At 58.5% G+C, this 137883-nt stretch overlaps 5 protein-coding genes and 1 long non-coding RNA gene across 19 annotated transcripts; 2 read left to right on the top strand and 4 right to left on the bottom strand.

Annotated features, from left to right (window-relative positions):
* Positions 1-4611: 4611 nt before the first annotated feature.
* Positions 4612-47081, bottom strand: BRD1 (bromodomain containing 1). Of its 7 annotated transcripts, XM_053199543.1 has the most exons (13): positions 46927-47081; positions 42334-43714; positions 29521-29677; positions 23775-23906; positions 23425-23553; positions 22670-22982; positions 20664-20924; positions 14854-15351; positions 8439-8574; positions 7969-8096; positions 7396-7505; positions 6967-7121; positions 4612-5799 (listed from the first exon to the last, which is right to left on the bottom strand). In XM_053199543.1, exons 2-13 carry the CDS (start codon positions 43698-43700, stop codon positions 5616-5618), a joined length of 3570 nt encoding a protein of 1189 aa, XP_053055518.1. In that variant the 5' UTR covers positions 43701-43714; positions 46927-47081; the 3' UTR covers positions 4612-5615. The 7 variants fall into 7 exon arrangements, 6 of the variants coding, with proteins under 6 accessions (XP_053055518.1, XP_053055519.1, XP_053055521.1 ...); XM_053199544.1 differs by lacking the exon at positions 46927-47081 and having other exon boundaries at positions 20721-20924; positions 42334-46688; XM_053199546.1 differs by lacking the exon at positions 46927-47081 and having other exon boundaries at positions 14854-14958; positions 20721-20924; positions 42334-46686.
* A 12763-nt stretch (positions 47082-59844) lies between these two features.
* On the top strand, positions 59845-90300 carry ZBED4 (zinc finger BED-type containing 4). Of its 3 annotated transcripts, none has more exons than XM_053199551.1 (3): positions 59845-60021; positions 60632-60754; positions 85141-90300. In XM_053199551.1, the coding sequence occupies exon 3, from the start codon at positions 85488-85490 to the stop codon at positions 88989-88991; it is 3504 nt and encodes a 1167-aa protein (XP_053055526.1). In that variant the 5' UTR covers positions 59845-60021; positions 60632-60754; positions 85141-85487; the 3' UTR covers positions 88992-90300. The 3 variants fall into 3 exon arrangements, with proteins under 3 accessions (XP_053055526.1, XP_053055525.1, XP_053055524.1); XM_053199550.1 differs by lacking the exon at positions 60632-60754 and adding an exon at positions 68804-68902; XM_053199549.1 differs by lacking the exon at positions 60632-60754.
* A 4810-nt stretch (positions 90301-95110) lies between these two features.
* On the bottom strand, positions 95111-102445 carry LOC128311001 (uncharacterized). Its single transcript, XM_053199552.1, has 2 exons — positions 101326-102445; positions 95111-101186 (listed from the first exon to the last, which is right to left on the bottom strand). The coding sequence occupies exons 1-2, from the start codon at positions 102443-102445 to the stop codon at positions 100534-100536; spliced, it is 1773 nt and encodes a 590-aa protein (XP_053055527.1). The 3' UTR covers positions 95111-100533.
* A 111-nt stretch (positions 102446-102556) lies between these two features.
* Positions 102557-111932, bottom strand: ALG12 (ALG12 alpha-1,6-mannosyltransferase). Of its 4 annotated transcripts, none has more exons than XM_027070401.2 (10): positions 111779-111932; positions 108128-108352; positions 107924-108056; positions 106490-106663; positions 105656-105850; positions 105223-105326; positions 104581-104804; positions 103430-103599; positions 103255-103330; positions 102557-103129 (listed from the first exon to the last, which is right to left on the bottom strand). In XM_027070401.2, the coding sequence occupies exons 2-10, from the start codon at positions 108293-108295 to the stop codon at positions 102892-102894; spliced, it is 1482 nt and encodes a 493-aa protein (XP_026926202.1). In that variant the 5' UTR covers positions 108296-108352; positions 111779-111932; the 3' UTR covers positions 102557-102891. The 4 variants fall into 4 exon arrangements, with proteins under 4 accessions (XP_026926202.1, XP_053055528.1, XP_053055529.1 ...); XM_053199553.1 differs by having other exon boundaries at positions 108128-108343; positions 111779-111887; XM_053199554.1 differs by lacking the exon at positions 111779-111932 and adding an exon at positions 111453-111587.
* A 212-nt stretch (positions 111933-112144) lies between these two features.
* CRELD2 (cysteine rich with EGF like domains 2) lies at positions 112145-121138 on the top strand. 3 transcript variants are annotated; one of them, XM_027070403.2, is made up of 10 exons: positions 112145-112426; positions 112946-113028; positions 113566-113676; positions 114169-114260; positions 115199-115375; positions 116204-116299; positions 117583-117666; positions 118947-119042; positions 119627-119773; positions 120851-121138. In XM_027070403.2, exons 1-10 carry the CDS (start codon positions 112292-112294, stop codon positions 120895-120897), a joined length of 1068 nt encoding a protein of 355 aa, XP_026926204.1. In that variant the 5' UTR covers positions 112145-112291; the 3' UTR covers positions 120898-121138. The 3 variants fall into 3 exon arrangements, with proteins under 3 accessions (XP_026926204.1, XP_053055530.1, XP_053055531.1); XM_053199555.1 differs by lacking the exons at positions 119627-119773; positions 120851-121138 and adding an exon at positions 119328-119548; XM_053199556.1 differs by lacking the exons at positions 116204-116299; positions 119627-119773; positions 120851-121138 and adding an exon at positions 119328-119548.
* On the bottom strand, positions 118444-120391 carry LOC113602672 (uncharacterized). Its single transcript, XR_003424140.2, has 3 exons — positions 120268-120391; positions 119376-119572; positions 118444-118668 (listed from the first exon to the last, which is right to left on the bottom strand). It is a non-coding gene; the product is annotated as an uncharacterized LOC113602672 (long non-coding RNA).
* Positions 121139-137883: the final 16745 nt, after the last annotated feature.

A 137883-nucleotide genomic window follows, 5' to 3' on the forward strand; every position in this document is an offset into this window, starting at 1 on the left:
GGCGTTGGCCACCGAGAGGTCAAGACGTGGGGGGACGTGGCAGCGGAAGACCGGCCAAAGCGATAGGACAAGAAAAAAATAAAAGAAGTACAGATTTGGAAGAAAAGACGGACCCGTCATTACACACAGGAAGTGGCAGGTCTACATGGAAAACCAACGGGACCAATTAACTGTCAGAACAAAGAGCTTGGGGGCTTCTAAACCCAACACCGATCTGAGAAACGAACCCGTGCTTCTCTACGTCTGGAAAATGTCACTGAGAGGATGTAGGGAGCGACCCACACGGGCCCGAGGGCTCTCGGGGGCCACGCTGAGCTCGGCTTAGAAGGCAGGGGTCAGCACGCGCGCGGCCGTGGGAGCCCTCGGGCTCGGCCCCCGCGGGGCCGGGCCTGGAGGCTCGCTTCCTACAAAGAGAATACGGCCAAGTGACGTGACGTCACTCCCACAGTGAGCTCACTGGATACCGAGGTCCCCCCACACCCCTGAGCACGTAACCTCACCCCGCCGGCCCCCCGTTTCTCATTTGGAACACGGGGGTGATAACACCAGGGCCGCAACGGTTAAGGCCTTAGAGGAAATGAAATGACCCGTGTGGCGGGCTCCCGCCCTGGCCACCGCCCCCAGCCCCTCCCCCACAGCTCAGGCCGGCCTCGTCCGAAAGCAGGCAGAGGCGGGCGGCCTCTGGCACCGGGCTCAGGCAGCGAGGGGCTGAGTCCCCATCGCCGGCGCCCGCCACCGTTCTGGCTCGTACCCCAGCCCTCTGAGCCCCAGGGCCCCCAGACGGCCCAGCCCGCTGCCAGGGCCCGCACGAGCCTCTTCCAGGCGCCCTGCCCAGCGGCCTCGCCGGGCGGGCAGGCCGTGGCAGGCCTGGTCAGCAGTCTGTTGATGGCCTCCTGCCCGCTTCCCAAGCCCGGCTCCCCTCTGCGACTCCTAACCTGCACTGCCCCAATGCCCCGGAGCAGGGGGGGTGGGCAGTGGGGCCAGGCGGGAGGGGGTGTCCGGGGCAAAGACACTGAAGGGACCACCCTTGGAGGCAGCGGGAAGCCTGTGGGCGGCCGGGGGCCCCTGGCTTGTGTCTGAGCGGGGCACGGGGTGTGCGGCTGTGTGGGGGCAGGGGCCAGGGGTGGGACCGCGACGAGGGGGCAGTAGATGTACCCAAAGGGCCGAGTGGGAGCATCTTCAGAAGCAGAGTCCTTAGGTCCTGGGGACGGTACAGCCCAGAGGGCTGAGGGGGCCCCAGGAGACCAAGGTTGAGCATTTTCTTGGATGTTTGGGGCCATGTTAAATACTTTTCTGTGGAATGAGTCCATAGTTGCCCCTTTTTTTTCTATCCTTTGAACACGATTTGTAAACTTCTATACGTTAAGGAAAGCCCTTTTCCAGTGGTTTGAATTGCAAATACCCTTCCTAATTGTCTTTTGACATTGTAAAAGATTTTTGGAGGGCCACGCATGCACAAATTTTTTGATTTTACCTTGCTAAATATATGACTATTTTCTTTTACAGTTTCTGGAGGTGCGGTCATATTTTAGAAGATCGTCCCCCCTCCACGGTTACAGACACTTCATGATTTTCTTCTGGAATTTTAATGATTTCATTTTGACCCATTTGAAGTTTACCTGCTGTAAAGAAAAATAATTGCGGCCTTAAAGGGGTATACATGTACGTTTCTACCACAAAAAGAAAAAAAAAAAGTCTCAGGACCGGTAGGAAAGCTCTGCGTGCCTCCCGAAGACCCAGGCTCTGCCATTCTCCATGGCCCAAAACAGCGGCTCCAGCGCCATCCACCACGTCCACATTCCAGCCAGCAGAAAAGAAAAACCAGTAGGGAGGAGTACTCCTCCTCCTGCAGAGGGCATTTCTCTGAGGTGACGGTGACACATCCTCGGCCTCACCTGCTACAAGGGAGCCTAGGGGGATCTAGGCATTATTCCAAAACGCTTCACTAGAGAGAGAATGAGGGGGGCGGGGCGGGGAGGATCAGTTGGGATCTGGGCCACAAGCAATGCTATGGTGTTGTGGGAAGGAGAGCCTGCTCCCACCGAGGGGGAGACCCCAGAAAGGACGGACCGGGGGGGCGGGGGGTTCCCAGAGAGGGCACGACCAGGGGGAGAGGAGACACAGGGATCCCCGTCTGCCATGGGGAGCTGGGGAAGGGGCCTGACCAGGGCAGAGGGGACGCGGGAGCCCTAAGCCATGCGGTGAGCGTCGCCCACACCACCGCGACACGAGGGGCTGGGCCGTGGTTCTGCTGCTTCGCGCTCGGAGCAGAGCCTCACCACCCGGCGAGGAGAAGCTGAGTGGGTCCAGGCGGGACTCCAGATGCCCCCGTGTCCAGCCAGCGTCCGCTGAGACTGCAGGACCCTGCACCGGGTTAACAGGAGAGCAGGCCAGCAGGGCTCCCAGGGGAGGTTGGTGCCTGCATTTACCCACCCCGGGCTGCCCAGGCCCCTGCCTTCCAGGGCTCCCAACGCGTCTGCTGCGCCCTTGCACACCAACACACCAAGTCGCCCCGGGGGACTCCCCTGCCCGCTCACCCAGAGGTCCTCCAGCTCTGGCCAGGCCCCCAGCAGCAGCTCCCAGCAACCCACCCCCAACCGCCCCTGCCCAGGCGGGGCCTGTCTCCACCGGCCGAGGGTGCAGGGCGGACCCGGGACCCTGGGGCCAGGGAGAGGGCCCGACAGGGGCTTGGATGCCTGGACACAAACCCCCTTGACCCTGAGTCAAAGGAGACCCCGACACGGGTGTCCTTGCCTTAATCACCCTGCAAGAGATAGAAATTCAAGAAATGCCTCAAATCAGCTTGAAAAGTGGGTCAGAGATAAAACACACACACACACACACACACACACACACACCCTTGTGGAAAAGAGCAAGAACCCGTGGAAAGTGCCACTGCCCCCCACCCCCGGGGACGCCTGCAGAGGGACCAAGGAGCCTGACACCCGCACACGGGTGAGCACGATCTCACTGCACCTGCTTTTGCGTTTGTATCATTTCACTTTGGGATTCGTGTTTGAAATAGTAACAAGGTAATGAGCAGCTGAAGAGCGGACACCACGATCCCACTTTTATAAACTCCAGGAGGGGGAGAAGGAACAGACACATCGTACCTGTGTTGTAAAACAGCTCAAGAAAGGAAAAGAGAAAAAAAAAAGAAGCCACAAGAGCCCAGGGCCCCTTGGTGCTTCACCGAAGCAGGCAGTGGGGTCCCAGAGGTCCCAAACGGTGCCCTCTGCCCTGGGCAGCTGGTCACCGCCAGCCCTACCCAGCCCCAGGTCTGGGCCAAGGCACAGCCACACCCCGCTAAGGGCCCTCCGGGAGGCTTCCAAGGAGACGCCCCAAAAGGTCAAAAAAGCCCAGGCAGGAGAGTGCTGCCTGCTGGGGGTCCCAGGTGTGGAGGGACCAACCACCCGAGTGACCTGGGACTGAGGAGGCTCCCGGGATGTGGTGCTGATGCCCAAGTCCTGGGCAAGCAGGGCAGATGGTCCCCCTTCCGGTGGGTGCAGAGCGGGCCGCTCCCAGGAGGTGGCCCGGCAGAGCCCCAAGGAGATGGCAGGTGCCAGCTCCAGCAGGGGGCAGGCAGGAGGAGCCTCCTCACCTCCCTCAGCCCCGTCCCTGACCCCTGCCCTGAGCGTGGCCCAGGGAACGGCCCCGGGGGCCAGGCTGGTTTCTAATGAAACCTTCAGAGCAGCACCCAGGGTGGGGGTGGGGGTGTCTGGGGCACGGCCTCACGGGGGAACCATCTGCCCTCCTCCCTGACACCCCTGCAGCCTGTCCCAGGTGACCGGCCAGGCCCCAGGAGGCAAGAGTCCCTCCAGGTGATGCCACTAACAAAAAGGTCCCTCTGCTCAGACTCCGGGACCTTCAGCATGACTGGGACCAGGAACAGGACCGGAAGCAGGACTGGAATCAGGACCAGAACCGGAACCGGAACGGGACCAGAACCAGGACCAAGATCAGGACTGGAACAAGGACCAGAACCGGGACCAGGACCGGAACCGGGACCAGCGGGCTGGGGGGGGGGCCGGGGGGGGGGAAGGTAGTACAGAGCAGTCACTCCAGGCCACCAGCCACCATCACCAGCAACCTCAAAGAGCCACTGCTCCGGGCTCAGGTGGGAGTTCTGGGGGCAAACCCCAGCTCCTAACTCGACGGCAGACCCGGCCCTTCCCTGACCGCAGCCTGGGCCTTGTCCACAGGGACACCCCCCCCCGCCCCCCCTCCCCCGCCAGGCTATCCACAAGGGCCGGTGGTCCTGGGGGAGCCGCTGCTGGTAGAAAGCGTCTGTCAGACACAGGACAAGACGATCAAAGGAAGACGTTTTATTTTTCAAGTTTCTATGGAGATGTTACAAACAATGGAGACTGAAGGGGAGCGGGGCGGGGGGAAGACATTTAAAAATTTTAAACTACCAGTTTAAAATAAAAATATGATTAGATAAAATAATAAATAATGCCATCCATGACAATTTTAAGATGAAGGCATGTCACGTGCCTCAGTGAGGTGGTCGGGGACAGGCTGCTGGGACCCTGACCCTCACTCACCTGGCCTCCGGGCTGCAAGCCCGCCCCGGCATCCTAGCGATAGAGGAATGAAATGGCCACACCGTCCAAATCTTGACTTTATTTTTTAATATAAAAACCGCAGTTTTGGAAACCCACCCTACCTTTTCCCCTAACATAATGCTTTACCTCTTAAAAATAAAAATAAAGTACTAATTCTATATACATCACATGTACCATACAAAAATGTATCCAAAGTTTCTATTGCTACCAAAGTGTTCTAAATTAAAACAAGTTACAGAAAGCCCCTCATTGTAAACAAAAGATTACAAGTTACAAAATCAAAGAACACACAGCCAGAGTCATTTACACAACAACCAACACATCCTGCTCCCAAAGCAAGTCGAATCTGTATGTGCCTGTATAAAAATGCATATCAATATACTTTTGCAAATTTATTTTTCATTATAAAGCAAATGAATACACTTTCTACAATAAATAACCCGCTGGAGGCACACCCGTGGAAAGCCGGGGCAGATGGGCGGAGGAGGCGGACGAGGAGGGTGAGGACGGCGACACGGGGGAGGGGCGGGGGGGGGGTAAGCGCCTGCCCCAGCCCCCACGGGGGGGGCGGAGTGTTTTTGGTGATTTGCAAGTGATGTACACAGCATAAATCTATTCTCCACCTCTTTCCACAAAGTACCATTCAAAATAATGTCATTTTCTTTCTTAAAATACACATTTGTCATTGTAAATTTACATCCCATCTTATTAAATAGTGGTACTCTGTGTAAAGAGTATGATTTACAAAATTATTAAACATTCAAAAGTCTTTAAAAAAAAGCTACAGATCAAAGAAAGTGACGCAGGTGCAGCCTCCGGCGTGACCCGTGCCGGGCACGGGAGGAGCTCAGCAGACGCGCCCGCGCCATTCACAGAGCGCCCAGACGGGGACGGTTTCACAGAGAACTTGGAAATAAAACCTGCCCTCCCCGGGGAGGGAGAATTGAAGAACCAGGCCTAGAGATCAGAATAAGTTAAGTCTGGAACAATATACACGCATATACAGCTTATCCACACTATGGACAAGGCCACGGGAAGGCGGGCAGGTCAGTCGATGTCGCTGAGGTCGCTGGTGGGCTCCCCGTGCACACGGCTCAGATGGCTCATCGCGCGGTCGAAGGCGACCCTCACAGCCTTCCTGATGCTGGAGTTTCTCCCCTCCATCATTTTCAGTTTGTCTATGGTCTCGTCCATGCCGAGGGGGACCATTTTGGACTTGGGGAGCCATTGCCTTTTGAAAAGAGAAAAGCCGGAGTGGTCGGAGCCGTCCGCACAGCTACTCGGACGCACTTGACACGATGCCCTGGCAGCTCCGAGCCCCCAGTGGGGAAGAGCAGCCGACATGAGGTGCTCAGCGGCCAAGGGAGGGAAGAGAGGCTCGTGCCCTGGAACCCGCGCCCCCCCCCCCCCACCCCCGCCCCAGGGCGCAGCCCCATCGGCCAGCCCTCATGGGCCGCAGGACAGGGGCACGGCCCAACCCTCCTGCCAACCCCGGAGAGTCCGGGGGACTCGGGGAAGGCGTGAAAATCAAGCCGTCCCCACCTCTCATCCACAACACTCCCCACAGGGCCACTGGATCCTGGAGGCTGGCGGGAGACAGGCGCCACCCAGCAGCCTTCCACGCCTTCCCTGAGTGGCCACCGAGGGTCACGCGCAGGAACGCTGACGCACGCACACGCTGGCTGCAGGTGCACGCACGGAGTGGGGATGGGCAGGGGGCCCGGCAGCGGGGCAGCCGACGGGCCTCGGACCAGACAAGGCAGGCACAGGCCTCCACGGGGTCTGATCGGGAGCGCGGCACGGGGCAGAGAGACACGGGGCGTGGAGCGCTGGTGGCCGCGCGTAGCCGCACACACCCGACCCAGCCGTACTCGCCAGCGCCGGGGGTGCCCGGGGCGCTGGGAGGGCCCGCGCCCCGCAGCCGGGCCCCCACGGCCACCCACACCGGGTAGCCCTGCTTCGGGCACAGCAGGGGCCGCAGTCCTGGGGGCAGAGAGCCTACGCCGGGGTCACCGGGGGCCCCTCATCAGCACAGCAAGCTTTCAGACCAAGAAACGGGGACACGGGCCACGCGCACCTCGTGAGCGCTCGGGGGGCAGCACCGGAACCCAGGACCGTCAGGGTCTGAAGCAGGGAGGGCCTCCAGGCAGGGCGCTGGGGTCCGGAGCCCACACCCCAGAGCAGCGTGGGGACCCACACACACACAAGAGGCAAAGAGACCGGGCCGGGCTGGCGGCAGAACCCCACGGGCCCGGCTATTCGCACGCGGCTGCGTGAGAGGCTCACAGGCGGAGGGGGACGGGGCCCCCATGGCCTCCGCACGGATGCCCTCGGCCCACGCACACCACACGCGCCCCACGGCCTCTGAGCCAGCTCGGCACCCGGCACCCGCACTCACCAGCTTCTCTTGTTGTCAAAAAAGAGAACGAGGAACAGCCTCTCGTCAGCCTTGGTCTGCATGTGCTCGCCGACCTTCAGCACGTCCAGCGGTGGGGCCGGGATGGTGACCCCATTGTGGTGGCCAGGCACGCGCGGCATCTTGGGGTCGATGATCTGCCAAGGGAGGGCACGCGTGGGTCACACTTGAGAGCCCCCCACCGTGCCCCCGGAGCTCTCTCCCCAGGCTCCGACTTGAGGTGGGTTCTGAAGCAGCTCTCCCAACACCAACGCCCTGTGCAGGCGGCTCTCGGGACACCCGTCCCACAAGGGCAGCGGGACAGCCCCGGACCTGGGACAAAGGCCACACCGCTCGGTGCCCTGGCTCCCCAGAGGGCGGCCCCACGGACCCCCACACCCAAACCCCACGCCCTGCAACCCCGAGGCTCACCAGGGCCGGATATGAGGGGTAGCCGCTGCACTTGGCCCACACGACTTTCAGAGGCTCGAGAACAGAGGCCGCGGCGTCGGAGGAAATCCACATGCTCTTCTGACCGACCTCTGGGCAGAGACAACGGGCGCCGTGAGGGACCAGCCGGCCCAACCACGACCCGGGGCTGCCTCCTGCAGTGAGAGCTCCCCCCCCCCCCCCCCCCCACTGACAAGCCAGCACCAGCCCGTCCTTGGTGCTCCTCTAGGTGCTGGAATTGGGGGAGCCACTCCCTCCCCCCCCCCCACCCCACGGTCCCACATCCGGCTGCAAATGACAGACGAGCCTCACGTCGGGTGCGGGTGGCCTGCACAGAGGAATGGAGCATTCCACACAAAAAATGACAAACCGCAGGATAAAACTTTCACTGTCCCCCTGTGACCGCTGTCCCCGTTGGGGATGGGAGAAGGGGAGACTCGCACAGACACCCCAGGATGGAGGCCCAGGGAGTGGGGAGCTGGAGCCCTCCCGGCAGAACGGCCCACACCACGGCCACCTCGTGGAGACGCGGACACGGAGAGCAGGCGGGCTCACCTGCGGCGATCCTGGCCGCCTTGGCGTAGTTCCCGTTCTCGATGCAGGAGATCAGCTCGCTGCGGTCCTCCAGCGTGTGTCTGCGCACCAGAGCGGGCTTGCCCCGGCCGCACTTGGGTGCACTAAAGCTTTGGGAAGAAGAGTGGAGCAGGGTCACAAAGCTTTGCCCCTTCCCCTCCCTCTGGCGGTGGCCCCAGAGCCGGGCCCTGCAGAAGCCGGGCCGAGGGCCCCACGGCGACCCACACGGGGCCCCGGTTACAAAGAGGTGCCCACGGGGCAGACGGGCAGGGCCACGCTTGCTACCCTTCTGGTAAGGGAAGACTTCGGGAGGAAAAGACAGAACAAACGTAACCGCAGACTGAAAATCTATTAATTTCCTCTGCGGTTACACTTCCTATTTCTGGTGAAGAGGCACAAGGCGGTCCCCCAGGGACGGGGCGGTGGGAGCGGGCCCCCCAAGCCATGCCCACCTGGCGTCACAGAGAGGGCTGCTGCGGGACGAGATGCTGGACTCCGAGGCGCAGCGTCGTCGGGGCGCAGCTCTCCTCCCCGGGGCGCCCCCCAGCTCCTGCTCACTCCGTGCGCCCCCAAAGCCATTGGTGAGACCTGCAACACAGGCACGCGGGCCCCTGAGCTCAGCACCCCGGGGCCCCCGACGCGCCACAGCTCTCCCCGTCTGCGGGCCCACGGCGGTTCTTCCCTGACCCCCCAGCCCCGCGGCGCCGACGACACGGGAGACACACGGGTGCTTCGCAACACATCTCGCTCGGCGCTCAGAGCACCCTGGTCTGAGGGTGGTGCTCTTCCCAGGAAACAAAACGTCCGACAGGCCCCACAAAGCTAAGGGCGTGCGGAGACTCCTCCCCAGACCCGCAGACTCGCCTGACCAGCCCCCGCCGCGGGTGGACCGGCCCCTCCCGGGGCAGTGACGCCACCACCAAGAGCGGGTTCATTCGCGGGCGCATCGCCAGGGAACACAGGAACCTCAAACACCCGAGACCCTCCAGAGCAGAAATCGCGCTCTCTTTAGCCAGGGCCGCCCTCGTCCCAAAGCACCACAACTACCAGCATGCGGTGGGGGGCGCGACCCGGGGCCGAGGCCACACGTCCGGGCTTCCTTCCCACAGCCCACGGGAGCGATCAGAACCCGTCGACTCACGATCTGGGAAGTGTCTGAAACTCAAGGCACATCTCAGAGTCCAACCACTTCCTCCAAAAAAGCCCCGCCTCACATCGGGCAACAGAAGGGGTCTGTCCACGCGCCGGGATGGGACGGGGTGGTGACGGGGAGCCGGGCCGCCCCCTCCGGGTCCCACAACCAGACAGTCGCGCACGTTTCTTTCCCCAAAAAGAATCCCGTTCCCACACTTAAAAAAATTTAAACCCAGTTCTTCAGAAGTTGAGGCCAGATTACGGGATTTTCTCATCTGCCTTACGTGCTTCTCTGTGTTTTCTCAGTGACAAAAACACATGTTAAACGAGGGCAACGAACAAACTCTGACGGTGGCTAAGAAATAAAAACGCAAGCAGTGGCTGAGCGCGGCTGCTCACAGACTGAAGCCACGTCTTCCTGAAGTAAATTCATCAGGCATCTCGCTCCACTTGTTAAACTCAACAGCACCCGCTTTAAAGAAAACTTACTATTTTTCACTTTTAAATCTAATTCACATTTTTCTAGCAGAAACTGTGGTCGGCTGGGGGTGCTACACTCACTTGTGGAATTTGGACATTCGTGGGCCCGTAAAATACAGCAGTTGAGCAGAGGGCCCAGGGCCGAGAGCCGGTTCCAGCCACACCCGCCAGCAGGCCGGGGGACCAGAAAGAGGTAGAGCGACCCCCAGGGTCCCCCAAGGCCAAGAGGTCTCAGGAGACGCAGAAGGCGGCAGGTCCCCAAGAGCAGAGAGACCCCAACTCGGAGGCAGGCAAGTCAGAGACAGCCCGCCCAAGCCAGACACACCAACAGAAGGAGGGAGCCCAGGGTGCAGGATCCAGGTCCGAGAGAAGGGGCAGCAGTCCGGAAGGCGCGTGTCCAGCACCCAGAACCAGTGAGGCTATGAGGACGCAGCCTGCGCCCTCAGGGGAAGCCCAAGGACGTCACCCGACTGGCCGGTGCGGACACACCCTGTGGCAACCAGAAGGCACAGCCACAAGGCCACACCTCTCGCAGCATCAACTTGGAGCTGAGGCCTAGGGATTCTCGATGGCCTCACTCCGCGTCTAAACCCCCTCAGCCTTCTAGGGGCAGCTTCGCTTAGGCCGGCAAAGCTGAGCCTTTCCGAGCAGAGCTGGTGGGGGGGTGGGGGGGTGGGGGGCGGGGCCGGAGAACAGGTGCGCCAGGAAGAGTCCTGCGGGGGGCCTCTTCCTGTCCTGCCATGATCGCTCGGAAAAGCGAGAGGACGAGCAGGCGGCACCCAGAGCGCACCTGACAAAGGTCCGACTAAGGCCGGGAGCCCGAGCAGCGGCAGCCACGGCCAAGGACGCCCGGCACCCATGGAACCAAACCACAGAACCTGGCACCTGCACGGCATGCCTGGCGAGAACCAGCTGAAGCCACTCTCCCCACGAGCCGCTAAGGGGGAGAGATGAAAACGCGGCTCAGTGCTCGGTCTGAGAAACCAGAGAACGACCACGTCTCCCTCGACCTCCCTCAGGATTTAGGAGGACACGCACATCCACGGTGACTAGTTACTACACACGGTTCTTCCCGGTGCCCAGGAAACGTCACCGAACACCCACTAAATGGCAGGCACCACAGACAGGCCCAAAGCAGCAGGCCTCACGGTGGCCGGGGCGCCCCGACGCCTCCCTGCCCCCTCACTGGCCTCGACAGGCCGACAGGCTCCCTGTCCAAACAGACCCCTCCTGCCGGCTGCGGCCCAGGGAGCCCACCGGCCCCACCCTGGAGACCCTGCAAGGACTTGCAATGACATCAGGTTCTGGGGGTCAGCACAGAGACGGGCCCACGGATCATTTGCAAACAGCAGGCATCCATACGGCGCCTGAGCCCCAGCCTAAAACCTGCTTTTAACAGAACTATCTCAACAAGAAGTCATTTTTTCAATGGCGTAAGTCAAACTGGTACACTACAAAAACCAAACTGAAAGACAGGTGGCCATCTGGAGGAGGCCAGTGCCCCCGTAGCACCCGGGCCTCATGAGGACCTCTTAGGAGGCAAAAGACACGCTGACCTTCTCTCTCTGCCCCACAGGCACCACACCCCGAGCCAGGGGGGCCCTGGCCCAGCCGCTCCCCACCCAGTCGAGGCCTTCCCAGGGCACACCTGGGCTGGGCCGCGTGGGGAGGGGGGGCCCCAGGGGCCTCCTGAGACAGCCGACCAGCAGTGCCAGAAGCAAAGCCCTACAGAAAGCTTCCTGAGGCCGCGAGCTCTGCTGTGAAAGGCTCACATCAGCCAGGTGGCAAGAAGCCGCTGGCGGCTCCCCCGGCGAGAGGCAGCCGAGACCCACACCTGCCACAGCCTCGCTGCTCCGTAAGGAACCTTCCGGCTGGCACCCGGTGAGAGGCCGAGCGAGCAGGGTGGGCCGCGTTCGCTGCTGTCCGCTACGGGCCACGCAGCGTAGACACCAGTGATCTCCCCGCCACCACCCAGGCTCCACCTGGCTCCCCAAACAGGACGATCGGGGATGCGACACAGGACCGGCCTCAGAGGCCGGGTGGGCACGGTGACCGCACTGGGCCTCCTCAAGCGCTGGGGCCATCCGTTAACCTATTTCTACATCTTTATTTTCACTACTGGTGACAGAACTGCATTTCTGTGCATTTTTCTACCTTTCCGCGAAAACACGGCAGATAAGATGCCAACCACCCTGCTTTTGCCTAGACCAACTCCTCGAAGACACAGCCGTGGCAGGGGAAGCTCCCACAGGACACCTCCAGGCCCCACGGGCAGGACTCCCGCTTGCTGCAGCAGCAGTGGGCACGGTGACCAGAGACCGAGCTGCCCGGCTCGCTCAATTCTCCCTGAGGGTCGACCAGCCGGCAGGAAGGGAAAGCGAGAGCGAGGGGAGGGGGGAGGCCAGGTAGAAACCCAGAAAAGAAAGATGCTAACGAATGAAGGAGGCTTCACACATCCTCCAGCTGGGCCGCGTGCCTCGCACGGGGTTCCTTCCTGCGCCCGTGCCCGGCCCGAGACCCCCGGTCCTTTTGGGCCGGTACTGTGCCTGCCGAAGGCGGGATCAGAATCTCTGTCCGTGTAAGTCATCGGCAGGTGCCGCAGGCGAAGTACCCTGCTCCTCGGCCGCCCTTGGCATCGTTCACACCTACCCACGGGGCCGGGACGGGCAGGGAGGCGTCCCTGCCAGCTGCAGCCAGCTCCAGGAGGGGCACCGGGCAGCTCCTCCCGGGGCGTCCGGCTCGGACTTACAGGAGGGGGTGGGCAGGGTGGGGCACATCTCCTCCACGTGTTGGTGTTTGGGCTTTTGTTTGGAAAAAGGCTGAACGGATGCTTCCAGCTCCTCCACAAGAGTTAAGTGACACACAAGGGCACAGCGATCTTTCTGCGTTCCAAAATGACCGCTTAGCAGAACTCCGTCCGAGGTGAACAAGAGAAAGTAATTAGGATCCAAAGAGTGAGCTACCCAGCGTGTTAGTAGTTAGAGTGAGAACCTGGAAAACAGCGAAAAAGCCATTTAGTCTGACCGGGGGCGCCGCCCTGAGCAGCCGAGGAGGAACGCAACTCCCTCTCGGTCTCTCTGCGTCTCTGTCTCTGTGTCTCTCTCCTGGACCGTCTATCTCTCCTTGTCTCTGTCTCTCTCCCTCTGTCTCTGTGTCTGTTTCTTTGACTGTTTTTTGTCTCTGTGTCTCTCCCTGTCTCCCCGTCTGTCTCTTCTTGTCTCTGTCTCTCTCCTTGTCCCTCAGTCTCTCTCTCTCCTTGACTCTGTCCCTCTCTCTGTCTCTCCCACGCACACACACACCACGTGCACGCAGCAGGAGTCTCAGGAGCAGAGACCAGAAGCAGGAATGTGCCGGCCCGGAAGCCCGTTCTGGGAATCACAGAAGCGTCAGGGAAGAAGGAAGCGGGGGACGGAGCGCAGGCCCCAGGCGAGGTGGCACCGGAAGAGCGGAGTCGGGGGCTCTAACCCCGGCCCGCGGTGCCGCCCACGGCTCGAGAGCAGGGAGCCCCCGGGGGGCCGAGTGTCTCCAAACGAAGGGATCTGTGTTCACTCTAACTCGGAAATCTTGCGGCGTGCTGTGGGACGCCAGAAGAACCCCTACAAGGCAGAGCGCACGGATGAATCTTTGGAAAAATCACAAGGTTCAGAACAGTTCGAGTCCTCAGATGGCGGAGAGCGCCGCTCGGAGCAAGCGATCCGGGGCGCGCAGAGAGCACCGAGGCGGAGGTGAGGTGGAGCCAGAAATGGGAGCCGGATGCGCAGCGTCAGGCCCGCGTGCGGAGCAGGTCCTAGTGCTACTAAGACTCCCGGGCCGCACGGGAGGGCGACAGGGCTCATCCCGTATCTACTGCCAGTCTGGAACAAGAAAGCAAACACCCCCGTGTCAGTCAGGCTCCGGACCGCGGCCGGCTCGCGGACGCTCCTGCGGGAGCCCCGGCAGCGCCAGAAACCTGCGGGGCCCCGCTCAGAGGCCGGCCGGCGGAAGGAGGGGCGCTCCGCGCCGGTGCCCGCGAAGCCCCCCGCAGCGGGACCCGCCCCGGCACACGAGGGTGGCCGCGGGGCCCCCGCGGACCACTCCCCCGACGGCGCGCCCGATCCGGCAGCTCAGCCCCGGGCCCGGCGCGCTCCCGGCTCGCCTCCTTGCGCCACGACCGGACCCCGGTGCCCCCCGCACCGCACCGCACGCGGGAGACGAGCTCCGTCCAACGTCCACGAAACCCCCGCGCGGCCGCACGTTGCTCAGAAACAAAACAGGCTTTGACAAATTATTTTCAAAGGACCGGCTCGGTATCCGCCCATCCAAATACAAGCACGTGAACACAGAATTTCTATAAAATTAGTTAAAGATGCAATCAAGACACAATTTGTAAACCATCACTTGGGCAACAAAAAGAATTCAACCGTGCGCCGCCGAGCAGGAAGCGCGACCCCTCGCCCGCACCGGAAACCACGCTGACGCTCGGGCGGCCAAAGGCGCTCCCGCGTCTCGATGTGACGGGTGGACCAGCACGCACCCCAGGCCTCGGTCCGCGGCGAGAGCCCAGAGGACAGGCACGTCCAGTCCTACCTCCGGGAAGAGGCGTCAGAGGCACAGCCAGCGTCCTTGCACGACGCAAGGGTGACAGCGGTCTAGCGGAACTGGCGGGGCCTCCTCGGCTTTCATCTGGAGGGGACACGGAGGCTGTGCCAGAACAAAGGCCGCCTCCCTCAAACCCAGCACAGGGGAGACCCCGAAAGAGCCACTACCGCAGCACGTGAGTGGGAACCTCCCGGTGAATTCGACAGATTTAAGTTACAAAAGCTCAGCAGTGACGCGACCTCGCGTCATTTCCGCAGACAGCGGTCCTCTCCCTACACGCGCCCACAGAGCCACAGAACAGTGAGAAACGTCACCACGTGCTTTGAGCAACTGCCCAAAGGGGCGCCTGGAGCCCACGGGCAGGCCCCTCGCAGCCCCGGGCGCGCGCCACCGGCACCCCCCGCGCACGTCCCTCCGGGCGGGCTCCATAAGCCAGACGCCGCCGCGCACGCGCCATCGGGTTCCCGGGGTGCACGGGGCGTGCAACGCGACCACGCCGGGCCGCCCCCGCCCCCGGCCAGCCCGTGACGGTGCCAGCCTGGAGGACGCTGCGGCGTCTGGCTTCTCGTCTGGGGATAAAGAGGCCCCTGGACGGTCGGCTGCGAACGAGGGCCCAGCCGCTCCGCGACACCCTGGGGGAGAGAAGGCGGCGCCGTGGCGCTCCGTGGCATTTACCTGTGTCCAGGCGCTTTCCCGGGGACCCCTCCTCCACCTCGGAGTCGCCGCAGGTGCTCCGCGACCTTTTTCTTGGCTGCAGAAGAGTCTCCAACCTCGGAAGGACTACAGACAAAAAGGTTTTGGTCCCTAGCTGAGGAGAAGTTGGCTGGGTTTCAGTGTTCTTGGCAGACTTTGGGGGGCTTACACTTTTCGATTTGCAGAAGAGAACAGAAGTGCGTCTGTTTACATCGCTTGATGGCTCCGCCACCGCGGAGGCCGCCGCCGCCGGCGCATCGCCACTACTGGCGAGGGTGGGCTCTGGAGGGTGTCCGATTACCAGTGCGCTCTGAGTGCAAGTGCTATGTGATTCATTATCAAATGTGACTCTTTTGAATAGTTTACTCTGCTCTGGGTTCAGTTCTACTGGTTTGAGGGTTGGTGGTTCTGAATTAGTCTCCGAGTTTGAAGGAAGAGGTAATGCATCTGATGGTTCAAGTTTAGGGGGAGATTTATCTCCTGAAAAAATTATAAATAAAGTGATTTTTGAAAACTGATAATTATAAAATCTATTATAAAACTTACTACAAATGTGAAGTCCACCAAAACACTAATTCAATTAGGAAACAAAGCATCACACATACTGTCTGCAAGCAGTGAAGGGCCCGTCGGGTCACACTGTGTGCGCTTCCCTAACACCAAAGACTGAGGTGGCCTGGCGCCCCGGGTCCGGGTGCGCAGGTGTACAAAGTTCCTCTCTGAAAACAACTGTGAACGACTCCTTCACATATGTCGACAGTAACACATCATTCGAGTTCATGACAATTTCTGCGACCAACGATTCACTTACCTTGAGGAAGAAAAACAGTTCACTCAACTAGGGAGTCTAACGCGGCATTCCCACACAGTCCTGACCTGGGTCACGCGGTCAGCAAACAGGAGGACACGAGCGTGTCCGTGTGATTTCTGACCAGGGTGTCCTAAGTCGATGATAAACCCATCTGATGAGTGGCGAGTGGCTGTGAACGGCTCAGGGAAGCAGGAAAACCCCCACTCAGCTCTCCAGATCCTTCACCCTCTATGCCACGTTCTGCAATGTTCTACTCTGGGCAGTTTTTCTAGAATCTGACTTTAAAACTAAAGAGTCTTTGGAAGATGACTATTTTAGCCTCATTTCAAAGGCTTCTTGACGCTACTGACATAAAAACAAGAAGCCTGAAAAGCCCAGGGAACACGACTTCGTCACCTGGCCCTGGGAGGTCGGTCTGCTGGCCACCAGGGCCCGGAGAGGAGGCCCTCCGGCGGCGGCGAAGCAGGCTGGCCAGCAAGGGCACAGCCTCTAGGACCACCCGCTGCCTGGGGCTACAAGACACGTGACCTACAACCAAGAATAACAATTCATACGACCTAAGTCGATATATTATCACTAGGTATAGTTTTTATTTCATTGAACCTGCAAACTGCCCCAAGGCCACTTGAAAAAATACAAGTCAGTACATCCAATCCAGTCATCCTGAAAACGGGAAGCTACTAAGTTCCGCTTCCGTCTCAGAGCAAACGTTTTGAGAATCCTCCCTTAACAATGTGACAGGTGCCTCAGCTCTGCGGGGCCACTCGAAGCTTGCCGGGCACGTCACAGGTGACCCAAACGCCACGGGAGCATGTCCTCAGCAGAAAGCCATATAAAGGGTCCGTGGCCGCACCGCTGCCTAGAAAACCGCAAGGCACGCTGGCGTGGAGGGAGAGCCTTCCTGCTCATCACTTCAAAGTCACCAACAGGTTTAGGCAAACAGCATTTACAAACCCCCCCCACCCGCAGGGGGCGCTGAGCAAACGGGACCCGCAGGGCACAAAGAGCTGCTCCCGGAAAGCTGCTCCCACAACCGGGGGCCGGGGGGGGGGGGGGGGGGGGCACTCTCGCGAAGAGCCTCGGCCACCCCTTCCCCGCGCACTGCACTGCCTCGGCTCACCCGCCACCTCCCGTCCCCGCCTCCAGCCTCTCCTGGGGCCCGCACACCAGGCCCCGTCCTGACCCTGCACCAGAGCGCCTGCCCCCTCCCTGCGGCCGACGGCCTCGGCGACACCAGGCGGTGACCGCTAGAGGCCGAGGGAGCGTCATCCCTCGCCAGGCTCTCCGGGCCCCTCTTCACGAGCCATCTCCACGCTACCAGTTGGGACTCCCATCCTGGCTCAGGCCCCCGGCCTGCCTGCGCCTGCCTGGGGAGCACCGCCCCAAGTGCCCACGTCCCTGCCAGGCACACAGGGGCCCTGGACCGCCGAGGTCACCCACACCTTCTCCAGCCTCTCATGCTAGGCCCATACTCGGCGTTCTCCTGCCCTTGCGTCCCTCGCCAAGAGCAAAGGTCGAGGCCTCATCAGAAGGGCCTCCCTACCCCTCCTTCTACCCAAAGGCAGCCTGGGGCACAGCCATGACCACTCTGCTTGTCCATCGTCCCTGCTCTGCGGTCGGCCTGGGCAGCTCACTGGAAGCATCTCTGGGGAATGAACAGGGCAGGCGGAGGGGGCCAGGGGTCAAGGGCTACTCAGATGACCAGGTACAAACACCGCCACCTCCAGCTGCGAGACCCAGGCGGGTCGCTGAGCCCCTGAGCCTCACTTTCCTCATCTGTACGGTGAGACAGAAGACAGCACCGGTGCCTGGTGAACCCCACGGCACCCCATCAGCCACCACCCTGCGCTGCCCGGCCCTTCAGAGGCGGCATCCCAGTCAGGACCCTGAGCAGAAACCATACTGGAGTTCGTAACAAATACGAACGTGGGGCACCTGGGGGGGTGCTCAGTCAGGTAAGCGTCCGACTCTTGATTTCAGTTCAGGCCATGAGCTCCCGGTTCGTGAATTGGAGCCCTGTGTCAGGCTCTGTGCTGAGATTCTCTCTCTCTCGTGCTCTCTCTCAAAATGAATAAACAAACTTTTGAAAAAATAACAAATACGAACGTTCTCGTGAAAGCTCACGGGCTGCTAAGAATTGTATCATCTTACTGCATCTGAAAAATGCTCAATTACCTTCTAGAATGAACTCTATCCACCTCTCCGTTTGTAAACCTAAGCAACCACTCATTCACAACACAACGGCTCCCCGTTCAGGATGCCTACTTGAAACTAGCTGCTCCGGAAAAATCAGCAAAAACGCAGTTACGTCTGCAAGACCAGCTGTTCCCCGGCAACACCGACCAAACGCGTCTGCATCGAAGCTACGGGAAGCTCGGGAAGACTCCAGTGTGAAGCACCGGCCGCTTCCGACCCACAACCGCGCGCCGTCTGACCAGCACCCCTGCCTCGGGCTTCCTCCGCTCGCGATCCCAGAGGGAGAAAGCGAAAGACACAACACCGCAGACCAAGGGAGACCTCTCGTAAACGTGACGGGGCCCTCGCACGCTCCAGTGTCACTCGTGTAGGGAAAGCAGGGCCCGGCAAAGCCAACCCCGCGGCCGAGCGGAACCCTGGCTGCGCCTTCAGGAAGAGAGAAAGGCACGGCCTTGACCCGTGAGGACAGAGCTCAAAGTACGGCCTAGATCCCAGTGACGGGACACGAGAGCCCCAGTCGGCGGCTCGGTGACAGCGCCCTGAGCCCTGCCAGCCCACAGCTCGTCCTCCCAAAGCCGCTGTCTTCACTGCTCTGCACCCAGCCAGTCACCTGGAACCAGACTCCGGGTAGAAGCGGGCCAAGCACCCCGAGCAGCTCACGAGCCCACCGGCGCCTTGACGGGGCCTGCGGCAGTGACGGGGCCCACCCAGCTGCGCCATCGGCACGGAGAGCCGAGGCCGGGGCCCTGGCCCCAAAACTGGGGGTAGAAGGAAGGGCTACGGGCAGAGCGACGCCCCCGGGGACCCCCTTTGGGGGGCGCCTCGGCGGGCCCGACCCAGGCACGACCCCCGCCCAGTTACGACGGAGACCGCGTCCTGAGGTGTGCGGATGCCACCAACGTCCCGCACCTGGTCTCTCGGAAGACGCTTGCTTCTGGCCTCACGGGAAGGATGGCGAGCTGCCCTCTACCCCCGCTCACGGTGTCTGCCCTGCCCGTCTTCTCCAACTTCCGCAGGAGGACCCCCCCACCCCCATCCGGAGGCCCTGCTGCTTCCTCAGGGCCTCCCTGAAGGCGGCCTCGTCCTCCCCAGCACCCTTCCCCCCAGCCACGAGGGAGACACCCTTTCTGCGTGTTTACGCACTTTTAACAAGAGACCTGATTGATGCTCCACACGGATTCCAGGCCGTCTTTTGTTAGACCTCACCGCCGTCTTCCTTCAGAATGACCCCGGCACCACAGAGCAGCAAACGTGGGCTGCAGTGGGGGGCGCCCGCCCGGTGGGGACCCTGAGCTGTGCACCGAGACGGCCGGACGACTGGGGAAGACACCGCGTCCAGACCAGCCCTCCGATGACTGTGAATGACCGGTCGACAAGCTTTCCCCCAACTCACTCTTTTCAGGGCAAGTAACGTGCAAAGAGGGGTTTTTCCACGAAGAGCAAAAGAGCAGCTCAGCCAGAGCGCCTGCTTGGGCAGCAGGAGGGGGCTGGACAGAAGGGAGGAAGACACACACCCCACTCCAGGCCTAATGACTGGGGCTGCCCTGACCCCCAAGGGCAATGTGGGTGCCAAAGGGGTGGGGGGGGGGGCAAAGCCCCTGCGAGCAAGTGCTCAGACCTGTCCTTCCTTCCCTGGCGAAGAACGCGGCCCCTCCTCTCGTCCCCCACAAGGGAGGACCGAGAGCCTGCATCTGTCACTCGGGGGGCCCAGGCCAAAGCCCTGTGAGCGGAAACAAACCAGGCCTGGTGTGAGGGGAAGCTGCACAAGTCTCAGCTGTGCGCACAAGCGGCCACTTCCAGGAGAAAGAGGAGCTCGAGGGCTGGAGCCGCCCCGCGGGGCAGCGCCACAGGGGGACCCTGTCAGGTTCAGTCAGGGGGACCGAAGGTCATCACCAACGGCCCCCTCCTGGGACTGGCTGCACGCGGGGCCGCCCCCGCCGACAGACGCCCACAGCCCGCGTAAGCGCTTTTCCAACGAGCCAACTAGAACAACTTTGTGCGCCTGTCCCGCTGCTCTTGCGGCCCGAGTTTGGACGCGCCGAGAGAAAGCTCGGACTGAGCCGAACCGCCAGCAGCGCGTTGTGAGAGGCTCACTGCGCCTTCCCTTCCGGGACACCGAACGGGGCGGACTCCAAGATTAGGAGAGCACAGGACAGCGAGGAGCGGCTTCTACCAGGTTCCACCAGGTTCCACGTGCTCAAACCACCGACAGCGCGTGTCCCGAGCACAAGGCCCGCCACCTACAGCCACCTGCGCGGAGGTTCACGTTAGCACCGGGGGGATGCGCTTCTTCCCAACTACTTCCTATCCACGGACCCGTCCAGTGTCCAGCTCCTCTCCCGGACGTACGCCCCAGTTAAGGTCGCCAGCTGTCACCGCTGTGTGTGTGACACGTCGGAGGCCTACCAGGCAGCTCCAGGTCAGCTCCCCGCTCCCTGGCGACGGCATGCGCGTCACCTTCCACCCTTTGGACGTCAGAGGGGAGGATTCACGTGACAGTGGCATCACGGCCCTCTCGGGAGCTGCTACGACCAACAAAAACAGCCATCACTCTTGTCACGGAAGCCACGTCTACCCTACAACCATTCTGGGAGGCGTAAGAGGCCTAAACCACTGTTTTTAAATAGTTTTTCAGCAACGAGTTGGAAAAAGAGGGCTTATTCTGGGTCTTCAACTTTGTGACCACCTAAAGGCCGAGATGCAGCACGGTGGCACCAACTGTGACAGGAAACCAGCCCGGTGGGGACCCCGGGCAGGGAGGGACGGACACTGAGCGTGTGCTTACCTTCCTCCCCCGTCTCCTGCCCCAGCTGAGCACTTTCCTCTTCAAAGCTTCCAATACCTGATTCCGCGGGCGGGGGCTGGCTGTGCTGCTGGCTCAGCTTGTTCCGAAGGACCGCGATCTCCTTTTTCAGGAGCTTGGCCCGCTTGCTCCGAGACCCGCTGGACTTCATGGCGCACGTGAGGTCCAGCTTGTCCAGCAGCTCCCTTAGCTGCTCCTCTAGGACCATGTGGGCCCTGTTGGCTGGGTTCAGCAACCTGTCCACTGAAGTCAAAGGACACCCCGTCAGTCACTGGCTACCGGTGCCCCCCGAGACCACCTCGCCAGCACAGGCCCTGCCCGCGGGAGCCCCACAAGCCCCTCCACGCTCACTCCAAACCCGTGACGGGCACTGCCACAGGGAGACCAGCTTTCACCCCGTGGCTGTCCGGACTCCCCTGGAGGAAAGCTCGTACGCCTGTGGCTGGCTGGCCAGGCACACAGGGACACAGTGCGCAGAAGGAGGGCTAGTGCCTCTCCCGGGGCGCGCCCGAACCACGCTCTCTGGTGAAGACCGGTGGAAGAGGCCCACCAGGGCCGCCCCAGAGGGAGGCGGGCTCTGCTGACCACAAGCCCGGGGCCACCCGTGCAGACGCTGTTTGGCCACCACAGCTCCCGTCTGAGCTCACCTCTGGACCCAGACCGCCGTGTGGCGCTACTAAAACTGGGCCACGCCATACGCTGGTAGTTTTCCATTTCGGGCACGTTTACTACAAAAATCCCTAGGGTTCTTGGTTTCAACAAAACGACAAAACTTATGAAGCACAAAATTACCTTAGATCAGTGAAAGGTGGCCAAGAAAGAAACCACTCTTTAGATCTAAGATAAAACGGGGAGCGGGAGGGAGACAGAAGCCACGGCACAACCACCAGGAGCAAGCGGCACCTTCCTCCACAAACAAGTGTCTGCTAAAATATCTGTGCTTTTCACGAAGTAACGAGACACCGGTACCGTGAAATAAATACGTAAGCAAGCCTGAAGCACAACAGGCCGGCTTGCGGCCCTGCTGTCTCCAGCACCACTTCACAAATGACAGAGCCTCAAAACCATTCACGTAACCAAAAATCACGTCCTCTGAAGCCCTAAAGATAATGGCGTGGCCTGTGGGCGTCGGCACGGCGTGAAATCGGCCGCTGCCCAAGCAGACTGGATGTGACGTGCATCCCGCTAGCTCGGCCATCTCCCCGCACGAACGCTGAGGAGACACATTAGGACTTCTCAGCCGTGAACTTACCCCTAGTGAAAACCTGACTGTCAGACTTTTGCTGAGGAAACACCAATCACCCACTCGCCCGTCTCCTCAAAGACCCGATCCGCGGCAGCCCGCGAGCCCCTTCTTATTCCAGGGAGGTGGCCTAGCGGCTGCAGCGTGGTGGCCAGCGAAGGCACAGGGACCAGCCCCCGTCCCCAAGGACGGGAACAAGTGAACAGACAGACCACCGTGCCGCACCCGGGGCACACGCCGCACTCGGAAGCCCGCACGGCCGGAGTCCAGCGGGCTCGGCACACGGCCACTCCTGAGGCCTTTCCTCAGCCACAGGCATCCTCGGAAGCAGACCGGGGCCCGCCCAGGGTGCAAACCCCAGCTGACCCGCTTCTCGGCCTGTAGCAGGCAGACCTCGGCTGTCCCCACTGCCCACACGGGTCCCTCTAGGCTCCTGAAACGTGCCCGCTCGGAACAGAAATGTGCTAGGCGTGCAAAACACACAGCACGTGGTAAAGAAAAAGTAAACGCCCGTGAAAAATATGCTCGGCAATTTTGACGTGGACGGTGTGCCAAAAGCACGGTACTTCAGGAGCGCTGGGTTAAAAACACGTCTAGGAAGTCAATTCCTTCCCCTCCTCACAAGGCTACTAGCAAACGTGCAGTACGCGTGCGGCCCGCGCTCTAGCCCCGCCGGGCCTCGCGGACACAGCCTGCGGGGAAGGACACTCTCCCGCCTGCGCCCGCGCCCGGGGCTGGTGCTTACCGTCTTCCCAGGAGAAAGGCCGCCGAGGGGCCGCAGCAGGCCGCTCAGGCAGGTGCATCCCCGAGGCCTCCTCGAAGCCGATGCTGTCGGCCTGGCGCCTGGCCTGCCTCAGAACAACACCGCCCTGATCGCGCAGCCTCACGGCGGCTCTATAAAACACCGTGTCCTTGGCATTGTACTTCATGCAGTTATCTACAATGAGATTAAAATCCTCCTCAAACTCAGTGAGGTGTCTATACCCTTGAGCTTCTAACCGTTTCCTCATTGTGGCAAAGTCCATGGGATGTTTAATGTGATCCAAATAATCTGGTACCTAATTTCAGGGAGGAAAAATAATCGTTTACAAACAAAGAAGGACGCTTATTCATCCTACATAAGCAACACACCCGCCACACAACACAAGAGACACCCGCACGCACACGCGCACGGCCCTGAGGACTCTCGCACCCCCGGGGGCGGCGCCGACACGCGCCACATATAGACCCCAAGTCCCGCCAGGGGCCCCGCTCACTCAAGCTCCTTAAACCCAACACACGGCAACCGGTGTGCTCATCTGGGCGGACAGCCGCCAACCGACGGCTGCTCGCTGAGAGGCAACTTTCACCTCTCGTTTTCACTATCTTAACGAGACACAACTTAAAGAGCGCGTCCAGTAGAAACCGACGCCTAGCAGCTAAGCAGGCTTACGCGCTACCTAGGGAACGGGTACCGGAGAAGCCGCGGGGCGACCCCGACGCCAGCGCGTGAACACCCACCTCCTTCAGGCTCACCGGCTGGGCGAATATCCGAGCCGGGTCCTTCTCCTGCAGCTGGTCCAGCACGGAGCGCAGCAGCACCGTGAGCGGCGTCAGCCGCAGCTCCAGGGCCATCTGCTCCACCTTCACCTGCGAACAGGGCCCTGGGTCACGCGGTCGCGCTCCCCGCACCGCCCGCCCGGGGAAGGCTGCGCCCTCACCCCCCACCGCGGCCTCTGCCCAGGCGCACCCCACACGGTGCCCCCGCCCCCGGCCCCCTCCAGGCTGGGGGCCGAAGTCCCCCCTCGTCCTGCCGCCCGGAAGCCCTCACGCTGCCCGGGGGGGACCCTCCGAGGGGCGCCGGGCCTCACCTGCTCCCGCTTGAGCTTCTCCCGCTTGCGCAGGAGCTCGATCAGCAGCCGCGCGCGCTCCAGGTCGTGCCGCAGCCGCTGCCAGTACTTCAGCTTCTCTTTGGCAGCTTGAATCTCCTCGTCATTTTCTCTCTGAGGAAATTAATTGGAAGTCGGCCTCAGACCCCCCCCAGGGGGAGCCACGGACTGCACCGGCCCCGCGAGCCGGCCGGGGCGCCCACCCAGCGCAGACTCGCCCCGCGGAGCGCCACGGGGTCTCCGCGTGCCAAAGGGGCGTTTGCCGGCCCCGCTGGGCCAGGGGGAGCCCCCGCGCACGCGCGGACACAGACATCCCGACACCGGCACCGGAGCAGGGGTCATGGGAAACCGGGAGTGGCCGGGGCAGCCCGGGGAGCAAAGCCCGCGGCCGAGACTGCTGCAGGGGAGTGGGGGGGGGCGCCCTGCCCAACGCCCGCGTCACGCACCCACGCCCAACGGCTCTGAAACCGGCGGCCCGTGGTCGCCACTCGGTGCTTCCTTGGAGGGGCACACGTGCCACCGACCTCAGACGACCCTGCCTACTCCGGCGTCTTCAAACACAGAAACGCCACCTCCAAAACGCAAAGAGGCGGAAGGCGGCGGACAGCACACCGACGGCAGCCCTGCCCGGCGCACCTCCGACCGCAGCACCAGGAAGAAACGCTCGGGCTACGACACCAGACAGGGCCACCAGTGAGCAGGTCCGTGGCAGCCGAGGACGTCCCCGTGACGGCCAGAGAGGACTTCCCCGCACGGGGGGCGGGGGGACACTCCACCTCCAGAAAGTTACAACCAAGGCCCCCCGTGCTCCCATCCAAGTGTCCCTCACTGCCTGGCCCGGCGCCGCGCCCTCCTCCAGGCTCCCACGCAGCCCACCCTTCCCTCCCTGTCCCTCGAGGTCTGCCCAGGCCGAGGGGCCACCGTCTGCTCCTGCGGCGGCCTCCTGTCCTCACCTACAGACCCCACCTTCCACCACGGCACACGGCTAGCACCACCACGTGCCAGGAGCTGAGACCCCTCTCGGTCTGCGCCTCAGCTGAAGGCACCCCTCTGCCCGATCACAGCTCTCGGGCAGGCCCGGCGCAGACGGCGGAGGAAGAGGTGGTCGGGGCGTGGCGAGGGCACCCCTCCCCCTGCCCCCGAACCTCAGCTCCACTTAGACACTCCCATCTGTCCCCCTGCGGGCTTCCAACAGCTGCCTGGGGCCTCCAGGCCACAGCAGCCCAGGGCGCCTACTGCAACCGCATACGTGTGACCTGGGCCGAGAGAAAGTCCCCACCTCGGCCGGCATCACCTCACCATTCCTGTAGACGGATGCACACCCATGGCCTCGGGCAGGGTGCTCACCATCAGATTCCGGAGCGTGTTCCACACTCATCAAACCCCCTTCTCACTCTCTCTGGACCACTCTGCCCCTGGAGTCCCCCCACCCAGACAGAGCTAAAGCAGCACACCCACCAGGCAGGGCTCCATCCCCTGGATGCCCCACCCTCCTTGTCCGAGCGCAGAGCACCCGCCTCTGAGGCCACAAGCAAGGGGCTGTGACACGATGGCCCAACCATAGGGCCTGTGGGCAGACGACCACCAACCAGGCTACGAAGACTCTTCCCACTAGCAAGGGGACAAGAAGGCTGGGCCGGAGCCTCCCCTCCAGGCGCTCTCTGGCCCTAGGGGGAGGCTGCCTCACCATCCATCCGCCAGATGCGAATCACAGAACCTCTTTTAATGTTACTGGAGTCTCAGGCGGGGGTGCGTGGCTGGCTCAGTCAGAAGAGCGTGCGACTCTTGATCTCGGGGTCGTGAGTTCAAGCCCCACGTTGGGTGTAGAGGTTATAAAGAAACTTTAAATAAAGGTGTCAGGCATGGAACAGGGCACTTAGCTAACTCGGTTGGTAGAAAGAGAGTCTCTTCTTGAGGATGTGGGTTCCACCAAGCCCTACGTCGGGCCTGGAGCCTACTTTAAGAAAAAAAAAAAAAAATTGTAAAAATCTCAGGCATTAAGTTAACATTAACAGCAGCTGTATAAACAGCTGGTCAGTAAATTAAAAAGTAGATTTAGAAAACCAAATCCCCCCAAAAGCATGTAAAAATCACCTTGTCCATTAGTCTGAATCAACAGTCTGAAAACATCAACCGAAAGGGTGTTGTGTTCAGCCTGGTGACCCTACGCAGCAGGAGAGAGCTGGTGGGTGCCACCTGCCGTGTCCCTGCTGCACTCATGCCCCGCACGGGGGACGACAGGGCCGCCGCGGAGGGCCGCTCTCCTCACACGATGGCCTGCAGCACAGGACCTGACCCCGATGCGCACGGCTTCACCTACATAAAAGGGCCTGAGTTTCTGGACTCTGCTCTTCAGCAATCTTTGTTTCCTACATAAAAACCTATCCCAGAAGACTCCAGAAAGCAGGAGAAAGGCCAAGTGGTTTCTGGTACCGAAATGCTACCAGGAAAGAGAATGCTAGATCACATTAGCCACCTTCCACCTGACAAACGGGAGGACGCCTGGGGGGGGGGGGGGGGGGGAGCCAGGCCAGTCCCAAGGGGTGAGGGCCCCAGCACATCTACCCGAGTCCCAGGGTGCTACCAAGGACGTAAGACCCCAAAGAGGCAGGGCTCCCTGCCCCTAAGGCAGGGTGCACAGAGGAACCCAGGTCTCAGTGCTGAGCCTCACGCCTGCAGCAGCAGGGTGGGTGGCGAGAAGCCGTGCCCCCAGCACAGGAGGGGGACTGTGCTGTCCTAAAGCCAGCAGAGAGGAACCAGAAACGCACCTGTGACAGCTGGAGGCACTGCTGGCTCCAGGGCCTGAGAACAAGACAGACAGGAGCCTCGCCCTCCCCCTGCCCACTGACCCTCACCCAAACCAGGATCTCAGGACGGTGAGAACAGGCTCTGGAGGGGGTCGCCATGAAGGTCCCCGGGAAGGTGCCCACAGGGACCCTGCGCTCAAGGCCAGCCCAGAAGAGCCCAGCCGGATCCTCAAAGACTGCCGTGCACAGCAGCACCCGGAAGGCCAACCTGACGCCCCTCGTCTGCCCGGACGTGAGCGACCTCACCCTCAAACCAGCTCGTCCCGTCCACCCATCTGTCCCCCACCAGGTCAGCCACGGGAGGGAAGGGCTGCCCCTGACCTCCTCCACAGCCCAGCTCAGAGCGGGCGTCCGGAAATACAGACAAAGTTAAACCCTAACATCAAGTATTTCTGAATTTTCAAAACCACGTGAACATCACACCAAGCCCCACATGTTCCGCGCGGAACATTACTGTTCCGGACCCTGCAGAGAAGTCAGCCCCTACAGGGTGACGCAGGAAAGCACCGTCTGGGAGCAGAGGGAGGCAAACGGGGGTGCCTATGCAAGCCACACGGGGGGCTTCCGACAACCGTGCCACTAACCCGCCCCCGCAGGAATCCACCCCGCAGGCCAAGCCAGGTACGCTCCAGGGGGTCAACGCTGGAGTCATACAGACTCAAATCTACGCGGTTCCTCGTGCCAAGGACGCGAACACTCCCACATCTCATCTTCCTGTCCCTACACACTGATTTCATACGTGGTGGCCCCAGGCCGGTCGCTTCCACTGGCTCACCCGTCCCATGGGCACAAAGCCCCGAAGGGGAACACCAACTCCATTCCCAAAGGGAGGAGGGACACACAACATGTGATCGAAGCAGCCGTCGCTAACAAAGACCCCCAGTGTGACGTAAGGTTAACCGGGGATTCTGACCCCCAGACCCAAGCGTGTGTGGGATGCACACGGTCCCCAGGGTGGGCAGCACGCTTAAGACACAAGGGATGTATCCACAGCAGTCCGCGACCCCAGTGCACCTCGGGACATTCACACAGCCGGGCCTCACATGCACATGCGCCCAGTGTAGCCAAGACTTCAGATTAAGCGGGCCCCCTTCAGTGTACTGGAATGCTCGACCCAGCACCTCTGCCCCAGCCACGCGGGACCGTCCATGGACGTGACTCGGATGGCACTGCAGGCACCAGGCACTGGCCCGGACCACCACACCCTCAGGAGGGCATCGGGCCCAAGAAGCACACCTTTCCTTCCCCCAGATGGAAGAGGGTCAAGAGCAACCCCACAGAGGCCCAGAATCTTCGATTTAGCTGTGGTTTTCAAAAGTATAAAAAAGATATTAAGATCCATCAGTTTTTTTAACCGAGCACTTAGACATGTTCATGTTTCACCTTTTTGTGTCACCATAGGATCAGAAAAAGTCCAGATGATGGGCTCCCTAGGGCTGGCCCCATCCCCCAGGCCAGGGGCAGGGAGGTGGAGAGGGACACGCTCGCCCGGGTCTCCAGCCATGACCAGAAGGAGGAACGGCAGAGACGGGAGGGCCTCTCCCCGGAGGGGAGAGGGCGAACGAGTTGTCCGCGTGCTCCACGGCCGCACGCTCTCCAGGCCGCTACCGCACCGGGAGGGATGGGTTCGCACCTGCTACAGCCGAGCAGCCTCCGGGAAGCTGTGGCCCAAGCCCAGAGCACAGCAGAGGGGCTGACTCCAGCCCGGAGAACCCCACCGACCGGGACCCCTGTGGATCCGGTGTCCAACCACATCTGTGTCCCCTCCGACACACTCAGCCACCTGGCAACCCAGGATCGAGAGAGAAGAGAGAGAGCGTGCAGACAGCCTCCGAGGTGACGGCAGCATGGCAGCCGCAGCCATCCGACGTGAATGTGTTGGAAGGACAGTCCCCGCACGTGCCCAGAGGGGCAGACAGGCAACGAGGGGGGCCCACTCTCTGCTGCGTCCTCCGTGCTTCGCAGCCCGAGGCCAATCGCGGACACAGCTCTTCCCCCCTACAGAGCTGCCCGCTCCCCTCAACATCAAGTGCGCCAACCCAAAATTTTGGGCGATGCGCCGAAAAGCCATTTTTGTATTCAATTTATTTTTGTGACATCTCACAGAGCCAATTACTTACTTTCTAAATTCATTCTTTCAGAACTGCTTTACACTATCAGATGGTTCTACAAACCAAATTTACTAAAATTCAACGGCCTGATTCATTTTGCTTTTAAAAAGCAACTCCTGGAGCGCCCGGGTGGCCCAGTCCGACTCTTGGTTTCAGTTCAGGTCATGATCTCACGGTTTCCTGAGCTGGGGGCCCGCATCGCGCTCTATGCTGACAGCACGGAGTCTGCTTGGGATTCTTTCTCTCTCCCTCTCTCTGTCCCCCCCCTGCTCGCACTGTCTCACTCCAAAAAATAAATTAAGAAGCTTAAGAAAAAAAAGCAAACCCCGTTTCCTCTCACTCGCCCAGCTTTCCTCTCCTTCCCCGCCCACTGCGGTCACCGCGAAACGGCCTTCAGAGCAAAGCCCTGAAAACAAACCACTCCTTGCACATATCCAAACCCAAACTCCCAGCCCAGCACGCAGGCATGCGTCCGAGGGGCCCAGGCCTCACCTCCTGTGGCTCCCACCCGACGTGGCCAGCACGGTAACGACTTCCCTGGGCGTCCCCAACATGTCCAGAAACATGAGGTGACACAGGCAGAGGAGAGTCGTTCGCACAACCCGCAGCGTAGACAGCCCAGGGCACACACGGGTCCTCCTGCACTTCTGGAAGTGGCCCGGACCGGGGCTCGCGGACGGGGAGTCTGGGGCCTGGGGCCTGACGGGCTGGCAACACGCGCGGCCTCTGGCAGGCGCTGCTCCCGGGAGTCGCAGGGACCGCTCAGCGCGTCAGGAGGGCAGGCGACGCTGAGGGCACAGGACCACGTACCTGCTGCGTGCTCCTCTGGGACTGCAGGCTGGACTGGAGTCGCCGCAGCAGGGGGGCGCCGTTCCTCGACAGCCTTTTGAGCAGCCAGTAGCTGTGGGCTCTCTCCACAAACTGCTTCTTCCGCTGAATGGCCACCTGATTCGCAATCCTATTTAATCTAAAACACGGAAAAACTCAGAGTTTAGCTTCAAAGGAGTGCATGAACGTTTCATCGTAGAAACTAGAAATGACGGGGTCGCTCTTCACAGACCGCCGTCCACACCTTCGCGGCCACTCTCAGCCACGCACACCGCTATGTCATGCCGTCCCCAGTCTGCTGGGCACAGCCCGACCTGCAGCCGCCCACAGCCTCCACCCGCTGCTAACTCACTCGAGGGCCTACCAGACCAGACACGGAAACACGCTGAGCAAACCTCTCGGGTCCTTACGCACTATGTAGGCCACACGTGCCGACCGCATCCGGCGACCGATTAGAACTGTTGCGAAGGGTGGGGGTGAGGGGGGCACAGGTGTCCCCTCCAGTCACCTCAAGAGGGAAAGAGAGGGGACAGCTGGGGGCCAGGGCTGACGGTGGCATTTGCAGGACTGTTGGGAGACAGGACCCTTGCAGGGGCCATAAAATGCAAAGGGTGTGTGAAAACGCTTGCGTGGAGGGAGTGCTCACTTCAAAACCCCTCAAAGGCCAGCCAAAGCGTTTCCACAGCCCTGTTATCCTTCCTGCTGAATCAAAGCAATGATTCATCAATTTGACTCACAAGGACACCGAAAGAGAATATAAATTCGGTCATAAACTAAACACTTAATGAAAATACAAATGAAACAAGATGTTCCTCATTGAACACCAAACATCAAAATGTCAGGACGAAAACGAGAAATTTTAAGGCTGCATTTTTTAGAGAATGCAAATCTAAGCTTTACAAAATAATCAATGACAAAAAGTCCGAACACCCCCAGCTCTGCTGTGTCCAGACCCACAACGGCCTTTCCCTTAAAAACAATGGCTCTACGGGGCACCCGGGGGGCTCAGTCGGTTAAGGGTCCCGCTCTTGGTTTCAGCTCAGGTCATGATCTCACAGTCTGTGGGTTCAAGCCCCACGTCGGGCTCTGTGCCGACAGCATGCAGCCTGCTTGGGATTCTCTCTCTCCTCTCTGCCCCTCCCCCACGCTCTCTCTCAAAATAAATAAACTTTAAAATTAAAAAAAAAAACAGTAGTTCCAGCTCCTTTCCAAGACCGTTCCAAATCACGCTGTCGGTCGGCCTCTGTGCCGAGGTGGCCAAGGGCATGCCTCCCGCACGGCTGCCCTCCTCCTGGCGTCGGTAAGACCCACACGCCATGCGGAGAACGAGTACCGTGTCGACTGCAAAGCGCGGCTCCTGTGTCTGTCCCACACAGGGACCCGATACCAAGGAACCGGCTTAGGGGACCGGTATCGGGTCCCTGTGTGGGACCCTGTGTCAGACACAGGCCAGGGGCTTTGCCAGAGCGGCCTTGTCAAACCCCAGAGGAAGACACCGAGAGCTTTCTGGGAGCAGATGCAGAACCCGAGCTCGGGTCTGTCCACGGCCTGACCGTGACCACGGGGCCACGGGTCTGCACATTCAAGGACGCTGGGTCTCACAGCCTCAGCAGGAGGCCGGGGGGAGGACACCTGTCGGCAGCAGCCCAGAGCATCTCGGACGTTGTCGAGGGCGCCAGCAGAAGCCCCTGGGGGGGCACCTGGATTCTGCTCAAGGCCCTACCCGCAGCGCTCCTCGTCCGCAGGTGGGGTTGTGCAGTCCCGGGCACCCCGTGGGTGCTGTCTTTGGCGGGGTCTTTGTCTGTTTTACCACCCTTAGCTGAGGCATGCTCCGATGCAGTGAGGTGCACGGACCGTACGGACACAGTTCAGAGGATCCGTACATGCGCAGACAGGTGTTCCGACACAAGCACACGCTCCGTTATTTCAACGGTCAAACGAGGCAACGTAAATAAGAGTATTTCTTGACAGAAAGAAATGCTGTTTAACAGCTTATAAAAATTCTGAACCTCACGAAACAAGCCACCAGACTCAGGATTTCTGAGCCACAATCAGCTCACAGACCTGAGCAACAAGGCTTTGATGAACACCTATCACGAGGCGTCCCAGGGTATCTGCCAAGAACCGCAATCTGAGCGGGTTCTGCTTCACGAGCTCCGAGTCCCAAAGAAGCGGGGCAGGCGTGGGGCACCGAGGCCGCGGCACAGGCACCCAGCACGTGCCTCCCAGGACGCAGCGGGGCCAGCCCTGAGCAGACCCCCCTCAGCCCTGCACCCGGCAAGCCCCCGGCCCGGCGACCGGCGCGCAGCAAGTGGAGGGCGGAGGGACGCGCTAAACCACACGAGAAACGCTCCCCACGCAAGCCCGCAAGGGACGGGGCCCCCCTCCCTCAACAGTGGAACTCCAAAGGGAAAGAGACCAAAGGGGCCTTTACGAGAGGAGAGACAGAAAGGACTCGTGAGATTTTGAAAGCACAGCACAGCCTGGGGCTCAGAAAGAGGGCAAGAAGTTGAGTACCACACGGGGGAAGACAGAGGTAGACCCGGGGACAGGAAGGGGTTGCGGGAAGGGCTGGGGGCTGGTCTGCCTTCTCCAGCACACGGTGGTAACAAGGGTGTCTACCCTGTAATTATGCACTTGTTTTCTGTTTCTTTCTTGTTTTGTTTTTTACTCTGAATATTGTTTCAAGAAATACAGTATTTGGCAAGGGTGCATCAAAAGGATCAAAAGTCTGATCTTCTCAAGGCTTTCTGAACGGATCTCACACACAATGTGCCTCCAGATGAAAGATAACCAGGCTTCTGGAAAAACTGAGGGAGGACCCAACGAAGGGCAGATGACTAAACATCAGCTTAAAGTGAGCACCTTGGGGGTGCCTGGGTGGCTCATTCAGTTGAGCATCGACTTCAGCTCAGATCGTGATCTCGCGGTCCCTGAGTTCAAGCCCCACGTCGGGCTCTGTGCTGACGGCTCGGAGCCTGGAGCATGCTTCGGATTCTGTGTCCCCCCCCTCTCTGCCCCACCCTTGCTTGTGCTCTGCCTCTCTCTGTCTCTCAAAAATAAATAAATGTAATAAAAAAAAATTTGTTTTAAATAAATAAAGTGAGCACCTCGCTACGATAAAACTGCTCTTACACCATCTACTTACGTATGTGACCAAGAAGCAGACTCCCGTCCACGGTAGCGGGAAGCAGGAACAGAATTAAGGGAGAGCGTGTCTCATCGGAGCAGGAAGGACATCCATCCACGAAACACCCAGTCACCTCGGCCCATTTCCTCAGAGCTGCGCCCAGCACATACCGCTCACGGAAGAATCCCGCTGAAGCGCACGCTGGCAGACGCGACGCCACCCGATCAGGAAGAAACCCCCACCCTCGAGGCCCAGCGACAACCACAGGACAGCAGTCACCCTTGGCGGGAAGACACCGACGCACAAGGCCCGACGACCCAGGTGCCACTCAACTCACTTTCAGAAATGATGAGCCTCGTAACCTGTGCCTACGTTGAATATTCCAGGTGACACGTTTCTGCCATTCGCTCTTAGGGTGAAAACGCTGGATTTCAACTCAAAAACGTGGACGGCACTACAATGCTCTTCAGAACTATTTTGGTGGGTGATATGCCTCAGAAAGGAGAAAGGCTGACTCATAAGGCGCGAAGCATCCGGCTGGGGGATGTGCCCGGCGGCCCGGCCAGCACAGGAGGGCCTGGGCACGGCATGAGGGCACACAGGGCAGGCGAGCCGGGACCTGGTTACAGTGCCGATCGCGGCAACGGATGTGGAAAAAGCACCCGCAGGAAAACACGGCTCCCCAAAACAGAGCAGAAGCACGCAGACGACCTCAGCACGATCACAGTACTGATTTTAGGAACGGAATTGACAGTTTCACATTTTCCTCCCGCCCCCAAAAGAAAAGGAAAGCAGACAGTTTTTCAGAAGAGCTCGGCCACTGGAGGACCAGGCAACGCAGCCCCTGCCGACAGCCGGGGGCAAGGGACGCAGGGCAAGGCAGAGGCCTGGCTCACGGGCGAACACACTCACGAAACAGAAACGACGCAGCAAACCGGGTCCGTTCGGGTATAAAATGACACCGCCCACCACGAGCAAGGGGGTCTGTCCCAGGAAGCCAAGTGTGCTCTTGAGATTACAAGTTCTATCAGGACTCACACAGCGACAGACTCGAGGGCAGAACGTGACGATCTCAAGGTGCGGAAAAGCAGCAGGTCAACCGCCACCCACGACCCAAGACTCACAGTGAGGGGCAGGGGCGAGGGGCGAGGGCCCCCGGCACGGCTGGGAGAGGCTCCTCCCCAGACCCGGAGCGACAGGCACGCAGGGAGATGCTTCCCAAGATGGGAACCAAGACCAAGAAGCCCACCCCACCGGCTCCCGCGAGAACAGCGGGCACGAGAGGCAAACGAAGGACCGGAAGCGCAAGCCTTCCCGAGGGAAGGAAAGTATAAAACGTCACTGAGCGGCATCGAGGAAGACTTCCGCGGAGACGCTCAACGATCAGCAGTGCTGGCAAGAGAAGGACGAGGCATAAGAGATACACAGATCGCCTCCAAACCGGTCTGCACCCTCCGTGGAATTACCAAATCCCGAGGGGCTCCGTCAGGAAAGCTGACAAGATGCCTCCAAAACGTGCACGAAGGAACCGCAGGTGACCAAGAGCCACACTCGCGTCTGAAGAGCCTGCCCTGGAGCCGCAGGTGGCCGAGGGAGCAGAGCCGCCCGCCCACCGGAGGAAACTGGCCCGGGGCTGGAAGAGCTCACGGACCTCTCGGGGAAAGGAGAAATTACTCAACGGCGAGCGAAAACTCAGCTCTCCACGCTGACGAATCAAGCCACACACACACCTCGTTAAGAAACGCACCCCCAAGTGACTGAAGACATGGACTGAGACACAGATCCAACAGGTGGCCCAGGCCTCGACGGACGTGCAGGGACACGTCGGGGAACTGGCCGCCCTGGGCGCTGACTCCCTGCAGGGAGGCCAAGCACAGCCAAGATACAGCCAACAAATCAGGAGACTGGTCAGCGCTGGGGCCAGAGGAGACAGGAGGGACATGGACAGGGAAGCCGTGTGGAAGCTTTTAGAAGGAAACCCTGAGGTCTCCAGGGAAAGAAGCGTTATTTAAACAAGATGTGACGGCACAAACCCTAAAATAAAGCAAATACGCACCGATGGAAAATAAAAGTCAAACCCTTGTGAAGTGCCAGGACCGAGGCAAGCATGTCCGCTCCAACCCCGGCAAATCAACTCCGGGCTGGCGGACCTGGTCTGCACCGAAGTCAGATAAAGACCGAGAAAACCAACGGGTGGTGAAGCCTGCTCACACCATCATCTTCTCAGACGCTGTCCACAAAAATAATCCAATAAACCACAACATATCCTACTAATCCAAAAGAGTTAAAAAAAACAAAAACAAAACAAAAAAACAAAAACCTGGACCTATACAAACAGCAGAAACACAGCTAATTGGAAAAAACACCACTACTGGGGCACCTGGGGGCTCAGTCGGACTCTTTTTCGGCCCAGGTCATGATCTCACAGTTCACGGATTTGAGCCCCACATTGGGCTCTGTGCCGGCAGCAAGGAACCTGCTTGGGACTCTCTCTCTCCCGCTCTGTCTCTCTCAAAAAATAAACTTAAAAAAAAAAACCACACTACATTTTTTATGAGAACACCATGAACTCCCCCAAGACATTAAAGCAGCCCTGGTGAGGCAGCAAGGCAGGCCTGCTCGTGTCTACGGGAGACCAGTGGCATGGAGTCCAGGCTTCAGCAGGGACGTGGCCATCCCGAGAAGTTAGGCCTGGACCCGCACGTGGGGAGGGTACTGAATAACAAGTGGGCCGGCCCTACGCAGATCAGGGTTCAGCAGGGATATGGTGTCCTTGTCAGGCAGGACGGCCAGAGGTCCGAGGATGGGACGTGAGCGCTGGTAGCCGTCAGAAATGGCCCCGGTGACCAGCCGGGAAGGACTTGTACTTGGGGAAGACCCAAAACCAGACCCCATCGCCCCCAACATTAGGCTGCAGGAGGGCTACGGAGGGTTCCCTGCTGGAGGACGTCCAGGGGTGGGGAGGGAGTCCTCAGACCAGACCCAGGACGAGACGGTAAAAGTAACAAAATTCAGTTCATCAAGACACCAGCACGTCACGGTCGTGTTCTTAAGAATTCTTACCTGTTCTCTACACGGACGTGTTAATGGATGAAACGAGATGACCGGGGTCTGTCTCCAAACGATGGGAAGGAAGAGACAGGCAAGGGTGGCCGCGAGTACAGTGACTGTTGGGGGCAGGCTCTCCCTGCTCTGCAGATTTCCAAATTTGAAAAGACTTTTTACAGACAAGGGCACCTGGATGGCTCAGTCGGTTTAGCATCCGACTCTGGCTCAGGTCATGATCTCAGGGTTCAAGGTTCGAGACCCACACCAGGCTCTGTGCTGACAATTCAGAGCCTGTCTTGGATCCCCTGTCCCCTCTCTCCCTGCCCCTCCCCTGCTCACACTCTCTCCCTCAAAAATCAGTAAACATTTTTTTAAAAAAACTTTTTACAGACCTAAATAAGAATGAGAAGTCAAGGGAAAGAGAAGTGGAGATCCGCGATGAGCACAGCGTAGCCGCCTCGCCACGCAGGCCTCCACGGCCACACGCACGCGCACAGCCCCCGCCGTCCCCGCAGGCTGCAGCCGAGAGGGACACACCAGCTCGCACCAGTCCCCAAAAACGCCTGGCTCTGAAGCCAGCCAAGAGAACTCCCACACCAGCAGCGTGGTCGTCCGTGATGCCACCCACCCACCTCCAGACCCAGGGTGACACCAAAATATGAGATGCACGACAGCACTGTGTTCAAAGTCAGCGTGCAAACCAGTAGCAGACCACGTATGCACAAGCACACAAAGACCAGAATACGGACCGGAGGAAGTCACCCCGATTCACAGTAAGTGGCTGCCGTGAGGGGTGGAAGTGGAAGGGCCCAAAGGGACTTGGAAGTGTTCCTTTAACGTCATTTTTTTTTTCAATGCTACATTTGATAAGCACGTGTGTTAGTCTCCACTTTTCTTTTAATTATCTTTAATGTTTATTTCTGAGAGAGAGAGAAGAGAGACAGAGCATGAGCAGGGGAGGGGCAGAGAGGGAGGGAGACACGGAATCCGAGACAGGCTCCAGGCTCTGAGCCGTCAGCACAGAGACTGACGTGGGGCTCGAACTCATGAACCGCCGGATCATGACCTAAGCCGAAGTCAGACGCTTAACCGACTGAGCCACCCAGGTGCCCCTCTCATTTGGTTTTAAAACTTTTTATATAAAAACTGTGGGAAACAAAAAAAATGCAACTAAAAAGCTACTTTCCCTCCACGTGGCAGTCACTGAAAGAAGGTGCTCGTGACGCCCTGGGGCCATCCCTAAAGAATGCGATTTTAGATCCCACCCTCCCAAAGAACACGATCTTGAGTCCTTACAAGGGACACAACTCACTTTCGCAACAGCTGAGAGGTCAAATGGAGGTCAAGGTGGCAAGAGTGAAATCCAACCCCTGTGACCTGAAAAGGCCAGAAGTTGCCTTGGGAGGGAAGTGGTTCTGCACCATGTGGCTCCCAGGAGAAGCTCCTGCACGGTTCGACACAGGTCAAGACCCTTCTCAGGACCCCTTCACAAAGCCCAGAAATGGCTGGGGCGCACGTGTCACCCGAGGTCACAGTGAGGGGGCCGTCTGCAGCTAACTAACCAAGAGCCGAGTTCCCCAAGGTCAGGCTGCCAGTGACAGCCAGCTGGGCCACCCACCAGATGCTCCCCTCCCACCCATCCAGGTCCTGCTGGACAGACCTCTGAAATCACAAGGTCAGGAGAGGGGAAGGAGCCCACTGATGAGAAACTGGAGGGCTGAGGTGGTCGTCTCCAGGCCTCCTGGGGAACAGGACCAACAGGCGGGACCCTGGGCCAGTGTGAAGAGGTACCGGGCAGCTGGCGCCACTTCCAAGGGCCTCCCAGACCTCAGGCCGCGAGCCGGGAGAACACAAAAGCAGAAATTGTCCCGTGGAGGCTCCAGCAACACCTTGGTCACTGAGAAGCAGGGGATGTCACTACCTCCGGGGGGAGGGGAGGCACTCGGCACCTCCATGGACACCAGACAAACCCAGAACAATGCTCACTGGCTCTGCGAAGGCAGAAGGGCTGTCTTCTCCAAAAACGGCCAGTCTCAGAACCTTCGAGTAGCTCTGGAAGCATCCAGATCACAGCCGGCCAGCCTGACCGGGACGGGGCCTGAATGGAGGGCAGGGAGGCTTCAGCGAGCCTCACCATGTGCTCGCCCGGAGGCCGGCCCTGTCCCGGCACACACATGCGGACACGCGGGCCACCTCTGTGTACAGGGTGAACCCTGGGATTTGAGTGTCTCTCTCCTTCTTATTTTTGTAACATTTTATAAATTTAGAGCTATTTCCAAATAAAAAACTGAAACGATGACCCCCAACACGATCCGGTCTCCACGTGTGCCTGTGGAGAGCTCGCCATTGTGAGGCCCCATCAGCAGTCCTGACACCATCCATCCACCTGCTGCGGTGAACGGGTCCGGACTCGGCGTGCGCACCATTCACATTTTGCACTTTATCAGCCTAGGTAACGCCCAGGCTGGGGCAGTGGTGACACTGGGTGGCATTCGTCCACGGCTAGTATTAAAGAAAACTTCTAATAAGTTTCAATCCTGTTTCTGCCCAAAGTGACCAAACACAAGGTATGTGAACGGAAAGGACCAAAGTCGCTACTCCGGCTGGTTCTTCCCACGGACCGAGCGCCCGCTCTGCAGGCCCAGGATGCTGCGGGAGAGACCCAGGCCCAGAGAGACGGAGAGGACGCACACGCAGAGCACAGCAGCTCCCTGCAGAGACCACCACCGAGCAAGGCACCCAGGACAAGAGCCAGAGAGGCAGGGGCCGCCCAGGGCACAGGCCGAGGTATCCAGACGCTCGGGTGACCGTGGACCGCGGCCCGCAGCACTGCTCTCGCGAGCACAAGGTGCTGGAACACCTGCCCACACGCCGCGAAACACCGAGTCCTCACCAGAACTCTTCCCACCCGCCCCGGCAACGTGGTCAGAACCAGTCTGCACAGCAGCCGCAATCCTGCCTCCCGGGAAGAGCACCCTCCGCAGGCCGCGGCGCCCGGAGCCGGGGGGAAGCCGCACCCCGGGGCGGACGTACTCACGGGATGAGACGCCCAGCGCCTCCATCCGAATTCACATCCAAGGAAAGCGGGGAAGTCCACTTCGTGAAGTCACGGCGGGTGGGAACGAGAATATTCGAAGAGCGCGTGGGAAGCCCACCACCGCGGCGCTTTCTCAGCGTGCCAGCTTCCGCGCGGCGGCGGGCAAAGACGACCGCCCTGCTTTTCCACGTAGTGTTCGATTCACAAACCAAACGCTTCGCTTTCCGGTCTGGTTTTCGGTGCTTCTTTCCAGAGCAGCTGCTGCTTTAGACCCATGCAGGCCCTTCCCCCGAGGACCCCAACGCCCCCGATGCCGGCAGGGGCACCGTGACCTGCCTCCGGCGCCACGTCCAGGAGGCAAACCCGGGAGCCCGTGCAGCTGTGGGGTGGCCAGAGCAGGGCCTCCACCTGCCCGGAAGGGCCGAGCCACCCCCTCCCTCACTTCCCCAATCCACAGCCCAACAGAACTTTTCTAAATTACAGTCACGCTAAGGGCCAGAAACAAAACTCAAGTCCGGACTTTCCACAGTTCTATTCAGCAAACATAAAATTCCTCAGTCGAATGGCTACTAAGCATTCACTCTCCCATTTCCGTCCTCACCCGGTCGGTGTCTGAGGGCGCAGCACCCTCCAGGAAATTGGGCTGTGGACCCGATCCTCCCTCCACCCTTCTCGTTGACTCAGGTAACTCACTACGTGCGCACGTGCCCCGAGCAACACACACGTAAACGACCCAAGTGGCAGAGAGGACCAGGCTAACGTCCGGACCAACACAGCACATCAGCCTCTGCTCATTAGAGGCCTCTCTCCTCCACACATAAAGAGCGACTCCCACCAAAGGGCAACAAGAGAGAATTACCAGCTCTGGAGCTTTGGGGCAACTCAGTGAGTCCCTGACCGCCCCCACCTGCACCCTCGCCTCACAAGCCTCAACCGGTCCCTCCCTCCCCCACGAAGCAGCGAGGAACGGAGGAGGAACCAGAGAAGGATCTAATCGGAAAAGCGGCTACTCAAGAGCTAGAACAGCACAGCCAAGACGTTGATCGTTCTTGGAAGGGAAGGCAAAAAGGGAGGGGAGTGGGATTTCCCGCACGCCCCCAGGAACGGGGGCCACCAGACCAGCCACACCGTTGGCCACGGCAGGATCAGCGTAGCGGCTGGCGAGCCTGGGCCACCCCAGCACCTGCCCTGACCACCCACAGGGTGGTCCAACAACAGCTTACCAACCAGCTAAGGGTGACCAGAAGACCTTCCAAGGATGGTGCTGTGGCCCAAAACATCAAGGTCGCCCAGCAGGTCTGGGCGAGCCACACGGCAAGGCCACGAATCTCTCCCCAGCCACATCTTTTAGCTCTACTCCAAACCGAAACCAATTTTATTCCTAAATTAAGAAAAGAAAGAAACAAACAGGGACCAGACTACACTTTCAGTACGTGGTTTATTAACTACATCACCCGCTTTCAAAGATTCAGATCCAAAGCCGGCGTTTTGTCCGTCGGGCTGGTCACCCAGGACCTGCGAGCACCCACATTTTCCAACTGGAAATGCTTTCTCCTGCAAGTGGCCCAGCAGCCCCACAGGCCAGCCCCTCTTCAGCACCGCTCATCAGGAGCGGGCAACCACAAGGCGCTGGGCACAGCCAAGGGAGACCAGACACTTCTGGATTCTCAATTTGTTAGGTCACGTGGCTTCCCTTTCATTTACTTGCATTACAGCAAACGCTAAGACCCAGGGCTCTTCCACAGAAGCTCTGGATGCAAATCTCACACTCTCTGCCCCACAGGTAGAAACGCAAGTGAAATGGTTTTTTAAAAGTCCAGCTGACTGATCTGCAAAGACACACCTTGGTTTCAACAATGGTTTCCTCCGGATAAGAAAGACGAGCAGTTTTGGTCACTTCTGTCTGAATTTACTGATTCTATGAGAAGTATGTGCTGCTCTATAAAACTTCACTTGGGGAAAAAAAAAAACGCACCTCTAACTCTTAATACAAAGTAAGTGCCCAGAGTCTTGGGATCGAACAGCACTCCAACGTAAGGTCCCACTGCACCTTACAACCGAACCGGTGAGCTCGACGAAACTCAGGACCCGTTATAACCACATTACGATGTCCAATCGCAATGTGCTGGTGTTCCCACCGCAGATACACAGAAGCACGACACAAAAAGCTATCCTTCAACATGCTGAACGTTCTACTTCGCAACAACTGAAACACCCGCGAGTCTGTCATACGCTCAATTTGTGAGATGCGCAGGTTCGATTCCCATGCGACTCACTCACCAACGATTCGCAGTCCAGCAACAACAGGTACCCCACGAGCTGCTCTCAGGGGCGGACTTCATCACCTCAACGCTCCACTTCCTTCACCGAAGGGTTTTAAAGCCCTCGTGCCCTATTATCAAGCATGCTGCAGCCTCAAAGCTCAAGGAGTGTCTGAGCGAGGGGTCTGCTGTCCCACCCTCAGGCTCTGGCATAAGACCAAACCACTTACCTCACATTCCGAACGAAGTAAGAGCGAGTCGGCAGCAGGAGGAGCAAGGAGGAAACAAGGGCAGGGACAAAAGTGGGCACAGCTGGGTGGGGACTGGCCTCTGTGACACGTGTAAGAGCAAGGCCAAGGGCCTGACCCCACTACCACAAACCCCCCACTGCTGCGATCCTCAACCACTGCAGACTGCTCTGTTGGAGAGCCCTACACGGACCGGGCAACATCCACACCGCGAAGGAAACGGTCAGGAAACCCAGAAAGGCTGTCACAACAGGAAGGAGACCAGCGCCTCCCTCCGTGAAGCTCCCGTCAGCCCCACTCCGATCTCCGCGCCCGTCTGTCTTACCCTCCTTCACTTTACGACAGATTCATTTTAAACGCTACAAGGTTCTAGGGGGCTTTGGGTGGCTCCGCTGGTTGAGCATCCTGAGTCTTCGTTTCGGCTCAGGTCACGAACTCATGGTCCGTGAGACTGAGCCCCGTGTCAGGCTCTGCTCAGACAGTGTGGGGTCTGCTTAGGATTCTCATTCTCTCTCATTCTCTCGGTCTCTCTCTCTCAAAATAAGTAAACATTAAAAAACAATAATAAAGGGTGCCTGGGTGGCTCAGTCGGTGAAGCGTCCAACTTTGGCTCAGGTCATGATCTCGTGGTTCCTGAGTTCGAGCCCCACGTCGGGCCCTGCGCTGGTGGCTCAGAGCCTGGAGCCTGCTTTGGATCCTGTGTCTCCCTCTCTGTCTGCCCCTCCCCTGCTCGTGCTCTGTGTCTCTCTCAAAAATAAAAACAAAGGTTAAAAAATATGTAATAATAATAACAAAGCCAAATAAAGCGCCGCAAGGTTCTCAAACTCAGTGGGGAAGCGGAGCGAGGACCGGCATCTTACCGCGTCAAAGGTGGTGACCGCACCCGCAGTGCTCGGGGCCCCCCGACCCTAATTACTGCAGTCAGCGTGGCCCTGGGCTCCCCGAGCTCCGCGTGGCAGGGACCAGCGGAGAGCCACGTAAGCAGAAGGCGCGCGATCCTCTGACACAGCCGCGCCGCGCCCCGGGCCCCCCTCCGGGCTCCTCCTCTATCCCACACTGGCACGCACTTACCTCTGAGGGGGGATATACGGGGCGCACACGGGCGGCAGGACCGCACAGGGCTCACTCAGCGTCTTCTTCGCCTTTTTTGCTTTCTTCCTGACCTTGGACGTGGACCTGACCGTCTTGACGGAGCTCTCTTTTCGACAGACACCGTTTTTCATTTCCACCTCCCCGTAAATGTTCAGAGGCCGCCGCGTACAGCCCGGGGGCGTGTGGGCGTCACAGTAAGCGGTCTTCCTGACAGAGAAGGTCGCGGCGCCGCCCGCGAGTTCCTTCACGGGCTCCATCTTCATGTAGAGGCCGGCCCTCTGGGCGCACGTCACGTGGAACGCCGTGTAGCAGTTTGCCTTGTGGCACTGGATGCAGGCGCCCACGCCCTTCTGCTTGCAGAGGTAGCACGTCAGTTTCCACCGGGCCGGGGGGATGTTCCTCACGCCGTCGATGGGCTCGATGAACACCGTGTTGGCGAAGCCGACCTCCGGGATCCACAGGGCGCACACCACGTGGCCCCAGCGGTCGTCGTCCGTCTTTTTGAAGGCACCTCCCTTGTTCGGGCAGAGCACGCAGTCGGCGGGCCGGGCCCGGGACTGCAGGCAGTGTCGGCAGAGCCACTGGCCCTCGGGGATGTAGGGCACCCCGTAGCACTCCTGGTGCACGGCCAGGTTGCACATGTCGCAGAAGAGGATCACGTTGCTGTTCTGGCACTCGCCGTCCATGCAGATGCAGCACACGGCGTCTTCGTCGATCAGGGACTGCTGCTCCCCCTGCTTCTGGTTCTCGCAGTAGGACTCCTTCTCGAAGCGGTCCATCAAGAACTCGAACACGCTCTGCGACACGGCCGACACGCAGTCGCCCTTGCGCTTCTCGTTGACGATCTCCAGCCAGGCGTAATCCTCCTCGTCCATGTCGTACTCCACCTCGTTGTCCAGCTCCTCGGCCGACTTCTCGATGAACTTGTAGTACACCGGGGGCCTCCTGGGGGCGGACGGCGGGCTGTACTCCACGATCCGCACCTTGGGCTCAGGAAGCGCGCTGGCCGAAGCCAGCGTGCCGTGGGCACTGGGGAGGGCCTCGTTTTTCTTTTTGACTCGGTTGTTTTTGTGGCGCTTAGTTCTTAAGCACACCGGTGGCCTCTCGCTATTTTCTTTATTGCTGTTGCATTCGCTCATCTCTTGAGCCGTGAGGTCATCTTCCAGTATGATCTCCAAGGGATCAAAAATACTGATCCGATGGAGGCGCCCCTCGATCTCTATCTCAACCATCCTCTGGGCCTGCGCGTAGGTCAGGGTCTCTCGCGTGGGGGAGTGCTTAGTACTGCACGGGGAGGAAGGGTGTCTCGCTGCAGCGCCGCGATGACATCGTCCTTTCCTCCTCATTTGGTACTGACTCCCTAAAACAGAGGAAAAGGCCAAGTTAGCTCCGTGCAGAAGACACGGGACGAGAAAACCACCAGACGCGCCGGGGGCACAGCTAACGGACCAACCCAAGCTAAATCAAAACGAAACTCCCAGCTAACACCTCTCTGCGGAGTCCCAGATCACTCGTCCCCGGGACTCACGATCGTGTCCAACAACCTTCCCTACCAGGTCCCTCCCGGACCAGAGGAGAGGACAAGGAGTGAGGAGGGGCCTCTGAGAGGGACAAGAGCCTCTGGGCCGCCCTGTGATTCCCACAGCTCGCCGAGCACCTTCCTGGACCCAGCTGACAGGTCACCACGATGACTGCAACATCCCTCACGAGCAGGGAGCCCCAGCCCTGAGCCCAGAGAAGCCCACACACAGGGCTGGACCCCAGCAGGCGCCAAAGTCAGGACAGCAAGGCAAGAGTGCTCGGCGGCTCCTTCACCCCTGACCAACACTCCCCTTCGCGGGGTCTTCCCCTGCAGCCCAGTGCAACACCCCTGCTGGGTGCCGGGAGCCTAGGCGGTGAGAGCACAGAGCACAGCCGTCCGTCCTCTCCACGACGCGCCCTCCACACCCACGTGGAGATACAGGGCGACTCGAGCGCACCGGGACCAGAGAGAGGAGCCCCGTACTGGTCTGGGGGGCCGTCCTCACCCGGGGAGGCCCCCGCCCAGCTTCCAGAGTGACCACCACAGAAACCCCCGCAGCCCAGCCAGCCTGCCCCGCCCCCACAAGGCCACGCCTCAGCTGCCGCCCCGACGGTGGCACCGGGCCGTGCCCTCCTCGTCCTCTGGCACACCCAGACGAGACGTGCCATATACCACAGGGGGCATCTCTGCCCTCGCGCCACACTGAGGGCCGCCCCTGAGAACCACACGCTGCCGGGGAACCCCCACCCCGGGGTGGCCAGCAGGGGCTCAGATGCCTGAAATCTTGGCCACGGAGCTCTAGGAGAACTTGCTCTTCTCAGAGCTCCACCCTCCGACTCAGTAACCGAGTCTATTTTCAGTCTCCCTCATGTGAAGACTCCAGGGTCTGGACCACCACCCGCCAAGCCAACTGTCACCCTGGGAAATGATGGCGAGGACCGAGGACTCCTCCCTCCAAACAACTACACTGTACTGACAGGAAGCAAAATGACTTTAAGCGACTGGCTTACAAATGAACATTCCACAGTGGAGCCCCAGGCCCACTGCTACACACGCCAAGACTGGGAAAGCGGGCAAGGGGGCGCCCCCAGGACCGGACTGCCTCAAGGCAGCCTAGCTGATCTTCCGGAAAAGTCCTCAAGGAGCGCTTGGTAAGCCCCAAAAGGCAATCCCAGCAAACCCTAAATGCGCTTTTTAAGACAGACCCTTCTGATCTTTGTCAAATACAAACCCACATTTTACGTTGAAATTTAACAAGAATTCCCTGCAAGGACAAGCCCGGAAAACACTCTGGCCGGCCAAAACCCAACTCCCCTGCATGGCAGGGGTCTCCAGGCGCCCACTCAACCCCGGGCCCCCCAGAAATGGGCCACAAAGTCACCGACCAGCCAGTCCTGCACCAGCAGTGCCCTCGGAAGGGGGCTGGGTGCAGCCCCCGGGATGTCAGCACCACAGCCTACACGGAGGGGACCCTAATGCCCCCGGGGACGGACGACTTTGCACGTCATTACTGAGATAGGGTCATGGGGTCCAAGTGACAACCGGCTACTCACCGGATTAAAGGCAAACTCGTAATTTTCTCCTCGCCGCCAAAGTACCAGGTAGCTCTAAGTGTAACCAGCCTCCACAACCCACGCTCTCCCGATGGGCCCCTCAACCACTCTGCACACGAACTTCACCTAACAACGGTCACGGCAGCTCCAGCGTCTGAAGATGGAACCGTGACGGGGAAGGGGGGCAGTCAGTGGCACAGAGTGACCGACTGCTCACGGCTCCTGGCTTCCCGACACCCTCTGTCACTGCCATGTGGCTCCAAGCACACTTGGCGTTTCTGCAGAGGGACAAGCAGTCCCACCAGGAGGTGGTCAGCGAGGACGAGAAGCCTTTCCAGCCGTAATTCAGTGAAATACACCCAGAAAAGCCGCGCGGGCCACCAGAGAGGAGGCCTGCACGCTAAGGAGCAGCAAACGTCTTCAAATCAGTTCATTTCCTGCCTGGCTGGGAACAAGTCACTTCAACGGTCCCGGCCCTGCTCCCGCTAAACCAGGAACAGGATCATAGCCGGCTCCCGCTGGTGTGAACACTGCCCCACTTCCCACGAGGCGCTCGGGGCAGTGCCTGGCGGAGCAGGTAAGGGCATATACCACCCTAATTCCCCAAGCCCACCCAGGCAGGGGTGAAACTTCGGGGTGACGGAAACGTTCGGGATGGGCGTGGCAGTTTCCTGGGCGGAGGTGGTTGTGTCAAAACTCAAGTGTACCCTAACAGGGGCTGTGTCTTCTCCGAATCACACCTCGGTGAGCTCACTTCTCCTACGACGAGGGTCCAAGGGAGCCGAGCAGGGCTCAGTTCCCCACAGTCAGAGGGACGAAGGGACGACGGACTGTCCCTGCAGCCGGGTCCGGGGCCACCCACCTCCCAACGGCCAGACCCGCGCGGCTTCCCCGGCTTCTCTGCTGGGAAACGTTTAAAGTCCGGCCCTGTTACAGGGAGTTTCCTGTCTTGGCAAAACAAACCGACTGTATCTGTTACATAATGCGACCCGCTCGGGCACAATGACTCCCGGCCGCGTTAAAACGCCGACTCTGGGGCAGAGGGGCCGCCGCGCCCGACCCACGGCCCACACGCGGGGCCGGCCGCCGGGTCCCGATCTGCCGCCCGCCTTCGCGGCGGCCGGCACAGGGCGGCCTCCCGGACACCGGGGCCCCGGCACCCCGGCCCCAACCGCCCGGCCTCCCCGGCACCCCGGCCTCCTCAACAGCCCGACCTCAACACCCGGACTCTCGGGCCTCCCCGCCCAGCGTCCCCGACACCCCGGCCTCCCTGATCTCCCCGCCCCGGCCTCCTCGCCACCTCGGCTCCCTCCTCCCCCCCCACCCCGCCCGGCCCGGCCTCCAGGCCGCCCTCAGGCCGCCCACCCGCCCGCCCGCCCGCCCGCGGACAATGCGCCGCCCGCCGCGGCCGCCAAACATGGCGTCGGCACAGGCACCCGAGAGGCCGGCGGGCGAGGCGGCGGCGGCGGCTGCCGGCGGCGGCCCCCGCCCACTCACCTTCGGGGCCGCGGCCGCGGGAGCCCGGCGGCGGGCGCGGGGGGCCGGCGCGGCCAAGGCGGCGCTAATGGCGCCCGCGGCTCCTCCGCCAACGGCCGCGCAGGCCCGGCCCGCCGCCGCTCTGGGCGCGGGCTCCTGTCGGCGGCGCCCGGCCCGGCTCGGCTCGGCGGCCGCGGGCTCGCGGGCTCTCGGGGTCTCGCGGGCGGGCGGGCGGGCGGCGGCGGGCGGTGCGGGGCCCGGCGGGGAGGCCCGGCGCGGGGAGGGGTGGCTCGGCCGGCAGCGACGGCGGAGGCGGCGGCGGCGGCGGCGGCGGCGGCGGCGGCGGGGCGCGGGGCGCGGGGAGGGTCGGACGCCCGGGCCGGCTCGCTCGCTCGCTCCCCAGCGAAGCAAACAATGCGGCGAGCGCTCCGCCCGGCGCGCTGCGTGCGAGACGCGCCCCGCCCGCCGCCGCCATGACGCGCGCCGCCGGGGGAGGGGCGGGCTGAGGGGCGCCGGCCGGGGAGGGAGGGGCCGGGCGGAGGGGGCGGGGACCGGGCGGGGGCCGAGGGACCCTGGGCTGGGGCCTGAGGGGTGACCGGACAGAGGGGCATGGGGACCCTGGGCTGGGGCCTGAGGGGCGCCGGGACCCTAGGCTGGGGGCCTGCGGGGACCCTGGGCTGGGGCCTGAGGGGTGAGCGGACAGAGGGGCACAGGAACCCTGGGCTGGGGCCTGAGGGGCGCGGGGACCCTGGGCTGGGGGCCTGAGGGGACTCTGGCTGGGGTCTGAGGGGTGAGCAGACGGAGGGGCACGGGGACCCTGGGCTGGAGCCTGAGGGGCAACCGGACGGAGGGGCGCGGGGACCCTGGGCTGGGCCCTGAGGGGACCCTGAACTGGGGCCTGAGGGGTGACCGGACAGAGGGGCACAGGGACCCTGGGCTGGGGCCTGAGGGGTGCGGGGACCCTGGGCTGGGGGCCTGAGGAGACCCTGGGCTGGGGCCTGAGGGGTGACCAGACCGAGGGGCACGGGGACCCTCAGCTGGCGCCTGAGGGGTAACCGGATGGAGGGGCGCGGGGACCCTGGGCTGCGGCCTGAGGGGACCCTGAACTGGGGCCTGAGGGGCGCGGGGACCCTGGACTGGGGGCCTAAGGGACCCTGGGCTGGGGCCTGAGGGGTGAGCAGACGGAGGGGCACGGGGACCCTGGGCTGGGAGAGAGAGGATTTTTGAGGTGGAGGTGACTGAGGGGCACTGTCTGGGCAGAGGTGAGCCTGAGGTGTCCAGGGAGAAGCCTAGGCAGTCAGCACAGTGACCATGAAGGAGGGCTGGGGAGCTGGGGGAAAGGACCTGGCAGGGGCCCCCCAGCTTGTGGCTGCAGGGGAGGCCCTCCAGGAAGAGAGGGACACCCCCCCCGCCCCAGGGCAGAGGCTGGGTCCTTGTGAGCTGATACGGTCTTCTCCTCATATGGGCAGACAGGGCAGGGTCCATCAGAGGCCTTACCAAGAGTGGGCGGGCTGGCCCTGACTACCCACGTGTCCTCTTGCTGACTGCTGCTCGAGCTTCACTGCACCCAGCCTGTAGGTTGAGAGGCCACGGCTTGGAGAGTCGCTTAGGGTTGCAGCCAAGGTTCCCCCCTTGAAGCCGGTGCCCCCTCCAGACACACCCTTGGGTGGAGAAGGGGCTGGCCTGCCAGGGGGGCCGCAACCACATGTGCACCCAGGCACCACGAACACCTCCTCTGCTCTACAGATGTCTGCTTACCACAATCCAAACTCACCAGGGCATCCAGTAGTGGAGGACAAGCGAGCTGGGCCTGCATCCCCTGTCCTCAACCTGGGGTGACCCAGATGCAAACGGACAGGCTGGAGTATCTTACAACACGGAGCAAAAGTAAGAGGCTCACGAAGAAGACGACGAGAACCTCACAGAACAGGACACAGAACAGGAGAATGGTCACAGGAAACTTCTCAAATGACAAGTAATGCCCAGGACACGTGGAGAAAAAACACCCACAGAGGCATGTCAGAGTGACATTCTGGAATTCAAAGGGTAAAGAGAGTAGCTCAAAAACCTGCAGAGAAGAAGGATCTTCTTTAATCAGACTGAATCTGATTGTCAACTGGCAAGGGAGCACAATTGTCAAAATTGTAAGAGAATTGAACCTAGAACTCCTAGTAGTGAAACTCATTTGTGAAACCGCAAAATAAAGGTGTCTTCACAGTCTAAACATCCAAGTTCACCATACACAAAGTCTATTAAAAAAAAAATGCTGGAAGATAGATTCTAGCAAAACAAAAAGCGTATCCAAGAGTAAGACACAGATGCCAGCAAAGAAACCAGTTGGAATGGTTGAAAGAAAATCATATAACAGCTGGAGAGAAAATCCCAGATGAGCCCAACATGACATATGGCAAGGGGAGGTCAGAGCAGGAAGGAAAAAGCACGCTAAAGTTCTTGTATTGTTAGAAGACTTCAGAGTTGGTGGGGAATTGAAATGAAGACTGACAGTATCAACAAAAATCAGAAAAGAGAAGATAAATGCATGATCAGAAAAGAAGATAATATGAGATGACAAGAAGAAATTCAAGCATTCATGTAATCACAAACATGGCTACATTAAATTCATGTATTAAAAGATAGAGACTCTCGAAATGGCATATATCGTTAAATACTATTTACAGAAAAATATATCTGAGAAAGTCACACAGATTGAAAATAAAAGGATAGAAAGTATGTATCATACAACTCTTGTTACTCAAAAGACCGTAAGAGAATGGACAAAAACAAAAACTAGAAGATATTTGCCACGTATATACCTTGCAAATTATTCAGTGTCCAGAATATATGAAGAATACTTTCAAATCCATTAGAGAAAAACAAGCCAGGGGTGCCTGGCTGGCCCAGTCAGTGGAGTGTATGACTCTTGATCTCAGGGTTGTGAGTTCAAGCCCCACGTTGGGTGAGGAGCCTACTTGAAATAAAATTTTAAAAAATTAATTTTTTTTTTAAAGAAAAAGACAAGCCAATCGAATGACGGGGAAAACCCATAATTAGGGTCCTCGCAGAGAAGAATGTGGAAGGGCCAATAACCTCACCAGTAATTTCAAAAATGCAAACTAAAACCACCAAATGAGCACAAATGTTAAACTAAACCCAGTGATGGCAGGAAGGTAGATCAACTGAAATATGCATACCCTGCTGGCTGGAATGTCAGGTGGTACCATTACCTTAGTGAAAAAGAAGGCATTACCCAGTAAAGTTGGACATGTGTATCAGTTATCTATTGCTGCATAATAAAGCACCTGCAAAACTTCATAGCTCAAAACAACAGTCCTTCCCTTTACACACAGATCTCCTAGGGTACTAGGGTATCCCTACTGGGGACTGGAGGGCCCATGTCCAAGATGGTGCATGCATGGCCAGTAGGCTGGTTCAGGCTATGGGCTGAGCCGGATGGTGGCCAAGTTCCAAGAGCAAGAATTCTAAGAGAACTAGTAAGGACCTGTTATCACTCTTCATACCATAGCCCCAGAAGTCACATAGCATCACTTCTGGCCAAGCCTGTCCGGATTCAAGAGATGAGACACCTCTGCTTCCTGTGGATAGAAGTGTCAAAGTCCTATTTTAAGAGGAAGGAATACATGTGCACATGTGCACACCAATTCCCAGCTCGAGGGTTAAGCTGATATATTCCTAGGTACTTCCGTGCCTGAAAGTATGCCAAAGAAACCTGCACTTGCTCATAGGGAGATGTGCATCAAAGTTCAAAACAGTATTGTTTTTAGTAGCAAAAATACTGGGAGGGAAAATACCTTAAATGTCCCTGGACAATAAGACAAAGTGATGTACGTCCATATAATGGAATAGCACACGATGGCTTCAATGAATGAACTGTACCACTTGGAGCCATGTGGCTGAATCTCAGACACGATGCCGAGTGGGAGTAACTCGGGACTATAATATGGAGTGTGATTCCATTTACAATTAACAGAGTGAGCTAGGAAATATGTGGGTAAGTACGTACCCACAAACCCCGTATCTTTTTTGATACCTATTAACAAACCTTAGCATTCACACTGGTAGCTCCACTCTCAATCCAACAGATTTCATTCCATCCTCTCTTTCTATCGAACTCTTTCAACAATGAAAAACCTATGCATTCACTTCATAGCTGTCTCCACTGTGTGTTGAGGCTGTACCAGCCGGAAAGTTGGCCCAAGACACACCAACCACCACCCCCCACCCCGCCTCTGTTAGATGCACCTCCGAAAGATCTACAGCTGAAAGCCTGAGCCCCACAAAAGCAAGGAGAGGGCATTGGTGTTATTTTGTCATGTTCTGTTTTCTGGCAGAAGTCAGATAATACCCTTTTTCTTTGTGCTTGATCTATCTCTATAGTAGATTGTGCTTCCGTAAACAAACACAACATACTCAGAACGTCTCACTTCAGAACTCAGGAAAAATAGTTCCTACTGACTCTTTTAATAAAATTTAGTTATTTGCATAGTTTCAATAGAAATCAGTCCTTTTTACCAAGATATAGTTAAACAAACTGCCACCAAGGCTTTATGCGGGTGTCTCATTGGAGAATACATTCAGTATGACCCACCCACCATAGACACAAGGTTGTAGCATCTGTGTTGGGTCAACGCCCACAGAATCCTCTGCCCCGCACTGCTCAGGTGCCTGTCCTATGGTGTACCATGTCTTAGTCGTACAAGTGGTAAGGAAAATGGGAGCTATGACAGACACCGTGGTCTTTGAAAAGGTACGAACTTCCCTATTTGCACAGGTATTGCAGGCAAATCAGAGGGAGATTAGTTTGGTTCCATTTCCTAACCTAGGAATAGAAGGGCAAATGAGAGAAAAATCTCAGGCATAATAGAGGCTCAACCTCACATTCCTAATGATGACATCTCCAAACAGAAGTTGATTTTCTGGCCTTGATCTTTGGGTAGCACCATATGACTTAGATGTGCCAGCCCAAAAAGGAGGCTCATATACATTAATTACCACATCTTACAGCACCTGTGTAGGTGAATCAAGGCCAAACACAGGAAGACCAGCTTTGTGTGGTCAAGAATAACCCTCGTAGAGAATTTATCATCACAAGTAGGGACTAATAAAACTTTTCCAAAACTTAAGAATGGGTAAGAAGGACGGTGGTGGGTCCCTTGGTGGGAGGCTGAATGTCGTCTGGCAGAACTGCCAAGGGAAATTTGTTTTCATTCTCTAGAATGTGCACCTGTTTAACTTGCTATTTACTATTGATGATGATTTTTTTTTTTTTTTTTTTTTTACAACTCATTGAGGGTAGACTTTACCTTGTAGAAAACACACAGCTAGGTAAAATGATCCTTGTCTGAGAACAATGCAAATAAATTTTGCTCAGTAGTAAGTGATAGAAATTATTTCTGTCTGGTGAAAATGATTACAACTAGAAGAGGTTGCAGTTTTACGGCCCTACAGAGTATTAACCAGTTTTTAATCTAAATTAGCAGGTTTACTCAAGCAAGCTTGTCTTCAGCCACTATCAATACTTCCTTCCGTCTTCAGTATTTGAAACTAGCCTTATCATCGCGCTGGGTTCCTCATTAATGATTTAAATAAATCTTTGACACATTCTCACTTTAGAGCTGTGGAGTCATATTTTTAACTTTTTGAAACTAATGCTTTGATGGCTCCTATATCTAGCTTCCCCTCAGTATCCCCCTACAATGTCTAATAGGCATCTCAAACTCAAGACGCCTGATACTCAGCTCCTGGCCTTCATCCCCAAACTTCTCCTCTGTTGCCTCCCCCATCTCTCATGGGTTGAATTGGGTCACCCAAAAGATACGGTGACATCCTAACCCCAGTAGCTGTGAATTGGGCCTTGTGGCAATGGGCTCTTTACAGATGATCAAGGGAGGGTGAGGTCACTGGGGTGGGTCCTTATCCAATGACTGGTGTCAAAATGGGAAGAGGGAAGTTTGGACACAGGCCATGAGAAGGCCATGTAGACAGAGGCAGAAACTGGACAGATGGAGCTGTAAGCCCAAGGAACGCCAAGACTCACAGTCACTGGAAGCCGGAAGAGGCCGGGGAGGATCCCGCCCTGCAGGTTTCAGAGGGAGTGCTGGCTTCTAATCTATGAGACAATACATTTCTGTTATTTTAAGTCACCCAGTTTGTGGCACTTTGTTACGGCAGCCACAGGATACCAATCCACCTTCTCAGTAAAGGGTAACCCCATGTTTCCTGCGTGAGAGGCATTGCCTTACTGGGCACATCTGATCCATTAGCAAATCTTGTTGGCCCTCCCTTCAAAATGTGTCTGGAACCAGCCCTGTGTCATGACTTCCTGTTATTATGCCAGGGCCAGTCACTATTATCTCACACCTGGATTATCTCAGTATCTTAACTAGTGTCTGTTTTACCTGTGAAACTGTGTACTTTTTCTCTACACAGCAGCACAAGTGATACTGCCACCTCTGTGCTTAGAACTTTCCAGCGGCTCCACATCTCTCTCAAAATAAAAGCCAAAGTCCTCAACAACCAAAAAAAAAAAAAAAAAAAAAAACCAACCAGATTAAAAATGGGTAAAGAACTTGAATAGACACTTCTTCAAAGAAGATACACAAATGACCGATAAGCAAATGAAAAAATGTTCAGCGTCATTGGTCTTTTGGGACATGCAAATCAAAACCACAAAGAGAAACCACTTCATACCCACTAGGATGGCTGGAATCAAAAAGTCAGATAATAGGGCGCCTGGATTGCTCGGTTGGTTAAGCATCCAACTCTTGGTTTCAGCTCAGGTCATGATTTCATGGCCGTGGGATAGAGCCCATGTTGGGCTCCACACTGAGCATGGAGCCTGCTTGGGATTCTCTCTCTCCCTCTGCTCCTCTCCCCCGCTCACACATGCTCTCTCTCTCTCTCTCTCTCCCAAGTAAAAAATTTTAAAAAAGAAAGTCAGCTAATAGCAAGTGTTGGTGAGAATATGGGGAAACTAACCATCACATGTTGCTGGAGGAAATGCAAAAAGGTAGATCTGCTTTGGAAGACAGTTGGACACAGTTTCTCAAAATGCTAAACTGAGAGTTACCATATGACCCAGAAATTCCACTCCTGGCCATACACGCCAGAGAAATGAGAACACATGTCCACAGAGAAACTTGTACAGGGAGATTCACAGCAATGTTATTCACAATAGTCAGTAAGTGAAAATAAACCAAATGGCCATCAACTGATGAACAGACAGATAAAATGTTATGTGTCCACAAAGGAACAAAGTACTGAAATTACATGGATGAATCTTGAAAACATTACGCAAAGGAAAGATGCCCACAGGCCACATATTGAATGATTCCATTTATGTGAAATGTCAATGATAGGCCAATCTATAGACACAGAAAGCATATCTGTGGTTGTAGGGCCTCAGGGGAGGAAGAAATGGGGACTGACTTTTAATGGGTATGGGGTTTCTTTGGGGATGATGGTGTTCTAAGATTGAGTGGTGAGGGTTTCACAAACCCACACATACACTACAAACCATTAAATTGTACATTTTCAATGAGTGAATTGTATGGTATGTGAATTATATCTTAAGAAAGCTGTTGTAAAAATACACTGAAGAAATAGTTACATAAGTAAAACAAAAAAAATAACACCAGGGACTTCTGGTTCAAGAGTAGATGATGTGGACTCATCTCTCTCTGTACATCCAACTAAATACAACTTCTAAAATGGGGAAGTAAGAGGTGCCTGGGTGGCTCAGTCGGGCTCTGTGCTGACAGCTCAGAGCCTGGAGCTGGCTTCAGATTCTGTCTCCCTCTCTCTCTGTCCCTTCCCTGCTCATGCTCTGTCTCACTCTGTCTCTCAGAAATAAATATTAAAAAAAATAAAAATAAACGTACAGAATTTGATGCATACATTAGGACAAGTCAAACTGGGGAAATTGGAACAAAGTCAGTGAACCGTATCAGCGTCACTATTCGGGCTGTGATTCTCCCGCTATCCTTTTAAAGAACGTTAGTTCATTGGGTAGGTCTAGCTCACCTGTACCAGGGGTCCTTCAGCATTGTTTCCTGGAATTGCGTAGGAGTCTGTAACTATCTCCATAAAATCTTCAATTAAAAAAATTCCACTGCTAAGCATGTTTTCTGATGAAATAACCGGAGGGACCCACCGCGGTGTCAGAGCAGGCCGGCTTCTCCGAGAACGGTTCCAGACAGGGAGCTGGACACAGCTGGGCTGATTTCACATGGAAATAGGTGTTTCGTTAAGTGAAATCAGATTAGAGAAGAATACATACAGCAAAATCTTTTTTGTTCTTTTGATCTGCAAGCTTGTATGAAAACCCTGGGCAAGTGGCACCTGGGGGGCTCAGTTAGTTAAGTGCCTGCCTTCGGCTCAGGTCATGATCTCACGGTTTGTGGGCTCGGGCCCTGCGTCGGACTCTGTGCTGACAGCTTGGAGCCTGGAGCCTGCTTCGGATTCTGTCTCCCTCTCTCTTTCTGCCCCTCCCCTGCTCATGCCCTGTCTCTCTCTCTCAAAAATAAACATTAAAAAAAAAAAAAAAAAAACCTGGGCAGGATACACATCAAATTGCTTTCGAGATTACCCTTTTGGGGTGGGATTGTAGAGAGTTCTCACTTTTTATTTTTGTGTTAGCTGGATTATTTATACCTGTTATGGTTACATTTGCTAGAGGAAATACGGTATACCCAGATAAACTTCAAATTTCAAATAAGTAATTTTTTAGTGTGAAGATGTCCCATACAACATGTGTACTTTTATTTGCTACATCCGGCAACCCTAGAAATGGCCATAAACTGCAAAGCCATTTCCACCTTGGAAGATAAAACGGAGCCAGCTGCCGCAGGCTGGTGTCCTCCTGAGCGAAGGCCGGGGCCAGCGCGGGCATCCACCCGAGTCCCTGCACCACTCGGGGTCTGCTCCCACCGGCGCATCCCTTCCAAATTCTTCTCTAGGACGCCTCTTGGGTTCCCTCGGCTCCCTCCAGCAGCAGCCACAGCTTCTCCCCCGGGGTTATGTCACCATCCAGTCTGGCTTTACCGCCTCTCCTCCTCCCTGGACCCTTGCCCACTCCAACCTCGGAAGACCCTCAAGCCCCTTCCTGATCTGGCCTCTTCCTGCTCGGCTTACTGGTTCCTGTAAGGAACCACAGGAGCTGGTTCCTGGCCCAGGGCCCTGGTGCTTGATGCCCTGTGTGCTCCCTAGGACCCCATCCCAGCCACAAGGCCCCTCCAGGCAGGCGCTGCTGTAAACTTCCGGCTTTCACTCCATTTCCCCTGAGGTCATCACTGCTGCTGGTGCCCCATCTGCAGCTCCTGTCTGCCTGGGTCCCTTGCCAATTCTGGCATTTCTGTCCTTAGGCCCCTGCAGGGTCTGCCGGACATGCCATGGTTCACCCCCTGGACCATCACCTCAGCGCCTCCCGCACCATGAGCGACCTGACACGGTCATCCCCAGTTCTCCTCCACTCCCCTCTTCTACACCCCAGGAAGGGGCCAAACCCCAATGGAGTCTCCCAGGGCTTATTCCCAGCTGCTTCCTCGTCCTCACTTTCCCAGCCAGCCAGGTGCCTCCCCCTTTGGGCCCCTACCTGAACAGGACCCGTCCACCCTCGGAGCAGAGGGGCAGGTCTGGAGGTGTGGGGGTTCCAGCGGGCACAACTCCTACCCTCCTGCTTCACACCGTCCTCATGCTCCTCACTACATCACCTGAGAGGTGGGGAAAGGGAAGCCCCGAGGTCTCAGCGGCAGGGCTGTGGCTGGGGGCTGGGGGCTGGGCGGTGGCCCCGGGCACACTGGGTCGCCTGCCCTGATGTCAGCTATAGGCAGCCAGTGTTCACGGCACACCTACTCTGTGCCAGGGGACTCTGCACCTTCCTGTTTCTGGCCGCGTCACTCCCCAGGCTGGCGGCATCATGACATCAACGTCACCGAGGCAAGAACCATCTGGCACAGCTCCGAGGTTTCAGGGCTACATGGCAGGCTTTCCGGAAGCTCATCTACCCCCAAAAAGGAAGGTCACTCCAGGCCAAGAGTCCCCGGAGGCAAACTGTGGGGACACCCTCACACATCTACATCAGTAGTCTAGAGTTCTCTTGCCTCTAACAGCGAAGGGAAGATGAAAACACTTCACAGGTGGTGGCCGCAGGGGCGCTGCCTCTTGCTGGTCCCAGGGGCCCTGCAGCCTCCGTTCCAGCCCCCACCCCAGGAGGCCTGAGAGGTCCCGGGGAGAGCAGCAATGGAGACACCCGGATGCGGGTATCGCGGTATCCAGACGGGGAGTACCGAGAGCACGTCGATTCCGGAGTACAGAGCTTTGGGGTTCAGCTGCTGTCACTGTCCAACTGCACCCCGGCGGCCGCAGCTCCCCCTCCCAGGCCAGGCTTGGCGTCCACCTGCCGCCACCCCTCACCTCTCGACCCTGCCCCGGCCTTGCACAGGGCGGAAAGTGCTCATCAAAGATTTACTAAATGGATGGATACGGCCGTTCAATGCAGTCACCGTGCATCCCGACTCACTGGGACAGTTCCAGTTTGTGCTGGTGCTGGCTTCGCCACTAGAAGTAGCACTCCACTTCGTGCCCAGAGTGTCCCGTTCAGGCATTAAGTTACACGGCCGCCATGTGGACTCAATCATTCCTACGAAGGGTCAGCGCGGGCCACACCTGGCTGGCCCGTAGGAGGGAGGAAGAGTCGCTGCCATTCTGTTAGCGGAACCTTTCACGTCCCCACCTAGCTCGGTTCCTGGCAGTCGTGGGGACTCAGTCAACATCTTCTGCCACGACTTAGGACGTGCTTGGTCTTCTCGTGCTGGGTGGCACACGTCAGTGCACATGACAAACAAGGCCCTCCGCTCTCGGAGCATTGATTGCGGTCAGGGAGGCCGGCCACGAAGCTGGGAGAGGGGCTGAGGGGAGGGACGTGCCTCACAGAGTGGTCAGAGAGAGCTTCCCCAGTACAGTGACATGTGGGCAAAGACCTGAAGAGGTGAGGGGTGAGGCAGCCACAATTGAGGAAAAGCTTTCCGGTTGGAGGGAACAGCCAGAGCCAAGGCCCTGAGGTGGGGCACAGAGGACAGGGTGGCTGGAGTCGGGTCAGCGAGGGAGGGCAGTGCGGGCCTGGTCACCTTGACTGTAAGAACTCTGGCTCTGGGGGAAACAGAGAGCCCCCTGTGAGGGTGTCAGTAGACGGGTGAGCACAGCAGGGATGAGGCAGGAGGCTGTTCATTCATCCAGAGCAGGAGTCCACAACTTCTGCAAAGGGCTAGATAGCAGGTATTCATAGCTGTTGCGGTCTAGTGTCTCTTTCCACTCCTGAACTTGGCCTGTGCCTTGGGAAAGCTGCTGTAGGCAGGACGTGAGTGGGCGGGCTTGGTCCCGTTCCAGTACAACTCCATCAGGACACTGACGTTTGAATCTCCTGTAATTTTCACATCATGAAATATTACTCTTATTTTGATTTTCCCCCAGCCATTGAAAAGTGAGAAAATATTCTTAGCTCGGAGGCCATAAAAACAAAACAAACAAACCAGACGGCTGGCTGGATTTGGACGGTGGCCATAATACGTATGCTGCCCCCTGAGCTGTATGACAAGGGTCCACCAGGACTCTGTGCCAGGCAGCATTCTAGAAGGTGGGACCCATCAGCGAGAACAGAAGAAAACAGTCGCTGCCATTGGGATTTGGTAGCAGACAAGCGCGTTACAGCGGGTCTGTGAAGGTCCTAAGGCCAGTCGGCCTCGCTCAGTCACGGAAGTTAAGTCCCCACCCGCCGAGGCTGGAGAGGAAGGAACGGCCCAAGAGGGCGCAGCCCGGGAGGAGAGGGTCGTGGAGGCCTGCCGGGCGCTGGGCGGGAGCGGGCACACCCTACTCACCTAATCGTTCAGACTTTGTAAAGTGCACGCTTGTCTCACGTTCGCACAACACAAGGTAAATTCAGTGTGCACCATCTGTGTGGCCCGCACACAAGTCTGTATTCGGCAACTGCACATTACACGTCCAGAGGCGTACACACCCCGAAGCCCGCCCGCGTTCCCGCGCGCTCAGCACCTGCTGGCGCCGGACCTTCCCCCGAGGGGCTGCTCAGGACGAGGTCGCCGGGGCGCCGGGCGCTGCACAAGAGGGTCTTTCCCCGGCCCCCCGCAGGGCTTAAGTTTTAATCCCCGTGCTGCAGTGAGCGAGGCCGCGCATAGAAGCACCTTATCGTCTTAGAATTAAGGGCTTAGACGCACGGCGCACGAAGCCGCGGCAGCCCTCGCAGCACCATGCACGAAGGAGGACACTCGGCGCGGCTTCAGGGTAAGCCGGGCTCCCGGCGCGGCAGTTCCGCGACCGTGGGCCCCGCGGGAAGGTCGGCCCCGCGTCCGCCGCAGGGGGGGGGGGGGGTCCCCGCCCCGAGGCTCCGCGGCTCTGCTGCAGGACGGGCTGGGCGCCGGGCCACCGCGAGCGGGCCGCCGCCAACAGGCGACCCAGGAATGCGGCGCAGGCCGCCAGACCCGCCACCGCCCGCAGACGTTCCAGCCGCCCACCCGCCAGCCGACCCGGGGGCGGGGCCGGGACGCCCAAACTGCGCCTGCGCCGTCGCCCAGTCGGGCCCGGGGACCGGGCCGGCGCGACAGGACTGCGCCTGCGCCGTTGGCTCAGCCGGGCCCGGGCACAAGGCCGGCGTGCGGAATCGGCGCCTCAGAGGCCGGTCCGCAGCAGCCCGGGGGCGGGGCCGGCGCGCGAGGACTGCGCCTGCGTGGCAGGCCCGCTCCGGCCTGGGGGCGGGGCCGCGCCTGCGTGGTCGCTCCGGCCGGGCGCGGGGGCGGAGGCCGCGCCTGCGCGGTCGGCTCGGGCTCGCCCCGACAGTCGCTCCTGGGTTCCCTGGTGCCGCCCGCCCGCCCGGCCCCGCCCCCGGCCCCGCCCCGCGCCGCGCGGGGCTCTGGGAGGGGCGCAGCGTCCGGCGGCGTCGCGGGCGGCGGGCGGGCGGCGGCGGCGGCGGCGGGAGGGGCCGGCGGGGGCAGACAAAGCCGCGGCTAATGAATGGGAGCGTCCGCCCGCGCCGGCCGTCGTCCGCAGCCGGGCGGGAGCCGCGCCGCCCCGAGCCCAGCGCCCGCGGTGAGTGCGCGGCGGGCGGCCGAAGCGGGCTGTGCCTCGGCCGCGAGCTCGCGCCCCGGGCCCGGCCGTCCCGGTGCGCCGTCGGAGGTCGGGGTCCGGGACGGGGACGGGGGCAGGGGGCGAGGGCCGAAGTGGGGTCGGGGTCGGGCTGCGGGGCTGGGGGGCCGGGGGCGCCGCGACATTGTCTGCGCCGAGCCGGGGGCTGCTTTGGGGGCGCGGCCTGCGGTGGCCTGGACCCCGCCCGCGCCCCCGACTCGGCCGCGGTGCCCGGAGGGCTGGGGTCGACGCCGACCCCGCCCCCCGCCCCCGGGACCCCCGGCCCCGGCCCCGCGACCCCGGCCCGCGCCCTGCGCCCCCCGGCCCCCCGGCTGACAGCTGGCGTGTGGCGGGCCGCGCCGGTTGCGCCCGAGACGCGTCTTCCGGACGGCAGGATTTTGTTGACAAAATATCTCAAGTGGTAGAAAGTTGGTGCGGCCGGGACGGGGTGCGGAGCCCCGAGGTGCGGGGCCGGGGGCCGAGGGTCCCGGGCGCGTCTTCTCCCAGCGCTTGGCCCCCATCACCACAGCGAGTTGCCCTACAAATCGCATTTGGGGTTTTTTTCTCGGTGTAGCTCGTCTTCAGGGGTATTTCCAGGAAGAGACGGCCCGTCGTCCTAGTGTCTTAGGAGGCGCATGCTTGCGGGGCCCTCGGTCGTCGTGCCTCTGGGCACCGCCGCTCAGATTTAATCAGTAAGGTAGGAATCAAATGGCAAAGCGTAATTTCATACGGGTTTCAATTGTGGTTGTCGGTCTGGACCCGGACCCGTGCATTTGTGTCTCTGTCCCGCAGCGCCTGCAGCGCGGGGGCTCCCCCAGCCCAGCCCTGGCGACCCCCTGGCGCCCTCCGCGGGTTTGGGGTGACATTCGGGGACCCCGCACGCCTCTCTGGAAGAGGTCTCCGCCAGGCATCAGGACCAGCTTCTGTTGGCATTCTTCTTTTTGTAAAAAAGGGAAGTTATCTGTTTTGAAGTTAACTCTAATTCGAGTGCATGGTTTAAAAAAAAAAAATGCTTTTCAGGCTTTAACGAGGCCAGTTCGTTAGGGCAAGGGCATCCTGGTGGCTTTTTATTAGAAATATTAATGTTTGTTTTGTCTGTATTGTGGTGATAAAATTGGGAGGCTTGGAAGGAGTTAGTCGGAGTTTTTAAAAAAGTGCTTTGACTAAGTCAGATTTCACTTAGGAATTAATTTTGGTCACTCAACAGTTTCCTTTTGAGAGGAAAGTGCTCACAGGAGCTGAACTCTATCTCCTCGGAGGGCTTCCTGTGGGCTGTTGGCGCCCATCCCTGTGCTCACCTCCCTGACCCTTGCTCGGGGCATATCTGCTTAATGTTTTCTCGCTGAAAGACCTAGCACGGGGTAAGAGAAATTCTGGGCATCCTCAGAAGTTCCACGGGACCTGGTCAGCCTCCTGTGTCAGAAGGGAGCTTGGACTCAGTCTACCTGACAGGTAGTCTCCTTGACAGCTACCCCTTCCTGATACCGTTCTGGCTGTTCCTGGTATTTTGGGTGTGAAAACACTGTTCTGTAATGTCCCTACGTGCAAGTAAGGAGGTTTGTGCAAAACACAGGCTGCGGAAAGAACGTCCTAACAGCTCGGAGGGAGATTTAAAGTAAGTTATTGGAGCAGTTGATTGAATCCCATTCCGCTGCGGTGCAGCGGCACGCAGGGTTCACGGAGCAGAGGCAGCGCGAGGACCTGCCATCCAGACCCTGTCCCCACGGCGCAGAGTCTGGAGCCTGAGCGGCAGGGGGCAGGGCGGGGCGGGGGGAGGGCCGGGCCCGGGAGCGGGGGTGGCCAGGGCAGGCCTCTCTGCACCTCGTGTCACGGTTTTCCCTGCCCGGCGCCAGCTCCTGTGGTCTCCACACTGCGGTCTGACTCCCTCGCGGCGATGATCGCGTGGTGAGGGGAGGGAAGCAGGTGCGTGACGCCGGGCGTGGCGCGGACCTGGTGCCGGGGGCCTCGGACTGGTGGCGAGCGGCCCCTTGGACTCCTCCTCACCAGCATTCTCTGCACACAACACACCGTTTCGAGGCTGGACTGCCTTTCTTCTAATTACTGTTTGGTGTTGAAGACACTATTTGAATCTCAGGGCTTGGGAACAGAAGCAGTCCGAGTCCGTGGCTCTCACTTACCTTCTGTGTTTTACTGAATTTAGCTGCGCGGAAATGTCACAGTGCGCCGCCGGCCCCGACCGTCCTGCGGCCTCGGGGTCTGGACTCCACAGGGTTCCGGTCCTCTCCCCTTCCAGGGGCTCCCCCTTGGTACAGCCCTGTCTTTCCTGCCCTTCTCCCTCATCGCACTTTCCATCGCCCGGATTTTTCTTCATTCTGAAATAGCTCACATCACTTCCTTGCCGGTTATTTGACAACGAGCTGTGGGCAGTTCAAATTCTGGAAGCGTTGCTGGGAGAAACATAAAGCCTTTCCTTCTCGTGCTCCGTGTTTCTGAGGCAGGGGTTCCTGAGAGAGACAGGTGCTTGACTGGGAGGTATGCTGGCCTCTCACACTGTACCTAGCAGGGTTCTACCTGCGGGGGGCGGTAGTGGTTTTGAAAAGGAGACCTGAGCGGTGACGCTGGGCATGGACTTACACCAGAGAAGAAGGCCCGGCCAGGAAAATACAGGCAGGTGCGGGCAGAGGTGAGGGCAGTTTCTGTTTGAGAAGTACGTTCCAGGAAGACCCCTTCTTGGACGGAGTCCGAGCCCAGGGGTCTGGGGGCTACAGACGGAGACCCCAAGGAAGAAGGGGCGGTGTGGTGGAGAGGCTGACCCGTCTGCTTGAGCCCAAGTCCCGCGGGTCCCGCCCGGTGTGCGGCAGGCTGCGCCCCTCGTGGGCACCTGCCGTGTGAAGGCCTGTCCGCAGCCGCACCCGGCCCTTCCCCAGCGGTCCGACTGCCGTGGAAACCGCTGCTCCTGGGCTGGGGAGCAGGGTGAGGGGGCTGTGCCCTGCTGGCCCACCCGAGTGCCCTCCATGCGATGGCTCCTCCGTCTGGGTGGCCCCGCACGCGCTCTGTCCTGCTTCAGCGCCCCCACAGAGGTGAAGCGTGAGGGGCTGCGCTTTATCCACGGCCACCGCAAACTGACCGTCGCCTCAGGGTCTGCTCGCTTGCCCTCCGCTCGGGGGAGCGGCGTCGGGAGCAGGGAGCTCTTCCCGGACGCCTCCGGTCTCCCTGTCACAGAGGCTGTGTTCCACATCCTGCAGGTAAAGGGACACTTTCAGGACTCTTAGCAGCTTCCAGCCACAGTAGCAGCTTCAGCCTATCCCTCGCGGGACCGCCCTGGACCCCACGGGAAGGGGGAGGCAGCGAGCGAGGGTGCTGGCGTTGGGTAAAGGGGACCCACGAGACGAGTGAGCGGAACCGACCAAGGAGCCCTGGTCTGCGACCCAGAAACGTTTCAGGGACAGCACGGGGACCGGCTGACCTTAGCACAGTCTGTTTGCTTGCTTTGGAATGTGCTTTGTTTCCAAGGTAGCCTTATCGCCGTGTCTGACCGCGTCTCACGGGAAGGGCTCTGGTTCTGGGTTTCTGATGTTAACCCTTAGCAGCTGTCCGTGCTCTCGGATCTGTCCCCCAGATCCGTGGAGCTGGTACTGGATTGTCCTTTTACTTTGTGTGAGCACAGCGGCCCTGGTGGCACTTCCGGCTTTGAGGCGCGTGGTGCTGTGTCCAGCCCTAGAACGTGTCGGTTACGGTTACTCCTGCTCCGGGTGTGTAAAGTGACTCGCCCACGTACACCTGGTCCCGGTTTATGACCTTGTGGGAAGACGGTCGTGTCCAGGTGTGAACCGGGCGGGCTGTCGCTGTGGCTCATTGATTCTCTGGGCGCCGGACGGCTCGCGGAGAGCTGGGTGCAAATATGCTTCAGTGTTTTCAAGGTTACGTGTGGAGTTTCTGACAGCGCTTGGCGGCGTGTCGCCATCACCGCCACCTTCGGCCCGTGCAGGCGCTGACCGCACTCCTGCAAAGGAAATTGCGTGTTTTCCAGCACTTCACCCTTAAATGCCCTTTTCTCCAAAGAAGAGGCAAAAGGAGACTCTTCTGTGTGACCAGCAGCACCATCGCTGATCACGTCTAGAACGTGGAACAGTGGTCTCTTCGCACCCGTGGGCTGGCCGCTCTGAAACCAGTAGCTGATTTCTCCAAACCAGAGTCTACTCTGTGTCATTGCATCGGCTGTCACATCTCTTTAGTGTCTGTTCTTCAGGAATAATACCCCCCACACCCCAGTTGTTTTCCATGACATTGACTTTTTGAAGAGACTAGGACGGTCGTCTTGTGAGTGCCTCGTGTTCAGGATCTGTTTTGCACTGTGTCATTTAACTTGGCTCCCCGTGTGCTGTGATCTGGCGGGAAGAGGGTGGGAGTCGGGCGGCACGTTCTCCCAAGGGGGATGCCGCCTGCCGCGCCGTTCTCAGAGGCCGTCCTGCCACCGAGGCCGGCTTCCTTATGTTGTGTATTTTATCCGTGTCCCTCTCACCCGGGCATCCTGGGAAGAGGGGACAGACGCCGGGCCCTCTCCCTTTATCACCGCTCGTCAGGGGGGCGGACGGTCATACCTTCACCGTGGCAAACGCTTTTGTTTTTCCTTTTTCTGTTTTGAGTATCAGTGCAGACTGGTGGATTTTTATTTACTCATTGCATTAGAGGCTATTAACGTCTTCTGTGTTTCGGCGTTCACGCGGTGATAGCTGAGCAGCTGTGAGCCCCCGCGATGTGGCTCCTGCCCCTCCCTCGGCATCTTTGTGAGAGCACCTCTCCGGCCCTTTCCTTCCCTCTCCCGACCTGCCATCAGCCACTGCTCCAAAGTGCTTTGCTCCCTGTTAGTGCAGAAAAGTGTTTAGAAGCCGAGACCTGGGTGTTGGATGTGTTCACTGTGTTTGTGCACGATTGCTGCTCTAAGCACCTGTCTCGTGGACAGAACTATGAAACGTTTTTTAAAACATTGTAAGATCGTCCTGAGTTTTTCAGTACAGATTTGAAATTATTTTAAAGTTTTACTTAATTTCTTTGATTTATATACATACATTTTTTTTTTTTTTAATTAGAGCGTGCGTGCACAGGCTTGTGGGGTGGGGAGGGGCAGATGGAGAGAGAGAGAGAGAGAGAGAGAATGAATGAGAATCCCAAGCAGACTCCATGCGCAGCCTGGGGCCCAGTGCGAGGCTCAGTCCCACAACCTGGGATCGTGACCTGAGGCGAACCCAGGCGCCCCAAAAATCTTGATTCTTAATATCATTGGCATAATTACTTGTTTTATGGACAAGTATACATAAAATAGAGTGTGATGTTACAATACTGGGTTACTACTGACACTACTTAGCCGAGTTTAAGGTGCTTTCGCGTTTAAGATTTTAGTTTTAAGTAATCTCTATACCCAATGTGGGGCTCGAACTCACAACCCTGAGATCAAGAGTCCTGTGTTCTTCCAGCTGAGCCAGCCAGGCGCCCATAAGGTGCTTTTGTTTTTGAGGGTTTTCCTTTTGTTCTTAGTACGTATTAGTAATAAAACAGTGCGTTTTAAAACAAGCCTTCTTTTGTCTGTCATTATGTTGCTCGTTTGATACAAAAAATTCGGTTTGTTTGTTTCAGATGAGGAATTTTTAGATTTTATTTTTACATTCAAAACAATTACACGGCTCAAAAGTCAAAATCCTATGGAAGATATCAGAAATTTCACCCCGTCCCTGTTTCCTCTACTGTTTACAGGCAGTCATCTTTGTGTCTGCTTTATCCCACAAAGCCAAGCATTTACACGTCTGTGTATAGCTCCCGGCTGGTCTTTCATAAAAGGTAGCAGGCACTCTTACACTGTGTGTGTGCCTCGCCGTTTTATTCAGCACCTGTGAATGTGTCCGTCCTTCCCGACGGGTGTTTGAGTGGTGGTCCGGCCTCGGTAGGACGGTACAGTCACCAGCCTTGGCAGATGTTATTTTGTATTGGATGAGGGCTGTCTTTGGGATCTGGTCCTGGCGGTGGGATTGCTGCGTCCAAGGATGTCACTGTAGCAGGGGTTCCCAGATTCCCCTCCAAGCGTGTGGTCCCCTGAAGGCTTGTCACAGCCTCGCAGACAGAGGGTGTGTCCTCACCCAGTCTTTGCCGGTCCGACCCAGTGAGACCTGGTATCTCGGAGTGGTGTTCGTTTAATATGCTTCGATGTGGCTGTGAGAAATGAAAAATACTAAAATGGCTGTTTGGCGCCCAGAGTGTCTGAGATCAGTAAACAGACGGCTGTGTTAGCAAGTGGCCCGGGGTGACAGCCGGGCAGCTCTGCCCCCCGGGCGCTGACTCTGCTCTGGACTTCAGCGCCGTGGAGTTGGAAGGTGGTTTCTTTCGTCCCGTCGATAAAAGAACAGCAACTTCTCTGAGTCCGAGCACGTCCATACGTCTTACTTTTTCTAGCCTATGGAAAGGAACCTCTGAAGCTCCCTTTAATTTTTTGGTATTTTTGTCTTTGAACCTAAGAAACGTACCGTAAGTTGAAGGAACTTTGGTTTTGGGGTGCATTCTTTCTGTCTCCCCCCACCCTTCCATTGCTCTGGAAGTTGAGATTGCTGTCGCACCTTCCGAGGGGGCCATCACTTCCTTAATTGCTCGATGTTCAGTCAGCATCAGGTAGCCCCAGGGGCTGCAGAGACCTGGGACGGCCTCCTATCCCGGGGGCCCCTGGGGCCCCGGGCTGCAAGCGGCGGCAGCCAACCGCGGACAGGGTGATAAAGTTTGTTCGAGAAGGATTCTGGGTTTGACACGTTGTCATTGGTCACCCTGTTTCTGTTTGCTGGAGAGTAGGGTCAGAACCATCCAGAGAAATCCTCTCCAGGGGTAGGTGGCAAAAACCTACTGGTCCTTTTTATCTATGCAGACTGATCAAAACTGCCACAGTAGCATAATCCTTTTGTGGTTTGAAAACCAAAGATAACACGCTTCTTTTTTTCCCCTTTAATTTGTACCAAAATAGTAGGAAAAGCTGATTTTCTTTAGTAGTAAGCTGCTAGATCAGATGACAGTGGTTTTCTTAAATTAGCAATATCGTTGCTACTTCTGATTATGAAATAATATGCACAAAATTAGTCAAGCAACAGAGGACTGTATAAAATAGAAAGTGAAAGCCTTTCATGATGACTGCAGTTAAGTTGCGTATCCCCTTGTAGACGTGTGTCTGTGTGGGCGCCCACTTGCACCCGGCACGGTCCTGGCCGACCTCCCGTGCACCAGGAAGGCAGCCGTGGTGGGCACTGGGGGGCGGCTGCCGGGGCTGTGTGGGTGATTTCCAGAGTGTAAGTCTTGTGTCGTGAAGCATAAGACACCCGGACAAGTGCTCATCTCTGTGAATCGTCACCAGCTCGAGAGATGGACGCCACCCCCGTGCTCCCCAGTCCCAAAGTCACTTGTTTTCCCGGCCTGTGCCACTGTCGTTCATATACGGGGGTCATGCGGTGCGTGTTCTGCTCACTGTCGTGGTTGCCGGATATTATGACAGTTTCTTCGTTGTCGTGGCTGTGGGCTATCCCACGCACGGATCTATCACAACATGTTATCTGCGGTCGGGAGCCACTTACACCTCTGTGATTACTGCCACGAACGTTTTTGGATTTGTCCTTTGTTGCAGGTCTCCAGGCATCTTGTGGGTGTGACCCTGTGACTGGTCACACGATAGCGTGGGGGGCTGCAGTGTGTTCCAGGGTGGCTGGGCTTGCGTGTCCTAGTCCGGCCCCTGGCACTGTCGGCTCAGCGTGTGTGTGTGTGTGTGTGTGTGTGGCCGCTTTACAGGGTGTATGGTGTTCTGGATTTCATTTGTATTTCCTTGATCTTTAAGTTTCTTAATTTTAATGTGGCCTGGTTTGTCCATCTTCCCTTGGTAGTTCTGTTTTGCTCTAAGTCAAGGTTGTAAGAATGTTTCTCCATCTTACGTTCTTTATTGTTTTGCCTTTAGCGTGACCGTCGATTTGGGGGATGGCGTGAACTAGGGTCAGGTGTCATTTTTTCCACACGGAGATCTAATTGTCGTGGCCCCATGTATTTAAAAGATCCTCCTGCTCGCTGCTCTCCAGCGTCCCCAGCGTCAAAAGTCTGCTGTGTGCAGACCTTGTGCATGGGCCTGTCCCCGGGCTCTCCAGTCTCTGCCAGCCTGTTGGCCCCTGGAACCAACACCACAGCACCCTCGTCAACCTAGTTTCATACGGTTTGGGTTTTTAAGCCTTTTTAAAGTATAGCGCAGACACAGAAACCAGGAAGTAAGTGTGTGGTTTGATGGGTTGTTATAAGGTGGACGCTTTTGTGACCATCACTTGGGTCAAGAAACGGACTTCTGCTGGCTCCCCAGACCCCTCATCCGTGTCTCCCCCACCGCCCACCGCCGTCCTGACGGAAGTAACTGCCAGCCTGGCTTTTATGGCAAGTCCGTCCTTGCTTTTCTTCGTAGTTTTGTGACCGAATCACGTACCTCCAAGTCCTAGTTAAGTTCTGCCCGTTGACTTAGATGGCATTTCAGTATTATCTGTAGCTCGCCCCCCACCTCCCGTGGAAGTTTTTTGTGGTTGGGCTTGTGGTTCTCACAGTCTGGATTTCGCTGATGGCGGTCCTCCCGTGTAGTGTCATCTCTCCCTGGTTTCCTGGGAAGGGGTAGTTGGATATAGAGGTTTGATCAGATTCGGGTTTGACTCGGCAAGGCTCCTTCACAGGGGTGTTGTGGTCCATCAGGAGACACCTAACGTGCAATGTCTTTCTTTCTCGATGTTGGCAGCCAACGACGCACGGATGACAGGCGTTAATTCCAGACAAGTTACAAAATGGTGATGCTCCTGCTGAGTTACTGCAGCTGCGTGTATGAGCCGGACTTCCAGTAAGAGAAACCTGTCATCGTCATTTGGTTATCTAGGGCTCGGGTTCACATAGGACACCCGAGATAAATGCTTGATTCTTCTCTCTGCCAGGTTTCAAAATAATCAATCTTCTATCTTCCTCCAAAGGTGACCAGTTGAAGATTTTGTTGTTGACTTATTTATTTTTTATTTTTGAGAGAGAGACAGAGAGACAGAGCATGCAAATTGGGTAGGTACAGAGAGAGAGAGACAGAGAGACAGAGAATCCCAAGCAGGCTCTGCGCTGTCATTACAGAGCCCGATGTGGGGCTTGAACTCATAAACCATGAGATCATGACCTGAGCTGAAGTCAGACGCTTAACTGACTGAGCCACCCAGGCGTCCCATGAACTCAGATTTAAGCATATTAAATGCGTTTTAAAGATTTTATTTTTGGGGCGCCTGGGTGGCTCAGTCGGTTAAGCGTCCGACTTCAGCTCAGGTCACGATCTCGCGGTCCGTGAGTTTGAGCCCCGCATCGGGCCCTGGGCTGATGGCTCAGAGCCTGGAGCCTCCTTCCGATTCTGTGTCTCCCTCTCTCTCTGCCCCTCCCCCGTTCATGCTCTGTCTCTCTCTGTCTTAAAAATAAATAAACGTTAAAAATAAATAAATAAATTAAATAAATAAATAAATAAATAAATAAATAAATAAATAAATAAAAATAAAGATTTTATTTTTAAGTAATCTCTACACCCAACATGGGGCTTGAACCCAGGTGCCCCAATAACAGTTTTTACGTGTCCTTTGCAATTGAAAGTCAGTTTGACTGGGGCGCCTGGGTGGCTCAGTCGGTTGAGCGTCCGACTTCGGCTCAGGTCATGATCTCACAGTTTATGAGTTTGAGCCCCACGTTGGGCTCTGTGCTGACAGCTTGGAGCCTGGAACCTGCTTCGGATTCTGTGTCTCCCTCTCTCTCTGCCCCTCCCCCCCCCCCACACATACTCTCTCTCTCTCTCTCTCTCTCTCTCTCTCTCTCTCTCTCTCAAAAATAAATATAAACATTAAAAGATTTTTTTAAAAAGTCAGTTTGACTGGATATAAAGTCCTCGGCTCACATTTTCTTCCTTTGAATATCTTAAATATGTTATTCTCTTCTAGCATAAAACATTGTTGTCAGATGCATGATAATTTTACTTTCTTTCCAATATAAGTGACTCTGTTTTTGGCCGGAATGGAATTCTCTTTTAGTGTTAATTGTTGGGCATGGATTCTCATCCACATGGCTTGCTCTGTCAATATGTAGGTTCACAAGTTTTACCTCGGGAAAGGTTTTTAAGTTTTCAGTGTTCTGTTCCCTTGCTTTGTCCCCTCCGACTTTGCGGGGAGGAGAGGGGCTCTCATTATGTGTGTGTTGTTGGATCTTCTCATCAGCCTTTCAGTCCATTTCTCTAGTCTTTTTTAGTCCTTTTTTTTTTCCGTTAAAAAAAATTATTTTTCTTTGCTGTTTGTCTTAAGTGATCATTTGTGGAGTTTACTTGTTCTGATGGTGCTTCTAGCTTAGTTTTTATTCTTTTTTTCTTTTTAATGTTTGTTTATTTTTGAGAGAGAAGGTATGTAGGCAAGTGGGGGAGGAGCAGAGAGAGAGAGGGAGAGGGAATCCCAAGCAGGTTCCATGCTGTCAGCATAGCTCGAACCCACGAGCCGTGGGATCGTGACCTGAGCTGAAGTCAAGAGTGGGACACTCAACCGACTGAGCTACCCAGGCACCCTGTAATATTTTCTTAGGATCCATAATCTCATCTCTGTATTCTCCTATCCTGACTTAGGTGGTTCTTTGTTTTATTTTTAAATATCTTTAGTTTCTTTTGAAATACATTACAGTTTTCATATAGTTTGATTTGAGGTTATGTTTTTCTGATGTGCTTTCATTATCTGTAGAGATGCTTTCTGCCTTTTTTTTTTCCCCCAGAGAGAGAGAGAAAGAGAGAAAATGAGCAGGGAAGGGGCAGAGAGGAAGAGATTCCCAGGCAGGCTCCGTGCTGTCAGCATGGAGCCGGACATGGAGCTCGATCTCATGACCCTGGGATCATGACCTGAGCTGAAATCAAGAGTCAGAGGTGAACCACCTGAGCCCCCTATGGGGATGCTTTCTGCTCTTTGTTATTTTTTCTCTGATCCTTTTGTGAGGTTTGGCCATAATTCTCTCTATTGCTTATCGTATTAGTTTTCTGGTGCTGCTTTAACAAACTATCACAAACTTGGCTGAAATCAGTTTGGAGGTCACATCTGAGACGGGTGTCACTGGGCTTGATATCAAGGTGTTGTTGGCAAGCTGCCTTTCTTTCTGGAGGTGCTAGTGGTGAGTCTGTTTCCTCACCTTTTACACTTTCTGGAGGACGCCCATATTCCGTGGCCGATGGGCACCCATCGTCAGAGGCAACAGGGCCACGTCACGCGGCCCTCCTTCTGAAGGCGTCACTCCCTGTCTCTCTCCTGCCTCTTCCGCTGTAAAGACCCTTGTGATCGCACTGGGTCCATCCAAATAATCCAGGATGATCTTCCTGAACTCCACGTGCAGCCTCATTAAGAATTCCTCCTTACCGTGTAACCCAGCATACCCTGTCATTCTGTCCACCACGTTTATTTTTATATAATACTAGCTTTTCTGAAATGTAAGGAGATACGACTCAGATAACGTTTTCTAGCTTCATGGTGCCCCCTCCCCTGCAGTCCTGTTGTACTGTGGGAGAAAATGTGGGGCTTCCTTTGCATATGTAGTGATCCGTTCTTTCTTGCTGTTTTTGCCTGACTTCGGTATGGAGGTGGTGTGGCCTCTTTCTGCTCATTCTGCTGCAAAGTATTCCATCCTCTTCTGTTTTCAAAGAATTCATGGAGTGTCGGTAGTGTTTTTTCTGTAAATGTTTGATAAAATTCACCAGTAAAGCTATTCATCGGGCCTACGATTTTCTTTGTGGGAAGATTAAAAAAAATTTTTTTTAATGTGTATTTATTTTTGAGAGAGCGAGTGTGAGCGGGAGAGGGACAGAGAGAGAGGGAGACACAGAATCCAAAGCAGGCTTCAGGCTCTGAGCTGTCCCCACAGAGCTCAACGCGAAGCTCGAACCCATGGACCGTGAGATCATGACCTGAGCTGCAGTCGGACACTTAACCGACTGAGCCACCCAGGTACCCCTCTTCTTTTCTAATACAGGTATTTAAAGCTATAAATTTCTCTCTGAGCCCTTCAACATCTAAATTTTGGTGTGTTACTTTCATTTGGATGAAAATACTTTCTAATTTCCCTTGTAATTTCTTTCTGACACTTGGATCATTTAGAAATGTGCTTTTATTTCCAAATATTTATTGATTTCTCAAATTCCCTTCTGTTAGCGTTTTATAACCTAACTGCATTGTGGGTGAAGGACACTTGTATAGTTTTAGCCCTTTGAAGTGTAACCCGTGTTTTCTGGCCACGTGGGCCATGTTGGGCAGGTGTGTCGAGGGCCGTGCTCCCCTGCTGGCTTTCCACGTGGCTGTTCTCGCTGACTTGCCTTCAAGTGTGCTGGTTCCTCTAGTGAATGTGTCCGTTGTCCTGCAGTTCAACATCCGTAATTCCTGCTTGGTTCTCTTTTATGATTTTTCTGTGTATGTTGACGTTTATTTGATGAGATGTTATATGTTTTATACATCGTCTGTGTACATTGTTTCCTTTAATTCAGCTCACACATTTATAATGCCCAATTTAAGGTCTTTGTCTAGCGGGGCGCCTAGGTGGCTCAGTCAGTTAAGCATTCGACTTTGGCTCAAGTCAGGATATCGCAGATTGTGAGTTTGAGCCCCATGTTGGAACCTGGAGCCTGCTTCAGATTCTGTGTCTCCCTCCCTCTCTGCCTCTCCTCCCCCCTCACATTCCGTCTCTCTATATCTCTCAGAAAAAGCATTTTAAAAAAGTCTTTGTCTAGTAAGTCTAACATCTGGGTCCTCTCAGGGACAGTTTCTTTTGACTGTTTTCCTCTGTGTATGGCCCATGCTTTCCTGCTTCTTTGCATGTTTTGTAATACTTTTGATTTTGTTGAAAACGACATCAGATCCTCCTCCCTCTCGTGTTTGTTTCTGTGGCTAGAGTTTTGTTTTAGTCTATTTCTTCCATGGCTTTCCCGAACTAATTCTAGAAAGTCTGTGTTCTTTATAGCGTTTGGCCACTGCTGTCTCTGCTTGGTGAGCCTAGTGGTCAGTTGGTTGGTCCGAGACTTCCTCCCCCCGACCCCCCACCCCTGGTCCGAGACCTCCTTAAACGCCTCGAGCCGGTGTGTCTGCCGTCCCTGCCGGGGGCTGTGTGTGTGCGTCTGTCCCGGAGCACTCTGTTGTCACCTTCACCCTCTGCTTGCGGCCAGAGGGCAGGGGTTGGGGTGGCCGCTCACATCTTTCCTGGGCTCATGCACCGTTCTGCACATGCGTGTCCTCTGCATCCCTGGGAGTTGGCCGGAGTTTTTCAAAGCTCCCTGTAGACCTCTTGGTCCCCGGATCTTCCCTTTACACCTGTGACCAGGCGCTTGCTGGCCCCAGCTGGCCCTGCGGCCTTGGCAGCTGTTTTCAACAGACTCCCCGGGGAAAGGGTTTTTGTCACAAAGCGAGCTCTGAATCGGCTCACGTGACAGCCGTGCCCTGTGAATGGGGCTTTTCGAGGGACCCGTGACGGAGGTCAGGTAGCGGTCGAGCTGCCGAGTGGGACTCTGCAGGGCCGGTGCTTCCATGGCTCCCACGGGGAAGGAGGGTGGCAGTTCCGACGCCACAAGTTGTGTCCTGAGCCTCCGGTCACGCCCTGGAGTGCTGGCTGGTCTGATGCGGACGACGTGGATTCCAGAGGCCCTCGTCCTGACGCTCTGGAGCAGCGGCTGGCTTTCGGAGGCCCCTTCTCGACCCTTTGCTGCTTTTCTCCCCAAGCTGCTCCATTTAGTCCGTTCCCGGCAGTTTCACGCAGCTCTCTGCCCCGGAAGGAAGTTTTTGGCTGCTTGTTCCGCTCCAGCCTCTTTGGACCTCACCTCGGACCGCCGACACACATCAGCTTTGTCGAGGGGCGGGAAACGCCATCCTCTGGACGTCCGGTGAATACCTGCAGCTGCTTTGGGATTGCCATCGTGTCAGACGCCGGGCGGCTCCGTCCCGTGTAGGTCTGCTACCTCGTACACGTAGGCCTTGTACACGTTTTTGGTTTGTTCTCTGTGCTTCTATTTTGGAGTGAAGGAAATTGCTTGTTGGTTTTGCCTCGTTGGTGATGTCCTCCTCGAGATCTTGGTTTTGCTGTTCTAGTTCTGTGCTGTGTTATCGACAGAAACAAGTGAACCTAATTGTGTTTTGAAGGAATAAAATAACTACGTTTAAGAGGGAAGACCGACCCAAGAAACTCTTGGACCCAGTGCTAAACCCACAAGCCCAGACACATACGTTTATAAATCACCGTCTCGACTTCAAACGCTTGTTTTTCCTCCGTGGTCCGCGTTAGTATTCTGAAACTACTTTGTGGATGTTGTAGGATTGAGCAAATGGGTAAATCTTTAAGGATAGCGGGAGCCAGAAAAAGAAGCCACAGATGCAGAAAGGGGGAGGCTAGAAGGATCTGTGGCGTTGGGTTGAGGTGGGAGCTATCAGGGTGAACTACGGTTTTTATTCACGATGCACATGCGCGTAGGTTTGCGGGTGTCTTGATGGCTTTAGTTAATTCCATTGATCAGTTTCGAGAAGCACGGGTCCCCAGGTGTGAGGGGCGTACCGAGCACCCACCACTATTTTTATTATTCTTGTCATCGTCTCCGCATCACTGAGCTTCCCTGTGGGGCTGCGTTATTCCTGCCTGAAGGAACCCCATCCGCCTTTCCTTCGGTACAGGCACATTCGGCGTTTGCCTTGTCTGACGGGTTTCTATTTTAGATCAGTTTCTGCAGGAATATTTTTGCTGAGCGTTGAATTCTGGTTTGGCCTTTTTTCAGAACTTTGAAGGTACCGTTCCTTTGTCTCCTGGTTCACATTGCTTCTCTTGAAAAGTCGGCAGTCCGTCTAATTGGGTTTTTTTTTTTCCTTCTTAAAATAATTATTATGGAAGTGAGAGATTAGGACACGCCGTCACCCAGCTGCAGCAGCTGCTCGCTCGTGACCATTCGTTTAGCTGTATCCCCCCCTCAGTTATTTTGAAGCAAACACCAGAAACCCTATTTTACCTGGACGTGTGTCAGTAAGTGTCTTGAAAAGATAGCATTCTTTCAAAAGTTGTATCTGCAATACCTTTATCACAGCTTTAAAACTAACAGTAATCTCTACATCACATATCTGGTATCCAAATTTCCCACATTGTCTAAAAAAGATTTTTATATAGATTTGCTAGTTCAGGTCAGGATTCAAGTGGAATTTGTTTGTTAAGGAAACTGGGTTGTTTCCTGAAGAATTTCCTGTAATCTGGGTTTTGCTGATTTCATCACTCTGGTATTTTTGTTTTGTTTTTTGAACTTTTTAAGTTTATTTATTTATTTTGAGAGAGACAGAGACAGCACAAGTGGGGGAGGGTCAGAGAGAGAGGGAGACACAGGGAGAGAGGGAGCCGAAGCAGGCTCCAGGCTCTGAGCTGTCGGCACAGAGCCCAACGCGGGGCTCGAACCCACGAGCCGTGAGATCTTGACCTGAGCCGAAGTCGGATGCTTAACCAACTGAGTCACCCAGGCGCCCCACAAATTTAATTTCTTTTTTTTTTTTTTTCAACGTTTATTTATTTTTGGGACAGAGAGAGAGCATGAACGGGGGAGGGGCAGAGAGAGAGGGAGACACAGAATCGGAAACAGGCTCCAGGTTCCGAGCCATCAGCCCAGAGCCTGACGCGGGGCTCGAACTCACAGACCGCGAGATCGTGACCTGGCTGAAGTCGGACGCTTAACCGACTGCGCCACGCAGGCGCCCCCAAATTTAATTTCTTAAAGGCTATCCGGGTCATCTCTCTATTGAGTTTCGGTAATGTGTCTTTCTAGGAGTTTGTCGGTTTCCTAGAAGTTGCTGATTTTATGGTCATACAGTTGCTTGTGTATTCCCTTATCATCCTGACCATCTGCGAGGTCTAAGATGGTACCCCTCTTTCGTTCCTGGTGGTGGTGATGTCTGTCTTTGTCTGTGTAGAAGTTTGTCAATTTTATTGATTTTTCCAAAGAACCAGTGTTTGGTTTCATTGATTTCATGTATTTTCTCTGTTGTTTTCTTCTCTCTCTGCTTCCTTTGGGATTAAATTTGCTTTACTGTCCTTGTGATTTTTGTCTTTGACCCTTGGCTTAATATAGAAGGGTTATTGATTTGAACATATTTTGGATTTTTCTAGATATCATTCTGTTGTTGGTTTCTCGTTCAGTCCCCCTCTTGTCGGAGACCTTTCACATTTATGGACGTTTGCTTTATTGTCCTGGGACAGTTGATCTTGATGAATGTTCTGTATGTACCTGTAAATAACATGTGTTCTGTTTTTGTTGGCTGGACATTCAATAAATGTCACTCGGGGCATGTGATATAGTGTCCGTAAAACTCCTGTTATCTTTTCTGACTGCTCGTTGAGCTGTTGCATTAGACGTGTTAAAATCTCTGTAATTGTGACTCACTGTAGTCTCCCTTTAGTTCTGTCCGGTGTGCACGTCTGATGAGCTGGCCCTCTGTCACTTTACGTAGCATCCCTGTTGTCCCTGGCACGTCCCTCTCAGTCTCCATCGGAGGCTAATGTGGCCACTGCAGCTTTCTGTGGATCAGTATCAGCGTGGTATGCCTTTTCCATCTTTGGCTCCTAACCTGTTTGTGTCTTTATGTTTAAAGTGTGTTTCTTGTTGGGACGCCTGGGTGGCTCAGTCGGTTAAGCATCCGACTTCAGCCTAGATCACGATCTCATGGTTCGAGCCCCGCATCAGGCTCTGTGCTGACAGCTCAGAGCCTGGAGCCTGCTTTCGATTCTGTGTCTCCCTCTCTCTCTGCCCCTCACCTGCTCATGCTCTGTCTCTCTCTCTCAAAAGTATAAACATTAAAAAAGAAAAAAATTGTGTTTCTTGTAGGCAGAGTTAGTCTTGCTTTTTATTCAATCTGGCAGCCCCTGCCTTTTGGAAAGCATCTTTTTATCTGTGTGTCTAGGGAGGCTCTCTGGTTTCTCCTTTACTCTTACTCTGAGGTCACAGAATACTTCACTTCTGGCCACCAAATGTGTGGGTGCTTTTCCCCGCAGTGACCAGTTCTCCAGCCCCCACAGGGTGTCCTACAGCTGAACTCCGTTCTGACCGTCTGCCCGGAGTCAGCGTCCCATCCCCCAGGGAGCGGCTCAGTCCCACAAGACTGCCCCCCTCTTCAGATGCCATTCCCAACTGGCAGGTTCCCGGGTTGCCCACAACTTCTGTCCGACTCGGCTCCAGATGACATTCCCGTGAGCCCCTTCTGGGGTTTGATAACCTGCTCGAGCAGCTCACAGAACTCAGGGGAACGCTTGCGCCATTCGTCCGTCGATCACGTAGGGAAGGTTTAGACGAAGGATACAGACGAACAGCAGACAGAGAGGTGCAGGGTGTGTGCGGGGAGGGTCCCACGCACAGGAGCTTCTGTCCTTGTGGACTTGGGGCGCGTCACCCTCCCGGCACACGGACGTGCTCACCAACCGACAAGTTCTCTGGAGCCCACACTTTGGGGATTTTTATGGAGGTTTTATCACATCGGCATGATCAGTTATTAACTGGATCCCCCAGCCCGTCCCCCTCTCTGGAGAATGGGGAGCAGGGGTGAAAATCCCAGCTTCTAATCATGGCGTGGTCTTTCTGGTGACCAGTGCCCACCTGGGAGCCCACCCAGAGTCGCCTCATTAGAACAGAAGACACTCGGGGCACCTGGGTGGCTCAGTCGGTTGAGCATCCGACTTTGGCTCAGGTCATGATCTCGTGGTTTGTGAGTTCGAGCCCCTCATTGGTCTCTGTGCTGACAGCTCGGAGCCTGGAACTTGCTTCGAATTCTGTGTCTCCCTCTCTCTCTGCCCCTCCCCCACTCATGCTCTGCCTCTCAAAAATAAACAAACATTTAAAAGAATTAAAAATAGACGTTTAAAAAAAAGAAAAAACACCCAGCCTAGTAAAAGCTCAGGCAAATACTTCACAAAGACACAAACGGCAGAAAGCCACGTGAGAGACTCAGCATTGTCAGGCTTTGAGGAACATCACTTCGATTTTTGCGCATGTTTGTTAACACTTTTTCTTTATCTCGTTCTTACTATTATGTTTTAGTGCTAGCCCTCCTGGTGGGTACAGAGTGATCTCTCCCTGTGTGTTTGATTTGTACTTCCGTAACGATTAATGGTGTGGAGCATCTTTGTGTATCTTCCTTGGAGAAAGTCTAGTCCAGCCCTCTGCCCATTTCGAATTGGGTCATTGTTGAGTTGTAGGAGTTGTTTCTCCTGGGTATTAAGTCCTTCTCAAATACACGATTTGCAAATATTTTCTCTCATTCTGCATTTTTTCACCCAATAATCTCATTTAATACACAAAGTTGTTTGATTTTTTTTTAAGTTTATTTTGTGAGAGAGAGCATGAGCAGGGGAAGAGCAGAGAGAGAGGGAGAGAGAGAGAATCCCAAGCAGGCTCTGCTCAGCATGGAGCCCGATGTGGGGCTCGATCCCGTGACTTCGAGATCATGACCTGAGGTGATACAAGAGTTGGATGCTCAACTGACTGAGCCACCCAGGTGCCCCTGATGCACAAATTATACATTTCTCAGTTTTTTTCTTTTTGTTTCATCCTGTTTTATTTTTTTTTTAATTTTTTTTTAACATTTATTTATTTTTGAGACAGAGACAGAGCATGAACGGGGGGAGGGTCAGAGAGAGAGGGAGACACAGAATCAGAAGCAGGCTCCAGGGTCTGAGCTGTCAGCACAGAGCCCGACGCGGGGCTTCAACTCACGGAGCACGAGGTCACAACCTGAGCTGAAGTCGGACACTTAACCGACGGAGCCACCCAAGGCGCCCCCTTCCTGTTTTATTTTTATCGCTGTGTCTTCATAATTATTGATCTTTCGTTGTGTTTAAATTGCTGTTAACCCCATCTGGTATATTTTTCATTTCAAATACTGTATTTTCGTCTCCAGAAATTTCATTTATAGTTTCCCCTTATCACATTTATCATTTTGTTTACCTCAAATGATATATTCATAATACCTGTTTTAACGCTCTTCTAATTTTATCATCTATGTCATAGCTGGGTCTCTGTCTACTGATGGTTGTCTCCAGTTAGGGGTCACGTTCCGGTTTCTCGTGCATCTGGTAATTTTTGTTTGATGTCGGCCATTTTGAACACTCATTTCCTTTATTGGGCGCGGGACGTCATACATTCCTTTCGGTGCCGCTGAGGCTTGTTTTGGGGTACGACTACGTTAGCTGCAGTGTGCCCCTCTTTGGCTTGTTCGGGCGGCCTTTCTTCTCAGCCTCCTGCTGGGTTTCTTGCTGTTTCCTCTTGGGAGCCCAGGCGGTCCTTCCATCAGCTTTTCCCACTGATCCTCCAAGAACGGTTTCCTTAAATTGACGCAGATCCATCAGCCTAGGACGACAAGGGAACCCTGTACGGATCTCCCGGGCTCTGTGTGCAGCTTCCGGCCAGACTACACAGGGGGAGCACCGGGGCCGCGTCGGGTCCCGCTCCCTGCACGGTAGGCTGTGCTCAAGGCGGCGAGCTTGACCGTCGCTCTCCGCGTCCTGGATCGCCGTCCCGTGCTTCCAATTTACCTCTCGTCCCACGTCTGGAAAACATCGTTTTGGGTGTTTTATCTGGTGCGCTAGTTGTCAAATGTGAGCGGGTAAGCCCCCCTCCTTCGTGGCCAGAAGCAGAACTCCCTGTAGGTCCTCCAGTTCCATTCTTCTTCCAAATACATATAACCTGTAAAGTGTGTGTTAATCGGCTGTTTGTGTTACATTTATCATACACCACGTTCTTACAGTAAGGTGAGCTAGAGAAAGGAAAATGTTAAGAAAATCCTAAGGAAGAGAAAATACACTTACAGCGCTGTACTGTGGTTACTGGGAAGCAAATGTGTGTATAAGTAGTCCTCAAACCCATGTTGTTCAGGGTCACTGTGTTTTTCCGTCAACTGTAGGCTATTTGTAGTTGTTTTGGGGGAGTCAGAAGTTACATGCAGATTTTTGACTGGGGCTCGGTCCCCCGCACCTGCCTGTGTTATACAAGAGTAAATTATTATTTTATTTATTCCTGGTTCTTTATATTTCCATGTAAATTGTCAGCTCTGCTTATCAGCTATGGCAAAAAAAGAAGAAACTGGGGGATTTTGATTGGAATTGTACTGAATTTATAGGTCAGTTCAGGAAACACTGATGTCTTACCAATATTGGATTTTCCACATCGTGAACTCCGTCTATTTAGTATCGTTTCAGTGTTCAGCCTATGGTCTTACACACATTTTCATGTTATCTGTACACATTTTATATTTTTGTATGTTAAATGTAGAATTTAAAAATTTTTTTCTTTCAGTTATTTTTCTATACAAAAACAATTGCTTTGTATCTCATAATTTTCTAAATGACTTCTTACTTTTAGTAGATTCCTTACGATTTTACCCACACAAACATGTTTAATATGAATGAAGACAGTTTTACATCTACGTTTTCAGTTCGTACGTCTTTTGTTTCTTCTGTTTGACTCACCACCCTGGCTCCTGCTGCCAGTGTGGTGCCAACTGGATGCAAGGAGAACAAACACCCTTGTCCTGCGCTGATCGTGGGGGGATGGCGCTCCGCCTCTGTCAGTAGCATGTGTGATATTGGCCCTAGGCTGTCTTTGTATTTCCTTTATCAGGTTGATAAAGTTTTCTTTTGGTTTTCATTTGCTGAGAAATTTTATCATGAATGGGTATGGAATTAAAAAAAGGTTTTTTTAACATTTATTCACCTTTGAGAGACAGAGTGAACAGGGGAGGGGCAGAGAGAGAGAGAGACGTGCACACACACACACACACACACACACACACACACACAGAATCAGAAGTAGGCTCCAGGCTCCAAGCTGTCAGCACAGAGCCCAACGCGGGGCTTGAACCCACGAACCGTGAGACCATGACCTGAGCTGAAGTCAGACACTTAACCGACTGAGCCACCCAGGCGCCCTTGGGTGTTGAATTATATCCAATGTTTTTTCTGCGTCTACTGAAATGATGGTATGGTTTTGGTTCATTTTCCTTACTGTGGTGAATTGTATTGACTTATTTTCAAATGTTAAATGAACTTTGTAGTCCTGGATTAGCCCTGTTTAGTCCTGGTGTGTGACACGTTTTTACTACTGAGTCTGATTTGTTAAAATTTTAAAAGGAATTTTCATTTACTTTTATGAGAGTTGTTGGTCTTTAATTTTAAAATCTTTTTATTTAAGGGGGCGCCTGGGTGGCTTAGTCAGTTAAACATGCAGTTCTTGATCATCCACACGGGTCATGATCTCGGGGTTTGTGGGTTCAAGCCCCACATCAGGCTCTGCGCTGACAGCATGGAGCCTGCTTGGGATTCTCTCTCTCTCTCTCTCTCTCTCTCTCTCTCTCTCTGCCCCTCCCCTGCACTTATGCTGTCTCTCAAAAATAAACATTACAAAATATCTTTTTCATTATGGAAAATTCAAGCATAGCCACAAGTAGAGAGAACCGTAAAGTGCCCCCAGTGACCGCCACCCTGTGCCTGCTCCATGATCGTCCATACGCGGTCAGTCTCGTTCCATCTGCCCGCCCCCACCCCAAACTGGATTATTCTGAGGCAAAACCCCAGCAGCATATCGCTTCATCTGTCAATACTTGAACATAAAAGACCAAATACCATTTTCACTCTCCACATAAATACTTTCTTAATAGATTCAGAGGCTCACTTAGTGTTCAGGTTTCTCCAGTTGTCTTCATAATTTTTTAGATTTATGTTTTTTGGATTCCGGCTAGTCTCACCGCATGACGTCTCTCTCCCACCCTCTTTGTTCTTCGCTTTCATTAACGTGTCAGTTTGGATCAAGATTCAGATAACTGCTCCGCTCGGTCTGTGTGGTGTATTTTATGCTTGCATGTATTTCCACATCTGTCTGTCGTTCTGGACACTGTCAGGAGCCCATCAGATGCCACCTCTCCGTCCCCACCTGCTTCTCAACCGTGTGACTAGCCGGCACGCCGTGTCTCCCGTCTGCTCCCGTGGCAGCGCTGCCTTCTTGGGAACTTCTTTGGATCCGTCTTCAGGATTATTTTTTCCTTCAGCTGCTTTTAATCACCCGTTTCCCTTTATTTTGATTCTATAGTTACGCATTTATAATTTCTTTCTACTGAGATGTCATTCACGCACCACAGGGTAAACCTTTCTGTGGTATATTGGTAAGGTTGCAACTGATCCCAGAATTTGTAATCGCCCCGGAGGAAGCCCCCAGCCCATCAGCAGTATTGCCGTTGTGCTCCCGCACCCCCTGGCCTCCTCTCCCCTCCTCTGTCTCTCTCTGAACATTTCGTATGAATTCGGGCACACGGTGTGCCGTCTTCTATGTCTGGTTCCTGTAGCTCGATGACCTCGAGGTTCGTCGAGGTTCGTCTGTGTCGTGGTGAGCACGGTCTTGCCATTAGAGGAATACATCACGTTTTTCATCTACTCATGGGTGTGGGGGGGGGGGCGGTCGTGTCCGCTTTTTGTCTGATGCCGTCCACGTACAGGTTTTTGAGTGAACACACATCTTCACTTCTCGGTATTTACACAGAAGCGGGATTGCTGGGTCACGGGCGACTTTACGTTTGAGACGCTGCCGGAGTGGTTTTCGAAGGGGCCACACCGCCTTCATCCCCACCGGTGGTGGATGAGTGTTTTTCCACATCTCTGTCCGTGCTTGTCACTGGCTGTCTTTTTGATTTCAGCCGTCCTGGTGGGTGTCTCATTGATGTTTTGATTTTATATATACTCGTAATTCTAATTCTCAAAAAGTCTCCTCCAAACCTGGGTTTTCGTTTTTATAGCGTCATACTTTTTGCTCATTTTTCTTTGTTCTCTGTGTTTTCTGTGTAATTATACGTGTGAACCGTGTAATTACATACAGTGTCCTGGAAATGCAGTGTGTGTAGTTCTCTTGCGCTCTTTGCCGACTCCCACCCCCGGTGGCCTGCTCCTGTGTGCTTACTGATACGGATTCACAGGCTTATTTTTTATTCTGACCATTTGGCCGAACTTTGTGGAGTTCGTTCTTTGGGATGCTTTCTGAAAAACCCGTGTTTGCTTCTGGTGAGAATAGCCGTTTTGAAAAGCGTGCACAGTGCCTCAGGGCGACCGTCCACCCTGCTCTGCCCGGCAGGCTCACGTGAGCAGGTCTTGCGGCATCCCCTTCGACCGTGCTTCCTTCTCTCAGAAGCGCGCTGCTCCGGAACGCCTGCTGGGCCGGCGTCGCCGCTGTGGCTCCTGCACTCGGCGATGGCTCGCCTGCTCGGCGTGGCCGCCGGTGGGCACTGCCTGTGGACAGCCTCGGTCTGCACGGCAGGGCCCGGCTCAGCCCCCGCTCAGGCGTCCGTGTCTGTGTGCCCGGCCACACGTTGACGGGTGAGGTGGAGGGGCCGGGCAGCCGGCCGAGGCAGGGGCACGGGCAGGGGTACAGACCGGGTGGCTCTCGGCACTCACATCCCACCAGCACCACCGCCCGTGGCCAGAGGCCCCGGCAGGAGGGCCGTCCGCCCCTGCGGGGAGTGGCTGGCTGGCGCTGGCTCCGGCAGACCCGAGATGGCCAGCTGGCCCTGGCCGGGCCTGAGCTGGAGCCCCAGGGCCCGGGCTGTCCTGCAGCTGCTGTGACGAGGACAAAGTGTTCCTCACCATGTGTTGGGACGCAGGCCCCGCCGCTGGCACCTCGTCAGATGGTCAGCCCTGGGCACCCGGTGCCCTTTGGCGGCCTCATCCAGGCCGTGCTGGCCCTGGGTGGGCCGGGTGGGCCCGTGGTGGCCGAGGACGCTGTGTCTGCGCAGACGCTGGAGGCCACGGAGTAAGTCAGTAACCGCGTCCCCTCCCCGGGCCGCTTGGATGCCGAGGCAGCACCTGGGCCAGACCCCAGCCCAGCAGGCCCGGGCGGCCAGCAAGTGACCCCACGGGGCTGGCGCACGAGCGCTGCTCTGGGCTTGGCACGGCCTCCCAGCCAGGCAGGGCCCCAGCGCCCCGGGCGGCTCGGGTTTGGCCGAGTGTCGCTGAGGGGGCCTGTCCTCCCTGACCCGGGGCCTCCGTGGCCACCCCGTGTGACACACACCCCTCTCTTCCCGCAGGTTGTTCGCTTCGCGCTTCCTTGATTTCTCCTTGTTGGTTTTTATTTGGGGGCTGGCTGAGCCAAAGCGTCAGAAATCTGCCTTTTGTCTTCCCGTGGGCCATTCTGGTTTTGATTTATGTATAGTTTTAAGTTTTTGTGCAGGTTGTATTTATAATAAACCCCTGGTTGTTGTAGCAAAAAAAGTAAGCTTCTTGTACTTTGCCGGGGTCCACTCTTCACTGGTAAGCGCGCTGGTGCTGGTATTTGTGCCCCCTTCCTGTACTTTCCCATTAGCTGCTCCCTCCCCCACGTGAGCCCCACGTGAGCCCCACGTGTCCACTTTGTCCCTGTGTGCTGACCCCACCTCCTGTTCCCACCCATCCTGCCCACGTGCCTGCCTTCGCGGTTGCAGACCGGCTCCTGACGTCTGCGCAGCATTCGGGTTCCCAGGGGCCGATCCCACCCCCCGCCTGGTGCCCAGTACCCAGCCCGGTGCCCGTTCGGCACCGCGGCACTCGGGGTGGACGCTGCTCGGCCCTCGTGGACTCGGCTCCCCTCTTAGATGCTGGGAGTCCCCGCTCTCTCTGTTCTGTTCGGTGTTGAGTCTGTGACCTGATGACCTGACAGGTTAGCAGGGTTCAGTCCCTGCTCTGCGTATTGGCTCTTACGGCAGGGCGGGAAGAGGGAGGGTCTCCGGCGGCTCCTTGTACCGGGGACCCAGCGGCCTTTTATGCCATCTTAGCGTGTTTTCAGTCCTGCAGCCCTTTATGAACAGGCAGTTGGAATTTAAATTCACGTCTTTATCCTGTGCTTATTTTGCAGTTTTAGGGTATTTTCCTCGTATAAGTGGATTGTAAAACGTCAAGGAACAAGTTTTTTAACGTTAATTCACCATCGTAGAATCTTTTCTTTGCGCGTTGCTGATCTGTTCACAACAACAGTATAGATTTGAGATGTATGATTCAGGTCAGAGCTAACCTTCGTTTCGTCTTCTTTGATAGATCATGCACAAGGGTCATCGTGCTGTCAGGATGACGGCGCTCCGGTCTCCGAGACAGGACGCGGGTCTGCGCTGCGTCAGCTGGTGTCTGTGCCGAGCGGCGGGCCGTGCTGGGGCCCCTGGCAGGCGGTGCTCCGCGCCCTGAGATGAGACGGCACGCTCACCGGTCACAGGCCCTCTTCTCCGGTCAGACTGACGATCGGCCACACTCATGCGCGTCCGGGAAGACGGCCTCGTCTTGAAAAAGCTGAAGGCGACGTGCGTCTGGGGGTGCGGATGCGCCTTTGGATCAGGTTTTCGCCCGCCTAAGGTAACGCGACGAGGCAGCCAGAATAGTTATGGTCAGTCATGGAGAATAGCCAGGAGCCTCGTCCCAAAGGGGATGGCCAGTTTGTTTCTGCTAAAAGAAATTTTAAAATAGAAGGGGAAGATGTTCGACTCCCGAATCACGGTCTGGAAGGAGTGGAGTTTAAAAGCGAGCAGGACAGGAAGCGGGCCGACGGCGGCGGGGAGCGGGCGGAGGCCGGGGAGGCGGGCAGGGGCCGCGAGCCCCCCGGCCAGCGCCTCCCTGCCGACCAGGAGGAGGAGTACGGGTCCCTGTTCTCCCAGTACAGCGGCACGCTGTACGACGTGGCCATGGAGGCCGTGACGCAGAGCCTGCTCTCCGGCCGGGGCGCGAGCTCCCGGAAGAAGTCTCCGGCCTGGAAGCATTTCTTCATCTCCCCCCGGGACAGCACGAAGGCCATCTGCACGTACTGCATGAAGGAGTTCAGCCGCGGGAAGAACGAGAAGGACTTGAGCACCAGCTGCCTCATGAGGCACGTGAGGAGGGCGCACCCCACGGTGCTCGTCCCGGAGAACGGCGGCGTGCCGGCCCCGCCCTCCCTCTCGCCGCCTCCGCTGCGGCTGCCGCCGGCGCCCACCGACACCGGGGACCCGGGCGCCGTGCTCTCGCCCGCCAAGCTCGCCCCCAGACTGGCGTCCAAGGTCCCTTCCCGCGACGACGTGGCGGAGGAGTCCACGGTCTCCCCCGAGGAAGTGCCCTCCGACGCGTCCGCCTCCGAGACGGTGGGCAGGGAGGAGGCCCCAGGGGGGCCGCCGCCCCTCCCCACCCTCCACTGCGAGGAGACCTCGGACAACGGCCCGGAGAGAAACCCCCCGCTCCCGAAGAGCGCGTCCGGGTCCCGGCGGCGGTCTGCCGTGTGGAAGCACTTCTACCTGTCGCCGCTGGACAACTCCAAGGCCGTGTGCATCCACTGCATGAACGAGTTCAGCAGAGGGAAGAACGGGAAGGACCTGGGCACCAGCTGCCTCATCAGGCACATGTGGCGGGCACACCGCTCCATCGTGCTGCAGGAGAACGGGGGCGGCCCGGGCATCCCGCCCCCGTACGCCGCGCCCCCCACCCTGCTGCCCGCCCTGCCGCCCCCAGAGGGGGGCCCGGGCTCCGTGTCGTCCTCGCCCGGGACGCTGGCCCAGGAGTCCCCCTCCGCGTCCCCCGACCGGCCGGCCGAGGACTTGCAGGGGCGTCTGAACCCCGGGGACGCGCTCCCGGAGGATGCGTCGGCCCTGTCCTCTGACGACGTGGGCGAGGCCTTGCTGGCGTCCCCCCCCGAGAAGCCGCAGGGAGACGGGCTGAGCCCCGGCCTGTTGGAGTCCGGCGCCGTGTTCCAGCAGAACAAGAAGGTCATGAAGAGGCTGAAGTCGGAGGTTTGGCATCACTTCTCGCTGGCGCCCACGGACAGCCTCAAGGCGGTGTGCCGACACTGCACCTGTGTCATCAGCCGGGGGAAGAGGGGAGACGTGGGCACCAGCTGTCTGATGAGGCACCTCTACCGACGCCACCCCGAGGTCGTGGGGAGCCAGAAGGGCTTGCTGGGTGCGGGTTTGGCAGATTCTCCGTACGCGACCTTGGCCTCCGCGGAGGGTTCCTCCTCCAAGTTGACGGACCTGCCAGCGACGGTTACCAAACACAGTCAAGTTATGTTTCCCATTCACAGCAAAAAGACCTCCAAGCTATGGAATCACTTCTCCGTCTGCTCCGCAGACCCCACGAAAGTCGTGTGCTTGCACTGCGGCCGCACGATAAGCAGGGGCAAGAAGCCCACCAACCTGGGCACCAGCTGCCTTCTGCGGCACCTGCAGAGGTTCCACGGCAGCGCGCTGAAGGCGGATGCGCCCAGGGCCGCGCGGCCCTCCTCACCCGGCCTCCGCGGGCCCCTGGGCACAGAGCTGTCGGGAGCTTCTTCCTTGGACGACCCCGCCGAGAAGTTCTATGATTCCCACCCAGTTGCCAAAAAAATCACAAGTCTCATAGCCGAAATGATTGCACTTGACCTCCAGCCATATTCTTTTGTAGACAATGTTGGCTTTAACAGGCTGCTCGAATACTTGAAACCTCAGTACTCCCTGCCCTCGCCCTCCTACTTCTCCAGGACCGCCATCCCAGGCATGTACGATAATGTGAAGCAGATAGTTATGTCCCACCTGAAGGAGGCGGAGAGCGGCGTGGTCCACTTCACGTCTGGAATATGGATGAGTAACCAGACCCGCGAGTACCTGACGCTCACCGCGCACTGGGTCACCTTCGCGTCGCCGGCCCGGCCGTACCGTGAGGACCGCCACTGCTCGGCCCTGCTGGACGTGTCGCAGGTCGACTGTGACTACGGCGGCAACGGCATCAGGAAGCAGCTCGAGTGCTGGTGGGAGGCCTGGGTGACGTCCCCTGGCCTTCAGGTCGGGATCACGGTCACCGACAACCCGAGCATAGGGAAGACGCTGAGCGAAGGGGAGCGAGCGAGCGTGCAGTGCTTCAGCCACACGGTCGACCTCGTGGTCGGTGAGGCCATCAAGAGCCAGCGGATGGTCCAGAATCTGCTTAGCATCGCGCGGAAGATATGTGAGCGGGTCCATCGGTCGCCCAAAGCGAAGGAGAAGCTGGCGGAGCTGCAGAAGGAGTACGCGCTGCCCCAGCGCCACCTCATTCAGGACGTCCCGTCCAGGTGGAACACGTCCTTCCACATGCTCGAGCGGCTCATCGAGCAGAAGCGGGCGATCAATGAGATGTCCGTCGAGTGCAACTTCAGAGAGCTGATCAGCTGCGACCAGTGGGAGGTCATGCAGTCCGTGTGCCACGCGCTGAAGCCCTTCGACGCCGCGAGCCGGGAGATGAGCGCGCATGCGTCCACGCTCGGCCAGGTCATCCCCATGATCCACATCCTCAACAGGAAGATCGAGATGCTCTTCGAGGAGACCATGGGCATCGACACCATGCTCAAGTCTCTGAAGGAAGCCATGGTGAGCCGGCTGGCCGCCACACTCCACGACCCCAGGTACGTCTTTGCCACGCTGCTGGACCCCCGCTACAAGGCCTCCCTGTTCTCGGAAGAGGAGGCCACGCAGTACAAGCAGGATCTAATCAGGGAACTGGAGGAGCTCAACTCTACCTCAGAGGATGCGCCCGTCTCCAACGGGTGCCACCCAGGCTCCCCCTCCAGAGACTCGGTTGGGGAGGAAGACCTGTGGTCGCTCGTGGCCAAGATGACCAGGAAGGGCCCCAAGGAGAAGACGAAGGTGCCCGAGGACATGGTGCTTGCGTATCTGGAGGAGGAGGTGCTCGAACACAGCTGTGACCCCCTCACCTACTGGAGCCTGAAGAGGTCGGCCTGGCCAGGCCTCTCCGCTCTGGCCGTCAGGTTTCTGGGCTGCCCCCCGAGCATCGTCCCTTCCGAAAGGCTGTTCGGCACACCCACCGAGAACGGAGGCTTTGGCCAGTCCAGGCTCACGATGGAACACTTCGAAAAACTCATCTTTTTGAAAGTGAATCTTCCCTTAATATACTTTCAGTATTGAAACTCACCGCAGAGCCACCGAACGGAAAATACTGTTGGTTATTAGGCACCAGCTGTTTGTCCCCGGGTGGTGGCGCGCTCGGGGGGTGGGGGTGGGGGCGTGTGGGACGCCGCGGCCGGCACCCTGAGGTGGCACGAGCCTCACCGTCCAGCTTCACTGTAATGTCTCCGTGTGCCTTACTCCCAGCACCGCAGGCCGGGTGTCACCGCGGGCTCTCGGCCCGCTACAGAGAGCCTGTCTTGCCGATCATGAAATACGATGACTAGGGTTTCATTCATAACTGTAAAGTTTTTTAAAAGTTGGGGGTTAGTAATTTGTTTTACTAGACTGGCAGAGAAGATGTAAACGATTTTATCCTGTAGGCTTTTTATTCAATTATGTAAAAACCACAAATCAGGTACTGTATTTTAGTTAAAAAATTGCTTTAATTCAACAAAACAGCTTTTGTGGCTGTTTAATGAAATCTGTAAATAGGAGGTGGAGTTCAAGCCATCCTGGCTGAGCAGTTTTTAACTGCAGGCTCTATAAAGTATGTCGAGGAGTACAGAGAATATTCTGGAACATACCTGTTTACTGCAACAGAGGTGTGGCATTTGAAGACAAAATTAAGTTTAGATGTGTCCCGCGATGTTGGTTGTGTAGTGATGTGGTAAAGAGAGGGTTCCGGTTCATGCTTTTCATTCAGGTTTTACACGGTCGGCTCGCTCAGAGATGCCCCGACCGCTGATCACGAGCCCCCGGATGCCTGCCGTGGGCCACGCGCAGTGGCCAGTTCACGGCGGTCCTGTCGGGGACGCCCCGAGCCTCGGACCTGGTGTCGCGACACCACGAAGCTATCCTTTGAAATTTGTGCACTGACCCCGCTGACCCCACTTTGATCAAATTATGTATAAAATTCTTTTTAGAAGAGATGGCTTATTAACAGGGAAGAAGATTGTTATATCGCAGTTGTAAGAATAGCCTTAGGTGTTTAGATTTTTTTATATATAATAGGGAAGAGTCAGCCATCACGGGGGCGTTTCAGAATCCCAAGGACATCAGAATGAAGCGTCAGTTGTCAGATTGTTTGAACAATGATACGTCTTCAGAGTTTTTGCTGCAACGTCCAGAAAAGGGTTCGTTTTCCTATGTCAAACCAATTAAATGTTCTGGATGAAGCAAGTCACTTGTTTGCCTGTGACCTTTTAGAAAAATTGTTTTGTTAAAAACCTGTACCTGTTATTAATCTGGATTTGCATTGACTATGTTTTAGTGTATTTATAAACGGCGAACTCAGTTTCTGAAATTAAACTTTTTATTTGCAATTTTCTGCTGGAGGACACTGGCTTTTTATTCTTAGGGTGACAGAAGGGTCCTGCTCTGTGGGGAACCACCCTCGTGCAGCCTTTGACATTGGTTCCATCCTGGCCCCAGGCGGCGGGGGCCGGCGGGGGTGGGGGCGGTGGAGACACAGTTCTCACAGTGGCGTTTCTGATAACGGGAACCACCTGGCGAGACCTCCGGGTCTTGTGTCCACAGCAAGCCCTGTTACGCATTTGGCGCGTGGGAGAAGAACCTGGTGGGCAGCACACGGTCGCCTCCGCTGTGTAGCCTGAGCACGCATGCACGCCCGTCCCACGCGTCTCTGCCGTGTGGCGGCGCACACGTCTCCTGATGGCAGCTTCTGTGCCAATGTCCAAGGAGCGCCAACCAAGGACACAGCAGGGGATCGCGCTGCCATGGTTTCCGCAAGAACTCCCACAGGTGTTGAGAGCGATGCCGTACGGAAGGCTTTCACCAGTCTTCCCCACCCGGGGTCTAACCAAGCTCCACCAAGTGAGTCCCGGAGGCTAGGACGGATGCTACCAAGTTCAGTTGGAGCCCCCGGCTCTCCCCGCAGGAGTTCTCGCGCCCCCCACTTGGGACACGGAGAGCAGCGCGTGGCTGCTAGTGAGTTCTGGGCGCGGGGGTGGGGGGTGGCCGGGGGGACTGGGTCGGGGCCAGGGCAGGCGCCGTGTGCTCATCTGCCTGCAGGCGGGCGTCTGGGACAGGTGTTGGCGCACTTTCCTCCTCCTCTGTTCGCGCTTCCAGGATTGACTCCGGTCTCCGCATGTGGGAGGGTCCGCCCAAGGACCACGGACCCCCGTCGTCCCCGGCCCCCTCTGGGACAGCCTCCCAGTTTGGTGAGCAGGGCTGCACCCCGGAGGCGCTTGGAGCCCAGCCGTCCTGGCTGCGGGGCTGCCCGAGGGCAGGAGGGGGCGACCCGCTGACCTGCTTTTCTTAAGGTTCTGTCCTGAGAGGGAACATGGTGAGAATCGGGGGACACTGAGCATCGTGGATTGTGCCCCCAAATCAAGGGAGCACAGCATACCTGCAGGATGTAACCGGTCCGCTCTGGGACCGAGGGGCCCAGGCCAGCTGCTGGCACGGGGCGGTGCTTAAAGGGGTCGTGGTCCCTGCTCCTCGGACCGCCCGCCGGCGGTCTGTGCTGTTTCTCAGGGAGGTTTTCTTGGAGCGCAGCCCGCCGTCCACCCCGCCCCTGAGCTGCGATGGCAGAGCCGCTGGCCCATAGAGCGCGGCGTCCACAGGACAGACTTGTTCTCCTGCTTCTCAGCGGGTCTGCCTTTCTGTCCAGCCCTTAACTCACGTGGGCCGGGCTGCTGTTGTCCGGTGAGGCCGAGTGACCGTGTGCACGGGGGGCGTTCAGAGGGGCTGCGGACAGCGCGGGCTCATCCCGGGGGACAGAGCTCGGCCCCCCGGGTGCCGGCCGCACGGAGGTTCACCACCTCGTGAGCACGTGTGCTCGTCCTGCGCCAGGGCCGGCAGGTGTTTATGGAACTGGGTGCCGCGGGCACTGTGGGAACAGCAGACCGTGTGTGTTCCTGAGCTGCTGACGGTCCTGCAGGAAGGAACGGCCCACGTTGACAGCAGTGAGCGAGGGGGACGTGGCGAGACTTTTCAGGAAAGTGGGTCTGTCCTCCCGTGTTCCCGCCTTTGCTCTCCACGCAAACCCAGATCGTGAGCTGCGTATTTCAGATGCTGCTCGATTTCTCCAGTCACTCGTAAGAGAAAGCCCTTATGAAATGAGCTCGGGATCTCATTTCAGTGAATAAATGTATGTTAAACAAACACTGGGCCTTCTTTAAAGTTAAAATTCCCTTCTCCTCCACTTCTGGCTTTGAGGCAGCAGCTGGTGGCAGACCAGGGCTCCCTGAGAACCAGCCAGGCCGGAGGAAGCAGGGCTTTCAAAAGGGCTTTTTGAGAACTGCAGAGGGCAGGCACCCAGGATCTGCGGGAAGAGTCCGGCTCAAATGTGGGTCCTGCAGCCACAGCGTCCCCACGGGAGCTGGGGGGCCAGCGGGAGGCCAGCCTGCACGTAGCGGGCTCGACTGCACCAAAGTAACCTTTCCACCCAGAGGAACGTTTCTGTTTCTTTCAGTGAAAAGATCCAGAGCTTCTGTGACTTTACGTAATTCATTCGGACTCTTGCTGAGAAAATATAAGAGTCACGGGTGATCCAATCCACTTTTCAGACTCGGACTTTGTGATTAATCCACTTGGGAAAGTTGACGGAAGGGTAGGGATTGTCACCAGCGAGTGACAATCCGTCAACACAGGGACATCTTAAACTGAAACAGGACAGGTCAGGGACCCAGTGGGTGCCGGAGGAAGCGCAGCAGAGGCCGTCGAGGGTGGGGACGCCCGGGGCTGTGCCCGGCTGACCCAGACCTCAGCCGTCCGCGTCAGGTGCCTTGAGCCCCAAGCAGGATAAACTAAAACTAAACATCACAGCTGAGTGCCGGGAACCAAAGACAAAGAGGAAATCTGAAAAGCAGAGAAAAAAGACACCTTCACGTTCAGAGAGACTTCTAACAGAAGCCGCGGGGGCTGTCGCTGTGGAGCGCGTCTGCCAAGGGTCCTCAGGAGTAACGGCCAGCCCAGTTCATGCTCCTGGAAAGGGGCCTCAAGATGAGACAGGATTCGGGCGTTGAGACAAAACAAGCCTGAGAGAATCTGTCACCACCAGCCCTTCCCTGAGATGCCCCAAAGGGAGCCCTCCAGACAGAGGGCAGAAGGGAGAACGTTTCTGGGTAAAAAGTGGGGAGATCGAAATGACTCCGAAACAGGAACATCTTTCCAGGGTTCAAATACAGCCAGACTTAAAAGCTTGTCACACAGGCAGCAGCAGAGAAGGGAGCGTGTGGGGCCCTTGCGGCCCCAGAGGCGGTAAAGGTAGGAACCCGAATTCTAAAGACTCAGATGCACGTACTCTCAAAGACAGACACTAAAGGCAATAAAAATGTTTAAGAAACTGACCAGGAGAAAAATGGATTAACAAATACTTCAGGGGCACCTGGGAGGCTTCGGTCCATTGAGTGTCCAACTCTTGGTTTTGGCTCAGGTCATGATCCCAGGGTCGTGGGATCGAGCCCCATGTTGGGCTCAGTGCAGAGCCTGCTTGGGATTCTCTTTCTCTCTCAAATAAATAAAGTTAAAAAAAAAAAAAAAAGATTTAGCAATCACTTTAATCCAAAAGAAGGAAAGGAAGGAACAGATGAGATAGCAAGAAGCAAACAGTAAGCGGGGGCGGGTTCGGCCCAGAACGGGGGGAGTTTGGCCGCTAGGGAAGAGCCCGTCAGGTCGTGCTGGGTTGTGCACAGCAGTCAGCGGGCTCCAGGCAGGAAGCGCTTCCAGGGAGCTGCACGTTCGGTGGACGACACCGTCCTCGGACCCCCAAACCCCGGAACACGGCCGGCATGAGCCGTGGGCTTCAGTGTGGAAACGGGTCCCGCCCCCTCCCCCCCTACCTGTGCTGCCTCAGTTTCCACCCCTCACCCGGGCCGGGCACTCGCAGTGCTGCGTGGCCCCCTGGGGACGAGGACGGTGCAGAGGAGGAGCGAGGGGTCGGCCTCCACCCTGCACAGAGGCACTGCTGGGCCCGGCTGGTCATGGAGAAGCGGAGGTGGGAGAGGTGGAGGGAGAGGTGGGGTGAAGGCCGAGGGCGTCGAGGAGGGAGGCGAGCGTCCACACGCACGAGTGTCGCGGCCCCGTCTTCCTGTCGCTGTCAAAGATCCAGCTCCTCCCGTGGGCCCATCTCTGGGCCGTCGCGCCCAGGCTCCGATGGCGCGGCCTCCCGGCGGCACGGCCGTCCCCCCTCCGTGCTTCGGGGCTGACACATCGTGCTGTCGTGGCGCCTCATCCTCGCTTGCATGCTTTGTGACGTACGTTGGGCTTGTACCCGGGAATTTTTCCCGTGACGTTTTCAGTTGGCGCTGGGGTTTTACAGTTCAGTAAGCACTCTGTCACGGTCACCAATTCAGAACCGTGAAAGGAGTTTCTTGTATTTATAAACCTACTGAATTTTAACCTCGGGAAGTGAGTCGCTGAGCGACAGCTGGGTGGGGGCCGGGGCGAGGTGGGTGCGGGGACACAGCCCCCTGCCGTGGGCACTGCCGGGCCCCACTGCTGGCAGGCTGGCCCTGGCGCCCGTGCCGGCCCCTCCAGGAACACGCTTGTCCCGGCACAGGCCACCCCACCACTGTTGGCGGGCCCGGGTCTCGAGCACAGGCTTCTGGGGCCACAGGGCCCCGGGCCTGGACCTCCAGTCGTCCTCCTCCATTTCCGAACGGCTGCCACAGACCCAGGCATCGTGCCTTCGTGCTCGCGTCCCGAGCGGGGACACCTAGGCTGCCGCCCCCCTCGAGACTCAGACGTGGTCTCCGGGGTTGAAAGCTTCTCCAGAGACCGACTGTCCTGTGCGCCCCGGTCGGCTTCTGTCCACTCTGCCGGTCTCTTCCCATTTGTCCCCCTGCCCCCGGCGCCGTGGCCTGATCTCCAGAGTGCCACGCCTCCCCCTCAGCTTTTCAATTTTCCGTGGTACTTTATGCTCTAAAAGTTCTAAATTGATTGCCAAGTTCCACGAAAGATCCCAACAGTATTTTGATTGTTTAATTGAATTTACAGATCAGTTTGGGGCACATAATTGTGTCATAGGTATACTTCAGACGACGTCTTTTTTGTACTGTTTACTTCTGATCTCTTTAGAAACGGAGTGGGGCCCTTTAGGAAACAAAACAGAGGAACAGAAGGGAAGGCAAGCAAAAGTAATATAAAAACAGGGAGGGGGACAAAACATAAGAGACTCTTAAATACAGAGAACAAACTCAGGGTTGCTGGAGAGGTTGGGAGTGGAGGGATGGGCCAGACGGGCAAGGGACATTAAGGAGGACATGGGTTGGGATGAGCACTGGGTGTTATGTGTAGGGGATGAATCTCTGGATTGTACTCCTGAAGTCATTTTTACATTAACTACCTTGGCTGTAAATGAAAAATAAACAAGTTAATTCATTAATTTTTTTAAAAAAGAAACGGCTTGGGGCCTCTCCCAGCATTGCCAGACGGCTCGTGAGGACCGACCCCGCCGTGGGGGCGGTGCGGGCCTTGGCGCCTCCCTCACCCCTCTGTGGCAGGCGGTCTTGCTGGGCCATCCCTAACGGCTTCTGGAGTTTTCAGGAAGGGAAGTGGAAGAGCTGCAGGTTCTGTCCCCACGGCAGCATTTGCCAATAACCATCGTAACCGTGGGGTCAAACGCCCCGCCACTGGGCACCAGGGCTTGGCGTCCTCACGCGTGCCTGATGCAGCAGCAACTAAAGTCCACGTGGGAGGTCCTCGCGCCAAAACGATTTAGCCTGAATTTATTCAAACCCTTAGACCTCATCTCCAGCCCACAAGGAGCACAGGGAGTCCAACGCCGGGAGGACGCCGTCGACAGGACGTCTGGACACCCGTTTCTGAAGCTGGCGTCGGAGCGAGAGGGGCCCGCGGAGACAGCGGCGTGGGCGCCAGGACGGCAGCGGCAGAAGCTGTGTGCAGTGGCTCTTCTGGAGCTGAGGAGAGCATCGAAGGTTTGCGCTTCCCAGCGAAGACGTGCACAGTTGTGTTCGTTCTGCTCAGCGTCTGCTCTGAGCACAGGAGCAGCCCCCCACCCACACCCGGCCCCCGGCAGGCAGCTGCACGCCGGTTCCCGGAGCGGCTCGCACACAGCTTGTGGGAGCCGGGCTGGGAAACGGGCCCCGGCCTCCAGGTACCAGAGGCCCGCGCTCTGAAGGCTGGTTACTCCTGATGAGGGAGGAGCAGACAGAGACACAGAGGCAGGTGGCCATGCGGCGGGCCCCTTCTCCTGAAGCGACCTGCAGGGCAGTTAGAGGAGGCAGACACGAAAGACGTGCAGTTAAAGGAGTTAAAGGCAACCACACGTGTGGGAGAGTTAGAATGTGACCCTGCTGTTCCAGGTAAAGGCTCTGAAAGGACATGAGAAGGCACTAAGTTTACCCCTCAGGCTGCTCCTTGTTCCCTAGACAGCCTACAACCATCAAAACATTTAAAAATAACCAAAAACAGCAAACCCTGGGTAAGGGGAACTCTGAGTTCAGAGTTACGGCACCAGTGGGTTAAAATGTCCCTGCACGAGGCACAGAGACAGGAGAAGATCACTGCCCGAAGGGGAAATAAGTCCACAGCAGCTGTTTGTGAAGACCTGATGGCGGACCTACTGGACAAAGACTTAATGGCCGAAGATCCTCACAGAGCTACATGTGGATGTGGAGAAAGCCAGGAAGGTGACACGGGAACAAGATGGAATAAACAATACCAGACCTAAAAAGAAAGCAAAAGGCGATTAGGGGCTGGCAAGTGCCATGACTGCAGCGCCCTGTCACCGGGACAGACTCAGGCAGAAGAAAGAATGTGTGAACTTGAAGACAGGGCAGTGGGGTTTAGCGAGTGTGAGAAACAGAAGGAAATGAGACTGGGGCAGCGAACAAAGCCTGGGGACCCATGGGACACAGTCAAGACAGCCACCGTGCGCATCGTGGGGGTCCTGGAAAGAGAGAGACATTGGAAAACAGAATGGCGGAAAACTTCCCAAATGTGATGGAAAACACGAATATGAACATCCAAGAAGCGTGGTGAACTCCCCATGCAGTGAACTGAAGGAGATGCACGTGGAGACACATTATATGACCGAACTGTCAAAGACACGAGTCCTGGAGCAGCGAGCATCCTCACACATGAGATCCTCCACAGGCTCACCAGCAGACCTCCCCCAGAATCTTTGTGGGACAGAAGGCACCGGGCCGCTGCCATCAAAGTGCTACAAGAAACCACTGCCCATCGAGAATCCTGCATCCGGCAAAACTGCCCTTCCAGACCGAGGGAGAAATGAAGATGTTCTCGGCACCCAGACGCCGAGGCAGCACGTGAACAGCACACCTCCTCTGGGGGTCACGCCAGCGAAGAGAAGGACACGAGCTGGAGCTGGAAGCTGCACGAAGAAGCACAGTCACAAAAGGTAAGCACACGGGCACCTGTTGTAACGGTGCTTTGTAACTCCTCTGTTTTCTTTTTTCTGTTTTCTGTCCACAGTAAGCAGAAGAAATAAGAATCAGAGAAGAAATTCATGAAATTGAAAACAGGAAATCAATAGAGAAAAGCAATGAAACCAAAAGCTGGTTCTTTAAAAAGATTAATGAAATTGATAAGCCTGTAGCCAGGCTAACTAAGAAAAGAGAGAGAAAGGACACTAATTACTAATAATACAAATGGAAGAGGAGACATCATTACAGATCCATGGACTTAAAAGGATAATAAAGGAATAGTATGAACAACTATGCACACAAATTTGATAACCTAGATGAAATTAACCAATTTCTTGAAAGACACAGTCTGCCAAAAGTCACACAAGAAATAGACAATCTGAATAGGCCTATATCTATTAAATAACTCTAATCAACAATTAATAACCTGAAACAGAAAGCACCAAGCCCAGATTAGTTTACTGTTGAATTCTACCAAACATTTAAGGAGAAATGATACCAATTCTCTACAATCTCTTCCAGGAGATAGAAACAGAGAGAATTCCTCCTACTTCATTTATGAAGCCAGAATCTCCCTAAAACCGAAACCAGGGAAAGACACTGTAAGAAAACTACAGACCAAAATCACTCATGAGCATAGATGCAGGAATCTTAAAAAAATATATTAAATCCAACAATGTATTAACAGAATTATATACACCATGACCAAAGGGGATTTACCCCAGGTATGCAAGGTTTGTTGAAAATTTGAAAATCAAGAATGTATTCCATCAGATCAACAGGCAAAGTGAGAAAAATTACATGATCATAATAGATGCAGGAAAAGCATTTGACAAATCCTATAGCCACTCATGACCAAAGCTCTCAGTAACCTAGGGATAAAGGGGAACTTCCTCAACTTGATAAAGAACATCTACAAAAAGCCTACAGCTATCATTACACGTAATGGTGAAAAACTCAGAAGTTTCCCTTACACTCCAAGGATGTCCTCTCTCACCAATCCTTTTCAACACTGGACTGGAAGTGCTAGCTATTGCAACAAGACAAGAAAATGAAATAAAAGGTATACAGATTGGTACAGAAGAAATAAAATGGTCTTTGTTCACAGGTGACATGATCATCGAAGTAGAAAGTCTAAAAGAATTGACGAGAAGACTTCTGGAATAAAGCAATTATAGTAAGGTTGCAGGTTGCATGGTTAATATACAAAAGTTAATAGCTTTCCTATATACTGCCAATTAACAAGTGGAATTTGAAATTAAAAACATAATACCATTTACGTTAATTAGCGCTCAAAAAAGTGAAATATTTGGGCATAAATCTAACAAAATATATACAACATTTATATGAAAAAAAGAACAAAATTCTGATGAGCAAAATCAAGTAAGCAATTGGGGAGGCATTCTATGTTCATAGATAAGACTCAATATTGTCAAGATGTCAGTCTTTCCAACTTGATCTATAGATTCAATGCAATTTCGATCAAATCTCAGCAAGTTATTTTGTGGATATTGATAAAAATTCTGAAGTTTACACGGAGAAGCAAAAGACCCAGAATGGCCAACAGAATATTGAAGGAGAACAAAGTTGGAAGAGTGACACTACCTCACTTCAAGCCTTATATAAAGCTACAGTTAATCAGAACAATGTGGTATTGACAAAATAATATACAAATTGATGAGTGGAACAAAATCGCCTAGAAACAGATCTCCATAAATCCAGTCAACTGATCTTTGATGAAGAAGCAAAGGCAATACAATGGAGTAGAGATGGGCTCTTCAACTAATAGTACTGGAACCACTGGACATCCACTCACACACTGATACACACTCACACACACTCATACACACACACACACACACACACACACACACAAAAGAATATAGACACAGACCTACACCCTTCATAAACACAACACAAAATTTATCACATACCTAAATGTAAATGCAAAACTGTAAAACTCCTAGAAGGTAACGTAGGAGAAAGCCTGGACGACCTTGAGTGTGGAGAGGAGTCTTCAGATACAACCCCAAAGGCATGATCCGTGAAAGAGAGAATCGATAGCTAGACTTCGTTAAAATTAAAATTCTCTGTTCCGTGATGGACAATGTCAAGAGGACGAGAAGACACGCGTACTAGGAGAACCCCTGTGCAAAAGACACATCTGATAAAGGGCTGTTATTCAAAATGTACAAAGAACCCTTAAAACTCAACAATAAGGAAAGAGTTCAGTTGGAAAATAGGCTTAAAGACATTAACGGACACCAGAGATGTACAGACGGCACGTAAGCATCACATCATGTGCATCCGGCAAATGCACACTAAAACGAGGGACACCACACATGTCAGAATGGCCCAAATCCGGAGCACACACAACACCAGTGCTGGGAGGATGTGAAGCACTCCTTGCTGGCGGGATGCAAAATGGTGCAGCCACTGTGGAAGGCAGTTTGGCGGCTTCTTGCAAAACCAAACATTCTCTTACTTTATAGTACTCCTGCTTCCTGGTACTTCCACGAAGGAGTTGGAATCATGGGTCCTCAAAGCAGCTGCACCCAGATGTTTATAGCAGCTTTATTCTTAGTTGCCCAAACTTGAAATGTGCATGTTCGGTGTGTGACTTCAAATCTCTGAGGCAATGATGGGCCTTCAGTAAGTGGACAGCCGCTTGGAGAAAGATAAAATAAGGCCTACTTCACACAGACAAAAGTGAGCTCCAAACGGACCCAAAGTCTACATGCAGAAGAGACACTAAGCAAACGTGGACAGAAAACACGGCGGAACTGACTGTGGGAAAAGCTTCCCAACCAGGACTCGGCACAAAACGAGCAATAAACCTGCAAACAGGAAAACCGGAAACTTCCACACGGGAAGGTACTTCCCACTCAGAGTGGAAAGAAAAGTGACAGATGGAGGCTGTGCAGCATATACTGGAGATAAAGGGCAATCACCCAAGCGTGTGCACATAATGTGAGAGGAACATGCCCCGAGTCCAATGGGAAATGGACAGAATATATGAACAGACAACTTATAAAAACAGATGGTTCTCAAACCTACGAAGACATTCGCCTTCACGCGTGAAGAAATGAAGCAAAGGGGCGTGGGGGGGGGGGCTCAGTCAGCTAAGCGTCCGACTCTTGATTTCGGCTCAGGTCATGATCTCACGGTTCATAGGTTCAAGCCCCGCATCAGGCTCTGTCTGCGCTAACAGCGCGGAGCCTGCTTGGGAATCTCTCTCTCCCCCTCTGCCTGCCCCTCCCCCCCTTGCTCTCTCTCTGCCTCAAATAAACATTAAAAAGAAAAAAAAGGATGAAGCAAAGTCCAGAGGCACCATTGCCCCACCACCAGACCAGCGAGGGGAGAAGGGCAGGGCGATGTGGCAATACCCAGCCAAATGGATCCACGCTTCCCCGTGACCTCGCATTCCCACTTGTAGGAATTCGCCATAAAGACACACCTCGAACAGCATGAAAATACACGTGCATGAGGTTATTCAAACAGCTCTGTTGGGAGTCATGAAGTCCTGGCAACCACGAAAACGCCAGCATGCGGGAGGCTGGCTGAGTCGGCCACGGTTCATCCACACGATGAAGCACTACGTGGCTCCAAGAGGGAGTCGTCCCCGAGTAGAAGAGTGCTTTCCGGGAGAAGAAACAACGTGCAGTCAGCACACAGGCATCTTCACAAAAAGGACAAACCAGAAAACTGACGCTAGTTGCAAAAACGTGGAGGCGGGACAGGAGGGAGCCATGTCCCTGAGCGTGCCTTTGTGAAGAGTCCAGACTTCTGGAAGCGCGATCACGTTCTACCAATAAGGAGGGTGGGGAGTCAGATCCCGAGACTGAAAGCAAACGGAAAGATGACAGCCCAATCATATTTTAAATGAAAACCACCACAGTGAAGCAGGAGGGTTCGTCCGAGGACCGTGCACACACAGTATTTGACCAGGAACCTGAAGCCACTGCGGACAGAATTCTCACCGTGGAGGGCAGATGTAGATACAGACAAGGCAGGCAAACGAGCCCACGGAGGTGGAACTGGAGGTGTCGGCATGGCGCCGCGGTCTCTCAAAAGCGCACATAGGTGTGTGCGTGTGGGTGTGCCCGTCCTCCCTCGCTGTCCACAGACACGGCCTAAAAACAGACATCTTGAAAGCAACACGCAGGTTTTGCACCCAGGCCTGTCTCCACGACCATTCCCCAAGAGGAGGCAGGGCCCCTCGGACAAATGGCTGATTTCTGGGCTGGGACAGAGGGACCAGAGAGCCTTGTGCCAGAAAGTAGGGAGGCAATGACACGTCACAACATGACAGCTCCCCGTGCGACCCCGGCACAGCGTGAGGCCCAGCAGCGATCCGCGGATGCATGCTGATAACCGATGACAAATATCTGAGCCCTGACCAATTATAAATGAGTGATAAATGCCGGTAATACGTACATAATAAACGCTGGGACAATTAGACCAAAGGGGAAAGGCGGGAGCTGGCTCGCATAGAGTGTCGGGCACCAGCCGGAGGCGGGAGGTGCTGCAAAGGCCAGCCTCCTCAGGGATCATCGGACGACATCGAGTCGGGGAGAGGCTGGAGCAGGTGCGCCCAGCGGACATGTCTGTGCCCACACTGCCTGTCGGCTGCGGTGGAGACCCAGCAGCTACAGGGGGGAGAGGCCGTCGCCTCCCTCCTAGGACACGCGGAGGTGCTCCATGCCGAGAGCTACTCTCTCGAGCGGCTCGGAAAAGGTAGCCTTTCTTTATGCACGTGAGCACGTGTGTGTGTGTGGCACGAGTGCATGTGGTAGGGTGCACGTGACGTGTGCGCGTGTGCGGCATGAGCACACGGTGTGCACGTGCGTGCAGTATGAGTACATGTGGTGTGTGTGTGTGCATGGTGTGTGTACACACGTGGTACGTGTGTGGTATGAGTGACGCGGATGAAGTGTGAGCACGCGTGGTGTGATGTGCGCCTGTGCGTGGTAGGAGTGCACGTGGTGAGTGTGCACGGTACGTGTGTGCACTTGGCGTGAGCACACGCGGTGTGTGCATGTGTGTGCAGCGCACCCGTTTCCCTGCATCGTCTTCGGCGTCTGGTGGCGTCAGATGCATTTTGGGTCCTTAATAAATTCTCGGGCGATGAAGCGTAAAGATGCCAAAGTTACCACATAAAATGCAACCTACGCGGAGGCAGTCTCTAGAAATACCACGTATCGTTAAATCTCTAATAAGGAAACATTCAAATTTTTATTCTCCATCCTCTTTAAATTCCCACAATTTCACGTGAGCTGCCACGCCACGGCGTGCCTGTGCCCACGAAGGATTCTCCCTGTGGCTCGGGGCGTGGGCGGGGGACGCCGTCCAGCGGTGCTGCCTCGACACCAAGTCTCACACGAGCTCCCCCGAAGGGGCGCTTTTTCAGGTGCTCCGAGAGGCCCCCGGGTGAGGCCCGCAGTCCCCGCTGGCCATGCTCGGTCTGGGCTGGCCGTGGAGGACCCCGGCCTGTTCCCTGAGGCGTACGTCCGGGGCACGTCCCCGGTTCGGCTCTTCGTATCGTCTCATTTGCCAGGATGCCGGCGGAGCCTCTCGAGGAGCACCAGCTTTGTTTGCAGGTTGACGTCAAATGGAGGCAGTCGGGTCAGGTTCAGACTCACCCCGGTGGTGCCCGCAATGCTGGCCAGGACCCGGTGCGTGTCCCTGTAGAGGGCCAGCTGCGCAGGGGCCGCCTCCACGAGGAGGTGCGTGTAGGCCAGCATACGCCCCGACCCAGGCTGCACATCTTCCTTTTTCTCATACCTGCGAGAGAAGAGCGTGACCGTGCACCTGTGGCCCCACGCCAGTGCCTGGATGTCCCCAGGGAGCCCCCACGTGGCCTCTGCGAGGAGCGCCACCGCCCGCAGTCACAACTGGCGGGAACGTACCTCCAGGCGCTGTTGACTTCTAGAAACCGAGACACACCGGTCTGTGCGGCGGCCACGTCGATGTGCACGACGACGTCTGTGGACAACCACGCGTGTTCAGTCAGCATGGCGAGCTGGGGTCCCCTGCCCCCCGCCAGAGCCGCAGCTGGCCCAGCTCGGCCCCCCAAGCACCCACCTGTCCCGGGGGCCACCAGCTCGTGCAGCCGCTGCATCGCGACGCCGCCAGGATAGTTGAAGTGGGACACGTACAGGGCCGTGGCCGAGTACATGGCGTTCACCACCAGGTGTCCTACCACAAGGGCGGAACCCACTTTATACAGCCAAGACTTCCTGTAGTTGTTCAGCCTGGAAAGAGCACGTTTCACAGAAAGGCTTGCTCTCCCCCAGCAACACCAGCCGGTGGAGTCTGCGGCCTCATTTCAAGAACTGAACCCCCTTCCCGCACAGTCACGGACTCCTGAACGGTCTGTCCATGGTTCGCCCCAGCTTCGCTAACCTGAGACGCCCAGATTTTCCATGAACGGAGTCCTCCTCCCTCCCATCCCAGCCCTCGAGGTGGAATCCGCCCGCTGCTCTGAGCAGCTCCCCCTGTGGCCTCGGGCCGGGTGCACGTCCCTCCAGCACCACGCCCGCCACTGAACCCAGATGGAGCCCGAGGCTGAGGCTCACGGCCCGGAGCAGAGCGGGCACAAGGCGCTTCCTGCCCTTCACAGGCGTTGGTTCTTTGGGAGCACGGCCTACTCCTGGCTCCCGGCTCCTGCAGGGGCCGTGCGGCGGGGCCTCCTCTCCCGGCCACACCCTCTGCGTCCTCAGCCCGGTCGAGCGGCCGCGTCACTCCTGTTCCTACCATGGCAGTGACCGCCTTGCTCTAGGGAAGGGCAGCCCCACTCGACCAACCTGCCTTATCCCAGACGCCCTCCTCGGGGCACCTTCGTTCTGTCGCCGGGCCATCCCCCTCCCTCGGAAACCCCCACACCACCTTGTGCCCCACGCCCGTGGGCCGAGCGCTTCCCTGACCCTTCCCCTGTCATCCGCTGTGCCGCTCTCTGCTCGGTGGGGCCTGGCCCTTCAGCGAAGTCAGCCCTGGAGACCATCCGCCCGGCCGAAGCCCGCTCGGCCGCCCCGTGCAGGGGCCACTCCGGGCACGTCCTCCCCCAAGTAACCGAGACCGAGCACGGAGACCAGCCCGACTGACCACAGCCCCACCGACACGGTGGGTGGGAGGCCAGCCCGTCCCAACCCCGGACCCTCCTCCTTCAACACCTCCCCACGTGACAGCGGGCGCGTGCGGCGCGGCTGTGGAAGCGGGGGCGGCGGGACGCTCACAGGCAGGCGCAGCCCCTGGCGGCCACGATGTTGAGCACAGGGAAGGAGTAGATGATGAACCGCAGCTCCTTGTGCGGCAGCAGCGAGTACAGGGCCACAAAGCCCAGCGAGGGCAGCAGCAGCGCCAGGGCCCGCCTGTCCGTGGCGCCCAGCGGCACGAACAGCAGGCTGCAGCCCAGGCCGCGGGGCAGGGCCGAGTAGAAATACCACAGCAGTGGCGAGGTCTGTGGGGGCAGGGTCAAGGAGCCACACGCCAGCGAGCCACGGCCGACAGGCGCTCCTGCCCGCGGCACCTGGGGACTCCCCCCCCCCCCCCCGCCGCCACCTGTCCCTCCCCCTGGCTGCAGAACAGCTCGTGCCGGTGGACTCGCGCGCTGTACTTCCCGCCGGTGTGTACGCTGTCCGGTTCCGCAGCAAAACGCTACGGGCTCCCGCTAAAGACCGTCCCGAAGGCTAAAGGGGAAATGGCGCCCAACAGCAGGGCGGTGTCTCAGCAGGTGTGGCTGCCTGGGTGAGGCCGGGGGAGGAGGAGGAGGGGGGAGGAGGAGGAGGGGGGAGGGAGGGGGAGGGGAGGAGGGGGGAGGGGGGACGACCGCCCCGCCCCACCCTGCAGGCTGCCCCGCAGACACACGGGAAGGATACTCCCCAGTTGGAACTTTTGTTCAGGATGGTGTTGTACCAAAGCACCTTTCCCTCCGGCCACACGAGACTTCGCCAAAAACAGGAGTCCACGGCGACGGTCAGTCCTGGTAAGATAAAGGAGTCCCTCAGGAAAGAACACGGCCGCCTGAGCCACTCGGACGTCGCCGCTGCGGCGTGAACAGCAGCCCCAGAGCCCCAGGTCGCAGGTCAACGTCCCATGAAGCAGCCGCGTCGGCCACGAGCCCCCTGCTCCAGAGGGGGATGGCGCGTCGGGACCTCGGCTCCCCCGACGGGGCCGGCCGCCCCTCCCGGCCGGGACGAGGGCGGCCCGCGGATGGAGGCGCTAAGACATTTTATCTCTGCTGGACGTGAAGGCCAGCTCTCCCGAGAGCCCCGCTTTCAGTCACAGCAGCCCACGGCGGCTCCCACTCACCTAAGCAGAGAGCCCCGGCCGGCAGGGCGCAGCGCAAGGCCCGCGCCACCGTCACCCTCCGCGAGCGCAGCAGCAGCAGCAGCACGAGGCCCAGGAGCAGGCTCAGCTCCGCCCGGAACACCAGGATGGCGAACGCCGAGAGCCGGATGAAGCGGGCCCACTTCAGCTGCAGCCAGGCCGTGAGGGCGGGCAGGACTGCAAGACACGGGGTGCCCGAAGCAGGCCGACTTGCTTCCTCCCGGCGAAAGCCACGCAGAACCCGCCAGAGGACGGCACACGCCGCTCGGACCCAGATCTGCTGACACGGGGCCGGCCACGGCTCCTGTGCCACGGCGCCACCACACAGCCTAGGGCCGCCTCTCAGGCCTGACGGCACCTGGCCCCCGCGTGCCCTGAAACCCCCCAGGCTCCACGCGCCCGGCGCCTCCCCTCCTCTCCTGCGCACCCGGGCCTGCGGCGTGCCCCGCTGGCCCCCCGCGGGGTTCATTCGGACGGGAACCCTGCCTGCCACCTTCCCCGGGCACGCGGACGTCCGGGCCACACCCGGCCCTGATCGGCACAGACCCCCCCCCCCCCCCCGCAAACCCACGCCATCCACGGCCCCCCCTCCTACCCACACTTGGCCTCCCCCCCGTCTGCCTGGGTCACCCCCAGGACGCTCGGACAGAGCTATCCACAGGCCAGGGAGACCCTCGCAGGCGGCCCCGGCCACGTGCGGGGAAGCGTGCCTCCATCCGGCATCAAGAAGACGCCCCCCCCTTCCCCTCGCCGGGCCGGTACGCCCCGCCCCGTGGTGCCCAGCGAGAGTGAGAGTGCGGCTCGGCAAGCGCCTACCCACGGACAGGGCCAGCACGTTGGGGAGCGTCCGGGTGCAGTAGAACATCAGGTGGAACTGTGTGGCCGTCACCCAGCAGAACATGGTGGCCACCGTGGCCCCAAACTGCCGCCTCACTTCTTTTTGTAAAGTCCAGAGTCCCGAGATCACGCCGAGTCCCAGGACGGCTCTGACTAAACAAAGAGGGCACCGTGAGTGACCCACAGCGTGCAGGACGCCGGCAAAGCAGGTCTCCGCCAGTGCCACTCGCGGTGCACGTTGACGACCAAGTAGCAGTGAGACCACCTCGAAAGAGGGGACCCTGACGCTTTGCCGGGACCATGTGGCCCGGGGAGGGGGCTCGGGGGGACATGGCCACCGGGCGTCTGCAGGACCGTGTGACAGGCGTGGCATCATCAGCACAGCCCACGCCACAGGGACAGGACGTGTCCAGGGCCACCCTTCCCCAGGCGGGGAGACTGTCCAGGGCTCCCCGACACCCCCAAACCAGCACAGCCTGTGCAGCCGCCCCCCGTGGCGGCGGATTTCCATTTCCTAATCTGTTCTCTCAGGAAGCAGGCCTGCTTCTCCCCCGGGGATCTGTGTCTTTAACGTCCTGCCCGTGAGGCCGACAAACTAGCTGGAGAGCGTGTCTGACTTAGCGGGGGAGATCCAAATGTCGTTTGGGTGCAGCCACGATAAAAATTCACCGAAATGGGGCGCCTGGGTGGCTCAGTCGGTGGAGCGTCCGACTTTAGCTCAGGTCATGATCTCACAGGTTGTGGGTTCGAGCCCCGCGTCGGGCTGTGTGCTGACAGCTGAGACCCTGGAGCCTGCTTCTGATTCTGTGTCTCCCTCTCTCTCTGCCCCTCCCCAACTTGCGCTCTCTGTCTAAAAAAATTTTTCTTAAAATAAATTTTTAAAAATTCACCGAAATGGAAAACTGGTGACTATCGACCAAAAATGACATTTCAGAGAGAGATACACAGAACGTTCTGAATTTGGTTTTAAAAAATACATGGGCACACAGCCCCAGAACGCTCTGCACAAAGCCCTGTGGACGGTGGCCTCCAGGTGGGGGAAGTGAGGCCTCCAATGCAGGCGCCGTACCGCCTGGGTGGATGGCTCTCCAGGTGTGGCCGCCGGCCCCTCTGCGGCCACCTCCGGAGGTGCATCTCGCCTGCTTCCCCTCCGGCCACCGCGGCCGGGGCAGGGCTGGCTGGCACCCTCACCTCATGGTCTCAGGAACAGGTGGACAGGTGCCCAGTTACCTGTCCCGGGTCACGGCCCAGAAAGGGCTGACTTTGGGCCTCCACCCGAGCTCTGGACCACCGCACGAAGCAGCCTGGGTTCTGATGGAAGGACGGCCCAGAAGGAGGGGGGCCTCAGCCCGGCCGACCGAAGCCCTGACTTCGCACGGCTCCTCACCTGTCCTCGTCCGGACTCCCCCTTACCTACTAGCTGAGAATAGAACTTGGGCGCTTGCAGCAGGGACAGCACGCAGACCGCAGGGCTGGACAGCACCGCCACAGCCAGCGGCCCGAGGAACGTCCTGGGGACCACGCCGGGGAACTCGAGGTGGTCATACTGCAGGGAGAAGGGGGGCGTCAGCGGACGTCTCGCAGGGGTGCCGCACAGCCCGGGACGCGGGCGCTCACCTTGTCCACGTCCAGCCGGTGGTAGAGCAGGTCGTGCACAGCCTGCAGACTAAAGCTCTCCTCCACTTTGGAGTAGGGGCATGTGAAGAGGTGGATGGCGCCCACGGCTGCCAGCAGCCCCAGCAGCCAGCGCTGCCGGCCTGGGCCCGACGGCCTCTTCCCCGCCATGGCGATGTCCCGCTTCACGTGCCTTCAGCGACCATCAACGCTGCTGCCCTGTGAGCACTGGGACAAAACGAAAATGCAGCCCGCTGAGTTTCCACAGTCACACGTGAGTTAACACCCGGGGGATCCAGGTGAAGGGGGAGTGTGAACTCTTTGAACTAGTGCTGTAACTTCTGTAGGTCAGAAGGCCTCCAACTAGAGAATTCAAGGAAAAATCACGCCTGAGCGCCTTTCACATTTTTTTTAAAGCAAGCTTCACACCGAGTGCGGAGCCCCACGTGGGGCGTGAACTCGTGACCCTGACTGAGATCAAGACCTGAGCTGAGATCAAGAGTCGGACACAGCCTGAGCCACCCAGGCACCCCTTCCACACTTTAACCGGCTGGCTCAGGCTTCAAGCTGTGTATTTTTCCAGGAAGACTTTATTTGCAGAACTGGGTCAGTCCTCCACGTGGCCGGGCCCCGGGCTGACCCAGCCTCTGGAGGGCAGCAGGACGGCCCCTGCAGTTGAGAGGCTCAACTCTGGCGGGACAGTAGGGCCCCACGGTACGGGCTGAGAGACCCCGGGACAGGCAGCTGTAGGGTGGGAGGGATGCGTCTGGGGGATGACAGAGGGGCAGCCACAGGAGGGCAGGAGGTGGCACACAGGGCCAGGACAGCCCACGAAGCCCCCGCAGTCCAGGTACAACCGGACAGGCGCTGTGGACGCCTGCCCGCCGGAAGCCGTGTGGAGCCCCTGAGAGGCACCACGCCGGTCACGAACGTGAACATGCAGGTGACAGAGAGCATGAGCGTGTCCCTGAGGTGTTCAGACAGATGTGTCTGCAGTGGATCCCCGAATCACCCAAATACAGCAGGACGATTTGGGGAAGAGCCTACAGCACAAAGCTTCCCGGGAGACACCTAGACTGTCCCGCTTGTGCGGGGGGGAAGATGGCAAATTCTTCTTCGTGTTTCTGGCTACTCTTAAAACAGGTTTGATTTTATTTGATCAGAACCAGAAAGGCCAGAAGAGAAAGGACAGAGTGCTTACTTTTTGCTAAAACTACTTTTTTTCTTATTTTTTCATTTGAGAGAGAGAGAAAGAGGGAGAACACGTGTGCACACACGCATGCAGGGTAGGGGCAGAGGGAGGGGGAGGGAGAGAATCCCAAGCAGGCTCCACACCAAACGTGGAGCCCAACACGGGGCTCGATCTCAGGAACCGTGAGCAGAAACTGTCAACGCTTAACCGACTGAGCTACCCAGGTCCCCCTGAAACTACCTTGTGATTAGAGAGAGATTTCGGAAGTCTGTAGTCTCCAGGAGCGCCTGGGTGGCTCGGTCGATTAAGGGTCTGACTTCAGCTCAGCTCATGATCTCACGATTTGTGGGTTTGGGCTCTGAGCTGTCAGCACAGAGCCCGGACCCTGCTTCGGATTCTATGTCTCCCTCTCTGCCCTTCCCCTGCTCACTCTCTGTCTCTCAAAATAAAGAAACAACTTTTAAAAATTAAAAAAAAAAAAAAAAAGAGGTCTGTAGTCTCCAAAGATGGCAACTGGGGGGGAATCAACAAGGGAAGGACAATCCGTGGAATGGAAGGAGCAGGAATCCTGCCTGATGTGGCAATGCCGGCGGTGGTGAGGTGGGGCCAGGAAGGGGGGAAAGGGGCTTTAATAATTAAGAACGACCAAAGTAGCAGTTCCCTTAAAAGTAACCTAAACCTAACTTTTTCTCTTCCCAGATATAAAAACCATGGATGAACAAGGGTGTTATAATTTGTCTCCTTCTTTCTTTAAACTTATTTTAAATGTTTATTTATTTTTAACAGAGAGAGACAGAGCATGAGCAGGGGAGGGGACAGAGAGAGAGAGAGAGGGAGACGCAGAATCCAGAGAAGACTCCAGGCTCTGAGCTGTCAGCACAGCGAGGCTCAAACCCACGAACCGAGAGATCATGACCTACGTTGAAGCCAGATGCTCAACCGACTGAGCCACCCAGGCGCCCCAATTTGTCTCCCTCTTTCTAAAGTGTAAGCTCCTTGATGGGATTTCTCTGGTCCACCCCCCCCCCCCCCGCCCCCGCCCCCAGAACCCTCAGCAAGGATGGGCTCTGGTCATCACAGGAGCCCACGTGTGAATGAAACATGTGGCTGACTGTCTCCCTGCTGGGCTCATGTCCTGGGGGCAGGGCCTGCGTGGCTGATTCACGGTTCTAGCAGCAGAGCCTGGCGCACAGTAGATGCTCAACAAACTACTTGGAGAAGAAATTCGGTAAAACTCTTCAACGTGGGTCTCATCACGCCAGCTTACGTTTTCATTAAAAGTACATTAGCGCTGGGGCACCTGGGTGGCTCAGCCGGTTAAGCATCTGACTCTTGATTTCGGCTCAGGTCATGATCTCACGGCTCCTGAGTTCGAGGCCCGAGCCGGGCTCTGTCTGTGCTGACAGTGTGAGCCCGCTTGGGATTCTCTCTCTCCCTCTCTGCCCCTCCCCTGCTCACGCGCGCTCTCTCTCCACATTTAAAAAAAACCAAAAACCAGCATTAACGTTTTAATTTCCAGTAAAGCCAAGGAGACCACAGAATATTCACACACTATTCTCTGTTCCTCTTACTGGCATGGAAAAAAAAAAAAAAAAGGTTCAAGAAACAGAAAGCATTTACACACCAAGCTGTGCAAACGGCTGCAGAAATGCTGCTTGGCGGGAACCTGACTCCGGCTCACAGCGGTCCCAGGTCAGCTAAGAACCCGCCTGCCCCACAGACCCCCTGTGTGTGGGGCCCAGAGCACGCTCCCCTGCAGGGAACCCCACACTGTCCTCTCACAAGCTGTGAGGGGCACACGAGTGTGCGGGACTCCGGGCTCCCTCGCCACAGGGGCGTCTCAGCCCCAGGACTGTGTGTGCTCTGCTGAGGACCGACCACGGGCAGGAGCAGCAGGTGCGCCCCTGATCCCGGAGGACGCCAGCACTGCCGAGGCCGGGCCGGGACGCTGGCCGGGCCAGGACGGGCGGTTGGGCAGCGGGCACAGAAGCCGGGCCGAGGGCGTGAGCGCATGTCCGGCCGCGCGGGTCAGCCCGGGCGCGCACAGGTGGACAGGCCCGGCTCGTCTCCGCTGAGGAGGCGACCCGTGAAGGCCGTCCGGCCCCTGCCACTGCGGGCGCTGAGGGCTCCGCTCACACTGGGCACACAAGCGGCCCGGTGCACCGCAGACCAGTAGCCACCCCGTGCGCGTCCTCCTTCGGCGCTTCGCCGCTGGCACCCAGATCGCGCTCGTCTCAGTTCTATTTCCACCTCGGTTCCCGAGCCAGCGGCCTCGGGCAGGCAGGGAAACGCGGGACCTGGGCCCCAGGACGCTGTCCTCAGGCTCCCGGCGAGGAGCACCGGTGCTGAGGACGGAGGAGCGCGACGCGAGCGCCGGTTCGGGGTCCCCGCCGCCCGCACCGAGAACCTGCCCTCGCCCGCCGCCCGTCCCGAGAGCCCCGGCCGCGGTACCGCGCGCTGACCTCGCCTGCCGTCGGCGGCGTCCCTCGATGCGCGGCGCCCTAGGCAGCCCGCGGCCGGAAGCGGGGTGGCGGAAGCGGAGGACGGACGCGAAGCCCTTGCCCAAACCTAACATGGCCACCAAAACCTCGCTACCACCGCAGCGGGACGCCCTCCCTGCCCGGAGTAAAGATGGCCGCCGCGGCCGGTGCGCGCGAGGGGCAGTCTCCGATTTCCACGCCCCCGTCCCCACCCCCTCCCCGCTGGACGCTGACCCGGGGTCTTCTTATTGGTCGCTTCTCGTGGCGAGCCCGGATTGGGCCACATGGGGACGGGGTGGGTCCCTCCGACCAATAGCGGCGCGAGGGCTGGCGCCGGGCGGCATCCCGCCCGGCACCGTCAAGTAGCCCCGGGAACTGCCGGCACCGCGGAGCGGTGGGCGGCCGCAGAGGCCGAGCGCTGCGCCGGTTCCCGCCGGACCTCGGCCAGTGCCCGCGCGGCCGCGTCCTGCGCAACGCTGCCCGCCTCGGCCCGCCATGCGCCCCCCTACCCCGGCCGCGCTGGGGCTGCTGCTGCTGCTGCTGCTGCTGCTGCCGCCGCCGCCTGGTGAGACCGCCAAGAAGGCGACGCCCTGCAAGCGCTGCCGGGAGCTGGTGGACAAGTTCAACCAGGTGGGCCGGTCACCCCACGCAGACGCGGGGTCGGGGTCGGGACCGGCCTTGGGGGGCGGCGGGGCCGGGGTCGTCCCGCGGTGGACCGGGGTCCTGGACCCAGGGTAAGCCTGCGGTGGATCGGGGTCGGCCCACAACGGTCGAGGGTCACCCCGAGATGGGCCGGAGTCACTCCACCATGGACCTGAGGTCAACCCACAACGGACGAGGATCAAGGATCCAGGGTAACCCCTCCGTGGGCCGGGGTCACCCTGAGTGGGCCGGAGTCACTCCACCATGGACCTGAGGTCAGCCCACAAGGGACCAGGGTCAGGGACCCAGGGTAGCCCAGAGATGGGCCAGAGTCAGTCCTGACACGGACATCACCCTCGTGATGGACCCAGGATCACCCACGCAATGAATGGCGGCGGCGACCTGTCAGGGGGCCTGGGGAGTCACCATGATGGACTAGGGTTGCTCGCACATCGGAAGTGGGTGGGGGCAGCGGCACTGAGCCCGGTCTCCACCGTGTCCCCGCAGGGAATGGTGGACACCGCAAAGAAGAACTTTGGCGGCGGGAACACGGCTTGGGAGGAAAAGGCGCTATCCAAGTATGAATTCAGGTGGGTGCCACCACCCCTGCTCTGGGCAGCCCAGCTTCGGTACTTGACATGTTCCTGTGAACGTTGTCACCCGCGTTGATGACAAATACACGGAAGGGTCCCTCCCATAGCGTCACCTGTCTGCGGGCCCCTACGTGGCCTTTTGGCTTCCACACTTATCCCCGTATCCAGTCCGCACACAGTGGACTGGGTGGTCTCTTAATCATGCACCCTGGACGGCGAGTCCCCCCACGTGAAATGTCACTGGCTTCCCCTGCTGGTGGGGTTAGCCCTCTCTCCTCCACCCAGGACTCCAGCCCCTGCCCCCAACTTCAGGGGCTCCCCTGGTGGGCCCCACACCTGCCACACGACCACCTGTTCTCTGAGTTTCATTCATCACAGGGCACCCAGCCCACCTGATGTGTCTGCTGAGGGTCTTTTCCTACTGAAGTGCCACCGTCCTTCCCGCCTCGCGCCAAGTGGGGATGTCCTGTGGGATGGACACTGACACCTCGACTCTCCTTCTCACTCTGTGGTGCTGATGGGCTTGTGTTTCAGCGAGGTCCGGCTGCTGGAGATCATGGAGAGCCTGTGTGGCAGCAGTGACTTCGACTGTCACAGCATGCTGGAGGAGCATGAGGAACGCCTGGAGGCCTGGTGGCTGAGGCTGTGAGTGTCCCACACCCCCTGTGCCCCCCACACCCCTGCACCCCCCACCCTGTTCCCCAGCCCCAGGGCCCCCCCATTCCCCCAGCCCTGTACCCCTACACCCAGTGCATCTCCCGCACCCCCCGCCCCGTTACCGGGCCCACCTCGCGTGCCCCAGCCTGGCTCTCCAGCCCCCCCACCCCAACCCTGCTCTCCCTGGGTGTTCGTGGAAACACACGAGTGGCTTCTTACTTTTTAACTTATAATTTTGAAGTAATTTCAGACCTCCAAGAGTTTCCACACGCTCATCTTCTCTCTTGTCCGCACGTTAGCATCTCTTATTACCTTAACACAATAATCCCGGTGAGGTCCGTAACTCGAGAAGTCCGTTCCGCCTGCACTGGTGTTTCCCTGACGTTACGATACCCTGGAGCACACGTCGTCATAAACTATGATTTTGTGTTGAAGAAATCTGTCACGTGAGCTTTAACGAACGCGTTTTCAATTCCTCAGGAAGAAGGAGTATCCTGACTTATTTGAATGGTTTTGTGTGAAAACCCTGGAAGTTTGCTGTTCGCCAGGAACGTACGGGCCAGACTGCCTTGGTACGTTTTTCTCGGGGACTCTCAAGTGCCCCAGGTCATTGCCGGTGCCCGTGTGGTGATTCCCGGGCGGGCGGGAGCAGGGTCGGCAAAGGGACGGTCCATGCCACCTCCACCTGGCCCTGGGGCTGCTGTGTCGCTGCTGCCCTCACCCCAGGGACCTTCTCCTTTGGGCCGCACCGCTCTGAGCACCTGATCCCAACTGGGCTTCTAATTCAGTCTCTACAGACCTCCCATAGTCCACCTGTGGGCCAGTTTTAACCTGCCCGCATGGGCGCTGCCCCCTGAATGCAAGGAGGTGGCTCTGTGGCTTGCGTGGCCCCCGGCCCAGCTCTGCCCACAGAGGAGCAGAGACAAGTCTGGGGCGGTGGGGGGGGGGGGGGGGGGGGGAGGGGGCGGCGGGGAGAGACAGTCACATCTGTCGGGATGGATGCATCGTGCCAGCCTTAAGTAGGGAAGCCACACTCTCACGTCAAGACATGGACTTCGAAACCGAAGCCGCCAAAGTCACTCACCTTGATCAGCTGGATCAAGTGGCACATTTTCCAAGTTCAGACTCTCTCCCTGGCCGCGGCCCCCTCCTGCCTACCTTTCCTCCCGTCCCGCTGCCACGGGGCTGCACCGGGCCAATGTCACGGTCCCAAGCAGTCCTACTCGCTCCACGTGTGAGCATCCTTGTCCCCGGGTTTCAGGTGAGGCTGCCCAGAGCCCCCGGCTGGCTCCCGGGCAGTGACCCACATGCCCACAGGCCCCCCAGGTCACATGCAGGCTCCTGTAAATCCCAACCCCAGGCGCTTGTCCTGGGGGTGAAGCGTGGCTTGGATTTTAGCGGGACTTCCAGAAAGCTATTTTGTGAGCGGTGGTGGGGGGCGTCCTCTGGGTGTGAGCCCAGCCCCCGCCCTGGGGCTGAGCTCTGAGCGGTGGGTCTGTGTCGCCCCCAGCGTGCCAGGGCGGGTCCCAGAGGCCCTGCAGCGGGAACGGGCACTGCAGCGGGGACGGCAGCAGGCAGGGGGACGGGTCCTGCCAGTGCCACCCTGGGTACCAGGGGGCCACGTGCACCGACTGCGTGGACGGCTACTTCAGCTCGCTGAGGAATGAGACGCACAGCATCTGCACAGGTACCGCAGCAGCGCGGGCGGCCAGGGCTTCAGCCACGGTCCTCAGCGCGACAGACGCATCCCTTGGCTCTTACCCGCATCCCGGGAGCCCGGGGGCCACGCAGGAGCCACGGGAAGGGAAGCAGGAGGATGGGCCGCGGTGCTCTTGCCTCCCAGCCCTAAACAGCCCCCGGGAGGGAAGTGAGTCCCGTTCTCCCGACGTCCTCCGGAGAAGGAGGGGAGGGTGGACGGTGTGTCACAGCCATGCTCATCGGGCTCCTGGTGACCTGCCGCCTTTAGTGTCCCCTCGTGGGCTTGCCCTCCCTCTGCGGCTGTCGTCAGCGCGCAGTCACCGAGACGGAGCGTCTGGAGTGAGCGAAGGCCACCCTGGGCCCCGGCCCGTGTCGCTGCAGGAGGTGGGGTAGAGGGGGGGCGCGCACGGGAACTGGGACACCTGAGGTCACGTGGCGGGACCTCCCGGCCCCAGGTCCCCTTGAGAGGACACACCGTCTCGGCTACCCCGGCATCGAGTGCGGGGGGGGGCTCTCCTACCTGGGTCTTCAGAGGTGTCCTGGGCGCTCCGGGTGAGCGCTCAGGCCCTGAACTATTTCCCTGGAGTCGAGGAGAGAGCCCCCGTTTGTTTTCTCCGGTCACGTCTGGATCACGAATCGCAAGAGTGGTTTTTTCTGTCGTTGACTGAGAGCCGCTTTCGGGGGTTTCTTCCTTATTTGTTTCTGGGTTTTGTTTTCGTTTCACTGCAGGTAAATTTCTGAGATGATCTCTGTGTCGTGCTTGTTACTCAGAGCGGGATTTACGCTTACTGGCGGCCGTCCCGCCTCTGCTTTCCAGCCTGTGACGAGTCGTGTAAGATGTGCACGGGTCCCACCAACAGAGACTGCGGCCAGTGCCAAGCGGGCTGGGCGCGGGAGGACGGCGCCTGCGTGGGTGAGGCTGAGGCTGCTCGGGCTCCTAGGGCCTGGCCTTCCCTCCTCCCTCCCTCCCTCCCCCCTCCTCCCTCCCTCCCTCCCCCCTCCTCCCTCCCTCCCTCCCCCTCCTCCCTCCCTCCCTCCCCCCTCCTCCCTCCCCCCTCCTCCCTCCCCCCTCCTCCCCCCTCCTCCCCCCTCCCCCCCTCCCCCCTCCTTTCCCCCTCCCCCCTCCTTCCCCCTCCCCCTCCTCCTTCCCCCCTCCCCCCTCCTTCCCCCCTCCCCCTCCTCCTTCCCCCCTCTTCCCCCTCTTCCCCCTCTTCCTTCCCTCCCCTCTCTCCTCCCCCTCCTCATCCTCCTCCCCCTCCTCTTTCCCTCCACCCCCTCCTCCTGTTTTCCTTCCTCCTCTCTTTCTCCCCTTCTTTCTCTCTTCTTCTCCCTCCATCTTTTCCATCCTCTTTTCTCTCTCTCTTCCTCCTCCTCCCCCTCCTACCCCACGACTCCTCCCCTCTCCTCCTTCCCTCTTCTCTTCTTCTCTCTTCCTCTTCTCTCTCCTCCCCCTTCTCTTCTCCAGCCCTCGTCCCCTTCCTCCCACTTCTCTCCCTCCTCCCTCCCTCCCTCTCCTTTCTCTAGGACCTGCTGGTGTGCGGCCACTGGCAGGGAAACTGAGGCACAGACCTCCCTTTGGCCTGGAGAGCCACACACAGGTGCTTCACAGCCACAGAGAGGAGGCATGCCTTCTGACACACACGCTCCAGAGCTGAGGCCCCGGGCCTTGGCTCTCCCGACCCATCCCCTCCCCAGCCAGCCTGGTAGCCACTGCCCGCTTCAGCTGTATCCTTTTTCTGAGCTGCAGCGGGCCCCGGAGCACTGGCTCCAAACCCAGCCCTGCAGAAGGCCCCGGGGAGGGTCTGGCAGTGGCCGAGGGGCTCTTCCCCAGGTCCAGATGCCGGCAGGCAGGTGGGAGGAGGGGCGGGTCGAGGCCGGGGTGCCCTCCTCCCCTCGTATGTCAGCTTTGGTTTCGCCCCTCAGTTAGGGGCGTCAGGCTTATACCTGACGCCTCCAGTGGGGAGGGAGGGGCCCCGACACCGACCTGGAGCTCATCTGAGTCCACGCAGAAGCACAGAGTGCTCACGTAGTAGCCATTGGTCCCTCGCAGCGGCTCCTCCTCTGGGACCACTTAATGTCCCTGGTTGTCACCCCTGCACGTGGGAGGCCACCTCCCTGTCCGGCCCCAGCCCCGGGTTGCATCATCACGAAGGTGGTCCGGGCTCGGCCCCTCACGGCTGTGCCGCTGCCTTCCAGACGTGGACGAGTGCGCGGCCGAGACGCCTCCGTGCGGCGACCAGCAGTACTGCGAGAACGTCAACGGCTCGTTCGTGTGCGAAGGTGCCTGGGCATGGGCTCCTCCGGGGCGGACACGCACCTCCTGGGCCCTGGGCCCTGCCGATGCTCCCTTTTCAAACGTTCATGTGACTTTCTTATGTTCTTTTTAATGTTTATTTATTTTTGAGAGAGAAAGAGCACAAGTAGGGGAGGGGCAGAGAGAAGATGACACAGAATCCGCAGCAGGCTCCAGGCTCTGAGCTGTCCGCACAGAGCCCGACATGGAGCTCGAACCCACGAACTGTGAGATCACGACCTGAGCCGAAGTCAGACGCTCAACCGACGGAGCCACCCAGGCGCCTCTCTACCTACTTTAGAAAGTTGAAGGCGATGGGTGCCTGGGTGGCTCAGTCAGTTAAGCGTCCAACTCTGGATTTCAGCTCAGGTTATGATCTCAGGGTGGTGAGACTGAGCCCCGCATCAGGCTCTGCACCGAGTGTGGAGCCTGCTTGGGATTTGTTCTCCCTCTCTCTCTGCCCCTCCCCACACGCACGTCCCTATGCACAGGCTCCCGTGCTCGCTCGCTCTCTCTCTCTCAAAAAAAAAAAGTTTAAGGTGGCAACCCAAGTGATAGGTATTTGTTACAGAAAATTCAAATGAGTTGAAAGTAGTATTTAAAAGCCATCAATTGCATGGAGAGGGAGCCTCTGTTGCTAGTCCTAATACGCTCCCCAGTGTCTCCTTGCCTTTCTCACTCAACAAGGCCGTGACCGTCTTCATCCGTCCTGTCACGTCGTGTACGTCACATACACGTGTGTGTGCGATTGCAGAGCACGTCAGTTTCTTCGACAGTCTGTGTCGCGGGCGGTTTGAGTCAGACCAGTTCTCCCACAGTTACGCACTTTGAATTCCTTGGTAGATAAAGCTTTTCGTGTTGGTCACCGTTTTCTCGCACTGGTTCCAAACTGCTCTCGGGGTGTGCGTTGTAGGGCCACGCCGTCCCCGGGAGGCTGGGGGCCTCCCCACATGCCGCGTGTGCCCCTCTCTGTGATGCGTGGGCCTCACCTGGGAAGGTTATTCGTCCTGAGCTCCCAGCCGCCCGTCATGAGGAGGGCGGCCACCCCCGATACCGGCTCCAACAAGAGGGTGCAGAGGGTGCCTGTCCGTGGGCTTCCCGTGCACGGTCACTGAGTCTCCGCCCTGCCGCCTGAAGCCCGTGCTTGGGGGTGGGGGTGGGGTGGGAGAGGCTGGAGCACCCGGGTTCCCACGTGGCGTGGCTCCAGACCCCGTGTGCCCACAGGACGGTGTCTGATGTTGTCATTGCCTTTCCCCCTTGTTTCTAGAATGTGATTCTACCTGTGTGGGCTGCACGGGGAAGGGTCCAGAACGGTGTAAAGAATGCGTCCTGGGCTACACCAAGGAGAGCGGCCAGTGTGCAGGTCAGTGCGGTTGTGTCTGTGCCGGACTGGGATGGAGCGCTGCAGGGGGGCCACGATGTGACCGGTCCCGTGACGAGCTGGGGGGGCGGGGGGCGCCGGCTCTGGCTCTTCTCCACAGACCCCGTTCCTCCAGCTTCAAGAGCGTGTGACACGGGAGCAGCATACGCCTAACCCCCCCCCCACCATGTGCGTGGTGCTGGTGATCCTGTGGTCTGGGGCTCCCGCACCCCACCCCCGTTTCCCCGTCAGCCAGGGGTGACCCGGCCCCCGTGGTCCCCTCCACAGTTGGGGCCGGCTGGAACCCACTTGGAAAAGGGCAACGAATCCACCGACCTCGCTGGGCGAGCCTACGCCGGGCCTCCCGCCTCCTCGCATGCGCCGTGCTTCTCTGCTTTTCGGTCGCGCGTGGCCTGACCCCTGACGCCTCTGTTAAACTCCGCCCTCTTCCTCTCCTCTCCAACGAGATGTTTCCGATCTTCGGCTCTCTGTGCGCGCGCGAGTTATGAGAATCTCGTGATCACGACGTGTGTCTGCCGAACAGAGGAATCCGTTACAGTGGTTACAGTGGGATGTCTTTACCGCAGACGTAGACGAGTGCTCGCTGGCGGAAAAAGTGTGCACGAGAGAAAGCGAGAACTGTCACAACACCCCTGGGAGCTACGTGTGCGTGTGTCCCGAGGGCTTCGAGGAGACGGAAACAGCCTGTGTGCGGACGCAGACCGCCGCGGACGGTGAGTGGCCTGGCTGCGGAGCCCGGGCAGGGACACCGGCCACCGGGCCACAGCTGCCGGCTCGGAAACACACGAAAAGTGGCCCCGGGAGGGTGATGGCTGGGCTTCCTGGAAGACAAGAGGGTGACGGTCCCCGTGGGGAGTCCCAGAGGTCACGCACAGACTGAGGTGTGGGCGGGAAGCAGAGTCAGTGACACCAGAATCAGCAGGCGGGCTGACGGCAGAGGAGCCACCGGACGGTCCCCACGTGGTCCGTGCGCCAGCTTCCCGGAGGCCTGAGGCCAGGACCCGCTCTGAGCCTGTGGGCAGGGACCCTGGCCGCCTCCGGCTTCCGGTGGCTGTGCGTCTTGGATCCCCGGGGCTTACGGCCCCATCCCTCCAGTCTCTGCCCCTGTCCACGTGGCCTTCCCATGGCCTGTGCGTGTCCACGCTTCCCTCTCCCCCTATGGACACCGGTGACTGGAGAAGAACCCGCCCCAGTGACCTCACCTTACCTTGGTCATCTGTGAAGAGCCCGTTTGCACACTAGGCCCAGTTGACAGTTCCTGGGGTTAGGAGGTCACCACGGCTCCCGGGGGATGTGGCTCTTCCCACGAGGCTCCTAGAAGTGCTGCGACAGCACGGAGTGGAAGGGACGGCGTCTTCCCCAACGAGTAGGTTGTGCCGCAGAATCCAGGAGCCCCCGGCCCCGAGCAGGGTAAAGCCCAGCGAGCACACAGCCTCGTAGGACACCCCGAGCACCAAGGACAGGAGCGCACCAGACGCCAAAGGGAGCGAGGACACAGCAGAGAGCGGGACAGCAGCCACACGCCACCTCTGCCTCGGCGTGGCCTCCCCGCCCACGCCCCTCCCCATCATCCGGGCCCCCGTCCCGCCCAGCTGATTCCGGAGCGCCTGGCCGCCCCCCCCCCCACCTCGCTGTGGGGCCAGCGGGCCGCCGCGTCCGGGAGGAGCCAGCGCCACCCCGTCGGGACATTTGTGCCCGCGCTCCGCCCCAGCCCCATGAAAACCTTGCGGCCTCAGCCTCGGGGCCCTCGTGCGGGGATTTTACCAACTGATCTGTTTGTTTCCTGGCAGAAGTCCCAGAAGACCCAACGCAGCCGCCCGCGCGGGAAGATCTGTGACGTGGGTCCGGAGCCGGAAGCCGGACCTGCCCTTTAAGTTATTGAGACTGACGCCCGGGGAAGGCGGCCCCCACACCCGCGCTCCTCCACGGACGGTCCAGGGCGAGCTGCTCCCCCTCAAACGCTTGTGCCCATCTGGCATCTGGAAAACCACAGTTCCTGCTTGTTCTTGAGCAGATTTGTATATTTTGCTACCGTTCTTTATAATAAAATTGACCATTGGAGGTAGTCAGGCACAGAACACGTGTGAGTTTGTCTCACTGAAAAGCACAAACGACTTAGGACGGAGTGAGCTCTGTCCGCCATCGCTGTCCCCCCCGCTGGGGCTGGAAGGCGCCCCTGACTGCCCCGCACGGAGAGGACACAGCCCTGCCCGCCCTGAGGCAGCCTGCCTTGGGCTTTCAGCACAACGGGATCGGGACAGCTGTGCCACCGACGGGCCCTCGGGCAGGGTACAGCCGGAGAGAAGCGTCCATCACAAGCCCCAGGGCCAGTTTCTCATCCTTGAATGAAGCAGCTGAGAATGATAACAGGCTGTGGCTCCACGGGGAGGCCTCCCAGGGCCCCCTCCCCCCCACCAGTCGGCGCGGCCGCCCCAGGAACCCCCCACCCACGTGAACGCCCGGTTCCCCGAGCACCCTGCCTGCCCCACTGCTGTTACCCCCGCCCCACTGCCGTCCACACGGGGGGTCACCCTGGGAGGCGGCCTCCTGTCTCCCGCTGTCCTGGCACCGAGGACCTCGGCATCCTCGCGACATCTTGTGGTACCTGCTCTGCGGGCCCAAGGTGGCCACCCCAGTGGCCGCAGGGGACACCCCTGCCCCAAGTCTTGTCCCTGGTTCTCCCCGGGTCCCCGTGCCCCTCGGCTGGCCTCCCTTGCTCTGTTGCCATGTCTGTGCCGGGGGACAGGGAGCATTCCCTCCCGGGCCAAGCGCCCCTGAAGTCCTAGAAGACAGGGCCGAGTTGACCGGGCAAGGCCAGCCTGCGGCTCTTGTCCAGGCCAGACCTGCTGGGGAGTTCACACGGGAGACAGCCCTGTCATCACGCTCTGGGGACCGGGCTGGAGGTCCAGGCAGTGGGAGCACGGTGGTGGGAGAGGTCACCACCAGACAGCTGATGGCCACATGAACTGGGAAGGGAGGACGCAGCCCTGTACTTGGGCGGCTTCCAGGGAACCCTGTGGGCTGGGGGCTTCGTGGAGGCACGGAGGGCAAACCTGAGAGCCAGGGGCTGGCAGAGCCCCGCACGGGTGGGGGCAAGGACGGGGAGGCCCAGAAGGGAGGCCCCCGGTGGGTGAGGGGCTCCCTCCACAGCTCGAGCCCCAGCAGAGGGCCAGGCCAGAGCAGGTGGACATGTGGGACCCAGGCCAGGCCCGAGTAGCCAAAGCCACAGGCCACGTGGCTGGCATGGAATCGACCCCAGTTTCCAGTTGGAAGCCAGAGGGTCCTGAGTCTGCCTGGTGGGTCACCTGGGCAGCAGCCCACCCCTCCCAGGGCTCTGTGGACAGTGGCACCCCCTCCCCGCCACTGCACAGGTGACCTTGGTAGGTGTCTGAGGGGCTGTCTCTTGGCAGTGGGAAGGGCCAGGCCCTGCCGTTGTGGATGCTAAGACATCCCTGCAGCTGGCTCCCCACGTTGGCCCCCCGACGTCTGTGGGGTCCTCTGTGGGGTCTGAACCCTGCCCTTTGCCCCACCGAGGCCGCGCCCTGGACCCCCACCATGGCACTCGGCCCGGGCCGCTGGGGAGGGATAGGGCCAGCATAGGCAGCTCCGTGCCGACAGCAGCTGTGGCCACAGGCCCGGGGTGTGTGCCCCATTGACCCCCCTCTCGTCCCGCTCAGGGCCCCCAGCCCCTTCGCTGCCTCTCTCCCAGGGGGAGACGGAAGCGCCAGGCTGACCTGGCTCCTGGAATCGCCGAGCGGGGTCCAGGTCAGGGCCTTCGTCCTGCTGGGGACACTAGGTCTGGCTCCTCTCTGCTCGGCTGTCACCCCTCAGAGTGGCCTCTTCCCCAAGTCACTTCCCTTCCCTGGCCGGGGGAGGGGGGGGGGTTGTCCGCTCTGAGGCTGAGGTCCGGAGCCACTGGTGAAGCACCCCAGCCTCAGTCTCCTTGCCTGTGAACAGGAGCACGTCCCCAGACAAGGGACCTGGAGATGGAGGCGGAGGGCCCCACGCAGCCCCTGGTGTGTGTAGGGGGTGGACTGGGGCGAGGCGTGGGCGGGCAGGGCAGACTTGACCCCAGCAGCACCTTGCCAGGCCCAGCGTGGGGCTCAGGTGCAGGCAGGAGCCAGGTGCCAAGGTGCAGGGACGCAGGGGCTGCGAGCCTGAACGTCAGGGTCCCAGCCGGGTCTCCGGGTGACTGTGGAACGCCCCGTCCCTGGTGGCGACCCCTGCCGAGGCCCTGCGGACCCCCCTCCGGCCCCAGGTCGGCCGCCGGAAAGGCTAGGGAATGGACAGCGGGGACCCCTCCCTCAGGCGGAGTCACCGCCGGGCTCGGCTGGTGGGGACACGGCCAGCAGGTGGCGCTGCAGGACTACCCCGGGCTCCCCTGCTGCGACTGGAGCCTGGGCCGGAGGTGGGTGACCCTGAGGAGGGCTGAGGTCCCAGGGCGGGACACTCTGTGAGCGGTACCCCCCCAGTCCCCTACGCCGACGGAGATCAAACCTGTGGAAGAAACAGGGAGAAAGGAAGCCAAGCAGGACACAGCCACCGTGACCCCGTGCTGTGGCCTCAGCGCCCGGCAGGGAGCCCAAACCCGATGACCCTCTGCTCCCTCTTCCCACCCTGGACGCCCCCTGAGGAGGGGCCTGCAGGGCAGCGACCCAGCCCACCCTTTGCCTCTGGGACACCTCCTCCGGCTTCAGGACCACCATCAGGCAGCCTGCCTCCCCTGCTGGCCCCGGGCACGAGGGGCTTGGAGGACAGGTGTCCTCCTCTGGGGACACAGCACCGCATGCAGGTCCTGGCGTGGCTTCCAGCCCCGCAGGGCGTGGCCTGTATGTACCCTGTCAGGCCAGGAGCTTCCAGAAGTGTGGTGTGTGAGAGCCCCATGGTCATGGCCCGCCCTGCCCCGGGTCCCCCGGTCTGCTGTGTCATTCCGTGGGGTCCTGCACCACAGGGGCAAACGTTTGGTAAGCCGGTGTTCTCCACTGGGGACCCCGGGGACACCGGTCACAACTGGGTGAGGGGGTGCTACTGGCTCAAGATGGGGGGGCAGCACCCCTCAGTGCCCAGGATGCCCCCACGGAGAACGCCCCTGCCCCACCGCCCGCCTCGCTGGGGGGATGCTGACCTCAGGCCCGGGGCCTCCGTCCCCGTGACGCCGACTAGGGGTAGCCGTGCCGGGCTCAGCCGCAGGACAGACACATGAGGAGCCATCACTGCCACTGTCCTGGCCGTTCTGTCTGTACGTGGCCGTGCCACCCGATGACCACGGCTTGCCACCCAAGCTGATGACAGGCTGGCCGCTGTCACGTGGCCAAGGGGCTCTGTCCACCTGCCGCACGGTGGGTATGTTCCGGCAGGTGTGGACGCGGGATTTAAAATGTTCACCCTCGTGCCCGCCCCACAGTGCCCTGTGTGCGTCTCCCCAGACCCCCGCGCCTGAGAGCAGTTTTTCTCCTCCACGCCTCTGACTGGCCAGCTGGGCCGCTTGCCCACGGCCCCTCCGCCACTGTCATCGTCCACTTGTGCCCACATACGGTGCCGCCGCCCCTGGACCGTGGCGGAGCTTCTCCTCCTCCTCCGCTGGTCACAGGACTTCCTGGGAGGCCGCACGTGGGAGCAGTGGGACTGACGAAGGGGCAGGGGCCGCCCACGGGCGTCACACGGGTGGAGCCCACGCAGGTCCGGACCACCCGTGCCTGCAGCGTGCCACTGACCTGTGGCCTTGCCACGTCTCACCCCACGTGCCCGACCTCTTGACAGGGCCGGTATGAGAAAGCCAGCGCCGGGCAGCCCGCCGTGGTCCCGTGCCAGGCGGGCCACTTAGGCCCGGAGCCAGGCCCCTTCTGCCGGAGACACCAGCCGCCCTGGAGCCCCTTAGCTCAACGCAGCGGGCCCCGCGCAGCGCTGGCCTTCCGTGGCACTGGCACTGGAGCACAACTCAGGGGTGCACACCGCTCCAGCACCCCAAAGCCCCCAGGTCTGCGCTCTCCGTCCTCTGCCCGAGGGGGCCCCGTGCGCCTCAGGCCCCTGACCTCTCCCCGGAGAGCGCGTGTCCTGCGAAGACCTCGCTGTGCTGATTCACAGGGTTGTCGATCCGGGGGACAGGTGTTCTGGGCCGGGGACCCTGGGCAGGAGAGTCACGGTGGCGGGGGGACCACACGTTCTCTCCGAAAACGGTTTTGGATTCTCTTCCTCACCGGGACGGAGGGAGGTGCGGCCCAGTGTTTCCAGCTGTCCTCCCGGAGCCGCCGCCACCGGCCTCTGGCCGCGGTCAGACTGGCGGGTGTAGACATGTGGCAGCACCAGCCTGCACCCGGCAGTCTTTAACCGCATCACTGCCCGCGAAGTCCTGCTGTTTCTGACTATCTGGGTCGGGGGCAGTTGTGGACGCTTCCGTGGGGCTTGTCCCTCATGGTGGCCAAGGGAACGAGGTCCGCCACCAAGTATGTCCACTCCACCTGTCCATTCTGGGCGTGGGGAAACGGCCATCGGGTGCCCGTGTAGACAAAGGCAGGGACTAGACCCTGGCCACAATCACATTTGAGCCCCTGACTCTAACAGGGGAGCCACGGTGACGCTTCGGGCCTCAGGTTACTGGCGTCAGCTGGAACCTCGTGTCCACAGCCCTCAAATGCTCGGGCGTGTCCCCTCCCCTGTGTTCAGTTACGGGGTCACGGGAAGGCCTGGCACCCTCCCCAGGGCGCAGACTTACCTGATGTTGCGAAGTCTGCTTCCCGAGGACCCGGCCCCCTTTTATTCTCTGGGTTCTGGGTCTGAAATCTGCCGTAAGCCTGGAAACTGGGCAAAGAACCTTTCGCTGGGACTTCCTGGCCGGGCACCCTCAATCTCTTCTCTTTGGACGCCTGTCCAGTCTCCAAGAACGCTGTGTTCACCACAACCTCGGCCCCTCAGGCCCCGGCCCAGCTCCACCTGCGTCCACCTAGCCCCTGGTGGCCGGGTGCCATCATCCCTATCACTGTCCATTCTGCGACAGCCGCTCCCCGTTAGCAGACCCTGCCGGGAGCCCCCACTGACCTCCCCACAGAGCCGGTGCCTCTCCGAATGTGCTCCTGACGGCTGGGCTGCACGGTGTATCCTCCAGGCCACCTGAGGAGCCCACCCCCTGCCACCCGGCCCCTTCCCAACATCCGCTGTGGCCCTTGTGACGGTCTGCCCTTTTCAAAAGCACCTCTCACGCTTCTAACCGTCTTCCCGGCGCCGTGACCGCACCACCTTCTGGGTCCGAGTCCCAGACCTCAGGAAAGCCCCCACAGTCAATGAGCTCCCCTTAACCTGCCCGGGATGAGGTCCTGGGTCCTGAGACCCGAATCCCCTCTGCCCTGCACTGGGCCACCATGTCCCCAACAGGTTATGTCACTACTTAGCTCCGAGAGGGACACAAACAGGTCCTGGGGGTGTGATATTCCTGTTTTCTTCAAGGAAGTCTTCCTATAAAGGCACGGGCCACTTGTATAGGCCCAAGGACGGGGGTTTGGGGATCACCCCCTGTGCGCCATTCCCTGCAGCCAGCGCCTTCACGGGAGCACAGCACACCTGCCAGGCTGGGTTCCACCCTCATGGGAGCCAGATCCTCTGACCACTGGGTCCCCCCAGGCCCCCCACGACATGTGACCCTTTCCCAGAGTGACAGGGGACGACGCCATTAACCCATACTCTCGACCACCGGACTCTGCCCAGCGAGTGCGGCCCCCTCCCACACCACGGTGACAGTTGTGACCACTGGTGTTCCCACTGTGCAGAACGAGCCGGGTCCTCCTGTCCCTGCGGTGACCGTCCTGGACTGCCCTGGCTCTGTCCGCCTGCACTTGTTCCCAGAAGGGCAGTCGGTCCTCAGCTGATCCCCTGGGAAGTGTCTGCGCTGTGACTCGGGGGCCAGCCTTGGATCCCCAACAGAGGGACTGTTCGCTGGGGAAGAGCATGGCCATGGTCATGCCCACAGGGGCCAAGGTGAGGCCCCAACAGCCAAGGACAGGCCCTTCCTTCCCACTCCCCAGTGGCCGGCCACAAATCCCGGCACCGGCCTGACGCTGCGCCTCCTGCCCGCGCCCGTGTGCAGACCACCTCCCACCCACGCCTGCCCCTCCTGTGCCGCAGCACCTGCCTGGCCTCCCTCATCCCCATCCCCAACTGCACCCACCCACGGTCCCCAGCCCCACTCCTCCTGCCCACTCTCTGTGTGGGCTCTTGGCAGAAGGGCAGGGACCACCCCCAGCAGCCCCCAACCAAAGACTGCCCCTCCCCACACCCCACCACCCCTCTCAGCCCAGGGTCACCCTCTGTGGGTCATCCTCTCCCCAGCCCCTCGCTACCTGCCCGGGTCCCGGACGAGGATGGACTCCTGAGGACCCCTCCCCAGGCACTGCTCGCAGCTCATATATGCTCCCACCCCCACCGCCTTCCCAGACCCCACCGGGTCTGCCCTCTGACCCCTGCGGCACTGCTGGCCTCCCTCGGGCTGTGGGTGTCAGGGCCCTGGAGACAGGCAGGCCTGGGGGGGCGGGGGGGCCTCAAGCCACTACTTGATGAAGGATGGTTGTGAGACAGGTGACGGGGGGGGGGGGGGTGGCACCCGGTGTGGTCATTCTCTTTGCTCTACTGGTCACCAAATTCATCTTCCCTGGGGTGGGAGCAGGTCAGGGATATGGGGAGGGGCACTGGAGCCTAGGGCAGGCGTAGGGCAGAGGCTTCATTCCTACAGGGGGCGATGGCGGAAGAAGCCTCTGCTTGGAGTTGGGTGGGATCAGCCTCCAGTCTCTTCAGGGACAGGCTGCCATTCGGGACACGTGTCCCCCTCCCAGTCCAGGGGCCCCTCAAAGCCTCCATTGTGGCTGGGATCATCCCAGACGCCGGGCTGGCTGGCTCCACACCAGTGAGGGGCAGCCGCCGGGTTTGTGCTGGTGAGCCGGTGTGGACTGTGGGACCCCTAGCCTTCCAGAAACCCCTCCTCCCAGACCCAGTGGGCTCCTTTTCAGGACCCAAGTTTCCAGGTGACGTCATCACGCTGGGCCTGGGCAGCTAGCGTGGGATCCTCTCCTGTCGGCCTGGCAAACCCCACCTCTCACCACCAAACAGCTGGCCAGGGCCAGGGCCAGCCACCACCTGCAGCGGGAAGGGTCTGGGGGTGGGGGGTGGCGATGTCTTGGGGGGCTGCACTGAAATGGATGGAGGAAGGGCAGGGAGAGGGTATCCAACCTGGTCTGCCACTCAACTCTGCGGGCCCAGGGCGCTCATGGCGGGGTCCAGGGCAGCCCCCCGCAGCCCTGAGGACCACAGAGCAGCCACTCAGCCACCTCCCCATTCTCCCTCCTGCCCTGTCCCAGGGCGGGGGGGGGGGGGGAGAGGGGGGGAGGTCAGCCGCGGGGCCCAGCAGCCCCGCCGTGGTGGGAAGCGGGAACCCTCCAGACGGCGCCCACCCTCTGGGCACCTCAGGCTCCCAGGAGACCCCGTCGTGCAGAGAGAAATTCAGGGTCCCTCGCCCCGCTCTGGTCCCTCTGCCCTCCTCCAGGCCTCCGCCCTGCCCCCATCCGGGCCCCGCGCCCCCACCAGACCCCCCCCTTCCCTTCCCCTCCGGGCCCCTGCCCTGCCTCCGGGTCCCCTCCCCTTTCCCCCGGGGCCCCGCCCCATCTGCAGATCGCCCCCCTTCCCCTCGGGGGCCCCCGCTCCCCGCCCCCACTCCGCCCCCCCCTCCCCCCCACTCCGCCCCCCCTCCCCCCCCTCCGCAGACCCGAGCCGGCCACCGCCCCCTTCCGGTCCGCGCGGGGCGGGCTGGAGCTGCGGGCGGGAACGGGGCGGGGCCCTGCCGGGAAGGGGCGGTGCCGGAAGCGTCGTCGGGCTTCCCCCGCGGGCGGGGCGGGGGTGGGCCCGGGGGGGGGGGGGGGGGGTCCTCCCGGCCCGCCCCCCTTCCCGGAGCCGGCGAGGGCGGGGGGGGGGGGGGGGACGCGGGCGGTGACGCTGACGGGAAAGCCCGAGGCTTCGGGGACGTAGGCGCGGCGCGTGCGCGGTTGGCCGCGACCTTCTGGGAAGCGCCTGGCGACAGGTGGCCGCAGGCTGGACGCTGGCGCCCCTCGTTACGTCATTGCGGGGGGTGTTCCCGCGGGAAACGGGCCCCCGGAAGCAGGCCGGAGAGTGCGACGCAAGTTTGGGGGCGCGGGCGGCCGCCCCCGTGTCCCCGCCGGGGAAGGACGTGGCTCCGGGGGGTTGGCTGCCTCCAGCCGGGGTGTGCGCCCCCAGGACAGCCCCCACCCCGATGTCCGGCTGGGGGCGCCCCCAGCGCGGGAGACGGGACCCTGGAGCCCCGCCCCGCCGCGTTGCCCTCTAAGGCCAGGCACCGAAGGTGCCCACTCAGCCGCACGTGCCCTCCAGGACCTCGGGCTCTGTCTCCGGAGGGCAGGGTTCTGGGGAGCCGGTCTCCGCGGGGCCCGGGCCCCCACAGCCTCCTGGGGCCCAGCTCCTCCCCCCCCCCCCCCCCCCCCCGCCTCCGGGGAGGCAGGGCTCTGCCCCGAGCGCCCCTGGGCACATCCCACACCTCGGAGGCTCAGGCTGCCCCGCAGTGGAGTTGGGTCTGACCTTTCCCCTCAGTCGGATGGAGCAGCGGTCCCTCCCCTCCATCGTCATCCCTTGCCATAGCCCAGAGGCCCAGCTGTCCCCGCCTAGTGCTCAGACACCGAGTTGTGATGACAGAGGAGGGGACCACCTGCAAAGCCAGCCAGGACCCCGTGTCAAGTCTACTCTGGTCTCAGACTGGAAACAGGCGGCTCCCCTGAGAGCACACACGTCGCAGCGAGGGCTTGAGGTGCCCCTGTGACCGCACGAGCCCTTTCTCACCCCACCATCAGCACATCCCCGGTTAGGGTGAAGGGAGGCTGGTCGATGACCCCCTGAGGGAGATTGGGGGGGGGGGGGCGGTGGGCACCAGCCCGGGGCTCTCCCAGGTGAGCCGCGGTCCCGGCTCAGCTGCTGGCCACATAACAGGGGCCCTTGTCCGCCGCCTGGGTGGGGGCTGGGGTACCAGCCCCGCGTGTCTCTGGTGGAGAATGCCATCCGCCCCCCTCCCTGCCGTATGGTCCATTCACCCTCCACCCTCGCCATTTATAGCTCCTCCCCTGAAGCCAAGCTATAAATAGCCCCCCAGCGCCTCACACAGGCCCCTTCAGCCGCTGGGCACACACAGCCACCCACACACCAGCCCTCGCAGAGCCACGCGAGCCCGGGCACCGAGCCCACTCCTGCTCTGCTCTGCGGCCAGGCGCACAGAGGGGCCCACACTGCCCCAGCCGCTGTCAGCTGAGAGGGTCCCTACACCCTCCCGGGTCCTCCCACGGCCTGAGCTGTCGTCCACTCTTGAGGCCATGCGGCCAAGGGGCCCTGGGGCAGGCGTTCCAGCCCCTCCTCCTCTGCCTGGTCCGGCCTGGCCCCCCTTCCCCAAACGCAGGCCTCCTCAGTCTACCCCCCGGGGTCCCACCCAGAGGCCCTCTCAGATCCTCAAGCTTTTCATCTGCGGGGCAGGCACCGAAGCGTCCGCCCGCCTGACCATCCAGGGGCAGCAGCTCAGCCAGCATGGCGGCCCGGCCAGCCTGGAGGGAGGCCCTGGACCCTACCGCTCCCTCCGGAGGAAACCGGTTCCGGCACGGCCTGAGCCCTGGCCCTCTGCCCCAGGTGCTGCCAGGCGGGCCCTGAGAGCCATAGGGTCCCGCCAAGCCCCAAGGAGTCACAAGTTCAGCGCAGCCCCCACCCACCCTGGGGGGCCCCAACGCCGGTCCTGCCTCCCACCTGGCCCATGGGACGGGCACCAGTGAATTCCTGTGCCCTGCCTCCTCCCGGGGCCTTGTCTCAGGTAACTGTGACCCCTGGAGAATCTCCTCCGGAGGGCCATGTGGCTGGTGGTCCCAGGGCCAGGGTGGGGGGCTTGGAGCCTGCTGTTACTGTGCCAAAAGGAGAAAAGGAAAACAACTCTGTTTACGGAAAAGGCGCGTCCGCTGCCACGGCCGGCGGCCTTCCTGGGGGGACAGAGGCCCTTTGTTGGGAAAACAGGAAGAGAGGATTTCCAGGACCCATCGGGCCACCCGCCGGCCGCCCGCCCCAGCTTCCTCTGATTCTCAGCAGCTTCTATGGCCACCAGCTGCCTGTCTGTCTATCCCCTTGTCTGTAAGTCCCTCTGATCACAAGACCCAGGCCTCCAGCTTTGGGGTGAAGCCGCAATCAGTGCTCAGTCCCACAGTACGGGGTGGGGGGGGAGGCGGGACGTCACCTGGATGCTAGTGTCTCCTGCCCCCAGGCCACACAGGGACAAGCACCTAACAGGTGCCCACTGGGTGCCCAGCTTCAGGCAGAACTGGGAGCACGGCAGGCCCGGCTCCCCTGGAGTCCCAGACCCTTGTGGAAACCCACTGAGGACAGCCCCACACTGCCCGCTGTGGAGAAGGGTCTCTGTCAGGTCCCAACAACCAGGGGTGCCCGGGAGGGTGGCCTTGGACTTAGGGCCCAAGGAGCACAGAGCCTTGCGTTGTCAGGCACAGGGAGAGAGGGACATGGCCCGGCGGAGCGGGCACCCCGAACAGCCCAGCCCCTCTGCTTCTCCCTTCCGCCCAGGGCCGCTAGCGTCTCGGGCCCAGTGGTCACCCTGTCACTGCTGCGCATCCGGCCCGTGGCCCGCTCGCTGCTCCCGAGCCGGACCAGCCGCAGCGCGGGCAAGTGTGCACGTGCGGGTGTCCACACGCATCGGCACACACGCCTGACATTCTCACACACGTGCACGGGCGCACACGCACCGCCTCCAAGCCCCGATCGTCAGCACAGTCGCCCCGGCCCCGGGGGCCAGGCCACGAGCATCCGCACCCCTCGCCCCCACGCCCACCGGCATTGCTGGGAGTCGGCCGCTCCCCACCCCCATGTGAAGTTCTGGCCCCGGGCCGGCGGGCAGCTGTGAGGTACCACAGGGTGCCTGGCACTGGGAGGGAGCGGGGCCAGCCCTGCGGCAGGGCGACGGTCCCCACCCCCACCCAGCCTCAGGTTGCCCCTCGCCCGCTGCCCAGGACTCCTCTGGCTCAGCCCCACCTGCCACACGCGTGTCCCCCTTGGGCTCTCACGGGCCACAGTGGATCCCGTGGTCCTGCGGTGACCTCGGCCCTTTGGGGAGGCTGCGGGTGTCGCACCGCAGGCCTGGGTAGGGTGTAGGGGGACAGCGAGGGAGAAAGGAAGCCGGGCACGCAGGAGGGCCCCGGGGTCCTGGCCCGCTGGCTGCTGCCTCTCCTCCGTCTGCACGGCACCCAGCCTCGTCCCTCCTGTCTGGGGCGGGATGGCCGGGGACTCCATCCCCAAGCCGGGCTGTGTCCAGGCCCAGACAGCTGATCTCGCTCCCCTCCCACCCTGACAGTGCAGCTTCCTCAGGCCGGTGGTGGGACCGCGTTTGGACCCCCACCCCAGCTGGTCCAAAGGAGGAAAGGAAAAGGTGCACTGAGCCGGTTCGGGCCCCGGGCTGGGGGTGCTGTGGCTAGAGAGTGACCTTCCCAGGCTCCCCAGCAGCTGGACACCGGTGACTCCCGTGGCCCCAACACTTGGGTCTGCACCGTCGGGAGTGGCCCCTGCAGGGAAGCACGGGGAGGTGAGACCGGCTGGCCCGGTTGGCTCCGGCCCTGCCGCGTGGATTGCTCAGCGCAGGAGACAGCCGGGCCTCCAGAGGACCCTTGCCCCTCACCTGCTCTCCCTGTGCCGCCCGCCTGTTTCTGGGGAGTGCTGGGTACCACGGGGTCCTGGTGGGGGTGAGGCGGGGGCCCCAGGGCTACAGGATGCTGCATGGGGGCCGGGAGAGCGGGAGCAGAGTGTCTTTAGGTGCTGGTGTGAGGGGCTTCAGGGGGAAAAGGGGGCAGACCTGGGCGGGACTTGGCCTCTGCGCTGCCGGGTGGGAGCCTGGTGGCTTCTGCACAGAGAGGCCATGAGCTGACAGAGGCTAGGAAGTCCCTTTGCCTCACGGTGGGGACGGGGCCGGGGGGCTACGGAATTCCCGGCTGGAGTGAGGGCCGCAGCGGCACGGAGGGCATTTGTTGGTAGACTGGAGTGAATGAGGGAGGGGACCGCTCCAAGTTCGGGGCAGGGTGCTCAGTCTGGGGGTGCTGCCCGTTGTTTGTGTTCCTGTATCCGGGCCTTGTCACGCTGTTGTGGCCACGTCTGCTTTAGCCGACCAGATGGCCACCTGTGTCTGAGAAAGTGAGAGGGCACCGGGGGCTTCAGGTGACTGTTTCAGGGATGCCTCGGCCAGAACCCACAGCCAGGGAATCTGTGTGTCTGTCTGTCCATCCGACCATCTGTCCAGCCGTCTGCAGTGCTGCTAGACCTATAGGCTCACCAGGAAGTTTCGTTTAATAGTGAGTAGATGCAAAAATACAACTATCTATTCCTCTGCCCTCCCTTCCTGAGACCCGACGTGGGCCTGGCTCCCAGCTGACTCCAGGGAAGAACTACCTATTGGGTCATGGAGGAGTGAATGAATGAGTGAGGAAGGGAGGGAGTGAACGAGTAAGGGAGGGAGGGAGTGAGGGAGGGAGTGAATGAATGAAGGAAAGACAGAGGGAGTGAATTAATGAGGGGGGAGTGAATGAATGAAAGAGGGAGGAAGGAAATGAATGAATGAGGGGGGAGTGAGTGACTAAATGAATGAGTGAGGGAGGAAGTGAATGAATGAATGAGGCAGGGAGTGAATGAGTGGGGGAAGAAGTGAATGAATGAAGGAGAGAGTGAATGAATGAATGAGGGGGGAGTGAATGAGTGAGGGAGTGAATGAATGAAGGAGAGAGGGAAGGAGTGAATGAACGAGTGAGGGAGGGAGTCAGTGAAGGAGGGAGTGAGTGAATGAAGGAGGGAGGGAGTGAATGAGTGGGGGAGGAAGTGAATGAATGAATGAATGAGGGAAGGAGGGGACGAGTGGGGGAGGCGCACGTGAGTAACCACAAGTGGGTGGATTAAGGACAGAATGAACAGAAGAAGGAATGAGTGGAGGTGGAAGGAGGCAGGCCGATAGGGCGCCCAACGTGGGCGTCTGCTCACCACTGACCCTGTACATTCGGAGCCTGTCTGACGCTCCAGGCAAACAGGAGGAATGGCCCAAAATGCTGTGCATGAAGCTTCTAGAAGCCAGTGGCAGCGCTGAGACGTCTGGGTGGCTGAGGCCACCTCCTGACTGTTGGGGACACAAAGCCACAGCTGTTCCCTGCCACAGCAGGCCCGGTGCTGGGTGGCGGTCAGACGGCCAGGCTGGCCACCGGAGTGCCTGGGGTACCCCCCGGATCGTGGTGGGGGTCCCGTCGTCACCCATGAGGGCCCCCAGACCCGGAGTCGGCCTCGCCCACATCTGAGCTGACTGTGACGACAAGAGGCAGGGTGGGGCGGGGGCCGCCCCTAAATGGGGACCTGGGCTTCTGCTGCCTGCCCAGGCGCAGGTCAAGGGGCGGCCCCGGGGGACTAGGAGGCTCGTGCCTCAGGCCTGGGTGGGTGCAGGGCAGGGGAAGCTCCGTGAACAACCTCAGGAGTTTTGAACACTGCACCTGAAAGTCACTTTCCCCCCAGATCGCCTCAGGTATTTGTCCCCAAGCCTCCGCACCCAGAGCGGACCCCATGAAGCAGCAGCTACCTGACGGGGAGCTGGTGGGTGGTGGGGGCCGTGTGGCTGGAGGGGTACGTGGCCCACAGCCACCCTGGCTCTCGAGGGTGTTCCTGTCTGTGACTCTCAGGTCCCCAGGGCCTCGGGTCTTCAGGAAGGGACCTACGGTCATGTCGAGAAGGGAGGGTCCCTCCGTTAATGAGGACCCCTGCCCCTGGGGTCCCCCGCTGGCGAGCCCTCCCTGATGCAAGCTCTCATCTCGGACGGGCCCGGACTTGGCGGTCGTGTCCGTCCGTGGCCATGCCGGGGCGTGGCTGCGAGCGGCGGCCTCCCGCTGGCTGGGCCAGCCACTACCCCCCCCAGCATGTTACTCAGCTCAGCCTGTGCTCCTTGCAGGGCTCCCTGGGGGACAGGGTCTCATGGGCACCGGGGCCGCTGACCGTGGAGCCCAGAGCTTCGGGGACAGGAGCACAGAGTCCCCACACAGTCACGGCAGCGATCACCGCTGTGCCCATCCCCCTCCGCGGGCACCGCACCACCTGCGTCCCGTTGCAGGTGGCTGGCTGCGCACCAGAGCCTGGGGCCTGCGTTGTCCCCAGGGTGCCCGCGCTCTGCAGGGGCCACCCTGGGGAGTTAGGTGGTGCTGACGCGAGGCGAGGCCGTGGCCTGCACCCTCAGGGCGGTGAGAGTGTATCACCTGTGCCACACCACCCCGGGAAGGTAGTCTGCTATTTACCATCTTGGCCGGGTGGGAGCAGTTCCTGAAGTTTCTGCTGGACTGTCCCCACCAACAGAGCCCCGCCCCTGGGTGGGGTGCATCAACCGCACTTACTCATTTGGGGACCGGAGTCCTGAGCACTGTGGTCCGCGGACCGGCTCAGCTTACCCAGGACCCGGTTTATGATCCGGGCCCATGCGCTCCAGCTCTGCAGGCACCCGTGCCGGTGCAGACGGCATCTCCCCGGGGGACGGCTCCGGAGTGAAGCCGTGGGCCTCTGTAAGAGCAGCTGGGGAATCATGGGGTGAGCAGTGCTGCAGGGCTGTCCTCCCTTCCCCAGCTGGCCGACCAGACTGTCCGCCGCCGTTCTGCTTAGTCACTGGCCGGGAGCTGCTGGGGGTCCCAGCTGGAGGCAGTGTCCACGACAGCGAGAAGGCCATTGGGAGGACTGAGGACAGAGCAGTGGTGGGGCAGGACCTAGGTCGTCCCAGGCCCTCTGGCCACTCTGCAGGGGGGGAGGAGGGAGGTCAGGGAGGAGGGGCACCGGGGTCATCGCAGCGAGGGTGGGTGGTGAGCGCTGGGCGGATTCCGCATCCTGCCTCCTGGTTTCGCGTATCGTGTCGTGGCCTCCCCTCCAGCGCGGGCCCGGCGGCTGACTCGGAAAGGCTGTGCCAGAAGCCGCCGCACGGAGAGGCCCACGCGCTGCAGAGCCACGGGAAGTCCCATCGGCGAGGACCCGAATCCGCACCCCCAGGAGTGAGCTTCGGATGAGACCGCAGCCCCGCCCTACCTGGACGCCGGACCCCGGAAACCGCGAGGCCACACAGCCGGGGTTGGAGGGAGCCAGTGAAGCTTGGGGTAATTTGCTCCCACTGTCAAAGCCCCCCCAAAGGTAGAGCCGGCTGTGGGCCTGAGCTCAGGAGGGGAGAGGGGCAGCGAGGGGGGCCACCCCTCCAGGAGGTCAGCGGTAAAGTCTCACGGCGGCAGGGGGTGGGGAGTCCAGAGAGCCTTGTAAGGATGAGAGACGATGCCCCGAATGTGCCTGCTGGACATGGTCACAGGGAAAACCGATGACGGGGTGGGGGAGCTCTGAGGGGTCCCTGAGCAGGAGGGGCCATAAGGGGACAGGTGTGACAGGGAGGGCAGGAGGGGGGTGGGGAGAGCACAGGAAGGGACACAGAGCAGACGGAGCAGGCCACTGGATGGGTGTCCCCAGCTGCACCCTGCTGCCCGGGCAGGGGCGAGTGGCCACGAGAGGGGCTGAGGGGAGACGGGTCCGTGGTGGCTGGGGATCTCAGCAGGGGGCAGAGGACAGCGAGGGCAGCAAACCCTGGGGGAGCTGCAAATCGAAACCACCCCGAGATGCCCCCTAGGACGGCCACTAGCTGCACACTGCTGACAGGAGCAGCCACTGGGGAGACAGCCCGGAGCCCCCTCGTGGAGCCGCCAGTGACACTGGCTTCCGTCCCGGGCGCGTGCCCACAGGAGCGGAAGGTGGGGCCTCACACGCACCTGCACACACACCCGTACACGCCGTTATCCCGGTGCACAGAAAGGGGAAGCGACCTGAGTGTCCACTGATGGACGAAGGAACGAGCAAGACGCGGTCCATCCGTGTAGGCGATCATCCCTAGAAAGGGCGCTTCACCCCTGCTGCACCGCGGGTGAACCCTGAGGGCACTGTGTTCGGTGAAAGAAGCCATCATAGAAAGACAAATCCTGTGTGGTTTCACGTCTATAGGAGGTACCAGAATCTGGAGTGGTCAGATTCACAAAGGCAGAGAGTAGAGACGGTGGTGCTGGGGAGGGTGCTGGGGGGGGGGGGGTGAGCATCTGATGGGGAGGGAGTTCCAGTTTGGGAAGATGGAGAAGTTCTGGAGACGGGTAGTGGGGTGGGTGCACAACAACGTGAATGTACTTGGTGCCCCTGAACCAGGCACTTACAAACCGTTAGCTGACCTGGCGAATCGTCTGTGGTGTAGATTTTACCCGGTGAAAAAGCTGCTGAGTTAGCGGCGGGCAGCAGCCCCGAAACACAAACCTCGGGGATTTCCACGTCTGCGACCAGCTCACGGCCAAACACCTGCCCGGCACAACGTAAAAAGGATAACATTGACGATACCGATTTGACAATTCAATGTTGCTTTACTCCGAACGTGAAATAACAAATAACAAACAACCACGGCTAGTTGAGAAAGAGACCACGGAAAGAAGGAAAACGCTTTCCTTTCTAGGTCCTTCAGTGTCCCTTCTACGGGCACTGGAGGGGGGAGAGGGGTGCCTCCCGGGGTGGGGGGGGAATGCCTGCGGGGGGGAGAGCGGGGCGCCCACCAGAAGCCTCCCCAGGCTGGCAGGCTGCTCTTGCCTGTGGGCAGAGAGGCTGGGAAGGGGTCTGGGAGGGGCTCCCACAGAACCGTGTTGACACGAGAGCCACGTCAGCACAGGTGGTCAATATAAGGACGGTCTGGGGGTGACTCACGTGCAGACTTCTG

The sequence above is a fragment of the Acinonyx jubatus genome, chromosome B4, assembly GCF_027475565.1.
Source record: "Acinonyx jubatus isolate Ajub_Pintada_27869175 chromosome B4, VMU_Ajub_asm_v1.0, whole genome shotgun sequence".
In the NCBI taxonomy this organism is placed as follows: Eukaryota; Metazoa; Chordata; class Mammalia; order Carnivora; family Felidae; genus Acinonyx; species Acinonyx jubatus.

Coding starts and splice junctions, on each gene's coding strand:
- ZBED4 (XM_053199551.1), top strand. CDS start 85,488: ATGGAGAATAGCCAGGAGCCTCGTCCCAAAGGGGATGGCCAGTTTGTT.
- CRELD2 (XM_053199555.1), top strand. CDS start 112,292: ATGCGCCCCCCTACCCCGGCCGCGCTGGGGCTGCTGCTGCTGCTGCTG. Junction 113,677..114,168: donor GAGGCCTGGTGGCTGAGGCT/GTGAGTGTCCCA, acceptor TCAATTCCTCAG/GAAGAAGGAGTATCCTGACT. Junction 116,300..117,582: donor GGAGGACGGCGCCTGCGTGG/GTGAGGCTGAGG, acceptor GCTGCCTTCCAG/ACGTGGACGAGTGCGCGGCC.
- ALG12 (XM_027070401.2), bottom strand. CDS start 108,295: ATGGCGGGGAAGAGGCCGTCGGGCCCAGGCCGGCAGCGCTGGCTGCTG. Junction 108,057..108,127: donor ACCGGCTGGACGTGGACAAG/GTGAGCGCCCGC, acceptor TTCTCCCTGCAG/TATGACCACCTCGAGTTCCC. Junction 103,600..104,580: donor GCCAGGGGCTGCGCCTGCCT/GTGAGCGTCCCG, acceptor TGCTCTTTCCAG/GCTGAACAACTACAGGAAGT.
- LOC128311001 (XM_053199552.1), bottom strand. CDS start 102,445: ATGCATCTGACGCCACCAGACGCCGAAGACGATGCAGGGAAACGGGTG. Junction 101,187..101,325: donor ATCTACATCTGCCCTCCACG/GTGAGAATTCTG, acceptor GTTTGCTTTCAG/TCTCGGGATCTGACTCCCCA.
- BRD1 (XM_053199543.1), bottom strand. CDS start 43,700: ATGAGGAGGAAAGGACGATGTCATCGCGGCGCTGCAGCGAGACACCCT. Junction 23,554..23,774: donor AGAAGCTCAAGCGGGAGCAG/GTGAGGCCCGGC, acceptor CCCTGTTCGCAG/GTGAAGGTGGAGCAGATGGC. Junction 7,506..7,968: donor GGCGGCCAGGATCGCCGCAG/GTGAGCCCGCCT, acceptor GTCTCTGCCCAG/AGGTCGGTCAGAAGAGCATG.